The 142,173-nt window shown below is 41.0% G+C and overlaps 5 protein-coding genes and 2 non-coding genes across 14 annotated transcripts; 4 read left to right on the top strand and 3 right to left on the bottom strand.

The window, feature by feature from the left end:
• Positions 1-4,780: 4,780 nt before the first annotated feature.
• Positions 4,781-17,627, top strand: Znf133 (zinc finger protein 133). Of its 4 annotated transcripts, none has more exons than XM_048348743.1 (4): positions 4,781-5,862; positions 9,705-9,831; positions 12,535-12,630; positions 16,165-17,627. In XM_048348743.1, exons 2-4 carry the CDS (start codon positions 9,711-9,713, stop codon positions 17,442-17,444), a joined length of 1,497 nt encoding a protein of 498 aa, XP_048204700.1. In that variant the 5' UTR covers positions 4,781-5,862; positions 9,705-9,710; the 3' UTR covers positions 17,445-17,627. The 4 variants fall into 4 exon arrangements, with proteins under 4 accessions (XP_048204700.1, XP_048204698.1, XP_048204697.1 ...); XM_048348741.1 differs by having other exon boundaries at positions 15,802-17,627; XM_048348740.1 differs by having other exon boundaries at positions 15,799-17,627.
• Positions 17,628-23,253: 5,626 nt separating this feature from the next.
• Dzank1 (double zinc ribbon and ankyrin repeat domains 1) lies at positions 23,254-72,526 on the bottom strand. Of its 5 annotated transcripts, none has more exons than XM_048348734.1 (20): positions 72,461-72,526; positions 69,876-69,992; positions 66,727-66,880; positions 64,865-64,979; positions 63,401-63,497; positions 60,936-61,060; positions 55,916-56,001; positions 52,068-52,185; positions 49,624-49,737; positions 49,013-49,105; positions 42,401-42,565; positions 40,251-40,452; positions 37,269-37,372; positions 35,439-35,513; positions 34,285-34,378; positions 33,506-33,606; positions 29,900-29,980; positions 29,142-29,269; positions 25,817-25,891; positions 23,254-25,394 (listed from the first exon to the last, which is right to left on the bottom strand). In XM_048348734.1, exons 2-20 carry the CDS (start codon positions 69,982-69,984, stop codon positions 25,223-25,225), a joined length of 2,208 nt encoding a protein of 735 aa, XP_048204691.1. In that variant the 5' UTR covers positions 69,985-69,992; positions 72,461-72,526; the 3' UTR covers positions 23,254-25,222. The 5 variants fall into 5 exon arrangements, with proteins under 5 accessions (XP_048204691.1, XP_048204694.1, XP_048204692.1 ...); XM_048348737.1 differs by having other exon boundaries at positions 23,254-23,916; XM_048348735.1 differs by lacking the exon at positions 72,461-72,526 and adding an exon at positions 72,435-72,455.
• Positions 72,527-72,834: 308 nt separating this feature from the next.
• Polr3f (RNA polymerase III subunit F) lies at positions 72,835-85,143 on the top strand. The gene is made up of 9 exons (XM_048348744.1): positions 72,835-73,004; positions 73,756-73,873; positions 75,136-75,203; positions 76,028-76,095; positions 79,855-79,967; positions 82,229-82,372; positions 82,820-82,927; positions 83,715-83,906; positions 85,061-85,143. The coding sequence occupies exons 1-9, from the start codon at positions 72,943-72,945 to the stop codon at positions 85,136-85,138; spliced, it is 951 nt and encodes a 316-aa protein (XP_048204701.1). The 5' UTR covers positions 72,835-72,942; the 3' UTR covers positions 85,139-85,143.
• On the top strand, positions 74,095-74,225 carry LOC125354023. Its single transcript, XR_007211414.1, has one exon. It is a non-coding gene; the product is annotated as a small nucleolar RNA SNORA40 (small nucleolar RNA).
• On the bottom strand, positions 82,029-82,188 carry LOC125354012. The gene has a single exon (XR_007211404.1). It is a non-coding gene; the product is annotated as a small nucleolar RNA SNORA67 (small nucleolar RNA).
• Positions 85,144-89,625: 4,482 nt separating the features above from the next.
• Rbbp9 (RB binding protein 9, serine hydrolase) lies at positions 89,626-96,561 on the bottom strand. The gene is made up of 5 exons (XM_048348733.1): positions 96,354-96,561; positions 94,757-94,799; positions 93,635-93,740; positions 91,480-91,565; positions 89,626-90,885 (listed from the first exon to the last, which is right to left on the bottom strand). The coding sequence occupies exons 1-5, from the start codon at positions 96,450-96,452 to the stop codon at positions 90,659-90,661; spliced, it is 561 nt and encodes a 186-aa protein (XP_048204690.1). The 5' UTR covers positions 96,453-96,561; the 3' UTR covers positions 89,626-90,658.
• Positions 96,562-100,601: 4,040 nt separating this feature from the next.
• Sec23b (SEC23 homolog B, COPII coat complex component) lies at positions 100,602-140,800 on the top strand. The gene is made up of 21 exons (XM_048348732.1): positions 100,602-100,994; positions 101,270-101,310; positions 103,473-103,707; positions 106,352-106,409; positions 109,785-109,871; positions 110,745-110,981; positions 111,569-111,654; positions 113,223-113,367; positions 113,719-113,877; positions 114,418-114,533; positions 117,318-117,441; positions 119,189-119,269; positions 121,214-121,303; positions 122,093-122,199; positions 123,111-123,264; positions 124,831-124,908; positions 127,545-127,706; positions 130,633-130,719; positions 132,935-133,090; positions 133,505-133,570; positions 139,670-140,800. The coding sequence occupies exons 3-21, from the start codon at positions 103,487-103,489 to the stop codon at positions 139,757-139,759; spliced, it is 2,304 nt and encodes a 767-aa protein (XP_048204689.1). The 5' UTR covers positions 100,602-100,994; positions 101,270-101,310; positions 103,473-103,486; the 3' UTR covers positions 139,760-140,800.
• Positions 140,801-142,173: the final 1,373 nt, after the last annotated feature.

Here is a 142,173-nt window from a genome sequence, read left to right as displayed (position 1 = left end):
CTACTCCCAATATTAAAACTGCTGTCTTTTTCTGATTTTTACAATGTGTTTTTTTGTTGTTGTTTTGTTTTGTTTTGTTTTGCTGGTCCTGGGCCTTGGACTCAGGGCCTGAGCACTGTCCCTGGCTTCTTTTTGCTCAAGGCTAGCACTCTACCACTTGAGCCATAGCGCCACTTCTGGCCATTTTCTATATATGTGGTGCTGGGGAATCGAACCCAGGGCTTCATGTATACAAGGCAAGCACTCTTGCCACTAGGCCATATTCCCAGCCCTTTTTCTTTCTTTCTTTCTTTCTTTCTTTCTTTTTTTTTTTTTTCTAGTCCTGGGGCTTGAACTCTGAACCTGGGTGCTGTCCCTGAGCTTCTTTTGCTCAAGTCTAGTGCTCTACCACTTGAGCCACAGCACCACTTCCAGCTTTTTCTGGGTTACTGGAGAGTCTCACAGACTTTCCTGCCCTTGGTTGGCTTCAAACCATGATCATCAGATCTTAGCTTCCAGAGTAGCTAGTATTAATTCAGGTGTGAGCCTCCAGCTCCAGGTGTTGTGCCAAGTCGTGAGACCACCACCAAGAAGACCACCGAGACTCAGACATTCCGAAATGCAATAGCAAGGCAAGACTTCATTCAAGCGGGGCCGCGGCCCGGGCCTTGTCCTACCCACCGACACAGCGGAGGTTAGGAGGCAGCCTCGAGCTGCTATTACACGGAGCTTATAAAGGCAAAAGACAAAGTTACAGCAATCAGGTGTTTAAGCAAGCAAGATTACGGGTACAAATCTGATTGGCTCAGGGTTCGAGGCATTCTAGGGGCAGTTAGAGTTAAGCATTCCCAGTCGTTAGAGTTCTCAACTGGCTGGGCCCTAATAAGCTTGTCCTGGGTTTGCTCACAGGGCCTGCTTATCTCAGGTTCACGTGGTAAAGTGGGACCTGACTTCAAAGTCTGGCACTTCACAGGCACATCTCATCTCCTTACTGGTCTTTTTGAGCGGGATCCTTCACCTTCACCTTTCCTAGATAAACTTCATAGTCACATTCCTGCTGTGAAAATCTATTATTCTGAAGATGGCTCTGTTCATTCGGTTGTCATCATGGTTCAAAACATAGGAGCAAGAGGATTGCTTTGGGAAAGATAAATAAAACTGTAATGGGTCCCTCCAAGAGTCCACCACTCAGAGACAGTCTCAAGTAAAAAGATGGGTTTATTGGGGAAGTAAAAAGTATACTGACTGGCTAGGGTCTCACTAAGTAGGCTGGCTGGCCAAGGCCGCAGCCCTGACTGGGGGGCTGGGACTGTGCGCCCCGGGCCACGCTCACTCGGGGTCGGGTTATAAAGGCAAACACTACATGATCAAGCTTGCCACACGCAGGTGGCCAATGAGGTTACAACACTTACAGAGATGCCAGGTCACACGCAGGTGGCCAATGGAGTTACAATCTGCCTCATAGCAACTGTTTGAACCAACCTATCATTTTAGTTAGACTTGGCACACGGATTTGGCGGGGCTCACATGATAAAGGCAGATACACCTACTCTTGGGAGGGCACAGGTTTAACCTTGAACTACTCAGGTGGTCAAGCAGTTTACACAATCTTATCACAGCAAAGGGGAACTTCCTTGGATAGGGCAGGGGAGATCTTAGTGAAGATGGAGTTGGCTTCTGCTCTCTAATCTGAGATGGAGTCAATCTGATACATCTCAACAGCCAATGATGGCGCTGGCCAGATCTGACCTCCATATTACAAAAACCTCCTAACATTCTGAGGAAACGGAGTCACAGCCATCCCTTGCCAGTCCTGGTGCTGGGGGCTGTTGTTTTCACAGACACCCTGGAGCCTAGCCATGAGATTGGGTGGGGGGGGTGCTGTTCACCCAGCTCCAGGCCTAGAGGTGAGACTTGCCATCGTTTGAATTGCAGGTGCTTGGCTCAATGGGTAGAGCCAGGAGGGCCAGGCTTTGGGGAATATGTAGATAGTCTGTTGTTTAGCACCAGGAGAGCTAGTCCTTGTGCTGTGTTTATATATAGTGCTTTGCTGAAGACCTCTGTCTTTAAAAGCTTGGTGCAAGTTCTGTTGGCGGCTGTAGGTTTTTGTAATTGGCTGCCTGCAGACCGCTAGCGACCCAATACTCAAAAATTCAGACTTTCAAGATGTGGCTTTGTTGTGCCAAGTCGCAAGACCACCACCAAGAAGACCACCGAGACTCAGACATTCCGAAATGCAAAAGCAAGGCAAGGCTTTATTTAAGCGAGCTGCAACTCGGGCCTCGTCCTACCCACCGACACAGCGGAGGTTAGGAGGGAGCCCCGAGCTGTGATTACACAGGGCTTATAAAGGCAAAGAACAAAGTTACAACAATCAGGTGTTCAAGCAAGCAAGATAAGATACAGGTACAAATCTGATTGGCTCAAGGTTCAATTCTAGGGGTGGTCAGAGTTAAGCATTCCCAGCGGTTAGAGTTCTAGACCGACTGGGCCCTAATGGGCTTGTCCTGGGTCTGCTCACAGGGCCTGCTTATCTCAGGTTCACGTGGTAAAGTATGGTTCATGTGGTAAAATGGGGTTCACGTGGTAAAATGGGGCCTGACTTCAAAGTCTGGCACTACAGCTTCTCTAATTTCTCATGACTCACTTTATATCTGATTTAAGGTATATTTTGCCACACAATACTAGCTAGATTTGTTTAAAAAAATTGTAAACCTAGTGTGTAATTTCAAGATCATTATTAGTCCAAGCCCCCATCTACTGTCTAGATTCTATTCAGGTCATCATGCAAACTATAGCATAAGAGGCTCCTGGGGTTGGGGATTTAGCTCAGTGGAAGAGCGCTTGCCTGGCAAGTGCAAGATCGAGTTCAGTGCTCCATTAATGTTGTGTACTGGATAACCATGTGGGCCCCAAACCCACAACAATAGTCACCAGCACTCAGTCAATCGGGCTAGGAGTCTTTATTTAGCTGTGCAGTGTCTGCTTGCCACCACTGGATGGTGACAAACAGTGCTGGGGCCAAATATGGCTGGGCTTTGTAAGGGTAAGTATCACATGTACCACTCGCAGGTGGTCATGGGGTAAGGATCATATTTACCACACTGGTGGTCTGGCAGGTTAGGCAAAGCCAGGAAGCAGAATTACTGCTAGTGATTACAATTCCAGTAAACCCCAGTAATCAAAGTGATCAAAGCAATACGATTCCAGTAAACAAGGCAATCAAAGCAATACAATGCCTGGTTGTAGAAGTGACTAGTCTTAGCCTTAAGCTTTCTCTTCTTTCTCCCCTAAACTGAATGGTTTTCCTCATTCCTTTCTTTGGCCTAGGTCAAGCTGCTTTTGGCTCCTGTTAATCGGTTTAGGTTTGCCCCTCCCCAGGCCCACAACTTTGTCCAAGCCTGTTGTTTCTAGGGACTCAGAGTGTAACGGGGTCCCCCCAAGGGAGGGACCACAATGTAATGGGGCCCGAGAGGCGGGAATCCCCCATCCCTCCAAGAGTCCACCACTCAGAGACAGTCTCAAGTAAAAAGATGGATTTATTGAGGAAGTAAAAAGTATACAGACTGGCCAGGGTCGCAGTCCAGACCCGGGAGCTGGAACTGTGAACGTAAAAAGCAGACTGGCCGGCCAGGGCCTCAGCCCAGACTCCAGAGTCCAGTAAGAGGAAGCAGTCTAAAGGCACAGGCAGGATGATGCTGGTTTGGGGACCAGGGCTCAGAATCTGGGTTAACCTTGTCCTGGATGTGAGGCCTTGGGGGAGACTGAAGCGCCCCTCCATGGCCTAAATCGAAGACTGAAGAGATATGTGTGATGGGAGGGACCGTGGCCACCTGGCACCCGTGGGACACAGGTGCAAATTTCCAACTCCAAAGCGAGAGCTGGGAAGATATAGAATCTGAAGACATTCAGATCACCCGCCACTAACCTGGACAAACCTAAGAGAAAAAGAAGCGCCTCTGAAACGTCATTTCCGCTTGTTGGGGGCGGGGCTATGCAGGAAGCGGAAGTTTCCCCAAGCAGTCACTGGGAAGTGTAGTCCTCGAAGCCGTGGCGTTGAGCCGGAGGGTCACGGCAGACTGGGGAGCCTCACCCGGGATCCTCCACACGTTTTATGATCCTGTGAAAACAGGAGAAGGGCGGGGAAATACAGATGTCACGGGGTGCTGCAGCTGACCAAAGCACGATATTCAGAAACGAGCCCGTCGGAGGCCAATGGGAGCCGTGGGCCGTCAGCGCGAGGCCAATGGGAGCTACGGGCCCGCGGGGCGCCTCGGGTCGCGCCGCGCATCCTGGGAGATGTGGTCTTTGCATCCCGCGGAGGACTTTGGGTGCTGTAGTCCCGGCACCCAGCTGCAGCTGGGAGCCGGAGAGACCCCCTGGTGCTGCTGTGGCTGTGGTGAGTGCTGCTCCCCCGGGATCCTGTGGCGGCCAGGCCCCTTTCTGCCTGGAAAGAAAGATCCTGAAGGGCTTTGTGGCATAAGTCTGTGGACCCCGCGGGCATCACTGGAGTGGTTCAGCCCTTCCTCTCCCTGAGGTCTTGTCTTGGGGGTGTGGGCGCCCCTCTCCCAAGGAGTTGGTGAACCTCAGCGGTGAAACCTGGTGGTAGGTGACTGCAGCACACTCGGACCTTCTCTCCTAGGGTTCTTGTGGGTGGGACAAGTTCAGCCTCTCTGAAGTCTCTTTCTTGAGAAGAAGTCTTGAGTCTCTAGATTTTCAAACGGTGGCTCGAGTAAGGAGGATTTTAGGAGTCTTCTGTGTACTATGTGGTTGGGTGAGGCTGCACCTGGGGCCATGGTTGGCAGCTGGTGGTCTTTGGGTCCAACCACGTCTTGGCCTTATTGGAGTGGGAAGGGGAGGCAGCTGACTTAACCAAATGAGTCCAGGTTTCTCAGGGTGTAGGGTGGTTACTTCGGCTCAATTTTAGTGCCTGTTTGGTCGACCCTAGGTTAGGGCCTGGAAGAGGAGGTCAAACTGGACTATCTGGACTATGTTGTTGTCTGTTGGTGGTGGGGCGTGAACTCTGAGCTCTTCAAGGCTAGTGCTCTAGCACTTGAGCCATAATGCCACTTCCCATTTTCTGGTGGTTCATTGGAGACAAGAGTCTCACAGAAGGACTTTCCTGCCTGGACCGGCTTTGAACCATGATCCTCAGACCTCAGCCTCCTGATTACAGGCATCACTGGCATCTGCCCTGGACAAGTTTTTCAAAGGTCCACCATTACCACAAAAATCACAAAATTAAAAATTCCATTTGAATATTTTATTATGGAGAACCTTGCAACAGCCAGAAACAGAGGCTGAGGACTTATTGCCCAGATTCAACACATTACCTCATGACTAATCTTAGTTCGTCTCAAAATGGACACAGTGACCATCTTTGTGGTCCTTGTCTCCACAGTCACAGGCTGTCACTTCATAGCTCTTGGTAAGAAACTGATCTCAGTCTTCCTCAGTTGTCTCATCTGTTAACTGACTATAACATCTACTTCATTGAGATATACGAATAGAATGATGTAAAACCCGCTCACTGCCTGCAACAGTCTCGGGTATATTCTAAGTGCCCAGTAACGTTACCTTTCGTGATTACTAGTGGAGGATCATTTGGTGTTCAGTGATCACAGCATGTCTGGATAGCCTGTATTGTGGGCCTACTCCCAGCTCTATAACTAGGAAGCCTTCCCAAATTCTTTTTTATTCCTTCTGTCAGGTCCATTCTCAAAACTTTTAAGCAACAGAGGGTGTCATGTTATTGGAGTTTGAGGATTTCCAGTAACTTGAAAACCTCATTTATTCTGCCTGTATGACCCCTACCTTGATGTGCAACAAGGACCTCCTGCTGGGGGAAAGAGGACTCCTGGGCACCTGATTATTCAGCTTCAGGTGGGTACTACTTAATTTCGCATTCATGATTGGGTTTCCTTTGCTTTGTTTTAATGTCTTATGTTCGATAAGGTCCCTTTGGGAGTCAGTGCCCCAGCTGGCTCCTTCAGGCAAACAGGCTTGTTTCACAAGAAATATTCAAACCAGGTTCCCGTATTCATCACACAGTCATCTTGCCCCTGCTTTGCTTTGCTTTGCTTTGCCTGTCCTTTCCTTTCCTTTTTTCCCTCCCTTCCTCTTTCCCTCCCTCCTTCCCTCCCCTTTCTTTCTTTTTGATGGGCATGGGGCTTGAACTCAGGGCCTAGGCACTGTACCTGAGCTTTTTCACTCAAAGCTAGTGCTCTATCACTTTGAGCTACAGTGCCACTTCTACCCCTGCATTTCTTTCCTCAGCATTTATTCAGATTGCTCATTTCCAGGTCTTGTCAAGTGCTGTGAAGTTAACAATCAGTTCTTGTGGACTCTTTCATGGTAAAGTAGTTTGCAGCAAATCCCAGTTATATTTTCATCTGCAAATAGCTTAGTAGGCATATATATTTAATTTTAATATAGGTACAATTCCAACCTATTAGACCCAATATTAATAACTTGTTGCTATTATTTAATACCTAATCTATATTTTTCTTTAGTTAAATTTTTTTTTTTGCCAGTCCTGGGGCTTGAACTCAGGGCCTGGGCACTGTCCCTCAGCTTCTTTTGCTCTATCACTTGAGCCACAGCACCACTTCTGACCTTTCCTGTTTATGTGGTACTGAGGAATTGAACCCAGGGCTTCATGCATGCTAGGCAAGCATTCTACCACTAAGCCACATTCTCATCCCTAAAAGGTAAAAATTTCACCAGGCACTGGTAGCTCACAACTGTAATCCTAGCTACTCAGGAGGCTGAGATCTGAGGAAAATGGTTGGAAGCCAGCCCTGGGAGGAATATTTGTAAGATTCTTTTTTTTTTTTTTTTTATTTTGGCCAGTCCTGGGCCTTGGACTCAGGGCCTGAGCACTGTCCCTGGCTTCTTCCCGCTCAAGGCTAGCACTCTGCCGCTTGAGCCACAGCGCCACTTCTGGCCGTTTTCTGTATATGTGGTGCTGGGGAATTGAACCCAGGGCTTCATGTATACGAGGCAAGCTCTCTTGCCACTAGGCTATATCCCCAGCCCCCAGTGTCTATTTTTTTTATTTGAACATACATAATGCTTCATGGATTTGCCTGCGAATCTTTTTTAAATTTAATTTTGTTTTATTTTTCTAAGACTTGAACTCAGGGTCTGGCAATGTCCCTGAACTTCATTTGCTCAAGGCTAGCACTCTATCACTTGAGCCACAGCGCCACTTCCAGCCTTATCTGTTTATGTGGTACTGAGAAATTGAACCCAGGGCTTCATGCATGCTAGGCAAGCACTCTACCACTAAGCCACATTCCCAGGCTTGCATGCTAATCTCTTCTGTATCATTCCAATTTTAGTTTGTGTCCTGGTGAAGCACAATATTTTATCAATATTTTCTTTTCTTTTCTTTTTTTTTTGGCCAGTCCTGGGCCTTGGACTCAGGGCCTGAGCACTGTCCCTGGCTTCTTCCCGCTCAAGGCTAGCACTCTGCCACTTGAGCCACAGCGCCGCTTCTGGCCGTTTTCTGTATATGTGGTGCTGGGGAATCGAACCTAGGGCCTCGTGTATCCGAGGCAGGCACTCTTGCCACTAGGCTATATCCCCAGCCCTGTAAGATTCTTAATATCCAATTAACCACCACTTATGGTAGCATAGTGCTACTATGGCCCAAAGTGATAGAGCATTAGCTTTGAGCGAAAAGGCTCAGGAACAGCACCCAGGCCCCAAGTTCAAGTGCTGTATCCAAACCCAAACAAAAAAAAAGTGTAAAAATTTTCTCACAGTCAGAACAACCTGGCCAGGGGCAGGAAAGTATTCAAATTCAAGAGGGTGGTTGTCTCTGCCTCCCTACTCCTGTTTCTCCTGTCCTTACTGATCTGGTTAACAGCTCTAACTTCTACTGCATGATACAATAACTATCCATTCTTAAGCTTTTAGATATCATGTCTCTGAGGTTCAGCCAAGGTCTCTGCCTTGGGCTCCAATCCTTTTTCTCCTCCTGTCTGTTTCACATTTCTCATTGGATATGTTATGTGTATATCAAACCTAGTATGTCCAACAGCAAATTCAGTTCACCTCTTCCAAACAGGTGACCATGTGGTGTTTGCCTTTATAACACGACCCTGGGTGAGCGTGCAGTCCCAGCTCCCCAGTCAGGGCTGTGGCGCTGGCCGGCCAGTCTGCTTTATATGGTCGCAGTTCGAGCTCCAGAATCTGGGCCACGACCCTGGCCAGTCATTATACTTTTTACTTTCCCAACATCTTTTTACTTGAGACTGTCTCTGAGTGGTGGACTCTTGGAGGGATGGGGGATTCTCCCCCACCTCGGGCCCCATTACATTGTGGTTCCCTCCCTTGGGGGGACCCCATTACAGTGGCAACAGTGCTTGCTGCATATACATGAAGCCCTGGGTTTGATTCCTCAGCACCACATATATAGAAAAGGCCCAAAGTGGCGCTGTGGCTCAAGTGGCAGAGTGCTAGCCTTGAGCAAAAAGAAGCCAGGGACAGTGCTCAGGCCCTGAGTCCAAGGCCCAGGACTGGAGAAAGATTAAGAAAGTTGTTTTTTGTGTGTTTGTTTTGACAGTACTGTGGTTTGAAGTAAGGGTCTTGTGCTTGCTGCTCAGGCTGGTGTTCTGCTTGAATCATATCTATGTTATGCTTCCTATCTGTAGTTGGGATGACAGGCATGCCGCCATGTCCAGCTTTTTCTATTATGTAATATGGAGGTCAGATCTGGCCAGTGCCATCATTTGCTGTTGAGGGGTGTCAGATTGACTCCATCTCAGATTAGTTAAAGAGGGAAGAAGCTTACTCCATCTCCACTATCTCCCCTGCCCCTGAGCTTCAGCGTTGAGGGCCTCGCCCTATCTGCTAGGAATCCAGGGAAGTTTTCCAGGGAAATTCCCCTTCTCTGTGATACCTTCAACGTTAAACCTGTGCCCCCCCACCATGGGTAGGTGTATCTACCTGCATCATCTGAACCCCGCCAAATCCGAGTGCCAATTCTAACTAAAGTGATAGGTTGGTTCAAATAGTTGCTATCAGGCAGATTGTACCTCCATTGGCCACTTGCGTGTGACCTGGCATGCTTCTGTAAGTGTTGTAACCTCATTGGCCACCTGTGAGTGGCAAGCTTGACCATGTGGCATTTGCCTTTATAACCCAACCCCGAGTATGGCCCCTGGGTACGCGGTTCCCACTCCCCAGTCTGGGCCACGGCCCTGGCCATCAGTTGGATTTTTACTTCCCCAAGAAATCTACCTTTTTATCATTTGTTTGCTTGAGAGATATCTTGAGTGGTGGACTCTTGGAGGGACGGGGAATCTCCTCCCTTGGACCCCATTACAATTGAGATGGAGTCTCAGGAACTCTTTTGCCTAGGCTGGCCTAGAACCACAGTCCTACCAATCTGTATCTCCCAAGTAGCTAGGATTACAGGCGTAAGCCATCATGCTCAACTGATCTTTTAAATACTTAACATTCAAAGTCTGTTATTGCTTCATGTTGCTTAATTTTTATATTTTATTTGGTCTTCTGTAGATTTAAGGTGCTTAAAACCTTAAGGGACTCATTTTTTGCATTTATACCAGTTTGAATGTATAGGTTCACAAATGCTGCCAACTGGATGTAGACAGGTTTAAATGTCTTGGAACACGTGGTATCAGGATGTTGATATTTATACTGAACCATGTGTGAAGTTGGCTCCCAGGCAAACAGGGCTGTGTTTTATATTACAGGCACATATGGCGTTCAGGGATGTAGCTGTGGATTTTTCCGAGGAGGAGTGGAGCCTGCTGAGCCCTGCTCAGAGGACCCTGTACAGAGAAGTGATGCTGGAGAATTACAGTAACTTGGTCTCTCTAGGTAAGATATAGATATAGGTATTAATATAGTTATATAAGATATAGATCTTACAATTTGCATTTGTACTACAGGGAATTTTAGTTTTTGCTGTGCTTGTGACAGCCATCTTGCTTTCTGATTTGGCCTTTGGGTATAGCCAGTGGGGTGATGCCTCCCACATAAGCACGTAGTTAATTCTTTTTGGAAATACTCTCACAGACACACCAAGGGGTGTGCTTTACTGATCTCCTAGGTGCTTCTCAATTCAGTCAAGGCGGGAAGGTTAGCCATCACAAATCCATACTTTCTCAACTTGACACCCAACACAGCTCTTTAAACCGTACATTACAACCCTGGGTCCCCAAAAGGATCTCTTCAGTCCATTTGGAGGAGTCCTTATAGCCTTTACAATTCCAGCATTGTTTAAAAGCTCAAATCCAAAGTTTTCTGAAATCCAAGACAGATACTTAACTGTGAGCCCCTGTAAGATTTTTAAAGCAAGCTAATTACTCCTAGTACACAGTAGCAAAGAACAAACATTTTCATTCCAAAAGAGGAATCTGGGCATAGAAGGGGTGGGGACAAAGCAAGAACAAATCCCAGAAAGGAAAAGATTAAATTCTATAGAGCCATGTCATACATTTATTTGCATGTGATGTCACGATTTGTGAGTTCCAACAGGCTTGGGCAGCCCCAACAACCCACGTGACCTCTCTCTCAGGCTGACTGTGCTGTCTGTCTGCCTGAAGTTTTCTTGGGCAGAAGTTCCATATTTTTAGCATCTCAAATGTCCCGGAGGTTTCCATTGTGACTTCAGTTTTACCCTCTCAGCCTTACACGTTGCCCTGTGAAGGGCTACTCGCCATACACTGACCTAAGCCTCTCAGGCCTTTAGAGTCTGGGTGGAAGCCTCCATGACTCCATAACTCTTATATTCTGCATACAACTATTGCCACATGCCAAAGCCAAACCTGCTGCCAGATAGAACAGTCACTTGATAAACTGGTCCTGTGAGCTGAAGTGGCCTCTGACTGCCTGGATGGTTGAATCTGAGGAAACACTTTCCCTATCTGTGCACCTAGGGTGCCCAGCAGCACTCTTCTCCAGAGAAACTTTCCATTTCATGAACACTTACACCCTTGACTTTGTGATGGGAGAGTCTCCTTGATTCCTGAGATGTCATGGCATCTTCTCTATTAACCATACAAGTGCTCGGCTTCCTTTAGTGACCCCCTTTAATACTCAAATTTTCCTTGCCCACAACTTTAAATGTGCTCCTTTTCTTTGCCAGAGAAATTATTTATGCTCTACTATTTGCTCCGAGTACTCACTATAAACCTGGCTGCTGAAAGCAGACAGCAGTAGCTGTGGTACAGGCTGAAAGGCTTGTTGCCTTGTCATTTCTTCATCCAAATTACTTAGTCCACCACCTTTGAACACTGCCTCTACAGTTTCAGGGAGGGCTGAGAATGTGGCTTAGTGGTAGAATGCTTGCTTAGCATGCATGAAGCCCTGGGTTCGATTCCTCAGCACCGCAGAAACAGAAAAAGCCAGAAGTGGCACTGTGGCTCAAGAGGTAGAGTGCTAGCCTTGAGCAAAAAGAAGCCAGGGACAATGCCCCAGCCCTGAGTTCTAAGCTCTCAGGACAAGCCAAAACAAACAAACAAACAAAAATACAAAACAGTAGTTTCAGGGAATGGACAAAATGTAAAAAAGTTCTTTGCCAGAATATGACACAAATTGCCTCTAGTCCAATTCCCAGTATAGTTCTTGTTCCCTCTAAAAACTAATGAGTCCAGTCTTTCAGTCTTTATTTATATCTTGCCAGAATTGCCCATTATGCTCAGCTTTTAGCTGAGCTGTCTTGAAGCTTCCACATTCTTCTTAGAAACCAGTGTCTCTGTCTTTAGAACTACATCATCAGGTAGCTACAGCAGTGACACCACTTCTCTGGTATGAATGGTCTGTGTTAGCCTTTATTGCTGTGATAAATATCGAATCAAACAACTTACAGGGAGGACATATTTATTTTGGCTCACGGTTTCAGATTTTCCACTCCACTGTGGCTGGGAGAGAATGCAGAGTAGAACAGCTCACATCTTGGCAGCCAGCAAGCAGGGCGCTGAGGAGAAGAGCTGCTGGCTTTCTCCTTTATCCCCTTTTATTCCATTCATGCCTTTAGCCTAAGGGATGGTGCCATCCATATTCAAGGCAGTTTTTTTTTTTGTTGTTTGTTTGTTTGTTGCCAGTTCTGGGGCTTGAACTAAGTGCCTGGGCACTGTCCTTGAGCTCTTTTTGCTCAAGGCTAGCACTCTACCTATTGAGCCTCAGTGCCTCTTCCAGCTTTTTCTGTGTATGTGGTACTGAGGAATCAAACCCAGGCCTTCGTGCTCCTGGCCATCAAGGCAGGTTTCTCCACATCCCATTTCTGTCCCATAACTGTCTCTGGCAACACCCTTACAAACATACACTGAGCTGTGCTTTACAAACTTGTAGGTGTTCCTTAATCCATTCAAGTTGACAATCACACCATCGCAGAAGCGTTCATCCACCCATCATGGAGTAGAATCTATGTGTTCCCATCCAAGTTTACCTTCCCAACTATTCTCGGGTCATTGTACTGTCATTTGAAGTTTCTCAGATGGCCAGTTTTGGTTCTTAAATCTTTAGTTTGCCCCAGACCTGATAACTCATCTCCATCTTATTTTCTTTTTCTATGAGCAGGAATTCCATTTTCAAAACCCAAACTTATCACTCAGCTGGAGCAAGGCAAAGAGACATGGAGAGAGGAGAGAAAATGTCCACCAGCTACCTATCCAAGTGAGTGGGCAAATATGGCATAGAGATTACAACAGCCCATAGGGTTGAGAGAAAGGATACATTGACCAGGTTCTGGGGAGGGAACCTGTCTACTTGATCTTACTTTACCTTCAGTAAAATGATCCAGATACTAAATGGATGTTAAAATGAAAATGGATGTATTAAAGTGAAAAATGTGAAAATAGTGTATGCTTTTTTTTTTTGCCAGTCCTGGGGCTTGGACCCAGGGCCTGAGCTTCTTTTTGCTCAAGGCTAGCACTTTACCACTTGAGCCAAGCATCACTTCTGGCTTTTTCTATATATGTGGTGCTGAGGAATTGAACCCAGGACTTCATGTATGCGAGGCAAGCACTCTACCACTAGGCCATATTACCAACCCCCAGTATGTGCCTTTTGTTTTGTTTTAAGTTTTTATTATCAAACTGAATTACAGAGAGGTTACAGTTTCATACATTAGGCATTGGATACATTTCTTGTACTGTTTGTTACCTCGTCCCTCATTTCCCCTTCCCCCTCCCCCAGTATATGCCTTTTGTATTCAATAGTACTCCTTGTTTAGGTTAAAAAAAAAAAAGTCTGCTACTTTTTGTATAGTCACCAAATTAGTGTACATATAAGAGACCCACCTAAGGGTGGGTAAGGGTATTTCCTATACCAAAATCTCTTTCCCAGCTTTTCAGGATAGACACAGAAGTTCTCTCTGCTGGCAAAGAACCTACTTATCTGTCTCTGTTACTTCATCCATAGGAGAACAGACAAAGGAGATAGTAGTAATTGCTTCCTTTATCATTTTGAATAGGAAAAACAGCTAACAAATCAAATCTAAAAATATTCCACCCAACTCTAGCATTACCTAATGTAATTTCAGAGTGGTTACTGGCCAGAAATGAATATAAAATCAGCTTCAAACAACCTGCATTTCACAAAATGAACTTAGTGAGAACTTTGTGAAACAGGATTCAGTTTATTTGTTATGTTTTTGTTGCCAGTCCTGGGACGTGGACTCAGGGCCTGAGCACTGTCCCTGGCTTCTTTTTGCTCAAGGCCAGCACTCTGCCACTTGAGCCACAGCGCCACTTCTGGCCATTTTTTTAATATATGTGGTGCTGGGGAATGGAACCCAGGGCTTCATGCATAAGAGGCAAGCACTCTTGCCACAAGGCCATATTCCCAGCCCATGTCCCTGGCTTCTTTTTGCTCAAGGCTAGCACTCTGCCACTTGAGCCACAACACCACTTCCGGCTTTTTTTCTATATATGTGGTGCTGAGGAATTGAACCCAGGGATTCATATATACGAGGCGAGCACTCTACCACTTGACCATATTCCCAGCCCATTCTGGCCGTTTTCTTTTTCTTTTTTTTTTTTTTTTGTCTTGAAGTCTAAGGTTCTTTTTTTTTATTTTTTAATTAATTGAACATAAATTTTTTTACAAGGTGTTGTGCAAAGAGGGTGCAGTTACATAGTAGGGCAGTGTGTACATTTCTTGATATCTTACAACCTGTTTTTCCATCCCTTGTCTAGGTCAGGTAGACACATATGCAATATACAATGTATCAAGCACATATACAGTGTTCACAGACTTGGTCTCTACTGTCTCTCCATCTCCCTTTGTTAACAGTCATATATCAGGGAGATCATGCCCCTTTGTTTTCTGTGTTCTAGGCTTGTCTCACTCAACATTATTTGTTCGAGTTCTGACCGTTTCCCTGCAAATAACAATATTTCACCATTCCTAATCGCTATGTAGTATTCCATTGTGTATAAGTACCATATTTTTTGGATCCATTCGTCTGTGGAGGGGCATCTGGGTTGTTTCCATATTTTGTCTGGCCGTTTTCTATATTTGTGGTGCTGGGGAATCAAACCCACAGTTTCATGTATACACGGCAAGCACTCTTGCCAGTAGGCCATATTCCCAGCCCCTGGTCTGTAACTTTGTGATCTTCCTGATTTCTGCTTCCTGAGTAACTATAGTTATATAAGTGAGCCATGGTGCCTGGATTAAAAAGTGGGAATTTTAAAGTATTATGAAAGAGTATACTAACTATAATTATTAATTATTATTATGCTAACTAGATAACTCAGAATACAAATATGTCTTACAGTTCCAATAAATTTGGTTATTCACTAGCAAGAAAAGTTTAGGTAGATATAATAACATCAAGTATATTAGTTTCTCAAAATGCCTGGTCTTTGATTTCTTTGAGTTGAGCTGACTAGAACCAGTTGTGATGAAACAATATATTCAGTGATAACATTTCTTATACTAGTGGTATAAAGTGGAATTTTTTTCTTTTCTTTTTTTCCTTCTTTCTGGCTCTAGGGATCAAACCTAGGGCTTTAAGATAGGAAAGTATTTTACTACTGAGTAATATCCTCAGCCTGAAAATTTTCTTTCATACTCATTTCTGGGAGAATTTTCATTTGTACCAAATATGGAAATTAACAAGGGTGTAGAGATTAGCAAGGGGTACAGAGTGGGAGCACCTTTCACTCTTATGCATCTTCTCACACTAGGGGTCCACCACCAGTTCAAATGATTGCTCTCAATCTATTTCATTGTCCTCAGAAGGAAATTAGGCCCCATGGTTACCTAGCTTTTGGTCAAAGTAAAAACCAAACCAAAAAACTAATTGTAGACATAGTTCTGTCAGTGTGTGGTTCTTAGGTAATTTTATTATAATTAACTTTTTAGATTTTTTTATAACCTTAGTAGGTTATCTGGATTGTAATATGAGATGTAAGATGAAGTGATAGAAAGCAGGTCATGTAAAGAAGTGTTGGAAGCCGAAAGCTGGAGGCTCACACCTATGATCCTAGCTACTCAGGAGGCTGAGGTCTGAGGATCCTGGTTTGAAGCCAGCCGGGGCAGGAAAGTCCATGAGAATGTCATCTCTAATTAACCACCTGAAAACCATAAGTTGGGCCATGCCTCAAAGTAGTAGAACACTACCCCTGGGGGGGGGGAGTTCAGGGACAGCAGCCAGACCTTGAATTCAAGCCTCAAAACTGACCCCCTCACCCCCCCCCCAAAGAAGTATTGTCCAGGTAGCACTTCATTTTAAGCATTTTTGAAGAACAGGATCAAATCTCACTATCAGATCAGGCACAGCTGGTAGAGCTGCCCCACCAAGGCCTATGCTGACTCCGACCTTTCTCTCTGCAGCAGCACCAAAGCCAGAAGTCCACCCCGACCCCTTGTGTCCTCCTGAGTCGGCCAAGCGTCAGTTCCCCTTGCAGCACGTGCTGTGTAGCCACCCCCCCTGGGTCTTCACATGCCTGTGTACAGAAAGTCACGCTCCGCCGGGAGCCCCTCGCTCAGGGGGCCCAGAGAAGCCACAGCCGTCCTCCGACAGAATCTGGAGAGAGAAAGCAGAAGAGCTGGAGAGCGGGGGCCCCCCCAAGCTTTCACCCAAGGCTTTGGGTGCCTTCTCCAGACTGCCCCAGAGCCGGGCCGTGAGCTCCCGGCGTGGGATCCGAGCCGTGGAGAGGGAGGCCAGCCCGGCTCGCACCCGCAACCCTGAGGAGACAGACAAGCTGCTGAAGAGGATGGAAGTGTTGGGGTTCGGGACTGTCAACTGTGGCGAGTGTGGGCTGGGCTTCAGCAAGATGGCAAACCTGCTGAGCCATCAGAGGATCCACTCGGGAGAGAAGCCGTATGTGTGCGGCGTGTGCGAGAAAGGCTTCAGTCTCAAGAAAAGCCTGGCCAGGCACCAGAAGGTCCACACTGAGGAGAAGCCCATCGTGTGCAGGGAGTGTGGACGAGGCTTCAACCGCAAGTCGACCCTCGTGATTCACCAGAGGACACACTCAGGGGAGAAGCCGTACGCGTGTGCCGAGTGCGGGCGTGGCTTCAGCCAGAAGTCCAACCTCATCATCCACCAGCGCACGCACTCGGGCGAGAAGCCCTATGTGTGCCAGGACTGTGGCAAGTGCTTCAGCCAGAAGTCCGCCGTGGTTCGACACCAGAGAACACACTTAGAGGAGAAGACCATCGTGTGCAGTGACTGTGGCCTCGGCTTCAGTGACAGGTCCAACCTCATTTCCCACCAGAGGACACACTCCGGGGAGAAGCCCTACACCTGCCCCGAGTGTGGGCGGTGCTTCCGGCAGAGGACCACCCTGGTCAACCACCAGAGGACACACTCAAAGGAGAAGCCATATGTGTGCGGCACCTGTGGGCACAGCTTTAGCCAGAACTCAACCCTCATCTCTCACAGGAGGACCCACACCGGAGAGAAGCCATATGTGTGTGGGGTGTGCGGGCGGGGGTTTAGTCTCAAGTCACACCTCAACAGACACCAGAACATTCACTCAGGGGAGAAGCCGATTGTGTGCAAAGATTGTGGTCGAGGCTTCAGCCAACAGTCAAATCTCATCAGACACCAGCGAACACACTCAGGGGAAAAGCCAATGGTGTGTGAGGAATGTGGGCGGGGCTTCAGCCAGAAGGCAAACCTCGTTGCCCACCAGAGGACACACTCAGGGGAGAAGCCATATGTGTGCCAGGAGTGTGGGCGGGGCTTCAGCCACCAGGCAGGGCTGGTCAGGCACCGGAGGAAACACCTACTGGAGAAGCCGCCCCTGTGCAGACCTTGCGGGCTGGGCTTCAGCAGTAAGTCAGCTTTAATCTCACACAAGCGGGGGCACTCCGGGGAGAAGCTGTACATGTGCAAGGCCTGTGGACAAGGCTTTCGGTGGAAGTCTCACCTAAGCAGGCACAGGAAGGTGAAGTGTATCCACCACAAGCTGCTGCAGCCTGACTTGGGGGCCTATTTGGAGCAATCTTCTGACACCCTGTATTCTCTTTAAAAAAAAAAAAAAAAAGGAAGAGGAGAGCACTGGCAACACTTTTTACACTTCCATAAAATGGAATAGAAAAATACATTCCATAAGTGATCATATAAGATACTGACTTAATTTGTTCCCTACTAAACCTTTTCCATGTTTCATGGCCTTTTGTTTTAATAAACTTTTCTTATGTACACATCTGGATTTGTTCTTTGGTTTGAGGCTAGAATTTTTATTTTTTAGGATTTTAGTTCCTTGTATTCTTACGTGCTTTGAAAATATTGAACTTGGGGCTGGGAATATGGCCTAGTGGCAAGAGTGCTTGACTTGTATACATGAAGACCTGGGTTCAATTCCCCAGCACCACATATATAGAAAATGGCCAGAAGTGGCACTGTGGCTCAAGTGGCAGAGTGCTAGCCTTGAGCAAAGAGAAGCCAGGGACAGTGCTCAGGCCCTGAGTTCAAGCCCCAGGACTGGCAAAGGAAAAAAAAAAAAAAAAGAAATGTACCCAAGGCCTAACATATGAAACTAACCTCTCTGTACATCACTTTGACAATAAAGAAGAGGAAAAATAAATAAAAAATATTGAACTTAGCCAGGTGCTAGTGGCTCATGCTTGTAATCCTAACTACTCAGGAGGCTGAGATCTGAAGATTGCAGTTCAAAGCCAGCCTGAGCAAGAAAGTCCATGGAGACGCTTATCTCCAATTAACCACCTGAAAACTGGAAGTGGAGCTGTGGCTCAAAGTGGTAGAGCACTAACCTTAAGCAGAACAGCTCAAGAATAGCACCCAGGCCAGAGTTCAAGTTCCATGACCTCCCTCCTCTAAAAACATTTTAACTCTTAGTTCATAGGACGTAGAATGTTAATTACCCAAGACTGTATCCAGTTCTGGTTGTCTTATTATTTTTTTATAACTTTTGCTTTCAAGGAAATAGCATTCTTCCAATTGCTGTAAATAGGATAAAAACTCAGCCACTTAGGAGCTGGAGATCATCACGTCAAGTGAAATAAGCTAGTTCTGCAAAGGCAGCTGTTACACATTTTATTTAATATCGGGAAGCAAAACAGAATAACTGAGGTCATGAAAGTAAAGAGTACCTAGGAAGGGGAAGAGAAAAGGGGAGTAAGGAGGGGAGAAAAAAGAAAAGGTAATAGACAATGTGAATATTATCAGGTGTGTGTGTTTGTGTGTGTGTGTGTGTGTGTGTGTGTGTATGGAAAATTTGTAGTTCGTCAGGGAACAGCAGAAACCTGACTCAGCCATTGGGGAGCAGGGGAGAACAGGAGTGAGTTGCTGGGACTCTGCAAAAATAAGTTGAGAAAAAAAGCCAGGGCAGCTGCTAGTGGCTCACACCTACAATCCTAGCTTCTCAGAAGGCTGAGATCTGAGGATTGTGGTTCAAAGCCAGCCTGAGCAGGAAACTGTGAGACTCTTATCTCCAATCACCAGAAAACCAGAAGTGGCACTGTGGCTCAAAGTTAACTTTGAGCAAGAGCTCAGGCCCCATCTTCAAGCCCCACAATGTACAAAAGAAGAAAAGAAAAATGATGGATACAGTCAGCAAGGCACAGTTACCTGGGTTGGAAGTGTGGCTCAGAGGCAGAGCAACTGCCTAGCAAGCAGAAAGTCCTTAATTCAAAAGGCAGGAACACCAAAAGGTGAAGTAATTAAAAAGGCAAAGAAGACTTCTGAGGTCCCATCCTGAGACTCCTGATGCTGGGGCCCTAGCCACTAGTGAGCGATCCCTCTGTGGCCAGATCACTTAGGGGACAATTAGGAGATGAAACGTGCAGGGCTTTGTGGCTGGATGCGAATGGGAACAAGAAGGCAGAATGGAGCCTTGGGAACGTTGGGAGAGAACAAAGGACTCAAGGTGAGAACTCACTCTGGTGACACAGCAGAGCAGGGTGTGGTGCTCAACTTTTGTTGCTATGACAAAATACCTGGAAAAAAATCCCAACAATTTAGAGGAAAGATTATTTTTCTTCATAGTTCCAAAGGCTTCAGTCCAAGGCTTGCTGGCTCCATGAGTTGAGCAGAGAGAGCATCATGGCATCAGGAGCAAATGGTGGTGAAGGCTGGTCAAACTTGGGTGTCAGAGGAGGCTGCTCCCCACATAGGGACCAAGAGGCAAGGAGAGAGGAAGAGGCATGGGCAAGACATACTCTCAAAGACAACCCTGCCCAGTGACCGAGTTAGCCCCTACTTTCTAAAGTTTCTGCCATCTCCCAATAGTGCCACCATCTGGGAACCAAACTTTCAAAGCATGAGCTTTTGGGGGCCATTTCAAATCCATAAAAGGCTGAGCCTCCATGTGGGGATTCTTCTCCCCTAGAGTGACCAAAGACTCTCTATAGTTTTAAGCTCACTATCTCAGCTGTTCAGTTGCAATAACAAAATATCTGAACGTGGGTAATTTGTAAGGTAGAGGTTTTACTTTGCTCATGTTTCTGGAGGCTGAGCTGTCCACAAGCATGGCACTGGCATCTGGTGAGGGCTTCCAGTCCCAGTGTCATGGCAAATCCTCATGCACACAGCTCTCTCTCTCTCTCTCTCTCTCTCTCTCTCTCTCTCTCTCTCTCTCTCTCTCTCTCTCTCAAAAGAATAAGCATACTCTGAATGCACACTAAATACTTTCAGATAAGCTTCTTCCATTTTCTAGTGAAGCTAGCAGTGACTTAAAGGAATCTGAGGAAAAAAGAACATGGAAGAAGCCGATGAAGCTAGATGCAGAGGCTGAGGCAGGAGGATGACAAGTTCAAGGCCAGCATGGGCAATATAGTGAGCTGGTGAGAAGCTTGAGCTATCTAGTGAGAACTTGTCTCAACAGACCCCCTACCCCTGAAGAAAAAAAGCAGATGAGATGATTTCTTCTCAGACAGCATATATTTATTATATATATATATATGTATATATATCAGAATGTTATTCTTACAAGGAAAATGTACTTTAATATATTATTCATCAAAAATAAGTGCATAGAGACCATGAGAAAACTACTATCTGTGGAGGGGATATTTCATCCATTTTTCTTTATTTGAAGTTTCTATAATGTCTTAATTTCTTACAATAAACATGAAATGCTTTGTGAAAACAATCACTTGACAGGATAAATTGTATATGGTTTAGTCTGTCAAAGCTTGATGAGGCTGTGTCTACCTTGACTACAATGTGTCTGAGAGATACAACCTAATTACAATTTTAACTATGTCACAACACATAAACCCACATAAGTAGGATATTATTTCAACTTTCAATCTTTTTTTTTTTTTTTTGCCAGTCCTGGGCCTTGGACTCAGGGCCTGAGCACTGTCCCTGGCTTCTTTTTGCTCAAGGCTAGCACTCTGCCACTTGAGCCACAGCGCCACTTCTGGCCGTTTTCTATATATGTGGTGCTGGGGAATCGAACCCAGGTCTTCATGTATACGAGGCAAGCACTCTTGCCACTAGGCCATATCCCCAGCCTGCAACTTTCAATCTTTACTTAGAAAAGCTAACATCCAAATATTTTCTAGTTTACTGGCATATATGTTTTAGTCTACAACTGTATATCAGAACTACTAGTTAAAAAATGCTTTTCAAACTTGACAGCCAGGACATATCTGCTGCAAAGCCTTCACTTTGGCACAAGTATCTTTTGTCTATTAAAAAAGAAAACACACCACACAGTCAATTTTCTCAGCAAGATTCTGGAGAAACTACTGTGTGCCAGAGCCTAAAATTAAGCATAAGATTTCTGATCTTGGGTATGGGTATGTTAGTCAGGTTTCCATCACTAAAACAAAATACCAGAGACAATCAACTTATACAAAGTCTCATTTGGCTCACAATTTTGGGGGTTTTAGGCAGTGATCAGTTGGCTATATTGCTTTTGACTTATGGTGAGGAGCAAATTGTGGCAAAACCAAACCACTCACTTCATCACTAGGAAGTAAAAGAGTGTGTGCTTGGGGGTTGTGGGGCTGGAAGGCAGAATCCCACAAGCTCCTTTAAGGGCATGTCTCGAGTCCTCTGAAGTTTCTACCACTCTCAGCAGGGCCACCATGGGGACTATCTTTTAATACATGAGAGTTTGGAGGATCTGAACTGTAGCAAGTATGGGCTGATTACTACTGCTATAAGTTAGATTAGATGAGATTCTGGACATAAAAAGGGGAGTGTCTTGCTGGGCGCTGGTGGCTCACACCTATGATCCTAGCTACTCAGGAGGCTGAGATCTGAGGATTGAGGTTCAAAGCCAGCCAAGGCAGGAAAGTCCCTGAGACTCTTATCTCCAATTAATCACCAGCAAACCATAACTGGTGCTGTGGCTCAAGTGGTAAAGTGCTAGCTAGCCTTGAGGTAAAGAGCTCAGAGACAGTGTCCAGGCCCAGAGTTCAAGCCCACAACCGACAAAAAAAAAAAAAAAAAGGAAGTGTCTGATTTGTTCTTTGTGGCAGGGTGATGGAGAAGGACTAGGCAGAGTATCCACACAAGCAAAGATCAATGCTAAGGGTGTACATGCAGGTATTCTTCAGGAACTGTTATTATAGGGAACAGTGAGAGAAGAGGTAGTGACCTATTCTTATATTCCTCTGTTTTTATCTGTTCTCATAGGCAAACTTTAAGATGTTCAACTCAGGGAGATCAAACCATTTCTAAATAATAAGAAAACTCCAGGACTTTTGACTGTCAGAAACATGACACAGAAACCCAAGGTATGGCCCCTGCCACTAAACAGGCTTACTAAAGGGAAATAGTTACTCTGACAAGGGTTACTAAAGGGAAATAGTTACTCTGACATAGGAAATTGCATTCAATCATAAATTCTGCTTCAATATGTTCAGTGAGGAAATGCAAGATATCACCCAGCTCTTTGCTGTCTCATGTAGATGCCCTAGCAAGAAGGTGTAGCCTTGTTCCCAAGTTGGTACTCTAGCCCATGATGGATGAGTTAGCTGAAATACTACTTCCTGTTTTTACTCACTTATATCAGAAGAGCATCAGTGGGATTGGTGGTAGAGCTGAAGCCAATAATCTAAAAGTTGTGGAAGGCCTGTGTTCATTGACATTGACCTGCACACTAAACGCTGGGTTGTCTGAGCAGCTTCCAAATCTTCAGGCCTGACAACCAATATTGTGGATATTATTTTGGCTCATCACTTTCATAAACCTGAAATCTGATTGAAATCTTGAGACTGTGTATTGCCCAGATAACAACCAAGAAAACCCATAGCTCTTCCTGGGTGCCTATAATGCACATAGCAACCTGGAGAGTGAAAGGTATATACTGAGCCAAAATAAAAATCAAATATTCTACTTTACTGGTGGCAGGGTACAATTTACCTGCTGTCAAAGCTATGGCTGAATGCAATTTTCACTTCAACTCTATAAATCCAACTTCACTAAAGACAGAAGACTGTGGAGTACTGATCTGAGGGCACCAGCCTAGAAAAATCACTGAAACCTTCAAGTTTCTTTACATTTCCTATGCCAGATTGGTCCCCTCCAGCCCCACTGTAAAAACCACTCAACTTAGATAAAACCGGCTCAGGAGAAAGTCACTTCAGTCAGTCTGTCATCAGTAACTGGTCAGAACTCAAAGAGCCTGTGAGCCCCTGGAGAGATTTTTTTTTTTTTTTTTTTGCCAGTCCTGGGCCGTGAACTCAGGGCCTGAGCACTGTCCCTGGCTTCTTTTTTGCTCAAGGCTAGCACTCTGCCACTTGAGCCACAGCGCCACTTCTGGCCGTTTTCTAGATATGTGGAGCTGAGGAATCGAACCCAGGGCCTCATGTATACGAGGCAAGCACTCTTGCCACTAGGCCATATTCCCAGCCCCCCTGGAGAGATTATAGAGGTGCCTGTGAGCAGATGTCCCTCTCCTGGGTCATGCAAGTCCATCCTTCACAGGAAAACTCCATAATAGAATAGTTCATCTGTCACTTGGCTTCCACTATCTTTCACTGATTACATAGCCACTGAACATTTCTAGTAGCCCAAGTTTCTCATTCTCTTCCCACATATAACCCTCTTTTTATGGCCAAGAACCGTGACTGTGCTATTATTATGCCATTCCAATGTCTTTAGCTGATCCAATTCCCATAGGTTCTCTTGCCAGCTTTTCCTTTACTCCCCAACTATGTGTCTAAGATGCTTTGATTTCCAACTCCATATGATTGCAAGCATAGCTGTGTTTGTGCATGCAAAGTTATGTAATTTTAGTGCTTCAGCAAAAAAACAGAAATGGGACCTTTTTTTGTTTTTTGTTTTAATAGAATTGTGAAGGACAGATATCCAGGCAGTATAGGCCACTATATTCTCTTTGGATTCCAAATTGGTCAATAAGATTTACAGTGAGAAAGCAGTTATGAGGAATGTAGAAAACCACACTACTGCTTGGATTATTGATGGATTCTGATCAACAGTAGAAGGGTTGCCTGTCATATAGAGAGATAGGCAGGTGGCAGCCACCTCCTTTGTGTCCAGATGGATTTATAGTTGCCATTCTATAAACAAAAGGCAAGGATATATCTCACTAGAAGCATATGAAGGATGAGAATCTCATACGACATGAACTTTTCTCCAAATAAATGGTTTAACTACTAGACTCTTAGCAAGTAAAAATGCAAACCAAAATGCCTGGCTTCCACTTTGCAGACAAAAATTTCTGTCACTGTCATATCTGCTACCACTTACCAGTCATCCACACATCTGTAGGAAAACCCTCCCAGGTTTGTGATGGAGAATGGCTCTCTATCCTTCAGTCCAAAAAAGAGGGAAAAGAAAAAATACCAAAAAAAAAGGTAATTGTTAATTACACTGATGGCAAGTATATGGGATATGAGTAGCGGGCAGGAGCAACCATGAACACAATGTCACATTAAATAAGTGTGTGTAGACTTGGTTCCAGAAGATTTAATTGAAGCCAAATTAAAGTAATATGGAACCCGTTTCTAAGATAGGGTTTTAATGCAACAATTCCTTCTTTTGTAGGAGGGAATAGGCCAATCTGTAAGGCAGCCTTGTCCTGGTAGAATTATTTTCAACCCCTCGTGTACTGTGGGTGAGGGGGGCATGTCTCATTGGTCAGAAAGGTCGCTGGGTAAAGTATGAAAATACCAGAGGCCATATGTCAAGAGCATACATAGATGGTAAGAGCAGCAGATGTAAATTGGAGTTACCACTTTCTAATCTTAGGAAGACACTTTGTAGATACATTGTTCTCTGCTAAGATAAGGCATATATCACTCTGCCAGAATACAAATTTAAAAAAAAACAACAGGTTATTAGAGCTATATAAGTCTCATTGTTACTTGAAGATAAATGGGGGTAAAACATATATAGCACATATATGTGCTATGTCATTTTGTATAGTCCACGGGAACATGCACATATACATATATACATGCTACTAATGCTGTACCACCTCTGGAAAGACAGGGCCAGCCCTAGTGTCATTGGCACTGCTAAAGAAGGAAGTAATGGCTATGGGACATGATAGGAAGAGACTGGTTAGTACTGTATACCTTTCAGCTTTGAACCATGGGCAATTACTTATTCGTTGAAAAATAAATTTACAACTAAAGGCCAAGTTAAAAAATAGGAATTAATTATGAAAAAGCATACATGACATTAATCACAACCTAAGATACACTGGGAGGCATGCATATGGTATTAGAGGTATAACACTAATTTAAAAAAATAATCTACTGAATTCCTCTCAACTGCAATTCCTAACATAAATACACATTTCACAAATGAACAAAGAACCAGAGCAAGGTGGTTTTCTCTTAGCAGAGCTCCATGGCTCCCTCAGATCTTACAGTCACTCAAGCTGAGATTCCTGGGTTGGGTGAGTTGGTCTTCAAGCCCTTGGCTGAACTTAGTGGCAAAGAGCTTGATGATGAGGTCATCCCCAATTTCCAGAGCCACATCGTATGCTGTCTGGCCTCTTGCATTCTTCTTCTGGATGCTTGCATTGCATCTGGAAGGAAATGGAGAAAGAGGGGCCCTGAAGTGCTCAGGCACATGACCCCCAAGGCTTGACTCTTCCCTGTCACAAAGGCCAGTCTGGATATCTATTGGCCCTACCTCCTCACACCTGTCTCCTAGAGGACACCATGGCTCCAGCTGTCAGGTAAGATATTGTGTGATTTCAAAACACTCAATTTTCAACACAGCCACTGGTTCCAACTTGCATCAAAACTCTACAGCCAAAGGTATTTAATGAGGGCAATATTTTTATTGTGCTTCAAAATCCCTGAATACAAGAGGTCACATGGCAGTGGGGTGGCCCTCGTTCACAAAGGCAGAGCAATTCAGGAGCTGGGGCTCCTCTAAAATGACCACAGGTAGGTAGAGCGATCACTCTGGCCCTCAGTAGTGCTCACCAGAGGCCAGACTTACCCCAGTAACATGGCGACACTCTCCCTTCCTTCCAGGCCAAGCAGGGTTGCTTCATGAAGAGCTGTATTTCTGAACCTGTTGGGGGGAGGGTAATCCTTGGTAAATTCTTAGTATCATCAGAAAACTATATGGAAATGCGATCAAAGGTTGTTGGTTTCACTCACTGACCTACTTAACATGGGAAAAATCTCAGTCTCAATCAATCTTTTTTCTCTTTTACACACACACACACACACACACACACACACACACACGGCTTTGTACTTGGTAACCAAGTACCCTACCACTTATGTACACCCCCAGCTTGAACCTAGGAACATCTTTTAAGTATCCTTTTGTGCCCCTTCCCTTGGAAGAATACTGTGACAGAGAAACATTGATATCATACAGAAAGGGAAAAATCTAGAAACACAATCATTCTTTCTTTTGTTTTTTCTTCTTTTTTTTTTTTTAAGGTATTGAGTATAGAATTCAGAGCACGTTGTACTTGTGAGGCAAGCACTTTGCCACTAAGCTACAACACAGCCCATCTTTCTTTCCTTCTCTATGTCTCTTTCTTTCTCCTTTCCTTCCTTAGTTCCTTCCTTTTTATGTGTGCTGGTTCTGGGGCTTGAACTCAGGGCCTAGGTGGTATCCTTGAGCTCTTTTGCTCAAGGCTAGAGCTCTACCACTTGAGCCACAGCTCCACTCCTGCTTTTTGGTAGTTAATTGGAGGTAAGAAGCTCTTGGACTTTCCTGCCTAGATTAGCTTCAAATCACAAACCTCTGTCCTTAGATCTCAGCTTCCTGTATGGTTAGGATTACAGGCATGAGCCACCAGTGCCTGGTTCAATCTTTTTTTTTTTTTAATATGAGAACCCCATAAGAATCTAGTTTGGACTTTGTGTAACACATGCTAATAAATACTATTTTAGCAAATTTCCTGAAAAGGGTTTGAAATAAAATTGGACAAAATGTCAAGTTTGTAAAAGGTGAGAGATTGTGTGACCTGAGGAGAGTGTCAACTTTGGACCAGGTCTTTTGGATATTGTCTATACTCATCATTCTTTTTCCTTTTGCCAGTCCTGGGTCTTGAACTCAGGGCCTAGGCACTGTTTCTGAGCTTCTTTTGCTAGAGGCTAGCACTCTACCACTTGAGCCACAGCACCACTTCTGGCATTTTCTGTTTATGTGGTACTGAGGAATTGAACCCAGGGCTTCATGCATGCTAGGCAAGCACTCTATCACTAAGCCACATTCCCAGCCATATATTGACCATTTGTTAGACATGAAGTTCTTTTTTATTTTGGTGTCAGTCCTAGGGTTTGAACTCAGAGCCTGGGTGCTATCCCTGAGATTTATTTTATTTTATTTTATTTTTTTTTGGCTCAAGGCTAGCACCCTACCACTTGAGCTACAATTCCACTTCCAGCTTTGCGGTGATTATTTTGAGATAAGAATCTCATGAATTTCCTTGCCTGGGTTGACTTTGAACCTGGATCATAATTCCATGTCCTTACCAGGCTTCATTTTTCTCTGTAGCATGTAGTTTCTGAAATTACTTATTCATTTGTTTATTTTATTAATGTTTCCTCTACTAAACTGGGAGCTTCATGAGGGAGCTCACCACTGTGAGTCTAGCAAATAGAACAGGGACTGGCACATACTAGGAACTCAGAACCTACTTGTAAAATGAGAATGTCAATGAAGTGAATGAACAATCAAACTGAAGGAAAGGTGTTGTCTCCAGGACTGAAAGTCCCATACATCTCAGGTAAATGTATCTGTGAACTTTTCCATTCAGTTGTGGAAGGCTAATCCTCTCATTTGAAACAATCTGAATTGTCTAGTTAATGAAGTAGCTTTTCATTTCGTAAAGCTAACAAGAAAGAATCTTTTCACTGTCCAAATTTCTTTTTTTTTTTGGCCAGTCCTGGGCCTTGGACTCAAGGCCTGGGCACTGTCTCTGGCTTTTTGCTCAAGGCTAGCACTCTACCACTTGAGCCACAGTGCCACTTCTGGCCGTTTTCTATATATGTGGTGCTGGGGAATCGAACCCAGGGCTTCATGTATATGAGGCAAGCATTCTTGCCACTAGGCCATATTCCCAGCCCTCGCTGTGCAAATTTCTAAGCATCAAATCCTCCCTCATGATATTAGGATTTAACATACACATAATTTTAGCTACTTAAATACCCTATTTGGTAAGTAAACACAGAGTTGCAGAAAGACCAAACAAAAATCCTAATCTGTTCCATGTCAAGGGATCACGCAGGGGCTGGGAATATGGCCTAGTGGCGAGAGTGCTTGCTTCATTATACATGAAGCCCTGGGTTCAATTCCTCAGCACCACATATATAGAAAATCGCCAGAAGTGGCGCTATGGCTCAAGTGGCAGAGTGCAAGCCTTGAGCAAAAAAAGAAGCCAGGGACAGTGCTCAGGCCCTGAGTTCAAGGCCCAGGACTGGCCAAACCCTCCCACCCCCCCAAAAAAAACCCAAAAACTTGCCTCGTATAACTAGCAGCTCTTTTGGGCTGGGAATATGGCCTACTGGCAAGAGTGCTTGACTCGTATACATGAAGCCCTGGGTTCAATTCCCCAGCACCACATGTATAAAAAATGGCCAGAAGTGGCGTTGTGGCTCAAGTAGCAGAGTGCTAGCCTTGAGCACAGAGAAGCCAGGGACAGTGAGTCCAAGGCCCAGGACTGGAAAAAAAAAAAAAAAAAAAAAAAAAGGATCATGTAGTGAACTCAGGGTGGCCTGGCCCCTCCACATGACGTCATCATCCAGAGACAGCCATGTAATAATGTCTTTCTTCACTAATGAGTGTGTTTCCATGGGAATACACTGGAGCCTCTCTTCCCTTAAGATTGATCTGAACATTTCAGATGAAAAAATGCAGAACACTCTATGCCTTAGTGATTTGTTGTCTTGTTTTGTTTTGTTTTTTGCTAGTCCTGGAGCTTGCAGTCAGTGCCTGAGCACTGTCCCTGGCTTCTTTTTGCTCAAGGCTAGCACTCTACCTCTTGAGCCACAGCGCCACTTCTGGCTTTTTCTGTTTATGTGGTACTGAGGAATTGAACCCAGGGCTTCATGCATGCTAGGCAAGCACTCTACTGCTAAGCCACATTCCCAGCCCCCAGAGTATTCTTAAAATTACATTTTACCCAGTCTTGGCAAACAGAAGCCATTAATCTCCTTCTTAAAGCTCAAACAGATTTAAGTGGCTCTAAGTGGTTCCAACTGAACAGGATGTGGGTGCTGACTGATTCTGTTTTGACAGAATCCTTGAGCTGTATCTGCTATGACAGGGCACCTAGTTGACCTTTCGGCATTTTACTTACGGTCCCCACTGCTGGTCAATGTCTGCTCCTCTCTGAGCGAGAACTGGAATAGCTTCATGGTGCTTATTCACAACAGCCATAGTAATAGCAGGTCGGCCTTCATTATCACTGCAGTTGGGGTCTGCTCCCTGTAGGACATGGAAAGGAAGAAACTCACTACAAAGTTCTGACTCAGAATTGTCTGACTGCCATCCACTAAGTACAACAAGTGTTCTGTTAAAGAAATGCTAGAAGAAAATTGATTTTACATCAAAAGAGAGTCAGGAGTCTCAAGACCCCAATGTAGACATAGCAGGGGAGACTTCCATCTGGCTTATTTAGGAAAACAGGCTACAGGTCAAATGGGGTTGGGGACCAGGAGTTCTGTCCAGCCTCATGCATATTACTTGGGCTCTTGTGCATTTGCCTTTTATCATATGCTATAAAAATAGCAGTAGTGAATATAAAGCTTTTTTTTTTTTTTTGGCCAGTCCTGGGCCTTGAACTCAGGGCCTGAGCACTGTCCCTGGCTTCTCTTTGCTCAAGGCTAGCACTCTGCCACTTGAGCCACAGCGCCACTTCTGGCCGTTTTCTGTATATGTGGTGCTGGGGAATTGAACCCAGGGCCTCATGTATATGAGGCAAGCTCTTTTGCCACTAGGTCATATCCCCAGCCCAATACAAAGCTTTTGAATAGCCAATTATTCTCAAACAGTTTAATGCACAGGCACCAGGTAGAATGCCAGGCTGAACTGCATAGAGAGAGATATCACACTCACTTCATCCAGCAGCTGTTCAAGCACAGAGACTCGTCCTTCCCCTGTAGGGCCGACTTCCTCCAGCAGGAGCCTATTTTCAGGCTGCAGGATGACAGAGCGTGGTCATTCCCACCCTCTCCGAGCATCTGTACCATTTGAGTCCCAGGCTCTACCCTCAAGGCAATGCTCCCTTTTCAAACTTAGCAGAAACATTCCCAGTTGAGTTCAAGCCACATAGATAAGTGAATCTGAGTGTGAGTGTGTGTATGAGTCTATGTGTGTGTGCACACATATGGTCTCCAACAACTAGCAGCAAAAACATTCATATCTAATATTAAGGACACCACATTAACATCATAAAACACAAAACCAAAGCAACTCCACACTACTTTTATTATAAGAAAAGCAGGTAGGTGAAGTTACTTTTCTTTTTCTTTGTGTGTGCATGTGTATAGCAGGAGGAGATTGAGCCCAAGTCTCACACACACTGGACAAGTGCTCTATCCCTGAATTATGCTGAAGCTTTTCTTTAAAATAATTTTTTTGAGACAGAGTCTTGCTAAGTTACCCAGGCTGATCTTGAACTTGTGGTCCTGCCTTGGCCTTCCAAGTATTATGGGGATACACCACAGCATCTAGCTACTCTGCATGGTTTATAAAGTCTTCAACTATAATAAAACCATTCAGAATGGTATCCACCTGGGAAATGGGTAAATTAATTGTTTAGAAAAAAACACAGCTTTCATATGCTAAAAACTTAATTTTTCTTGTTTTTGTTTTTGTTGCCAGTCCTGGGGCTTGAAGTCAGGGCCTAAGCACTGTACCTGGCTTCTTTTTGTTCAAGGCTAGCACTCTGCCACTTGAGCCACAGCGCCACTTCCAGCTTTTTCTACATATGTGGTGCTGAGGAATCGAACCCAGGGCTTCATGTATACGAGGCAAGCACTCTACCACTAGGGCATATTACCAGCCCCTAAAATTCATTTTTCTTTTCTTTTTTTGCCAGTCCTGGGGCTTGAACTCAGGACCTGGGCACTATCCTTGGCTTCTTTTTGCTCAAGGCTAGTGCTCTACCACTTGAGTCACAGCACCACTTCCATTTTTTTCTTTATATGTGGTGCTGAGGAATTGAACCCAGGGCTTCATGTATACGAGGTGAGCACTCTACCACTAGGCCATATTCCCAGCCCCATGATTTTTCTTTATATATATAAAATATTTCAAATGCTGGAAGACTGAAGGAAATAGGCCAAAGCATGTTTCTCTCTAGTTCCCATGGATGATTGTGAGTGGTCACCAGATGATGTTCACTTTCTGTGTGAAGTGGAAATAAAACCCACTTCTTGTCTGGTACTAGGAGCTCATGCCTATAGTACTAGCTATTTGGCAAGCTGAGATCTGGAGGATCAGGGTTCAAAGCCAGCCCGGGAAGAAAAGTTTGTGAGCCTCTATCTCCAAAATGTCCAGCAAAAAATCTGAGATGGAGACATGACTCAAGTGGTAGCGAGCCAAATGAGCAAGCAAATTAAGGTATGGACAAATAAAACAACAAAAACAAACACTTCTCCTTTGGACTCTAGATCTTTTAGAATATGCTGGACCCCAGCTGTGTTACCTCTACCTCTCTACCCCTACCCCCACTGTTGAGTAGTTTAGAACAGGGTTCTCTAATCAGTAAATCCCCAGGAGGTGTCTGAAGGGACACATATATTTATAGCAAATTCTGGTCCTTAAGGGAAAATGTACTAGAATATCAGCGTTAAGAGGCATGAAAGACTTTGTTGTTTTTCATGTTTGGTTTTTTTTAACACTTAGAATCATCCTTGGGATATGTGTGCTCAAAAGTAAACACTGAACTAGTAGTGAATGGGTGTTACTGAGTTTCTCACATTTAGCCCTTAGAAGCAGATGAGAGAGTAAAAGCATACAGAGGTCAGGTCATTCACAGAAGAAAGGGGGAGAATCTCAGAAGCTGAAGGCTGTGAAGTTTGGATAACTTTAGTACTTCTCTTATATTCATTTCAGTATTCCAAACTGGGAGAGGATGGAGAGCACAAGGAATCATAAGCAACTGAACTTGAAAGAATTTTCAAGTCTTTGTCCAAACTGACTTGGTCTAACTACATACAAAACACGTGTTGGAAAAAAAAAAATTCAGTGCAGGCTGGGTGACCAATGAGTGCACTGCTAAGGAAGCCAGAGTCTGGAGGCAGCAGGGATGGAGAATGGCACCCCGTGTGCACATCTCCATGTGGGGCTGGGCTCAGGCCTTGGGGCTTGTTGCTAATCACAGCTGGTCTCTGTGATGCAACCAAAGAAAGCCAATCAAAAGGCAAATGGAGCCAGGTGCTGGTGACTCACGCCTGTAATCCTAGCTACTCAGGAGGCTGAGATCTGAGGATTGTGGTTCAAAGCCAGCCCAGGCAGGAAAGTCCACAAGATGCATAACACCACTAAACTACTCAGAAAAAGCCACAAGTGGCGCTGTGGCTCAAGTGGTAGAGTGCTAGCCTTAAGCAAAAGAAGCCCAGGGACAGAGCCTGGGCCTAGAGTTCAAGCCCCAGAACTGGCAAAAAAAAAAAAAAAAAGGAAAGTGGAGGACACTGTAGAAGATCCAGTTTTTGTTTTTGTTTTTCCCCCTCTAGAGCTCCCTTGGGAATTAAACTCTAGCCATAACAAACCCCAATAAGAGTCCCTATCATGAGATGACTGGTAATTGTGAGGAATTCCAGTAAGAGTGGTAGCAGACAAAATCTTGATAGGAAAAGCAAAGCAAATCCATATGCACACAAAGAGGTCTACGTGGTTTTAAGTGAAGCTCTGCAGAGGCTGAATGTTAACCTGCAAGGAAGGCAGATGTTGGCTGCAGTCTGAGCCCAGGTGTGTGTATTGTGAGGAGCTAAGATAGCTGTTTCTTCTTCCCTTCTACCCCATGCAAGAATGGCAGAAAGAATGCACTCTTAAACTCTGACAACTGCTTTCTAGAATGCACATGATTTGTCTAATAAAATCTTCTATGAGTAGACGGGCACAGCCCAGATCTCCACAACAGATAGGGGGTGGATGTGGAGACCAAGGGAGAAAAGACAGTGGAGGGCGAGGGAGGAAGGATAGTTCCAATAAGGGCTGAAACACACAAAAGCACTTCCCATTACCAACATCTTCCCAACCAGAGAAAAGGCTTTCTTCACTAACATTGCACTTAACACTTTCTCCCAGTCCTACCCAACAGCTCCAGGAAGGCAGTCACACAGAATAACCTACATATGGACTTCAGACCCACATACCCATGGTGGGTTCCCATGTCATGCACTGGTGTTACTCTATATTTTTTATGCCAGTCCTGGGATTTCAACTCAGGGCTGGCCTGGGCACTGCCTCTGAGCTTCTTTGGCTCAAGGCTAGAGCCACAGCACCACTTCTGGCCTTTTCTGTTTATGTGGTACTGAGGAATCAAACCCAGAGTTTCATGCATGCTAGGCAAGCACTCTACCACTAAGCCACATTCCCAGTCCCATGTTATTTTTAAAAGAGCAGGAAATAAGGAAATATTCCATTCAAAAATGTCAAAGTAAACATTAAAGTAACAGGCCGAAGAGAACTATAGAGACTAAGAAGTACACATACTACAAGCTGTTCTTTCCTTTTGTGAAAGTTCTTGGTCTTGGGATTCCTCATCCTCTTGACTCTTTCCGAGGTGTCTGAGGTACTCTGGCTGTAGACACTCACTGAAATGACAGTTGTAGACCAAAATGACCTCCCTCCACTCCCTTCATGTAAATGCTACTTCTACTGTCATGCCCCTCAAAATCAGAAAGGTAAAATGGCTTGTAAACAAATTTCCACTTGAGGAAACATGGCAAGAGCGACCCCTGAAGCCCCCTTGTCCTTTGTCTAGGAAATAGAGGATGAGTGGAAGGGACGAGAATAGAAGGGACTTCAGTTTGGGAGCTGAAAAGAGTAACCCAGCTGGGGACATGGCCTAGTGGCAAGAGTGCTTGCCTTATATACATGAAGCCCTGGGTTCGATTCCCTAGCACCACATATATAGAAAACAGCCAGAAGTGGTGCTGTGGCTCAAGTGGCAGAGTGCTATAACCTCAATCAAAAAGAAGCCAGTGACAGTGCTCAGGCCCTGAGTCCAAGCCCCAGGACTGGCTAAATAAATAAATAAATAAAGAGCACATAACCCTCACTCTATCCCCCAATAAGTGAATGTCTCTAAGCCCTATGAAAGACTTCAAAAGTCTCACCCTGACTTCAGAAATGGAAGATAAATAAATGGCTGAAAAATAACAGTAATATTTGTGATGGGGGCTGGAAAATTTTATGAGTCCCTGCCATCCTTGCCAAAACATTATGTTCCCAGTCAATTGTTGTAAAGTCCCCAGAAAGAAGCAACTTACCTAAGCTGGACCTGCTGCCGTACAGCCCATTACTGCCCTCAGCAATACTGCTCAGGAAGTGGTCGCTCAGATTCACAGCCTTGTTCAGATACATCTGGCCAATGCAAAAATCCATGTACTAGGAATGAGGAGGCTGCTGTATCCCAACAGAAGGAATGTTCTACCTGCCAACCTACCTCTGCTTGTTGGTGACTGTTCCCTTTACACTGAGAGTGGAGCCTGCTGAGGCCAAGATATCCTTCTAGAACCTTCACTTTCCCTCTCAGGGTGAGTCATCCATTTTTGCCTCTTCATCAACCCCTCAGTGAGCCCTACCACCTCTCCATCACTATCTCTTCTCCATGGGTCCCTGTTCTCACACAGGGACTGTTACCACACCCCCAACGGGCTTCTACCAGTTAGTGTAAAAAGTAAATGTAAATGTATCTGTCCTTCCTCCATAGAAATGCCTTCAGCATCCTGGGGATGATGGAAGTTTGATGGGAGGCTGCAGACTGCTGGCTGATTCCTGATTCTGTCACTTACTCGTTTAGTAGCCTTGGAAGGAATGAAATTACTCAACTTCTCTGACAGTACCTTATCTCCTCACTTAGAAATTTGAAATATTAGGTGTATTTTTCAAAGGGACATAATAAATATTAGTTTCCTCCTTTTCTTTGCCTTCCTTTCCTATCTTTTCATTCCATTGATCATTCTTTAGCCTATTCTGACTTGTCCAATGAAACTAAAGTCAATTAATATCCATTATGCACTTAAAGGCTCTGGGGTTATGTCCTAGTCCTTATATAAAAGGAGTCTTGGTTATACAGCTTAGTTTGTAAAGCAAATGGGACAAAGTGGATATCATCATTTGTGTCATTCTTTCTCCAAGTTAGTTATATCAAGATAGGTCACAAGACTTCAGTAAGTTATGAATAAGCCAGACAACTAAATGACTGAGTGTGATAATACCTGCTCTTAACTATATCTTTCTATAGCCAAAAGCTTACTTCTCTGAGGTTAAACGCAACTATTTATCGTATTTTATGAAACTGTTGTCTACCATCAAGTAATATTTAAAACTTTTCTATAGTTTACACAGAAGCATAAATTATATGCTATAATATACTAGTTCAGTTAATTCCCAAATGATTAACTTCTAAAGGTTTACTTACCTTGTTAGAGACCTGAATATAATTCAGCCTGATGCTAACTTCACAGCCATCCTCATGGACAGTAGCAGAGATAAGCTTTTAAAGGAATTTCAAAAAGAATCCTTAACTGTAGGTTTGCTGCCTTGAGTAATGATCTAGAAATTTCAAGATGTTAAATTTAAGTTCAAGCAAATATATATATATATCTGGTCCTGGGACTTGAACTATGGACCGGGACACTGTCCCTGACTTTCTTTTTGCTCAAGGCTAGCATTCTACCACTTGAGCCACAGCACCATTTCTGGCCTTTTCTGTTTATGTGGTACTGAGGAATCAAACCCAGGGCTTCATACATGCTAGGCCAGCACTCTACCACTAAGCCACGTCACATTTCCAGCCCTCAAATAATTTTTAACATAAAGTAATTTAAGAGAAACTGAGGAGTAAAAACCAGACATCAGTAAAAACCAAAGAGCAAAATGGCAGATCCAAATCCTGCTGTATCAATAATTCCACCAATTATAAATGTACATAAATATGAATAAAAAAGGTACAGATTTTCAGACTGTACCCCTTGGATTAAAAGTAAGAAAGCAAGATCCAAATTTAAACTTTTTTTTCAAGAGGCACACCACAGGGCTGGGGATATAACCTAGTGGCAAGAGTGCCTGCCTCGGATACACGAGGCCCTAGGTTCGATTCCCCAGCACCACATATACAGAAAACGGCCAGAAGCGGCGCTGTGGCTCAAGTGGCAGAGTGCTAGCCTTGAGCGGGAAGAAGCCAGGGACAGTGCTCAGGCCCTGAGTCCAAGGCCCACGACTGGCCAAAAAAAAAAAAAAGAGGCACACCACATGACTGGCTGTGATCACCTTGGCAAAGGTACCTTGTTGGTTGGGGGATGGAGTGGAAAGCCCTAACTAAAGTAATTCACTAAGTAACTAAAGTAATTCATCATTCAGAAGGTTTCTCTGTAAGTAGCAGAAAACATTTAGGTTCAAATAGGGGGCAAGAAATGTTTTTGTGAAATGTTACAATAAATAGTCCTGAGGGCCATACATTCTGAATTATGAATACTTAATATTGACACTGTAGGGCTGGGGATATAGCCTAGTGGCAAGAGTGCCTGCCTCGGATACACGAGGCCCTAGGTTCGATTCCCCAGCACCACATATACAGAAAACGGCCAGAAGCAGCGCTGTGGCTCAAGTGGCAGAGTGCTAGCCTTGAGCGGGAAGAAGCCAGGGACAGTGCTCAGGCCCTGAGTCCAAGGCCCAGGACTGGCCAAAAAAAAAAAAATATTGACACTGTAGCACAAAGTAGCCACAGGTAACATGTAAGAGAATGGATGTAACTGAATCAATGAAAGCTTTATTTGTAAAATTGAGTAGCAGGCCAAATTTGTTTCATATGTCCAAGTTTGCAGACCTCTGGATTATCTCATTAGTATTTTTTAAATCCCAATATAGTTTATTAAATGAAATTGAGAAGTGCTTCAAAATGAGGCATTGTGGGGCTGGGGATATAGCCTAGTGGCAAGAGTGCCTGCCTCGGATACACGAGGCCCTAGGTTCGATTCCCCAGCACCACATATGCAGAAAACGGCCAGAAGCGGCGCTGTGGCTCAAGTGGCAGAGTGCTAGCCTTGAGTGGGAAGAAGCCAGGGACAGTGCTCAGGCCCTGAGTCCAAGGCCCAGGACTGGCCAAAAAACAAAAACAAAAAAAAACAAAAACAAAAAAAAAACAAAAAACAAAAAAAACAAAATGAGGCATTGTGATAGTTTCAGGCAAAACCTTGAAGGAATTCTGATTACCAAGGACACTCTAAAGGGGAAATTTCATCTCACCCACCTTTCCCATCCTGGGTTCAGCAATCAAGGCCCGGAATTCAGGGTTGTTCTGAGCATAAGATCTGAGGTGAGCAGAGATGTGATCCAACTGTTTTCTCCAGTATCCTAAAAAGTAGTAGAGAAATACAGCCATGTTGATATTTCTTCTGAGACCAAGGAAGAAACGTGTGGAATATACACTCTCAGTGAAGTTATTTTTTTTGCTAAATTTCATGATTGTTTTCCCTATCAACATCAGTGGTACACTGGAATAAATTCCATTCTCCTGCTGGCTTTTCAGATAACAGATGCTTAATCATGAAATATTATAAAATTTCAAAAGAATATCCTTTGATTGTTACACATAAGACAAAGTCATAGGGGCTGGGGATATGGCCTAGTGGCAAGAGTGCCTGCCTCCTATACATGAGGCCCTGGGTTCGATTCCCCAGCACCACATATACGGAAAATGACCAGAAGTGGCGCTGTGGCTCAAGTGGCAGAGTGCTAGCCTTGAGCAAAAAAAGCCAGGGACAGTGCTCAGGCCCTGAGTCTAAGCCCCAGGACTGGCCAAAAAAAAAAAGACAAAGTCATATAAAAATAGGTCTATTTTTAGTCTTTTAAGGAACCACCATACTGATTTTCATAGTACTTTCACTAGTTTGCATCCTCATGAAAAGTGTAGGGCTGGGGGTACGGTCTAGTGGCAAGAGTGCTTGTCTCGTATACATGAGGCCCTGGGTTCGATTCCCCAGCACCACATATACAGAAAATGGCCAGAAGTGGCGCTGTGGCTCAAGTGGCAGAGTGTTAGCCTTGAGCAAAAAGAAGCCAGGGACAGTGCTCAAGCCCTGAGTCCAAGCCCCAGGACTGGCCAAAGGAAAAAAAAAAGAAAAGAAAAGTGTATAATAGTTCCGTTCTCCCTGCATTTTCACCAGCATTTGTTGATGGTGGTTTTTTGTTTGTTTGTTTTGTGATGGCTGCCAATTTGACTTGAGGGAGATGGAATATTAGTGTAGTTTTTCTTTGTATTTCCTTTATGGCTAAGAATGTTGATCATTTCTTCATGTTATCTATTAGCCATTTGTATTTCTTCTGAGAACTGCCCAATTCATTTGCCCACTTATTAACTAAGCTATTTGTCCTTTTGGTGTTTAGTTTTATGAGCTCTTTGTATATTATATATATTAATCCTTTGTTGAGTAGCTGGCAAAGTTTTTCTCTCTGGTAATTGTTTATTTGATTTGATATTGGCAATTGTTTGATTCTGGTAACTGTTTATTTTTTCTTTTCTCTTTCTTTCTTTCTTTGTTTTTTTTTTTTTTTTTTTGGTCTGTTGTGGAGCTTTAACTCAGGGCTTGGGCACTGTCCTTGGGCTCTTTTTTTCTCAAGGCTAGTGCTCTATCACTTTGAGCCATAGCTCTACTTATAGTTTTTGAGTGGTTAATTGGAGATGAGAGTCTCACAGGGACTTTCTGCCCAGGCTAGCTTCAAACTGTGATCTCTTAGCCTCCTGAGTCATTAGGATTACAGGTGTGAGCCACCTGCACCCAGCAATTGTTTCTTTTGATGTGCAGAAACTTTCTGATTTGATGTAGTCCTGTTTATCAGTTCTTGCTCATATTTGCTGGGCAATTGAGTCTTACTCAGAATATAATTACTTGGGCTTGTATCTTCCAGAGCTTCCCCTAGACTTTCCAGTTTCAGAGCTTAATTTCTCACATATTATTTAGATGTTTGATTTAGAGTCGATTCTGTGAAAGATAGGAGATAACAGTCTACATTAAGTTTCCTACATGTAGATAATCCATCTTTCCAATACCATTTTTGAAAGACTGTCTTATCTCCAATGTACGTTTGTGGTTCCTTAAAAAAGTCAGACAGTTGTTGCTGTATGATTTGATTTCTGGGTCTTTTATTTTGTGCCATTGGTCTTCATGTCTGTTTTTGTGCCAGTATCTAACTTTTTTGTTCCTATGTCTCTGTAGTATAATTTGAAGCACTGTATTGTAATGCCTCCAGCATTGCTCTTTTAGCTCTGGATTACTTCTGCCATACAGGATCTTTTATGCTTCCATATGGATTTCATTTTTATATTTTTGTGAATAATGACATTGGTATATTCATGGGTATTAAACAGAGTCAATAATAGCTCCTAGTAATAGGACAATTTTCACTATATTATTTCTGCCAATCCATACGAATGGAAGGTCTTTCTATCTTTATGATGTCTTCTTTGATGTTTTCTCCAAGTTTTTGATAGTTTTCATTATAGAGGTTTTTCCCCCTCAAGTTAAGGTTATACCTGGGTATTTTATTTATTTATATGCACCTGTGTGTGTGTGTGTGTGCACGCGCGCGCTCACATGAGCATGCGTGTGGGATTTGATTTGTTTTGTTTTTTGTTGCCAGTCCTGGGGCTTGGACTCAGGGCCTGAGCACTGTCCCTGGCTTCTTTTTTTGCTCAAAGCTAGCACTCTGCCACTTGAACCACAGCACCACTTATGGCAGTTTTCTATATATGTGGTGCTGAGGAATCAAACCCAGGGTTTCATGTATGCGAGGCAAGCACTCTTGCCACTAGGCCATATTCCCAGCCCCTCCATTTGTAAAATAATTAAAGCAGAAAAAAGAGAGTGGTGGTGAGAGAGGAACTGTGGCTCAAATTGTAGAGTATCTACTTTGGAGTGAAAGGTTCCTAGTTAAAAAAGAAAAGTAATAAGTTCAGATGACAATAGTGATGCAGATTTACAGCCTGTTTGGATAACTGAAGGAATCCATGTATGCATGGGTTATTAATCAGAATAACCCCTTCTAGTTTGACTGATGAACTAAATAATAGGGCTTTGAGTTAAAATTGCTACTAATCATACAAGGAAAATTATTTCCAAAAAAATCAAGGAACTTACTTCTGATTCATAAAAGTAAACCTAAAAAAAGAAGAGATGCTCTTCCAGAAAAAGCCTTGTTTTCTCTGGTAAGAAGAAAGCAGCTGTCCCCTCACCTCTTCCTGGGCTGATGGCTGTGAGGAGTGGTTTGTGGTCATTCATCTTCTCCTGCCTCTGCTTGTGAGAAGCCATTTCCAGTTCCTTCTGTGCTAGTAGCTTGCCAGATGGGTAGAACAGGCCAGCAGTTTGTGTGCCCATGTTCTTCCTGGTCCCAGCATGAGATATGGGGACATTTAGGGATTGCCAGGCAGGCCGGGGCTATCAACAAGGCAGAAAACATTTTAAAATGAGAATATGAAGGAATGAATTCTCCAGTTTCCTTTTACTCATTAAAAATAATTTTAGCTGGGCACTGGTAGCTCTTGCCTATAATCCTAGCTACTCAGGAGGCTGAGATCTGAGCATTGCAGTTCAAAGCCAGCCTGGGTAAGAAAGTCCCTGAGATTCTTACTTTCAATTAATCACCAGAAAACCAGAAGTCGTGGTGTGGCTTAAAGTAGTAGCTTGTAAGCCTTGAGCAGAAGAGCTCAAGGGCAGCAAGCACCTAGGGTCCAAGTTCAAGCCCCATGACTGGTAAAAAAAATCAGAGAAATATACCTCTAAAACTGTTCTCCAAACTAAAAGAGTTTTCCAGCCTTGACTCAGAAACTCCCAGCTTGTTCAATGATGATAGCCCTTATCCCTCTGGCCATTCATCGCCTCAAATTCAGCAAAGTAGTCTATGTTTCTGTCCTGCCTGGGGCCTGGAAGATATCTGTCCTCTGGTTCTACATTGAATGGAACACAGACTTCACTGCTCAACTACTCATTATTCTACATTCTGTCCCTGGGCACCAACATTGTCTCTGATACATTCTCTATATCTAGAGCTAGGAACTGGAGAAGTAAATATATAGGGTTGTATAAGCCACTGCACAATGCCATTTCATCTAAGGAGCACTGTTCACATGATACACAATTTTATCTGTATACTTACTTGGGTAATTTCTATGGTAGAAGAAATTTGATATATTACAACCAATTTCCAAAAGGTGGCAGTCAAGTGACTTGAGAAAAGAACACCTTTGTTTCATTGACACTGCCTTACAAATGGGCTGGTGACAGTCCCATAAGTGTTTCCATCATAGTTAAGAAGGCCATGGACTCTCTACAACTATATGCCAAGTGCATATTCTCTAGTAATTATCACTCTTCAACATCATGTACTAGAGAGGTAAAAAGAAACCTGTAGGGGCTAGGAATATGGCCTAGTGGTAGAGTGCTTGCCTCGTATACATGAAGCTCTGGGTTTGATTCCTCAGCACCCACCACATATATAGAAAAAGCCAGAAGGGGCGCTGTGGCTCGTGTGGTATAGTGCTAGCCTTGAGCAGAAAGAAGCCAGGGACAGTGCTCCGGCCCCGAGTTCAAGCCCCAGGACTTGGGAAAAAAAAGTAAGAAAGAAACCTTTAACTTAGATAAATTTATAAAACTAACAGGAAACTGGTTGTTAGACTGTAAGTGCTGGTGAAAATGACCATGTGAGATTTCTTACACTCAGCTAAGATATGATCAGTATCAAAAACAATCTGACATGCTTGGTCCAAATTGTCTAAAATAGAATAGATCAGGGAATAAAGTTCCCAGAATGCTACGGGGGAAAAACCAAGAGATGAGAAGAACATTTTACCCATGTATTAGAAATTTACTTCGGAAGCTTCCTTGTGGTTCAAGTGGCACAGCACTAGCCTTGAGCATAAAAAGGCTCAGGGACAGGGTCCAGCCCCTGAGTTCAAGTCCCAGGAATGGCAAAAACATACAAGTAAACAACAGATTATGGAACTAGGAATGTGGCTTAGGGGTTGAATGCTTGTCTAGCATGCATGAAGCCCTGGATTGATTTCTCAATACCACATAAACAGAAAAAGGCAGAAACTCAAGGATAGTGTCCAGGTTTTGAGTTCAGCCCCAGGACTGGCAGGCAAAAAAAAGATAGAAACTTACTTCTCCCTAATGATACTATATCCATTACCTTGCCAATACCTAAGGCTATATTGGATAGGAGGCTATTTAGGCATTGACTGTGTTTCCTTCCTGGTTGAAAGTCCATGTGAAAGGTGTAAGTCTGATGGCTCTGTTTCCCTGGGTGGGCCTTCAGGGTAGTATATACAGATTCCCACTGTATCCTTTTCCTGGGTACCATTTCTTACCACAGTGCAGGGCTCACCTCAGGAAAAAGACGAGGTTCATCAGCAACTAGTGCCAGGCTGCTGTCCAAGCTGAGTCTTCCCTTGGACTTCACATAAATGCCACAGGAGCCACAGAACCGGGCAGACAGGTGATTGCTGGCCCCACATTTAGAGCAAACAGAGTGGCTAGCAGGAAGGCTAAGCTAGAGGACAGAAAAATGTTTTAGAATATTATTAAGAGTTCTAACTTACGCATCTAAATCATAGCCAACAAAATAACATGTCCCTACTTCTGGCCCAGCAACCCATCTTTTAGTATTTTTTCCAATGGGTGGACAAATTCTTACAGAATATGTGCTATGACATCTCTTGCAGTACTATGGTTTTAGAGGAAATAACTGGAAACAACCTAAGTGTCCAGCAATAAGGGATGGCCTAAGTATACCATAATATGCACATACAGACAATGGAATGTGATGAAGGGACTAGAAAGAATGAAGGCTCTACTAATGAGGTAGGTTGCTAGGTGGAACAAACTGGAACAAGCTTCATACTAAGCACCAGTTCATACATAAGGGCACTGAACATCTGGCAAAACATCTCAGAAATGGGGTGACTGTGCTGGGGAGAGGAACTGTGAGGAATGAAATGCTTCACTCTAAGCCTTTTTAGTATTTGCAATGTAATAATAACTCAGAGAAATTATTTACCAATAAATCTGAACCTTCTGCTTAAAAGGTCAGCAAAGAACTCATAAGAAAAGAAATGCCAGTGGCCAGTAAGTGAGCAAATAGGTTTAAGTTAAAAAATGGCAATCAAAATGTCACAGAGAGACATTCTCAATTAGTTAAATTCTTAGATATAGAATTTTACAGGGCATGGGCTGGGAATATGGCCTAACGGTAGAATGCTGGCCTTGTATACATGAAGCCCTGGGTTTGATTCCTCAGCACCACATATATAGAAAAAAGCCAGAATGGCGCTGTGGCTCAAGAGGTAGAGCACTAGCCTTGAGCAAAAAGAGCCAGGGATAGTGTTTAGGACCCGAGTCCAAGCCCCAGGACTGGCAACAAAAACAAAACAAATAAACAGAATTTTACAGGGCTATGGAGGAGAGCCTGTTTCTAGGCTGGTGGTGAGGTACTCCATACAGAGATGTTTTGGTTTTTTTGTTTTGTTTTGTTGTTATTTTGTTTTGCCAGTCCTGAGGCTTGAACTCTGGGTCTGGGTACTGACCCTGAGCTTCTTTTGCTCAAGGCTAGTGCTCTATCACTTGAGCCACAGCACCACTTCCAGCTTTTTGGAGTAGTTTCTTGGAGATGAGAGTCTCACCTACTTTCCTGCCCAGGCTGGCTTCAAAGCGCAAGCCTCATATCGCAGTCTCCTGAGTAGGTAGGATTACAGGAGGTATGAGCCATTGGTGCTCAACTAGAGATTTGGTTTGTAAATATCACTGTGGCTCCACACAAGTGGCAGAAGGATGCCTCCCAGGGGTTACAGCAGCCACATTAAGAACAGGAAATGGTCTCCTCTTTCTGAGCAGAGGTATAAGAAGGGCTTTTCTTTACAGCACATTGACAAGGGACAGAATGGCATTTACAGGCAGGATCAATATCTATATTCTCTAGGCCCCCACCCAAATAAAAAGGATTAAATCCTTGAGACAATGCAAGACCAATACTATGATAAACTTAATCAATTCATAAAGCAATTCAAAGAATACCTATGCCTTCATGGAGATCGCAGAAAACCAATGAAAACAGATACATCAGTTTTCAATAGTTCTCAATATCCATAGTATCTGCCAACCTACTGTGGATTTACTAGGACAATATTAATGAGTACCTCATTAGGTACCTAAGGTGACATGACAGATTTAACATCTATTCATTGGGATTGTGGTTTCCATAAGAAAATGTGGATTTACTTTCTATTCTTGACACATGAAAAGAGTTATTTTATTTTGGAGAAAAAGATAGAATTATTCCAGTTATCTCTGATACTCTATCACATGGTCTGCTGTGTGTAGGCATTGAGCTCTATGCCTTTGTTCTGGTATCAATCCACACAACCAACTCTGAGGCAGGTGTCATCAATGTCCCTATTTCACAAGGGAGGTCTCAGGATTTGAACCCACACCATCTGACTCTACAGCTTGCTTTTCTCCAGGACTCAGTGCAGCTCCATCAATATGACAGTATCCTCACGAGCAAGTAGGAATGCTTGGCATAGGGTCAAGTTCTACTTGTCAGATTCCTTCCATTCCCAACTTCCTCTCCACTAGATTCTGATTTCTCTAAAAGAATGGATTGTGATTTCACCTTCGTCTTACTAATGTAATACCAGGTACCTTGGCACATAGGTGTCAATTCTTCAAATAGGATTGAGTCGATCACTGATTCAGTTGATAACTGAATAAGTACTGCTATATATTCTTTGTATCCTACCAAGAATGTGTCCTAAGGACAATTTTCCCTAAAAGGTGCCCATTTTGGTTACTGTCTTTGCTCTACTCTATCCTGTTTTGCTCCCGGGCTATTCTGAAACAGAAACAATTCTAGACAGAAGCTACATCAGCCCTTACCCTGAGACCGTGGAAGAGACATTTACACCACTTCTGTGTAATTAAGAGACTCTTTTGGGCAATTCAAAAGAGAAAATCTTTGCAGACTTTTGGCTTCTGACCTTGCATTTCAACTACCCTCATGTTTACGTTTTGATAGAAATTCTTCCAAGCTACATCCCTAAACACAAAACCTTCACATCTTTCCTAGAAATGTATTTTACTGTTCAAGTGGATTTTTTTTAAAAAAAAACATAACATAGTTAAAAGAAAGAAAATGTATCTTACCCCATCATATTAATGCTGCTAAATAAAGAAAAGACATAAAACTATCAGATTGAATATCCATTTTTACTTCTATGGTGCTGCGGTAAATACTGTCATTCTAACATCTAAATTCTGAAAAATTCAGATACAAGTATAACTTTTAAAATAAGTGCAATTTTGGTATAGTTCGTTGATAGATGAAGCCCAGAAACAATTATGTCATTGACAGTTAATAAAAATCACATCAATTCAACTGATTTTACTGTTTGTATAGGAAGTTCAGAAAGCCTGAAGAGGACTGGGGTTATAGCTCAGTGGAAGAGCCTTTGTCCACCATGTGTAAGATTTGGATTCAATCCTCAACAATGCAAAAGAAAATTTCCAGAAGGCCTGAAGAAAGGATGAGAGAAGGGATGTGTGAGGAAGGGAGTAAGGCCTGAAACAGAGTTTTGCTCTTCTGGCTCAGGCTGGCTTCAAACTCATAGTCTGCCTGCCTCAACCTCCCAGGAGCTGGGATTACAGGCATGTGCCACCACATCTAAATTAAAAATAAGCCTTTTGCTTAGAAATTTATTTAAATATATTAACAAAATCATTCCAAGTGCCAAGTGCCACTATCTTCTATTTTATGCTTTCCTACTCTGACTAGTATTCACTCTGGTGCTTTGGAATGATGTATGGTATAATTTCATGATGAGAGAATGACAGTAAAGTCTGAAACTACATTACCAGAGAGACAAACCACCAGAAACAAAAGATTACCAAAAATTATATCAGATTTTATTTAGGAATATATATGATTAAATTCACTAGCTAATTAGTATGCTGTCATTCTCAGCTCTCAAAACAAATACTATGTAACGGAAATAACCTTTTAGAAAACAAACACAGATTTTCTTTCTGGTAATGATAGAATAGGACTGTAATAAAATCTCATAATATACAGAGATTCTGGAAAATGGATGGAAGCAGGTCAATCTAGTAAATATGCCCAGGAAGGAGGGGAGTTCTAGATCTGGGGTGAATCTTGTGCACTTCAGATGGTGCATAAGAAGTGGGGAGCAAAAATTACTGAAGTTGTCATTAAGTACTGTCATTTGCCCCTCACCTCTCATGCACTTGTTTTAAGCTAAAATTAAAATGTTCTCATGGGGAGGGTGTATAGCTATACATAGCTATACATAGCTACAACATAAGCGATGAGGGGGAGAGACATTAACTTACCTGGCATGGAAATCTCATAACCATAATTCAGTGTTTAATGAAATATATGATGCAAAAATTGGACCAGATTCACAGTTGGAGGTATTTGGAGGTGTTTCGCCCATGGTATCATTTTTCAACTTTTAATTTTTCATTGACAAGTACAATTACTACATATATTTACATAATATATGGTACATGAGCTGATGTGCTGATACATGATAGAATTCTCAAGTCAAACCACTAAACATAGTGTTAACTTATATACTTGGGTTTTATTGTATTAACACTTAAATTTGATCTAGCAAGTTTCAGAAGTGTAATATATTGTCATTAAGTGTGGTGATCATGTTGTACAATAGATCTCTTATATTTACTCCTTCTGTTTGAAATTAGTCCTTTCACCTACATGTGACCAACCCACCCAGACTCTGATAACCATTTTCCTTGCTTTCTATGAGTTCAATGTTTTTATACTGTGTATAAGTGATATCATTCAATTTAAGACTCTCTGAGCCCTATTAACTTCAACCTATATAATGTGCTCCAAGTTCATCTGTGTCATCACAGTTGACAAGATTTTCTTCTTACAGGCTTAATAGCATTCAATTCCATAGACATACCATATTTCTTTAACAGTTTATCTACTGATAGATGTAAGTTGAATTCCATATCTTGGTTACTATGAATAATGCTGCACTGAATGTGCAAGTGTATTTATCTCTTCATTAATACTGATTTCATTTCCTTTGGATATATACCAAGTAGTGGAATTACTGGTCATATAGTAACCTAATTTTAATTCTTTTCATAATGTTTGTACTAACTTATATCCCTACCAACAATATATGAGAGTTTCTCTTTCTCTACACTCTACATAGCATTTGTTATTTTTCTCTTCATAACAGTCATTATGACTACAGTAAGATGAAACCATTCTGTGCTTACATTTCTCTGCTGATTAGTTTTATGAGTGTTTTTTTTCATTGGCCATTTGTATTTCTTCTTTTATTTTTTTTGGACAGTCCTGGACCTTGAACTCAGGGTCTGAGCACTGTCCCTGGCGTCCTTTTTGCTCAAGGCTAGCACTCTGCCACTTGAGCCACAGCACCACTTCTGGCCATTTTCTATATTTATGGTGCTGAGGAATAGAACCCAGGGCTTCACGTATACGAGGCAAGCACTCTTGCCACTAGGCCATATTCCCAGCCCTGTATTTCTTCTCTTGAGAAGTGGCCTGCCAGGTCTTTGCCCATTTTTTTCCCCCTAATGACTGAGTTATTTTACTTTGTTACATGTTTTAGATATTAACCCAAACAGATGGTTTACTAATATTTTCTCTCATTCTATATTCTATCTTTTCACTCTGATGATTCTTTCTTAAAGTTTTATTGTTTATTGTTATAATAAGAGTAATGTACACAGGAGTTACAGTTTTATGAGTCAGGTAATGAGTACTTTTTTGGACAATTTCACCCTGATGATTGACTCTTTTGTGTGAAGAAGATTATTAGTTTTATGTAATTCTACTTGTCTATTTCAGTTTTGTTATTTCTATTTTGGGGTCATATCCAAAAAACAAAATCATTGCTCAAATGAATATCCTGGAGATTATTTTTGGTCAGTTTTCAGTTTCAAGTTTTATGTTTAAGTCTTTAATCCATTTTGAGCTGATGGTTGTATATGGTCAAAATAAGTGTCTAGTTCCACTCTTCTGCATGTAAACATTCACTTTGCCTAACACTATTTGAAGAGACTGTTCATGGATCAGAAGAATTAATATTGGCAAAATGTCTATAGTACCCAAAGCAAATGACACACTCAGTGAAACCCCTGTCAAAATTCAAATGGTATTTTTCAGATATAGAAAAACAATTCTGAAATTCATGTGGGACTACAAAAGACTGAACAGCCAGGGGCTGGGGATATGGCCTAGTGGCAAGAGTGCCTGCCTCATATACATGAGGCCCTGGGTTCGATTCCCCAGCACCACATATACAGAAAATGGCCAGAAGGGGCGCTGTGGCTCAAGTGGCAGAGTGCTAGCCTTGAGCAAGAAGAAGCCAGGGACAGTGCTCAGGCCCTGAGTCCAGTCCCCAGGACTGGCCAAAAAAAAAAGACTGAACAGCCAAAGTAATCTTGAGCAAAAAGAACAAAGCTAGAAGCATCACACACTGTGATATCCTACAGGCCATAATAATCTGAACAGTCCAATACTAGCATACAGACAGGTATTTAGACTAGTATGGCACTGTGGGAGTACCAGAAGTAAATAACAAGCTTAGAGTCAACTGATTTTTTAAATAACAATAATAGGAAGCCAAAATGGGCCAAGGATACTCTGTCTGTACGTGGACATCCCCACTTACTACTCCCAGCTTCTTATGCAAAGGTATTAACAAATTATAAGGCCTTCTTGAAGCTAAGGCTCTCAGGATAAATTGATCTTGATCAATCTATAAATTCTCTCCACATACTGAAATTTTGCTTCAATTTGTTGCCATTTTTAAAATTTTGTTTTGCCTCTCCTACACTGAAGATTACACTTTTCCATTAGCATTAACACTAAACATTTAGTAGCCACTAAATACAAGTCTGGCGTGTGCAGTCAACTTACCTCTTGTGATGAAGGCAGGGCCCCCTCACAGGTGACACAGTACCTCAGGTGAGCAGGATTCCCTGTACCACAGGCACGGCAAATCACCTTCTCCTTGTCAATAGGGAACAAGATATATGACTGAACTAACAATACACAGTACAGAGAAATTACCAAGTGGTCTCTCCACTCAATCAGCCAATTACAGGCCTCAGTGTAACACCAAAGCCCTGAATACTGGCTCAGTTTTGGAATAACCATACATGAATAGTGTCATATTTATGAACATAGTTTTAAAAGAGGGGCAAATGTATTTCATAAAGTCATTTTAAGGACAAGATTGTAAGTAAACATGAAGTGGAATGTTGAAGTTTAAATACATAAGTAAAAAATTGTACTGTAATTTTTTCTTCCAAACTTATAATCATGAAATATATGTCTACATATCTCTCCTCATATTATAGGTCCTATTGGCAAGTTATGTACTTGGGACAATACACCTTTCCAAAAATCTGGATAGATTTCATTCATATACAAGCCAATCAGTAATTAGCCCATTCTACCAGCTGAATTGTTCAAAAGTTATTTTATATACAATTTATTCACATTTCTATAGAATCAGATTTTATTACCTTCAGGTGGAGACTGGCCTGTGGCCGCAGCTGTAGGGCAAGAGGGGCCTCACATACCACACAAATGGGGGTGTTCATGGGTACCATGCTTCCACATTCTATACACAAACCCATCTGCAAAAGGAAAAGTTCAGGAGGTTGCAAAAACGGAAGGTATTGAGTATATCTTCAAACGTAATCTCTACTATTCTTCTCAAAAGCAAATTTAATATAATTATCTTTACTATTATTTTATTCCTATTAGAAGTAAATAGGTGTTATTTTTTTTAAAGTGTTAAAATAATCATAGAAATTAACTGACCACATGATGGAGTGAGGACATCAATAAATCTCTTCCTCAAAATGCAATTACAGGTGCTGGGAATATGGCCTAGTGGCAAGAGTGCTTGCCTCGTATACATGAAGCCCGGGGTTCGAGTCCCCAGCACCACATATATAGAAAACTGCCAGAAGTGGCACTGTGGCTCAAGTGGCAGAGTGCTAGCCTTGAGCAAAATGAACCCAGGGACAGTGCTCAGGCCCTGAGTTCAAGCCCCAGGACTGGCAAAAAAAAAAAATGTAGTTACAAAGTTGGATAAAGCTATCAAAAAAGTCAACCACTGCTATTCAAAAGGCTGAGATCTGAGGATTATACCTCAAAGCCAGCCAATAAGCTACTCAGAAAAAGCTGGAAGTTGCACTGTGGCTCAAGTGCTAGAGTGGAAGCTTTGACCACAAAGAAGCTTAGAGAGAGTGCCTAGACCCAGAGTTCAAGCCCCAGGACCAGCAAAAAAAAAAAAAAGTCAACCACTTTAGCACTTTGACCTGAAATATTCCTGGGAAGGACTGAACTCCAGATAGAACACTACAGTTACCTGTGGTTCTTGCATGAGGCTGTACTCCTCTCCTCCCTTGCCCGGGCAGTGGTACCCTCAGGGCAGGGCAGGCTGTGAAAATCCTGCCTGCTGCCAGACAAGACTCACTTAATTTGGAGCATCTTAAGATGACAATCTCAGTGGCAAGCACGGAGAACCAGTGTGGTCCCTACAATCTGAGATTACGGTCTTGTGCTTGGTAATCAATAGACTAGTAATGGTACCAAGGAGGTAATCCAACTATAGAGACTTGATAAATTTTTAATTTACCCTTAGGTGACTTGAGTCTTTGTAGATATTCTTCATGTTGGAGAGCAGGATCAGGCTACCCACATATTCCTAGCTGATAGGACTATGTGGAGATGCAAAGGAGGACAGCATAGGTAGAAGTTTGGGCAATTTCTTAAGTTTAATGTGCTTCCCAGCTCACATATAGATCTATCAAGAGACAGTGGAAGCCTTACTGACTCCAGTGCTTGAGTACAATATTTGGCCAATCTCCAACTGAACACAAAAGATACAGAGACTCCAGGGCACCTCCAGGATAAAAGTAAAAACTAAGTAGGGAGAGTAGGGGGAGAAAGGAACCTGAGCTGAGTGGGTACATGTTCAAGAGACAAGACATTAAAGATTTAATTTAAAAAATTTAAATGAAAGAAAACAATAATCCTCAGGGGGAAAACCAGAATATAGATTTGTTATATTATTTAAAATGTCCATTATTTAAGAAAAAATTGAGACATGTCAAACATATGAACATGTCCAGGTTCTGAACAGCAATATCTAATTGGTAGGAAGCATTTACTTATCCATGCATGCTTCATTAAAATAATAAGGCTTCAATCTTTCAGTCTGTGTTTCTGCAAGGCTACATAAACAAAATGGTATTGCAAACAAAACTTTTCATTCCTAAACTGGAATCTGCATAGTAAGAAATTAATTTCCTCATTATTCTTTCAAAAAGTGTCTATGTTTGTGATATGTGTGCTAGGCACTATGTGACTGCTGCAAATAAAGAGCTCATAGGGTCTAGGAATATGGCCTAGATGTAGAGTGTTTGCCTCACATACATGAAGCCCTGGGTTCAATTCCTCACCACCACATATATAGAAAAAGCCAAAAGTAGAGCTGTGGATCAAGTGGGAGAGTGCTAGTCTTGAGCAAAAGAAGCCAGTGCTCAGGCCCTGAGTTCAAGAGCCAGGACTGGCAAAAAAAAAAAAAGAGCTCATATACCAATGCAAGAGAGAGAGTGTGTATGTGTGTGTGTGTGTGTGTGTGTGTGTGTGTGTGTTTGTGTCTGTGTGTCTGTGTCTGTGTGTCTCTGTGTGTTTGCCAATCCTGGGGCTTGACTCAGGGCCTGGACACTGTCCCCAAGCTTTTTTGCTCAAGGATAAAACTCTACAACTTGATCCACAGCTTCACTTCTAACTTTTTGGTGGTTAATTGGAGATAAGAGTCTCATGGACTTTCCTGCCCAGGCTGACTTTAAACTGCAATCCTCAGACCTCAGCCTCCTGAGTGGTTAGGATGACAGGCATGAATCACTGGGGCTCAGCAGTGTAAAATGTCTTTACAAATTCTGCAGCTCACCTGAGCTCCTTCTGGGGGTGGAAGCCGACAGCCAAAATTGGGTGGGACAGGAGCTCCACATTCTTGACAGAAGCGAGCATAGGGATCTGGTGGGTAGGGGGCCAAGCAGTGGGCACACCTACAACAAAACATGTTCCCAGTGGGCCATGTGGATCTACATTAAGAAAGCTGGTGAATGTCTAAAACATGTTCAGTTACACACACATACACATACACCTCAGCAGAATAGGATTGAGGCCCAAGATTCTTTTTAAAAAATGTTTTAAACAGGATTTCTTCATTACAACATTCTGGAGATACATATTCCATCCTATATTGATTCACAAGTACTACCAATCCATTCAACTAGCAGATCCATATAGAATTTCTTGTGTGGTATGCAATTCTTGTATAGGTCATTTACCAAAGTAGCTTCACAGCTGAAACTTATGGTGCCCGTTCCTTGTAGGATAGACCCATGTCACTTCCTGGTTGTGGCAGTCCTAATCCCAATGTTTAATTGGGTTCTGACTTGTCCTGTTACATTGGATTTGGCTTGCGTGATGGTAGACATGGGGAATTCTAGTCATGTTTACAATGCACTTTTCTCACTTTATACCTGACAAAATCCAGTCTGAGTATCAGGTTTTCTTGATGGCAGTGCGTGTGAGTGCGTGCGAGTGAGTGTGAGTCAAGCTTTTCTTTTCTTTTCATTCACCTGGCTGGATTCCCAAGGCCCTGGCCCAGCAACATCTGACCCATTTCCTGGGCAGCTAGATCTCATGGTCTAGTCCCCACAACCTTTCTAACTACACATGTCTGTCTAACTAAAAGGATTCTCGGAATTAGACTACTCTGTCTATACACTGCTGTTTCCATGCCCTTCCTTGAAGGTTGGTTCCCTTATTCTGTGTTGCTACTTAGCAACTATAAAAAAATCCATGTGCACTGGGCATCGGACTGTCTGGTTGCCTGTGCCAAACTCCACCATGGCTCCCTAACAATTGCCAGTCATTGTTAACCCCAAAAACTCTTTAATCTATTCCATCCTTTTTTCCAAGGCAATGTCACCAAGGTTTAATCATGTCTCCTGACTGGGTTCACCACCAGAGCAACAGGCCCTACTTATGCTCAATGCTCATGAAGTGCTGCTCAACAAAGTACATAACTATGTCATTATTCTTGACTAAATTTGGAGCATAGAGCTGGGAGTCTGACAAGACTCAAGCAACTACTTTTAAAGCAAAGAATATCAAAGAAGAGCTGTACAGAGAGCCTCAGAACATATCAGAAGATCACTTTCAAATTTTCAAATGGGTACTCCTGCTGTGATATAAGAACCTATTAGGGGCTGGGAATATGGCCTAGTGGTAAGAGTGCTTGCCTAGTATATATGAAGCCCTGGGTTCGATTCCCCAGCACCACATATATAGAAAATGGCCAGAAGTGGTGCTGTGGCTCAAGTGGCAGAATGCTATCCTTGAGCAAAAAAGAAGCCAGGGACAGTGCTCAGGCCCTGAGTCCAAGGCCCAGGACTGACAAAAAAAAAAAAAAAAAAAGAGAACCTATTAAAGGCCAGGAAATAAACACTAAAGAAGACTTCAAGAAACAATATTCAGGGCTCAGGCAGTGCTGGGAAATTCATACTTACTGTAGCCAGCATGAAAAAAATTCATATGTAATGAGGCATCAGTTAGAATGCTTTGCATACACTCTAAATTCTTTTAATAGAATGCAGAAATTGTCAGATATAATTTTTTTTTTAATCCCAGACTAACTAACTTTAAGTAATGGAACCAAAGTAAGTTAAGAGGGATGGAATGTGAGTGTGTGTGTGTGTGTGTGTGTGTGTGTGTGTGTATCTTATAGACATTAGTCTAAAAGAAGATTTCTGAGTAAAGGGTATTATCAAAATTAAAGAAAGTTATTTTATAATGATATAGGAGTCAACTCTGAAACAAGACATAAAAATCCATAGGGTTTATGTACTTAACATTAGAACCTAAAGGTACATGAAGAAAATATTTATAGAAATAGACACACATAATTGTACCCACAGATTTCAATATCAATGTCTCAATAGATGACTATATAATAGAATATCTGTAAAAACAGAAAGGGCTTAAACACTTCTATCAACTAACTTAACCTAACTGATATTTGTAATGCACTTATACCAGCAGGACACACATTATTTTAAAGTGCACACAGAACATTTATTTAACAGTAAACCATACATGTCCTCTGACCAAAATGAAGTTTAACTTGAAATAGAAGCCAGAAATATGTAAGGAAAATCCTTCAATATTTGGAAATTTAACAAAAGACTTCCAACTAACCCACCTGCTGAGAATAAAAGGCTCAGAAACTGACCTTCATGAAAATTAAAACACAACACCTAAAAATGTGAGGGACATGGGTAAAGCAGTATACAAAGAAATGTAAGGTCAATGGTGTAACTGAGAGTAATTCAATATTAGGAAAGAAAGGCAGTGACTTCATCTTTGATCATCAAGAACTAAAAAATAAAAAGGCAAGTAAAGTCCAAAATTCATTCAGAAAAGGAGGTAAACATGAATAAACTTACAGTTGGGAGAGAAACTATTTTCCAGGTCATTGTATAAAGCCAAAATTATCCTGACACCAAAAACAAACAAAGACAATAACAAAAAAAGAAATTCCTTAAAGGGGCTGGGGATATAGCCTAGTGGCAAGAGTGCTTGCCTCGTATACATGAAGCCCTGGGTTCAATTCCCCAGCACCACATATATAGAAAACGGCCAGAAGTGGCGCTGTGGCTCAAGTGGCAGAGTGCTAGCCTTGAGCAAAAGGAAGCCAGGGACAGTGCTCAGCCCCTGAGTCCAAGGCCCAGGACTGGCAAAAACAAACAAACAAACAAACAAAAAAACCCCAAGAAATTCCTTAGAGCTGGAGGCATGGCCCAAGCCAGAGAACACATGCTCAGGTAAGTGTGCATTACAACCACAAGATCCCACTACAATCACACTAGTTACCAAAAATCAAGATCAAAGTGTTGGTGAGGATGTAGAGAAATGGTAATTCTCTAACACTGGTGATGAGAATGCAAAAATGGCAAACTACTTTGGAAAACACATGAATAGTTTCTTAAAAAGTATAACATACCAACAATATTATCTAAGCTTTCCCTTTCAAGGCATTACTCCAAGGGGAATGAGAGCTTATGTCCACTCAATGTGTCATGGAAAAATGTTCCTATGAACTTTACCTATAGCAGTTAAAATCTAGAAATAACACAAACATACTCTCCCAAGATAAACAACTATGGTCTATCCCTACAACAGAAACCTAGCAATACAGAGAACTAGGCAATTAAAAAAAATAGACATGTGGTATAAACAACACATGTGAATCCTTCAATAATTATACCAAGTTAAAAAGCCTGCCTCTCTCTTCCAAAAAGAATACATACTCCATTTTACATACAGAGTCAGGTCAAACTAAACTAGTGGTAACAGGTGGATTAATAATTGCATAGAGGTGAGGAAAGGTGAGAGGGTACAATATAGACAGCTTTTATAGGGGATGAATTTACTCATTTTCTGACTATGGTAATAGTATATATATACATATATGTATCTATGTAAATATACATATGTGTATATGTACATACACATATGTATATATGCATATACATGCACACATTATGTCTATATATAAAACTTTAAATATATGTAACTTGTTGTAGGTCAATTATACCTTTTACAGGCTGTAATTTTTTTATTTTGAAAGCAAGGGGTGGGAAAAATTATTATTGCTTTTTCATTTTTTAATTCTCTGAACATGATGCCTCTTTGCAGAATTTAGAATAAAGAGAATGTGATACATACTTGAGAAAGTCTGTCTGTCTTTGAATCCTCATGACCTCCGTGCTTGTCAGACTTTTACGGCCATTTATGTGTGCAAATCCAGGGGGCTAAAATTTAAGAGTACAAATAGATGTAGATGTATACCATTAATTTAGCTTGGTAAATACTATAAAATAGCAAACCTCTATCCAAATTTAACTTTAATGTTTGTTTCATAATACTCAGCATTCATCTTTTAAAAACTATGATGGGGAGCCATAAGCAATTATTACTCCAGTATCTAACATTAAAATTACATGATGTTGTTCATAATTAGATTGTAAATTTCAATGTACAGGAAAGTTTACAATAGAAGATACCCGAATTTACTATCTGAATTGACCAGATTTAATAAACTGAAAAATCTAAGGTTTTGCTCAAGGGTTACGATACTTGAAGAAAACACTAAAACACTCACCCATATGAACATATGCTGTTATTTAACTCACTTGAATTAGTTTTTATATTTGAGTATCCACTTTGACCCAAGTACTGTAGCATACTATTGTTATTATCTCCTTGAGAGTCACAATAATCCTCTGAGGTAGGTTATATTATTCCCTTTCCATTCTATCTTTTTAACATCATCATCATCATCATCATCATCATCATTATTGGTCAGTTGTGGGGCTTGAACTCTGAGCCTGGGCACTGCTGTCTCTGAGCTTTTCAGCTCAAGGCTACCACTCTACCACTTAGTGCCACAGCACCATTTTCAGTTTTCTGTGGTTAATTGGATGTATTATAAAACTCTCACAGACTTTCCTGCCCAGGGTTGGCTTTGAACCACGATCTTCAGATCTCAGCCTCCTGAGTAGTTAGGATTACAGACGTGAGCTACTGGCACCCGGCCTACTTCAGCTTCTTAAGTGTGGGAACTATAGAAGTGCACCACCAAATCCAGCATGCAATATCTTATTTTAATATAATTTCAAATTTACAGAAAAGCGTTATAAGGAGATCACAAATCACACCTGTTCACCTAGCTTGACTGACTGTACAGTAATACTGTTCTACTATTCCTTCATTCTCTATTTCTGATTCACATGAGAATAAACTTAGGTCATGGTGTCCCTCTGTCTCTAAGTAGCTTAATGTTTTACCAGTCTTGTTCTTTAGAGAAGACTGTCCTCTTACACAACCATGTATCAAAGCTAGAAAACTTAACAGGGACACAATACTATAATCTAACCCACAGATTTTGGGGGTTTTTGTTTTGCCAGTCCTGGGGCTTGAACTCAGGGCCTGAGCACTGTCCCTGGCTTCTTTTTGCTCAAGACTAGCACTCTACCACTTGAGCCATAGCGCCAGTTCCAGCTTTTTCTATATATGTGGTGCTGAGGAATCGAACCCAAGGCTTCATGTATATGAGGCGAGCACTTTACCACTAGGCCATATTCCCAGCCCTAACCCACAGATTTATACTTAGACCTCATGAGTTATGCCAATGATGTCCTTTGCACCTGCATATTTTTCCTGGTCTGGGATCCACTCTAGAACTACATTTTGTATTTATCATGTCCCTTCAGTCATCTCTAATTTAGAATAGTTCTTCAGTCTGTTTGATCTTCCATGATTTTGACATTTTTAAAGAGTAATGGCTAGTTAGACTTCAATTTAGTCTTGTGTGACATTTCTTTGTGATTGGGCCAAATAATCCATTTGTTACAAATTCCTTGTTTACCACAATGCTGGTGTGTTAATAAGCTTAAGACTTCCACTTAATTTGTGGGCAATTAGGAGGCTTTTAAAAAATTGCATTTTTGTTAAATCTAACATGACTCACATCAGAAATCAAACTGACAGTCCATTGGACAAATAGGGTGTGTGGCCCAAATATCATGTACATTGGCTCCTATGCTGGTTCAGAATTTGAATTGTTACGTTCAAATTGTATTTAATGACATAGGTTTCTGGCTTGTCATGCAATTTTATCTGATGTGGTAATGCTGAACCTGCAGTCCTTCTTTTCAGTGGTTGTTTTGGGTTGTGACCCCTTTACATGGCTGAGGTTTTCTACATTACCACAAAAACAAAAAAAAATTTTTTTGGGGGGGTAGTGGGGTTTGGACTCAGGGCCTGGGCACTGACCCTGACTCTTCCACTTTGAGCCACAGAGCCACTTCTGGTTGTCTGGGAGTTGACTGAAGATAAGAGTCTCATGGAATTTCCTGCCTGGGCTGGCTTTGAGCCATGGTCCTCAGATCTGAGCTTCCTGAGTAGCTAGGATTACAGGCGTAAGCCACTGGCACTGAGTTCCCACACTTTTATGATCTCACTAAAGTCAGATATCAGTTGTCATTTATCTCTGTTTGGCCCCAAAGGCAACCTCAAGCCAGGTACTTAGCTCAGATGTTAGTAACATGTTGCACATAGAATAATGACATTAATTCTGTGATCTTATATGATAATCAATGGTATTAATTAACATATGATTGTTAATGATATCAAGTATAATGTGATTATTAATATAATTAATTCTGATAGTTTCTGAAGCATAATTCAGGTAGATAGAGCTGAAATACTGGAAGCATCTCTTACCAATATGACAAACAAGAGTAGGAGAGAACTTTTTAAAATTTATTTTCTGGCTTTCCTGGCTTTCTGAATGCTAGTCAAATTCCCAAAACTCTGTCCTTGACTCTTATCTTACAAGCACTTTGGGATAGAAAATTTAAAACCTTGTATATTATTTTTACTCAGTTTTTCTCTTGGGAACAACTCCAAGTAGGCAAGGTAATTCAAATATTCATGCACAAAGAAAATAATACTAAATACATTTCAAGTAGCAACCGTGTAAGACTTGTGTTGAAAACTTACTGTGTTTTGTCCTACAATCATTTATTTATCAAAATATGAGATTTTATCTTAAAAGCAGTGTTTTTTTTTTTGGGTCACACTACAGGACACTGTCCCTAGGAGCTGAGTGTAGTCATTGGTCCATCTGGTAACTAGGTAGCCATTTTTTTCCAGAAGATCTGGAAAGGCAATTTTCCATTATAGGGATGGTTATCTTTTTGTTTCGTGGAATTTGCAAGCAGACCTTCCCAGATTTGAGTTCTCTGGTTTGGACATTGTGGTCCTCAAAAAATACAGTGCATTTGTCATGAAAGAACCCAGGATGTCATGTTGAGTTCTACCTTGACATTAGAAACTGCTTATGAAGGCAATTGTTTGGCCTTAGGATGCAGATAGTCTTCTTGACCAATGATTCTCAGACTAGGCTGACCATAAAAGTCAGTTGTGAATTTCAGCTTATTGTAGGAGAAGCTAGCTAGAAATCGACACATACATTTAAGGTTTCCTCTGGGTGATTCTGATAAGCTAACCAAGTTTGGGAACCATGCCTTTTGCCTCCTTTATTCTTTTTTTTTTTTTTTGGCCTCCTGGGCCTTGGACTCAGGGCCTGAGCACCGTCCCTGGCTTCTTCCCACTCAAGGCTAGCACTCTGCCACCTGAGCCACAGCGCCCCTGCTGGCCGTTTTCCACATCTGTGGTACTGGGGAATCAAACCGAGAGCTTCATGTGTAGGAGGCAAGCACTCTTGCCACTAGGCCATATTCCCAGCTCCAGCCTCCTTTACTCTTGATAGTAGATGAAAACAGTCTGGAACAATGGGCATATAAGGAGCAGTTGTAGTTAGGAAATGTAATTCCAGGTGCATGTTACTTGGGGTTCAGTGGGAAGAGAAAGAACAAGGCCTCCTGTGTTACCCTTAGAAGTCAAAACCCCAAGGGTCATCCTTGACTATTCCCTTTACTTCATCTGATTCGATCCCTCAGCCAAATATGTCTGGACTTTCTCTGCCTCTTGTCCTCACAACTTCTACAACTTTAGCGCAGTTACACTCATTTCTATCTCTACAACCAACCTGGAGGAAGCACCTCTAAAATGATACTCATCTCTTATACTGTAGCCAAAGAGAAAACATTTGAATGGAAATAGGATTATGGATTTCCTACAAGTCCATTCATAGTTTAGTATGAAATCCAAATAGATTGTTTTACAAAGCAAATAAAATCCACACTTCTTATAATGGAAGGAATATCCTAATGAGCCCTTGTAATTCTCAATTATGACTATGAGTAAAAACAAACAATGCTTCCACCTCACCTCAGACTAAGTGAATTTGAATTTCTCATATTAGGTCCCTGCAATTGGGTTGAAGCTCCTCGGGTGATTTTTAATCTGAGAACCACAAACCTAGGTGCTCTGGACCTAGATCACCATAGCTCATAACTGGTTCATCATGTTTCAGCCACAGCAGCTCCTTTGCCCTCTCTTTGCTGTCCTTGTTATGGTAATTGCTGAGTGTTTTCCCCAAGAGCTTTGTTGGGATGGTAAAGCCCTTTGATGATTCAATTTGGATATTAATCTCTTCAGGGAAGCTCTCTCTCTCACCATGGATGACCCTCAGGAACTCTCAGACTTCAGTATTCATCAGAAGGAGGGATAAGTAAACTGCTGATTTCAGAGCCCACTTGGTAATTATCTGTTTGCTCAAAACACCAATATGTCTACTCCATGAATATAAACTTTTCTTGTCCAACATAGTATTCCCAATGATGACCCACAGTCAAAATCCTGGTAGCCACTACAGTAAAGTATTTTCACATGAATAAAAGAAGTGACATTGATCAAGATGTATTGTACTCATAAGCTAATAAATTGAATTGAAACCCCTTTGTACAGCAACTATTCAAAGATCTTTTTTTTTTTTTTTTTTTTTTTTTTTGCCTGTCTTGGGGCTTGAACTCAGGGCCTGGGCTCTGTCCCTGAGCCTCTCTGTACTCAAGGCTAGTGCTCTACCATTTGAACCACAGCACCACTTCTGGGTTTTTCTGTTTATGTGGTATGAAGGAATTGAACCCAGGATTTCCTGCAAGCACTCTACCACTAAGCCACATCCCCAGCCCTAAAGATCATTTAAAAAAATTATTTCACAGGAAGCATTAAAATATGGGAAGTATCTTAAAACCTTAAAGGTTTTCATAGAAGTTACCTGTGACTGGTGGGTGGATGATCTAGAGCCTGATCCTTCACGGTAGACTGGGATTTCCAGGGGACTCTCTGAGAAGCGAAGATCTTTCAGAGTTTTAGGGTACATTTCTTCACCTGCCTCGAGGTCTACAATTATATTAAAAGAATATTGTCCTGTGAGCATGCGTAATCATTTGAAACCATGAAAATAGTTCTTCATACTAAAAATCTTCTTAATAAAGGGACCATTGTCATCACATTCTTTGTAAAAATTGTAATTTAGAACTCAGAAAGAAATAAGCCTAAAATAAGAAAATAATCTTCCCTGCTATTCTGTAACATTACATATCAGGCTGGAGAAACAGACCAACCAATGGAAATGTTAGCAGCTTAATATCATTGATTCTAAAACATATTTCAGCTAAAAAAAATCATTTTTCTCTTTTTGTGCAAGAAGTACTGAGATTTGAAACCAGTGTCTTGCACTTACTACAAAGATGTTCTACCACTTAAGCCACATCTCCAGTCCTTTTTGCTTTGGTTATCTTTCAGACACAGTACCTTGCTTTTTGCCCAGACTAGCCTCAAAAGACTACATTTCTTCTATCTGTGTCTCCCATCTGGCATGACAGATGTGCACATATTTGTTTTATATATATGTATGTATGTATATTTATACACATATATTATATGCATATATTACATATGCATATAACATATATTTGTATATATGATACACATCAATAATATATAACATATACATATAACCAATATATATAACATATAACACACATATATAATATGTACATACATACATACATATATACATGTATAAGTTGGGGGGTGGATTGGTGTTGGTCTCTTGAACTTAGGGCCTGAGTTGTTTTTTTTGTTTTTTGTTTTGGTCAGTCCTGGGGCTTGGACTCAGGGCCTGGGCACTGTCCCTGGCTTCTTTTTGCTCAAGGCTAGCACTCTGCCACTTGAGACACAGCGCCCCTTCTGGCCATTTTCTGTATATGTGGTGCTGGGGAATCAAACCCAGGGCCTCATGTATATGAGGCAGGCACTCTTGCCACTAGGCCATATCCCCAGCCCGAGATTTATTTTATTTTATTTTTTTTGCCAATCACGGGGTTTGAACTCAGGGCCTGGGCACAGTCCCTGAGCTTCTTTTTTGCTCAAGGCTGGTATCTATCACTTGAACCACAGAGCCACTTTCAGCTTTTTCTGTTTATGTGGTACTGAGGAACAAACCCAGGACTTGGTGCATGCTACCACTGAGCAACATTCCCAGCTCATGGCCTGAACTTTTGTGCTCAAGGCTAGCATTGTACTACTTGAGCCATAGTTTCACTTTCAGCTTTTTGCTGGTTAATTGGAGAGAAGATTCTCATAAAGCTAGCCGCTGGTGTTACTGGCTGCTAGTTACTAAAGAAGGTGAGATCTAAGGATTATGGTTCAAAGCCAGCTGAGGCAGGAAAGTCTGTGACTCTAATTTCCACTAAACTACCAAAAAAGCCAGAAGCAGAGCTGTGGCTCAAGTGGTAGAGCCTTGAGCAAAAGAAGGTCAGGAACAGCACCCAGGCTCTGAGTTCAAGCTCCAAGACCAGCGCACACACATACAAAAGAGTCTTGTGAACTTTCCTGCCTGAACTGGCTTTGAATCAAGATCAGATCTCAGCTTCTTGAGTAGGTGGGAGTACAGGTGTGAGCCACTGGTGCCCAGTATATATTTGTACATATTTGTACATATTTTGAGGTGGGAATACTAATTTTTTCCCAGCCTGGCCTTTAACTTTGTTCCTCTCAATTTCTGCCTCCCTCCCAACTAGCTCAGGTTATAGGTATGAGTCTCTGTACCTGACCAATATCTTTTCTTTTTTTTAGTGACAATTGCTTAACTGAGAAATTCTGTTCTCTAACATTATAGATTCTCAGAAACATTGCTGTTTAAAATTCCATCAGTCAGAATTTGACTCTTATCTGAAGAATCTAAGTCACTTTGACATGAACAAAAAGCTTCAATATACAACCTTTGTGCTGAGCTGTGTAAAAGGCTTTCTGAACCAACATTCCATGTGTATTTTATAGTTACCAAGTAAATGAAACTCAGTTCATATCTCATGTTAACCCCTTCACACATACCCTAACTTTGCTTTGAGATGATCAAAACTCCAATTTCATTTAAATTTCACCCAACTTCACACTTCTCTCAAACCCTTTACTGTTTTTTCTTTGTTTAGGGAGGTATACCATGATTCCCTGGAATATGGTCTCACTCAATACAATTTATCAATAAACCCAACTTTGTTGTACATCATGATCTTAAGCTGTTAGCAAGAACAGCACAAAATCTCAAATCACAGCCTACTTTCCAGTGTTTTCTTAGTTCAAATTCTGAAGATAAGAAAATGTGCAGAGAACGTGCATGAGCCTGTTGCATGGGTTTAGAACATGAACTCTTACCTTCATTCTATCACATCATACCTGGAAACTTTCTAAGGTTAGCATTCCAACTAGATTTATTTTCAGCATTCTTATATTTCTTCTTTAGCTTTGATCCATCCAATCCATTTTTCAATTCCTAGGAAAGAAGACACTGAATATCAATTGACTTACGCTAATTTAGAATGTAAACATTTACAGTTACATGATAGACAATGTCATGGTGTACATTTCTTACTTGAAAGAGGTTACAGCAATTTTTTCCAAGTGACCTGTGTTTCACTTTCACACAGAAATATACAGCAACACATAACTTTGTTTTATGCTACCTGATTAGCAGCATGTCTGGGCATATCAAGTGGCCAAGGAAGGAAGCAGGTTGTAGCAAATATGGGAAGGATATCATAATCATTGGAGGCAGTAATATGAGGGAACCACCAGATCCAAAGACAGTGTGGAGGCAGACCAAGATAGGACTCACATATGCTACTTGCCCATAGAGTCCTGAAACATTATTCTCTCTGGACTTTCTTCTCCATGGGCTTTGTCTTTTATACCTGATTGCAACCTGAGCACCTGTTGATTCATGTCCATCTCTGCTGGCTGTCCTGTCACAATCACACTAGAGCCTGATCTCATGTCTATGACCACTGATTTAGTTCCACCCCTTCTTCCTCTCTGATTTCTTTGGTCACCAATGGGTTTCAGAGATGTTTCCTCAAAACTTCTTCGGAGTTCACTCCCAAGACCTCCAAGGCTCGCCCTTTTGGTTGGATGTCTTCCAACAGGCTAGCCTATCTTCTAATCCTCATTTTTGAATCCATCTCATCGATATCCCAGGGACTTGTTTCAAATATCATTATTAGGTCAGATTGGCTGCGCAAAGGGGAAGTTTTGTAGATATTTAGGGATTAAATTTGAGCATAATAGGAGTCTATGAACACCGGGGACTTCTAAGAACCTTACAATTCTATTCACCAAACATATACTCACCACCTTCTGCCACCTGTTCCTGAGCAAAATTATGAGTATTATTACAGCATACCCTCTACCATACGCCTTACATTTGATGGGGAAAGTTGATGAGAAACAAAATGCTCAAAGCATTTTTGAAAAGAAGCCCTGGTGCAGCAAAAGAACACGATACCCAGTTTAGCTGGAGCTTATGTGTATGCATGTAGCCACAGACTAAGAACAAAACTGACCAAGGACAAAAACGGATTACCCAGCTAGTAAGATAAACATCTGCTTTCTTCAGTAGATAAAAAGTTACTAAAGATACTGGAATATGGGCAATGATGCTGGGTAGGAATTCTAATCTACATGATGGAGGAAGACTTGACCCCAAACTGGTAAATCAGTGAAGATACTGTGCAAGGTTTGAAACTGACTTTAACTGTGATGACCTGACTGTGAGCAGAGACAATGTAATAAAAGCAAAACAGTAAAGAAAGAAGGAAACAAGAAAACAGTGACAAGCTATATATATATGGTTTCATTACTTGCCTGCTTTGAAGAATCTTTGAGAACATTTTCAATGTTATCTTCAGAAGAAACTATCTTTGGTGGTTCATAGTCTACCTGAAACACTTTTGTTACTATTCCACTCTGTCTGCAGTCCCTGGAAATCATGAAAGAGAAAGAGAAAGAGCAGACAGACAGAGAGGCTGTTAAAAAAAGATTCAAAGAAATGGTGATTACCAAGTTAAAAGACCCTAAAGTCCCTTAATGTAGCTACTAAATTATATTTCACATTAAAAATTTTTTGCCAGTTCTGAGGCTTGAACTCAGGGCCTGAGCACTGTCCCTGGCTTCTTTTTGCTCAAGGCTAGCACTCTACCTCTTGAGCCACAGCACCACTTATGGCTTTTTCTGTTTATGTGGTGCAGAGGAATTGAACCCAGGGCTTCATGCATACTAGGCAAGCACTCTACCCCTAAGCCACATTCCCAGCCCTGTTTCATTTAAATTTGTGTTAATTTAAGATGTCAAAAAAGTTATCATTGGTGTAAAAGTTGTATATCCCTCCAAAAGTAAGAAATAGTTCAGCTAGTAGAGAGAGCCTAGAGAATCTTTTTAAGTATCTGGGGCAGTAAGACATTTGATCTGCAACTTAAAGATATTCTCAGAATGTGGGCAATCTCACCTTTTCCCTCTATCATTTGCTAGACATTTGAGACTTTAAAAAAATTGCTGTACGGGGCTAGGAATATGGCCTAGTGGCAAGAGTGCTTGCCTTGTATACATGAAGCCCTGGGTTCAATTCCCCAGCACCACATATACAGAAAATCGCCAGAAGTGGCGCTGTGGCTCAAGTGGTAGAGTGCTAGCCTTGAGCAAAGAGAAGCCAGGGACAGTGCTCAGGCCCTGAGTCCAAGCCCCAGGACTGGCAAAAAAAAAAAAAAAAAAAAAAAAAAATTGCTGTACGTGGTAAATGTTTCTAAATTAAGTGATTTCTATACTTGAAAAAGTCCCTAGATAGCAGAGAGTGAATAAAGGAAAATCGAACTGGTTCACGTCCATCAAGTTGAAACGATAGTATTTTTTTTCCCCCCTGTACTGGGGCTTGAACTCAGGGCCTGAGCATTGTCCCTGGCTTCTTTTTGCTCAAGGCTAGCACTCTACCACTTGAGCCACAGCGCCACTTCTGGCTTTTTCTGTATATGTGGTGCTGAGGAATCGAACCCAGGGCTTCATGCATGCTAGGCAAGCACTCTACCACTAGGCCACATTCCCAGCCCTTGAAATAGTTTTAAAGGTCAATTAAGTCAAAACAAAACCAACTTGATGGTGATAGTTATGGGCCATAAAAGAACTATCCTCCAAACACAGTGGCTTCCTCCCTCAGGGCCACATAAATATCCTTCAAGGTCTCCAACCCTAGAAAAACTCTTCCCTCCCAGAACCCCAGTATGGAATATAAAATCAAAATATTATTCATACACATTACACCTTTTGAACTGTGGCTTATAATTTGTGCACCTCACACTATACCTCAGTAAAAAGCAAATAAAACACAAACATGAATATATATGCTAAAATTTAAAAAAAACCCTCATGTTCTGCTCTAATGCTGAACTGATATCATAGGATGAACTAAATAAAGTTACAGCATGCTATTAGAAATCAGCTTGATAGGGCTGGGGATATGGCCTACTGGCAAGAGTGCCTGCCTCATATACATGAGGCCCTGGGTTCGATTCCCCAGCACCACATATACAGAAAATGGCCAGAAGTGGCACTGTGGCTCAAGCGGCAGAGTGCTAGCCTTGAGCAAAAAGAAGCCAGGGACAGTGCTCAGGCCCTGAGTCCAAGCCCCAGAACTGGCCAAAAAAAAAAAAAAAAAGAAATCAGTTTGATAAACTTACTTAGAAACTGCAATGGCTTTAACCTGTATTTTTCCATCAGGCAAAGTAATGGGTTTTGTGTACTTAAATGTATTATTTTCACCATAACCAATTCTCTTCAGAAACTCAGGTTTGCTGCCATCCAGGGTATAATATATATTGACATCTGGGGTGTCTGAAAATAATCCAAAACAGGATAACTGTAATTGACACTAAAGTAGCAAATCCCTGATATAATAGCTATATGACAGTTATTTGAGTATAAAGGATAGTTTCTATTTGATTATTACGCATATTACACTGAGGACACACAGATGACCACATTCCCTGCTCTCATAGGGTTTACATTTAAAGAAGAATACACAGTAAATAAAAAGTAAATAGATAAATATAATCATAAATATAACATAAATACTTATAAATATTAAGCAAATAAAATATGCAGCAAATAAGTAAGTAAATACCTCTTGCCAGAGCTGAAGTATGTGGTGTGAAAAAGGAGGACATAGGGTATGCCTACAAAGCAGGTAAAGGGATGGACAGAAACATATTTTCATTTACTTCTTTATTTATTAATTGGCAGTTCTGGGGTTTGAACTCAGGCCTTTACAATTGCTATATAGGCACTCTAGAGCTTGAGTCACTCCTCCAGCCCTTATTCATGTAAGAGACATTTATATTTCCTTTCCTATGGAATGTCTTTTAGTATCTTTTGCCCATTCTTCCATCAGGTTATTTTTTAGTATTGATCTGTGGTATGTCTATGCATCTGATACTTAAATGTTAAATTGGATCCCCTATCCTTCACATCATTATTTGTCAACTATCATCCAACTTTCCCTGTGTTATAGACATATACATCAAAATTTTTCTTTTTAAAAATCATATTAGCCGGGTGCTGGTGGCTCATGCCTGTAATCCTAGCTACTTAGAAGGCTGAGATCTGAGGATCTCTGTTCAAGGCAGCCCAGGGAGGAAAGTCTATGAGACTCATCTCCAATTAACCACCAGAAAACTGGAAGTGGCACTGTGGCTCAAGTGGTAGAGTGCTAGCCTTGAGCTCGGAGCTCAGGATAGTGTCCAGCCCTACAGTTCAAGCCCCGGAACCAACAAAATAAATAAATAAAAATCACATTAGGAGAACATACTACAATGATGCACAATCTAAGTTGGAATTCGTGGTCCAGGAAGTAAAGGGGTTATTTTACAAATGTACTTAAGTAGTTTATATACATTCAATTAAGAAAATATTGATAAAATATTGTGCTTCACCAGGACACAAACTAAAATTGGAATGATACAGAGATTAGCATGCAAGCCTGGGAATGTGGCTTAGTGGTAGAGTGCTTGCCTAGCACGCATGAAGCCCTGGGTTCAATTTCTCAGTACCACATAAACAGATAAGGCTGGAAGTGGCGCTGTGGCTCAAGTGATAGAGTGCTAGCCTTGAGCAAATGAAGTTCAGGGACATTGCCAGACACTGAGTTCAAGTCTTAGAAAAATAAAACAAAATTAAATTTAAAAAAGATTCGCAGGCAAATCCATGAAGCATTATGTATGTTCAAATAAAAAAAATAGACACTGGGGGCTGGGGATATAGCCTAGTGGCAAGAGAGCTTGCCTCGTATACATGAAGCCCTGGGTTCAATTCCCCAGCACCACATATACAGAAAACGGCCAGAAGTGGCGCTGTAGCTCAAGTGGCAGAGTGCTAGCCTTGAGCAAAAGGAAGCCAGGGACAGTGCTCAGGCCCTGAGTCCAAGGCCCAGGACTGGCCAAAAAAAAAAATAAAAAAAATAAACACTGGATATAGAATTGGAATCTCAGTCACTTTATAGACATATTGTTCATGTTTTATCTATAAAAATTTCCAGTGTTGATCATGTATGAACATATATAAGTATATATATATGTAGGTAAGTATATTTAAGATTTTGAAGAATAAATATTATCAGCAACATATCCATTGCTCTACTTTTTTTTTTTTTTTTTTTGGCCAGTTCTGGGGCTTGGACTCAGGGCCTGAGCACTGTTCCTGGCTTCTTTTTTGCTCAAGGCTAGCACTCTGCCACTTGATCCACAGCGCCACTTCTGGCCGTTTTCTGTATATGTGGTGCTGGGGAATTGAACCCAGGGCCTCATGTATGCGAGGCAAGCACTCTTGTCACTAGGCCCTATCCCCAGCCCCATTGCTCTACTTTTTTTTTTTTGCCAGTCTTGGGCTTAAACTCAGGGCCTAAGTACTGCCCCTGGCTTCTTTTTGCTCAAGGCTAGCACTCTACCACTTGAGCCACAGCACCACTTCTGGCTTTTTCTATATATGTGATGCTGAGGAATTGAACCCAGGGCTTCATGTATACGAGGCAAGCACTCTACCACTAGGCCATATTTCCAGCCCCCTGCTCTACTTTTTTTTTTTTTTGGCCAGTCCTGGGCCTTGGACTCAGGGCCTGAGCACTGTCCCTGGCTTCTTCTCACTCACTCAAGGCTAATACTCTGCCACCTGAGCCACAGCGCCCCTTGTGGCCGTTTTCCATACATGTGGTGCTGGGGAATCGAACCAAGAGCTTCATGTGTAGGAGGCAAGCACTCTTGCCACTAGGCCATATTCCCAGCCCCTGCTCTACTTTTTAAATAAGACTTTAAGACTTTTTTGTTTACTGTTATGTGTGGCACTGTGAACCCCATATATACCAACTCACTTAATATAGCAACTCACATATACCAATCCTCACAGTGGTTCAAAGTGGTAGATATAATTAATTCTATCTTACCATGAGGACACTGAGATGCCCAAGTTCACTAGAGGTTAACCAAACAGTGATTCAATCTCTGACTTTTTGCACTGTAAAGTCTGTATTAGTACATCAAATTTATTATCCCAGCAAAACAGTGAGCATCTTGGGAAAATTTGGGCTTCTGGACATCTTACCTAGGCTAAGGTAAATCAAGACAGTGTTTCAACTATGTGCCAAGTCAATGGTAGCCATTTAATCTAAATAGATGTAACAGTGTTGTAGAAATTTTACAAAGTTCCTGAAATTCTGATTACAGGAAGCACTCAGGACTCAGAATATGCATCATTATAATATCCTAATATCATTTTTAAAAAGAATACAGAGAGCATTACAATGTTATTTTAAACATTCTCAAATATATATGATTCCTACCTGATTTCATTTCCAAAAGAGTATTGTTATCAATTTCATGGTTAGCTTTTCCAGGCTGAGGCACTCGCAGTGGTATAATCTGAGGGACACACACTGAGCCAGCAGTCATATTCTCTCCTTTCATCGAAAAATAGATAAAAATAAATCCCTTCACATATCTATATCACAACACAAAAACTGTAGAGAAGAAGCACCTATTTAAATGCAGAAATCTAACAGAATATAAAAAGGATATTGCTAATATACTACCTACAATTATTCCATTTTAATTGATATATTTCAGCTCTATTTTTGCTTGTGAGATCTTGTATGGGGTTTTCTCTAATTTTCTTTCTTTCCTAAGAAAGAAACAAGAATAAATGGAATGGAATTACTCTGAATGGGTAATAAAAGGAAAAGGTAGAAGAGGGACTACCATGAATGGTCTGACCTCAGTTCCCTAGGACCAGTATTACCCTTCCCTGCCTACAGCTATTGTGTTTTCTCTCTTGGCCAGTCACCTCAGGTGGGAAGTTATCCCCTCAGGGGAAGCTATCACACAAGAGATAAGAGGACTGTAGGCAACAGGAAATGTTCATTTACAGGCAAGTCCTTTGGGAAAGCTTTGGGTCCATGCCCTGCCTTTTCCACCACAGTGAGTTTGGTTGTTCAAAAGTTGCAAAGACACTTTAGAAGAACTAGATTCTTACTTTTCAGTGGAAAGGAAGTTGGCACAGATATAGTGAGCAACAAACAAGCTTCCCATTCTACCTATTGTGTTTATAAATAACTACCATTAGGGAGACCTTTCTGATCTTTCTTTTTGGAAAGGTGTCATAATTTTTCTTTTTGCCAGTCCTGGGACTTGAACTCAGGGCCTGAGCACTGTCCCTGAGCTTCTCTTTCCAAGGCTAGCACTCTACCACTTGAGCCACGGCGCCACTTCCAGCTTTTTCTGTGTATGTGGTACTGCGGAATCAATCCCAGGGCTTCACACATGCTAGGCAAGCACTCTACCACTAAGCCCCATTCCCAGCCCAAGTTGTCACAATTTTTTTAAGAGTAGTTTATTTTTACTTCATTGAGGCTTTTTTTTTTTTTTGGCCAGTCCTAGGCCTTGGACTCAGGGCCTGAGCTCTGTCCCCGGCTTCTTTTTTTGCTCAAGGCTAGCATTCTGCCACTTAAGCCACAGCACCACTTCTGGCCATTTTCTGTAAATGTGGTGCTGGGGAATTGAAGCCAGGGCTTCATGTATAGGAGGCAAGCAGTCTTGCCACTAGGCCATATCCCCAGCCCAAAGTGTCACAATTTTTAATGCATACAGGGGGACGGGAACAACCCAAACCCTCACCTTAGTACAACAACCATTTATATTCCTGTATTGCCTTTTCAAATTGTCAACAATTATGGATACTTTAATAGTATAGTATTTACATTCTTGTTTTATAATTAATATTTTTCTTTTTTAAATTTGTTTTGTTTTTGTTGTCAGTCCTGGAGCGGGGACTCAGAGCCTGAGCCCTGTCCGTGGCTTCTTTTTTTTTTTTTGGCCAGTCCTGGGCCTTGGACTCAGGGCCTGAGCACTGTCCCTGGCTTCTTCCCGCTCAAGGCTAGCACTCTGCCACTTGAGCCACAGCGCGGCTTCTGGCCGTTTTCTGTATATGTGGTGCTGGGGAATCGAACCTAGGGCCTCGTGTATCCGAGGCAGGCACTCTTGCCACTAGGCTATATCCCCAGCCCCCGTGGCTTCTTTTTGCTCAAGGCTACTACTCTACCTCTTGAGCCACAGCTCCACTTCTGGCTTTTTTCTATATATGTGGTGCTGAGGAATCAAATCCAGGGCTTCGTGTATAAGAGGCAAACACTTTTACCACTAGGCCATATTCCCAGCCCTAACTGATATTTTTCTATGCATTTACATAAACTTATCACTTTGCCACTGGGAATCTAGGCTGTTTATAAACATTTTAAATTTGGTTCTTGCAGTTCTAATGTTGCTCTGAACACGTCTGTGGTTTGAGTTTTGCAAGACTGTATTCTCCAAATTGAGAGCTAAATCTAAGAGGTGAACTCAATAATACCTTGGATAATTCTAGATCGAGAGTCAATAATATAAACTGCAGATACTGATGGAGCAACATTTGATCCTACAGAAATGAGGCTGAACGTGGGGGAAACTTTCCCATAATCATATTTCCATTCAAGTGAAGAGCAGTTCAAATAAAAATAGCTGACAATTATAAATAAACATAGAGGAAGAGAGATGAATTCTCAGCGCAGGGACTAGTGATTGCCCTTGGGAAGCCGGTGTGACCTCACACAAAAGGGATGGAGTAAAAGCCTTATCTAAGTGCAAATAGCCGCGTGCAATTACTGGAAAACCATCACCGACCACCCAACTCCCCCCTTCTTGTCCACCTCCTTTCTCCTGGGACCACAGCCTATCTGGCCCTCGCTCCCACTCGGCAGTCGGGCCTGCTTCATTTTGGCTGGGGTGAAAGAGGCCCTCCTCTCTCTTCTCCATCCAAACACCGAACGAAATCAACAGTCCCCCTTACCCAATCCCAAGCAAGGCACCACCTCAGCCGGGCAACCCAGTCACCAACCTCTGACCGCTACAAGCCCCTTCCCTCCTTCACAGCCCGGTTACCACAGACGCCGCAAGCTTTGCCTAGTCCACTAGAAGCTGAGCAGATGATTGGCGGGAAAACCAGATTCCTAGCAACTAGCCCCGCCCCTGTCTCTGGGACGAGCCAAGATATCTTTCCCGTGGCTCTGTCATAGGCATCCAAGAATATGCCTTAACAAAATTTTAAAAGCACTAGAAAGTGGAGCACCTACCACCTCTTGAGGAAAACAGGCTCGTTCTTTCATCATGCGGTGAAATTCTGAATCACAAAATTTCGGAGCTGTAGTGGGGCTGGTGAATGAGATGCAGCAGGCAACGATTGGCCGCCCAAAGCCGACAGACAAGGAAGGACTCTCTGCGACGCGAAGAAGAAGGACCCTTTTTTCCGGTTTGTTGTAGTCTGTGGCATCCCTTGGTTCCCAAGCTAGTTTCTTCCTTCATAGCTGGGAACTGAGCACTATGGCTGAGGTGAAGGTGAAAGTGCAGCCCCCTGACGCCGATCCGGTCGAAATTGAAAACAGGTGAATCATTGAGGCTCCGTTTTGGGGCCCCAGACGTCCTCTATCCCTGTTCCCCGCAGGAGGCCTCTTGGGCCAGGGTACTCCTTTTCTAAGGGGAGAGGCTGAAACGAGTTGTGGGAGCACGGAGGCACATGATTGCTGGGTTCCGCGTGCCTATTCCATTTGAGAGCTTGCAACTTTTGTAATTGGCTTTGTCTCAATATTGTTTAGGAAGCGAATGATACCATTCCTTCGTAATGGGGAAACAAGTAGTATCCACAAATAGTACATGATTACTACTTGTAACCCTGGGTCGCTCTATCACTCAATAAAGGAACTCACGATTGGACGTTTGGATGGATCAGGGAAGTTTGTGATTGCAAAGCAACATTAAGCCAAATCCCTTCACTAATTATCCTGTAGCTTCTTTAATGTTATATATGCTACTGCCACTGCACTGCTATTTGTAGATTATCATGATATTTTTAAAAGACCTCTACTTTGCCAAGCTATTAAGAGTAATACGTTTGTTGATCTTAAGGCTTGGACTTGTTTGATAAAGATAATTCCTTACCCAGACATTCCCCAGTTACAGGGAATGGTCATAAGTTTTGGCTTCCCACCAGAAGTGTTTACATTTGTTTTCTGCTGGCAGATTAGTGGCTTAATGTTATTCTTATTCCAGCTGAGAAAACGGAAGTCTCAGCTTTAATATTTAACTTTTCTCTTTGGAACAAGCAAACACATCGTCATTAATATCTTTTTTTTCTAGAATTATTGAATTATGCCATCAGTTCCCTCATGGAATCACAGATCAAGTAATCCAGAATGAAATGCCTCATATAGAAGCCCAACAACGAGCAGTGGCCATCAATAGACTGTTGTCTATGGTAAGATGAATCCAACTAGGCCCTATCATTTGTTATATATTGTTACCCTCTGTTATGTAGTCGTGATGGTTAACTTTATTGTACCAATTTAAGTGTGAGATGGAGCCTCTAAATTTAGTTTTGTGGTCCCACCTTGCCACATGATGGGACTGAGGGGAGGGAAGGAAGATATCACAGTTTATCTGGTATGTAAGTAAATACATTTCTAAAACTAATCATCCAGCACTTGTGTGTGTGTCTTTGTTTAGTTATGTAACAAAGCCTTATAGACAGGTGCAAACAGTAAATCCTCTTTTGCAACCCAGAACTTATTGTTGATTATGAGATTTTGGTAAATGTAAGAAGGAATATGATTCCTATAACAGTTGGCAATGTGGGGGTTTGTTAACTCACACAGCTCTGAATAAAGTTGATGTAAAAGCTTAAAAAAAACCCCACTAATCTTCCAGTGTTAAATGCAAGAATAGGACCCCTTCCATTCACAGTTTCACAGAACAACCCAAAGTCCAATGGTACTGGCATCCAAGTTCTCCTAATATCCCAAGGCAATTCAGAAGTGTGTCAGAACACATTTTATTTTACTTTTGGTTCATTATACAAAGGTATACTACTATAAGCGTTTATTAATTTCTTGATGTTTCTGCCTAATTTCATATAACAATAAAATTATGCATCAGGCTAGCACTGGTGGCTCACACTCATAATCCCAGCTACTCAGGAAGCTGAGATCTGAGGATCATGGTTCACAGCCAGCCTGGGCATGAAAACCCATGAGACTCTTATCTCTAATTAACCAGCAAAAAGCTAGAAGTAGAGCTGTGGTTCAAGTGGTATAGCACCAACCTTGAAAAACAAAAAAGCCTAGTGAGAGCTTGAAGTGCATTTAGGCCCCAGATCAACACCAAATAAAATAAAATTGTGCATCATTAAATGTTAGTTAACTTCATAATTTTATTTAGTCATTGTGGTATTGAACACACATGTTTAGCCTTTATCTGATTTTTTAATTTTACAAATAACCATCCCAGGATCTAGCATATAGGACATTGTTAAAATGCTGATATTTTGAAATATATTGAAATAGTTAAGTTTTTAAAATACATGTGGCAGAAACCTAAGTCTCAAGTGAATAACTGACAGGTAAAAGTGGGAGAATAATTTAGTCTGCATAGTAAAAATATTAAAGAATACAGTAACATTTGTCATTGGAATTGTTGTACCTTAAAATTGATATTTTATTTTGTATTTTTAAAATAATTTAGGGTCAGTTGGATCTCTTAAGGAGTAATACAGGTCTTTTATATAGAATAAAGGACTCTCAGAATGCTGGGTAAGCACCTATTTTTTATTTTAATAAAGTCTTAATTATCATAAAAGTAATGTATGTTTTAGGAAAAAAGCAAATACAAAAGTGCACAGTGTTTCAGGTATGGTGGTGCATTCCTCTTATTCCAACACTTAGAAAGTTGAGGTCAAAAGTTTGAGGGCAGCCTTCTCTATATAGTGAGACTTTATCCCAAGAACAAAAACCAAACAAAAAAACCAGGTGCCAGTGGCTCATGCTTGAATTCCAAGCTACTCAAGAGGCTGAGATCTGGAGGTAAAGGTTCAAAACCAGCCCAAGCAGGAAAGACCATGAGATTCTTAACTCTTTGACTCCAGTAGTAGAGTGCTAGCCTTGAGTGAAAAAGCTAAAGGACAGAGCCTAGGCTTTGAGTTCTAGTTCCAGTACAGGCAAAGAAAAGAAAAGAAAAAATGTAGTAAATTTGTCTTGTATATCATTCTTGCTTTCTGCCATATATTTCACTTCCCAGAGTAATCACTCTTTTAAAAAATGGGATATATATCCTTTAAACTCATAAATGATTATATATTTATATACTGTATATTCATATATAATCTTTTTCTTTTTTTTTAAAACAAAAATGGGTTCATGCTGTCCATACTGTTTTATAACTTATTTTTTTCACTTACTATATCTTGGACATCTTTTCATGTTGGTACACACAGCTCTGTCTCATTCTTTTTAAGGTAAGCCCTTCTTTTGGTAAATAAGTAAATATGCTGACTTTGTCTGATACTTTAAGTAGTCATTTAGATTTTTATGTATCCTATACCCCCTTTCTTCTTAAAATTTGCTTTATTCCCCTGCAGTAAAATGAAGGGATCAGATAACCAAGAAAAACTAGTATATCAAATCATAGAAGATGCAGGAAATAAAGGTAAGCTTGTGAAGAATGAAGCAGAAAACACATTGGTTTTGGGTCTAGATATAAAGAACAGGATCCAGCTTTTCAGAGTAAAGCTTATGCTGCAGCATTTGTGTAAAATAGGAAGGAAAGGAATAAAACATACAGATAACGTACACGTGCTTGAAGGACACACAAGAGCAATGCCATTGTTGCTGTGAGAAAGATGGGCAAATTAAACTGTTCTAAGCAACATTTATGAATTATCTATTTAAAACTTAAGGTGTTTTTGGTTGTTTTTAATTTTTTTGTTTTTTTTTGGTTGTTTTTAATTTTTTTAGCTATAGTACTACCTTAGTCCATTTTCTGATGCACAGATGGGGTAGTTTTATTTAAAAAATTCATTTCTCAGAGTATTAGAAGAATCTAGTTAGATCCTTTTTGCTGATAGGGATTCTTTGAAGAGTCCCAAGATGGCACAAGGTATCACATGGTCAAACAAAGCAAGTTCGCAGAGAAAGTTTACTTTTGTTGCAGTGCTAGTGATTGAATAAAGACCTTGCACATGCAGAGCATGTGCTCTACCACTGCACTACATGCTGTACAAAAGTTCATTTTTTGCTGGGCACTAAAATCCTAGCTACTCGGGAGGCTGAGATCTGAGAATCACAGTTCAAAGCCAGCCTGAGCTGGCTTAACCACCAAAAACTGAACGTGAAGCTATGGCTCAAAGTGGTAGAGCACAAGCCTTGAGCAAAAAACTCAAGAACATCACTCAGGACCTGAGTTCAAAGCCCAAGACCGACAGAAAAAAAGTTCATTTTTCTAACAAAGTCATTTACTAAGTAATATTAAAGTGTTTGACTTCACTTCTCAAAAACCATTCATATATCAATCAACATTAAAATTTCAAAACATGAAATACGGGTAAACTTTCAAATCAAAGGGATAGCCTTGAACAAAGTTACTTAAGCTTTGTGAGCCTTAGTATTTTCATGTTAGCTGTAAATTGTGGATAATGACACCTCTGGTTTTGCAAAGACCAGAGGATGCATACTGCAGCATGACTGTGTTTTGATATATGTTCAACAGTTATCCTTCCCTTCCTGTCTCTCTTGAAGAACCATATCACGCTGAGTATGACAGCATATGCCTATAATCCTAATACTTGGAAGGTGAAGCTGAAGGATCATGAGAGTGAAAACAGCCTGCATCATATACTGAGACTAAAAATAACCAAACAAGCTGGGCACTGGCTCACTGGCTACTCACCATTCTGAGATCGAGGTTCAAAGCCAGTCTGGAGTCAGGTGTCTGTGGTTCATACCTGTAATCCTAGCTACTCAGGAGAATGTGATCTGAGGACTGCAGTTCAAAGCCAATCTTGGCAGGAAAGTCCATGAGACTAGTATTTGCAAGTAACCACCAAAAAGCCAGTAATGGAGTTAGTTGTGTCTCAAGTGGTTGAGTGCCAGCCTTGAGCAAAAAAGCTCAGGGTCAGTAGGCCCTGAGTTCCAGCTGTAGGACCGGCACACAAAACAATTTTTAAACTTTAAAATTAAATTTAAAAAAATTTGTAAAAAATTGCAAAAATTAAAAAAAATAATAAAAACAGTTTGGGCAGGAAAGTCCATGAGACTCTTACCTCCAATTAACCAGCAAAAAGCTGGAAATAGGGCTATGGCTCAAGTGGTAGATCACCAGCCCTGAGTGAAAAAGTAAGTGAACTCAGTGACTAGGGCCTGAGTTAAAGCTTTAGTACTGGCTGGTGTGTGCACGTTTAACACACACTCTACTGTATCAATTGTAGCTAATATGCTTTAGGATTTATTTGTATCATTGACAATAGCATGTAAAAGTATAAATTGAAATTGTAAAATTAAGTGTACATTTATAGTGAATTAGCTTTTTTTTTTGCCAGTCCTGGGGCTTGAACTCTGGGCCTGGGCACTGACCCCGAGCTTCTTTTTTTTTTGGCCAGTCCTGGGCCTTGGACTCAGGGCCTGAGCACTGTCCCTGGCTTCTTCCCGCTCAAGGCTAGCACTCTGCCACTTGAGCCACAGCGCCGCTTCTGGCCGTTTTCTGCATATGTGGTGCTGGGGAATCGAACCTAGGGCCTCGTGTATCCGAGGCAGGCACTCTTGCCACTAGGCTATATCCCCAGCCCCGCCGAGCTTCTTTTGATCAAGGTAAGTGCTCTACCACTTGAGCCACAGTGCCACTTCCAACCTTTTTAAGTAGTTTATTGGAGATGAGAGTCTCATGGAATTTCCTGCCTAGGCTGGTTTTGAACCATAATCCTCAGGTCTCAGCCTCCTGAGTAGCTAGGATTACAGGCATAAGCTACCCGTGCCCGGCTGCATTAACATTTTAAGAACAGTCCTACATTGGAAAAGAAAGAAAGCAAAAATTTTTTGTCATTTGCTTTCTCTCTCTCTTTTTGCCAGTCTTGGGGCTTGAACTCAGGGCCTTAGCACTGTCCCTGGCTTCTTTTTGCTCAAGGCTAGCACTCTATCACTTGAGCCACAATGCCACTATTCTTTTTTTAAGTTCTTTTTTTCTTTTTTTGCCAGCCCTGGGCTTGGCTTTGGACTTGGCCTGAGCACTGTCCCTGGCTTCTTTTTGCTCAAGGCTAGCACTCTGCCACTTGAGCCACAGCGCCATTTTTGGCCATTTTCTATATGTGGTGCTGAGGAATTGAACCCAGGGCTTCATGTATACAAGGCAAGCACTCTTGCCACTAGGCCACATTTCCAGCTTGTCATTTGTTTTCTGGGACAAGATCTCACTAACCTAGGCTGTTCTTGACTTCCAAAGTGCTAATTATATTATTATCTGTATAGTAGATGTTCCCCAACATGCCTAAGCAAAATATTTTATATACCTTCTTTTTCCACATGTAGTATTTATTTTCTCTTTGAAAGAATAATTGTGTCTTCCCACAGTTAGCTCTTAGTAGTTTCCAAAAACAACAATTAAAAAAATATTTAGCTGGGTGCCGGTGGCTCACACTTACTTGTTTTGTTTTTGTTGCCAGTCCTGGGGCTTGGACTAAGGGCTTGAGCACTGTCCCTGGCTTCTTTTGCTCAAGGCTAACACTCTGCCACTTGAGCCACAGTGCCACTTCTGGCCATTTTCTATATATGTGGTGCTGAGGAATTGAACCCAGGGCCTCATGTATACGAGGCAAGCACTCTACCACTAGGCCATATTCCCTAGAGCTCTACCTCTTGAGCCACAGCAACACATCTGGTTTGTGTAAAAAAAAGCCAGGGACAATGCTCAGGCCCTGAGTTCAAGGCCCTGGACTGGCCAAAACAAAAAATAAATAAATAAAAATGTCATTAAAAAAATTAAATTTTATTGACAAGGTGTTGTGCAAAGGGGGTACAGTTACATAATAAGGCAGTAAAAACATTTCTTGTGATATCTTATACCCTTTTTTTTCTTTCCCTTTCCTAAATCAGGTAGGCATATATATAATATCCAATGTACCAAAATCATATTAACCACGTAGGGTATACCACAGGAAATTCACTTAAAAATGTCCTTTCATGCTTTAAAAAAAGTACCTGAATGAGATTACTAAAAATTTCTAGTTGCAATATAAAGCTTATTTTTTAAGGTTATTTTTTCTCAATGTTACTTAAATTTCCTAACATAATTACATAACGTTTGTTTTTTTACTAAAGGGTTTGCTGTAAATTTATTTTGATAATTTAGAATGAGAAATAGGTACATGAATAGAAACACACACTGTACTTCAACTTGCTTTATTTTAATTTCCCATAGGAATATGGAGCAGAGATATTCGATACAAAAGCAACTTGCCACTAACAGAAATCAACAAAATTCTAAAGAATTTGGAAAGTAAAAAGCTTATCAAAGCTGTTAAGTCTGTAGCAGTGAGTAATTTTCCTTATATATGTTGTTATAAATGTACTTCAGGTTTTTAATTCTTCAATCTATGCTATGATTTAAAACTGGCCAAAGAAAGGACTTAAAAAAAAGCACTTTTCGGATGGGAGTATGGCCTAGTGGCAAGAGTACTTGCCTCATATACATGAAGCCCTGGGTTCGATTCCCAAGCACCACATATATAGGAAACAGCCAGAAGTGGCACTGTGGCTCAAGTGGCAGAGTACTAGCCTTGAGCAAAAAGAAGCCAGGGACAGTGCTCAGGCCCTGAGTCCAAGGCCCAGGACTGGCAAAGAAAAGCACTTTTCTGAAGTTAAGAAATTTTTTCCCCATCAGGATCCTCTTTATCCATTCTAATCCTAAAAATTAGCTCCCATTGGCCAGGCACCTGAGTTCAAGCCCCAGGACCAATTTATGTACTTGAGCACGTGCACACATACACACACAACTGACTTGGAGATGCTGCTTTCTGCTTTTTACTGCCTGATTAACTCTTGATGTCTCACCCATTCCAAACTAAAACTTCTTCAGTGAAGTCATTTTGAAGACCATTTTTCCTAGTTTTTATACTGTGACATTGAGTTTACTTTATTCTAGCACATTATTATATGTATTCAGCAAATACCTAGTGGTGAGTGCCAGGAACACATGGTGTGTGCTTGGGGTCCTCAGTGAGCAAGTCAGAGAAAGATACCTTCCCTGGATCTTTTGTTGGTGTCTGCCCTGGATTCCTGTAGTGTTTCCTTTACTACACTGGTGTTTATCTTTCTAACCAAAACTGGAATGTTAACTGGAGTAAATAAATGAGCTGCCATCTTGAAAAGATCTGGAGAAATCTTTAATTCATATTGCCCAGTGAAAGAAGCCTCTCTGGAAAGGCTATATACTGTATACCAACTAACTTTCTGGAATTCTGGAAATACTGCAGAGACAGTGAAATGCTAAGTGGTTACCAAGGTATGGGTGTGGGAATAGGGGTGGCTGTAGGGAGAAGTTGAACAAGAGAAGCATGGGAGATACCTTGGGGGTAGCAAAACTATTCTGTATGATACAAGAGTGCATTAAGCATGAACCAAAACTATAGAAAATAGCTGTGTACTTGTGGCTCATGCCTGTAAATCCTAGCTACTCAGGAGTCTGAGATCTGAGGATCTCAGTTCAAAGCCAGCCTGGGCAGGAAAGTTCCTGAGACTCTTTTCTCCAATTCACCACAAGAAAACTAGAAGTGATGCAAAGTGGTAGAGTGCTAGCCTTGAACCAAAGAGCTCACGTTCCAGTACCCAGGCTCTAAGTTCAAGCCCCACAACTGACAGGGGGAAAAAAAAACAAAACCAAAACTATAGAAATAGATAGCACAAAGAGTAATCTTAATATGCATTAAATTTTATGAAGTCATTTAGGAATTAGGGGGATCCCAGGGCACAATGAAACAAACTAAATGTTATAGAATGTAAGAAAACAGGGCTGGGAATATGGCCTAGTGGCAAGAGCGCCTGCCTTATATACATGAAGCCCTGGGTTCGATTCCCCAGCACCACATAGATAGAAAATGGCCAGAAGTGGCGCTGTGGCTCAAGTGGCAGAGTACTAGCCTTGAGCAAAAAGAAACCAGGGACAGTGCTCAGGCCCTGAGTCCAAGGCCCAGGACTGGCAAAAATAAATAAATAAATAAATAAAATAAAAATAAAAAAAAAGAATGTAAGAAAACAACCTCAATAAAGCAGGGAGAGGAATAAGGTGGTATCCTAGAAATGAGCAATTGAGCAGTGTCTATAAAATTAGAAGTAAAAGGGAATATACATAAGCACTTTTCTGGAGTTAGGAAGTTTTTTCTCCTTCAGGATTCTTGTTAACCATTTTAATCCTAATTACATAGTATATTAGACTTAAACTTATGAAAGTGAAGTGGCGTGCTGGCATCAATGTAATTCTGACACAGAAAAAGGCAGTCCTATCCCCTTTCAAGACTGTCCACACTTCAGACACCAACATAAGTTTGGGAACTTTCTCCACATCTTTCTAATAATTATTTTTTTGTTTTTGTTTTTACATGTAGGGAGTCTAAGGAAGGTAAAGGACATATGCATCCTCTGTTCCCCCAGAAGTTTAGGCATGCCAGATTTTCTTCCAAGTTGTCATTCTAATAATTCTGTACATCTGAAACTCTTCTAAAATAGAACTTGTTTTAAAAAGCATTTCACTTTTGAAAATTGTTATAAACACAAGGATTGTGCCTTTTCTTTCCTAGGCCTCCAAAAAGAAAGTATATATGCTGTACAACCTGCAGCCAGATCGGTCTGTGACTGGTGGTGCCTGGTACAGCGACCAGGATTTTGAATCTGAATTTGTAGAGGTGCTTAACCAACAGTGTTTCAAATTTCTACAGTCCAAGGTGAGGCAGAGTTAAGAAAACATCTGTACTTTTGTAAAATGATTCATAAAAGATACATGTTCTTGTGTGTAATATTTTATGAGATTGGGAATACTTAAGTTAGTAATTTTTACTAAACAAAGTATGTTTTGCTGTTGGTTTGGTTCAGTATAAATTGTATTTAGAAAGCATTGACTAGGGGCTGGGAATATGGCCTAGTAGCAAGAGTGCTTGCTTCATATACATGAAGCCCTAGGTTCAATTCCTCAGCACCACATATATAGAAAAGGCCAGAAGTGGTGCTGTGGCTCAAGTTGGCAGAGTGCTAGCCTTGAGCAAAAAGAAGCCAGGGGCAGTGCTCAGGCCCTGAGTTCAAGCCCCAGGACTGGGAAAGGAAAAAAAAAAAAAGAAGAAAGAAAGCATTGACTAGCATTCTTGCTTAGATCTCTTATGTTTAAATCCTTACAGGCAGAAACAGCACGAGAAAGTAAGCAGAATCCGATGATACAAAGAAATAGTTCATTTGCTTCCTCCCATGAAGTATGGAAATATATCTGTGAATTAGGGATCAGTAAGGTCAGAACTTGCTTTCTTACCTTCCTTGTAAAACCTCATCTTCATATAGGTACAGATTACAATGTATTCCCAGCATATTTGACCTAAACCTCTTTTGCAGGTGAGAGCTGTGAATATTCTGCACTAGTCACTTTGGGGAAAGACACACTGTCTTAGTCTTAGGTAAAGGCAGCCATTACTCTGTGACACAGATGAATATGTGTTGAGCTTGGGGACCTAGAGCAGCAGAGTGCAGGACTGGCAGTGTATTTCACCACCCAAAGTTGAAAATCTGTCCTGACTCTTTCACATATGCATGGATGAGCATATGTGTAAAATATCAGCCACACCATCAGTTTTTATTGGTATTGTCAGTATTCTTTTGAAGAGCTACACATGAAAACATTGATGATTTTCATAATCAGAAAAGCAGCCATAACAGCACTTGGATATAATCTTTTTATTTCCTGAGCTCCAGATTTCTCATTTATAAAGAAATAGGAACTTGGACTGTTTGATATCTTTCTGTTCACGCATTGTAAGAATTTGTCATTCTTGCCAAAGAAATGTTACCTTATAAAATCTAGATTTTTCCTAAGATGATATTAGAATGTGTGACATTCTGCAGGTTAGCCTTTTGCCCTTAGCATTTCAGTGGGCCACTGTTTACCCTCTTTTATATTTTTTATTACACTCTGTAGCTCATTGCTTCCCCATTTCATAGAGGAACTATGATCCTTTGTTGCTCATAACACCCTCCAAAAGGGTCTCCTTGTCCTTTATGCATCTTTCCTTTGTCCTTTCTTAGGTAGAGTTGTCCATGGAGGACATTGAAACCATCCTGAATACACTCATTTATGATGGGAAAGTGGAGATGACTATCATTGCTGCAAAAGAAGGCACAGTTGGCAGTGTAGATGGACACATGAAACTGTACAGGGCCGTCAATCCAATCCTCCTACCTACGGGTTTGGTCCGGGCACCCTGTGGTCTCTGCCCGGTACGTTAAACAGCTTCATTCTACCCTTGACTACCACCATGCCCAAATGCCACCTAGACAAACAGAGCAGACATAGCTGATTTCCCAGACTCTTGTGATTGACCAACAGTCACTCAAATCTCCATATACCCTAAGAAACAAATATTACCTCAAACTCAAAATAATCAGGTTAAAGACATTTGCAGTTTCTTCTCTTGGCCCTGAAATGGACACTTTGGTAAGGGTTAGAGACAAAAATAAGATTTGAGAACCTACTATGAACCAGGAGCATGCTTTTAATAATTCTTGTGTGGTCTCATTTGATTCTCCATATGTGCTTGGAATTAGTGGTGTTTTTTTCCCCCTAATGAATGAGGGAACTTAGGTTTGAAGGGTACAGCTTAGTAGTAAGGCTCATCCTTATCATGTATAGGCCCCGAAGTTTAATTGCTCTGAATCCACTAAAAAAGGAGAGGATTGGATTTAGGTTTGGGAAAACCTAAGAATATCAGCTTAGAATTATCTCTTTGGAATCAAGCCCAGAGATGATCTTTTTTCCTGCATGCCCTAGCAGTTTCATTAAATCCTATTGAAAAGTGCCAACCATATGCTGAAGGCACTAAGGCTGCAAAAGCAAGAGACCTCAATTCTCTTGGTATTTATTTTCTTGAGCTGCTAGTATTCCATATTTTATAGTACTGCCATATTTTCTTATACCTTGTTTATATGCCAAAGCTTTCTTGCCCTGATTTCAACTCCTAGACAGAATGCTAACAACAGTGGAAATTATGTTTAGTCTCCTTTATAGAAATGAAGGTAGCTAAACATGAAACATTAGCTTAGTCAAAATTAAGTCGTTTATATGTGTAAGACTTTATGTATTCCTATACTACCTGCTGATAGCCTTTTGTTTGGTGGGTAGGTAAACATGATCATCATTATGTTGTGGTAAGAGGCCCCGCCGTTAACTAGCTGCATAATCACAAACCAGGCAATATTATACCATGTCCTTAAATATAGTCCCTAGTCTCTTTTAATTTGAAAGTTTTGTAAAAATACTCCTATAAGTTAAAACTATTACAAAAATATTTTAAATGGTATTTTTCAAGTACTTAAAATATTGTAAAAATGTTTTCAAAACTTCATTTTGAATATAAACTGTTTTGTTTTTTAAGGTTTTTGATGACTGCCATGAAGGTGGTGAGATTTCACCATCTAATTGTATTTACATGACAGAGTGGCTTGAATTTTAATATTTAATAGAGAAGTATGAACTTTATTAAATATTTGCAAATGAAGTTTACTTTGAGACCAAATAATTCAGGATGGAACATCCAATCTCTTTAAAGATATACTTCATAGTAATGGATACAGACTTGCTGCTATGAAGACATTTTTTATTTATGAAGACTAAATTTATATTGGAAAAGTAGTCAACAGAAAATGAAACGGAACAGTGAAATCCATTCCTCGACAAATAATATACATTGAAGCTCTGGAAAAACATATCATTTGAAGTTTCAAGACTTGGTTCAAGAAAAAAGAAGCTAACCTATATGAGTACTATGATAATGACTAAAGCACTCAAGTATTCATTTTAGGGCTAGGGCATGGGCTCAAGTGGTAAAGTGCAAGGCCCTGAGTTCAATACTCAGTCCTCAGTACAGCCAAAGTAATAATAATTAACCAGATTTTAAAAAGTAGGTTATTTAAATTAAGGGCTTCATTGGAAACTGCTTGTTCGGACATTTTTTGTGTGTGTGGTCTTGGGGCTGGGCTCCTTTTGCTCAAGGCTAGTGCTCTATCACTTTGAACCACACCACCATTTCTATTTTTCTGCTGGTTAATTAAAAGAGCCTCATTGACTTTCTTGCTCAGGCTGGCTTTGAACCACAATTCTCAGATCTCAACCTCCCAAGTAGGTAAGATTTGCAGGTGTGAGCCACCAGTCAATGCCCTTCTTGACTTCATTTTTCATTTAGCTACTACAAAGAGATTCATCGGCTTTCCTGCCTGAACTTGCTTACAAGTGTGATCCTCAGATCTCAGCCTCCTGAGTAGCTAGGATCACAGACATGAACCATTAGCACCCGGCTTAGAAACTTCCTTTATTGTGTTTGTTACTACCATTTGGGTTTCTTGGAGAAGAAACCAAAAGTGGTGAGGGCAGGAAGAGCAGGTATGCAGGAACTTAGGGCATGACTGGATGAGTAGAACTTGTTTTTTCTACACACTACTCCATTTTATCTCAGTATTCCTTTTTTTTTTTTTTTTTTTTGCCACTCCTCAGGCTTGGACTAAGGGCCTGAGCACTGTCCACTGCACCACTTCTGGCTTTTCCTGTTTATGTGGTACTGAGGAATCAAACCCAGGGCTTCGTGCATGCTAGGCAAGCACTCTACCACTAAGTTACATTTCCAGCCCCTCAGTATTAGTCTTTCAGAATATTATGCTGCCATACTTACCCAATCCCAAACAATGACTTACTGTCAAGGGGTGTCTTTTCAGTGCATAAATATTAATGGTCATTGATCTAGTTATATTTGCTAGAATATCACTACATGCTTTAATGTAGTGTTTGATGTAGTTTTATGTCCCTCACCGTGGCCACCCAAATCAGATGCTGAAATTTAATCCTCCATATGATGGTATTTAGAAGTAGAGTCCTTGAGTGGAATTAGTGCCTTTATAAAATTAGATCCAAAGAGGTGTGTTGCTCTTCCTTCCATGTGATGACACAGAAGATATGCATGTAAGAACCAGGATTGGGATCATCAATGAATTTGTTATCACCTTGACCTTGAACTTCCCAGTCTCCAGAATTTTGAGAAATAAATTTCTACTGTTGATAAATCATCAGTCTGTCTTATCTTGTTATAGCAAATGACTGAGCCAGTGTTTAATCATTTAATAGACACTTAACCTATTAATACTTTGAGAGGTTGAGACCATTGTTCTCTTAAATATTTTAGATTTGTTTCCTTTTTTTTGAAAAATCATGTTATGGCATGTCTAAGCAGGAAGCCTTTACTGTCTCATTCTCAGTTCTCATAGCACTTTCAGATCTGGGCATCAGGCATATGGAAATGTCTAGGTTATTGTTGCACAAAAAATATCAGTGCAACTACTGTAATTTCACCTTGAAACTACACAAGTTTCTATGTCCAGGGTTAAAAGTATGCAGTAGGGTGCTAGCAAGCAAGCTTGCATGAAGCCTGGGGTTCAAGCTCAGGTACAAGAAAAGTTTTTGTATCCAAGTCTCAAAACGTGGAATCACATGGAGTGCTCTACTAAGGTCCTCAGAGGGGATCAACTTGGGTTCCAAATACAGGCTATATTGTGTTTTAATAATCAGAAATTGAGGTCCTAAATTTATAGTCAGTGACTAAAAGTTTTCTTTGTCTCATTAAAATAAACAGATCTGGGCTGGGAATATAGCCTAGTGGTAGAGTGCTTGCCTTGTATACATGAAGCCCTGGGTTCAGCACCACATATATAGAAAAAGTCAGAAGGGGTGATGTGGCTCAAGTGGTAGAGTGCTAGCCTTGAGCAAAAAGAGGCCAGGGCTAGTGCTCAGGCCCTGAGTCCCAAGCCCCAACACTGGCAAATAAATAAATAAAATAACCAGACCCTTCAAACAATTTTGCCACAGCATATTTATTATTCTGAACATTAATTGAAGGAGAAAGAAAATACAGCACCTCTGATGTACAGATTGTGTATCCTATAGATACACTGTGGGCTCACAACAACACTAAAAATTCAAAGTAGTCAATCTACATATAATATTAGGTACCTTGTTCACCTGACAATACTCTAGAGTGTTGAGGCCCCTCTATGTCAAATGATCCATGGAGAACTAAACAAATCCTAAGTCCATGATTCTAGTTTTTAACTTATGTGGCTCTTTACATGAACCTTCTGATTTAGACTGACAATGAATAAATCTTATAGAGATTTATGGTCAACTAAGAACATTAATCAAATGGAACTAATTTGGGGGCTAGAAATCTAGCTTAGTGGTAGAACGCTTGCCTAGAGTGTGTGAGGCTGCAGGTTGAAATTTTCTAGGATCCCTCTCCCCCTGAAAAAACATTAATTTCAAGTGGAGTCACTCACTCTTTTTTTTGGGGGGGTGCTAGTCCTGGAGCTTGAACTCAGGGCCTGTGCACTGTCCCTGAGCTTCATTTGCTTGAGGCTAGTGCTGTACCACTGGAGTCACAACTCCACTTCTGGCTTTTGGGTGGTTAATTGGAAATAAGTCTCACATACTTTTCCTACCTGGGTTGGCTTCAAACCGAGCTCCTCAGATCTCAGCCTCTTGAGTAGCTAGGATTACAGGTGTAAGCCACCAGCACCTGGCTTTGCCTCCCCCCCCCCCCCCCCCCCGCATTAAGTGTGGATGCAAAGTGTGTGGCCTAGAGAAGTGCTTCCCAAAAGCATTTTCTGTAATAGTGGAATCTTGTCCAATAAAGTAGCTCATGAGACTGAAGAACTAAATTTTTAATTTTTTAGCTGCTTGTGGGCTCAGATTGGGCAGAATAGTTCAACTGTTTAATTGTTCAATCAGTATCAGTATATTGGCGGGCAGGTGCTCTACCACTTGAGCCATGCTTCCAGCCCCCTTTTTGCATTGGTTATTTTCAAGGTAAACTTTCACATTATGCCCAGGCCAACCTGGGCTATGATCCTCCCGCTCGTGTGCTTCCTCATGTCACTGGGGATTACTGGCATATACTACTGCACTCAGCTACTGTGCTTCCATTGAGATGAACTTTAAGAATGACTATGTCTAGGCTGGCCTCAAACCACAGTAATCCCATTTCTACCTCAAATGGCTAAGATTACAAGCCTGAGCCACTGTGCCTGGCTAAATTATATATATTAGGGTGAGAAGGTTTCCTGTGGAGGAAAAGAAACATATGGTCTATTGTTATTGTGTAAATTTATAGTTTTTAATAGCCTGGAAAATAAGGTAGTGAGTAATAGAATTACTAATTGCAAATATTAGTAGACTCAAACTTTGACTACAGGTTTGGTCAAATCAATGCTAAATAGCCTCTAAAGAATATTATTTAACTGATGCATTTAATTTACTTTTTACTTGATTGTTTTAAATTTTAAATAAGATTTATTCATGGTAACAAGTTGAATAATCCCCAGATGGATAAAGTAAAATGAGGATGTCCACTACATTGTACCTAATGAAATTCCCATCATCCACAGACTTAGAAATTAAAGAGGATCTTTCTGGACTTAGAAACCAAAAAGCTTCTCAGGCCACATCCCCTTTAAAGTGGGAAGTCACATTTCTGTATCAAACTCTGGTTCTGCAACATCAAGTCTGAATTCACTAGACATTGTTTAAGGCAATACTTGAACATCACAATGGCCAACATGTTGGGAAAATGAATAAGGAAGTTTTTTGTGATCAGATGAGAAATCTTGGAATGAAAGATCTTCATAAAATTAAGAGTTTGAACTCTACAGAACTAAACTTGAAGTACAGGGAGGATAAATATTATAAAAGATTAACAAAATAAAATTGTTCCCATATATATATATATTTTGGCCAGTCTTGGGGCTTGAACTCAGGGCCTGAGCACTGTCCCTGGCTTCTTTTTGCACAAAGCTAGCACTCTGCCACTTGAGCCACAGTGCTACTTCTGGCCATTTTCTATATATGTGATGCTAAGGAATCGAACCCAGGGCTTCATGTATACAAGGGAAGCACTCTTGCCACTAGGCCATATTCCCAGCCTTGTTCCCATATTTTTAATCCCTTTACCTCATGTTCATTTTGGTTATTTTAGGCTTTCTTGAGCTTTATAATCTAAAAAGCACTTACCAAACTTAAGGTTTATGGCCAGTACCTCAAATGAATAACTTGTTCTTTATCCTACAGTGTTCATTTTTGTTTTTTGTTTTTATTAATTGTTACTAGCTACTATAATCTATATATTATCTATCTATATGGGCTGGACATAACTCACATGTGGACTATACATACATACCTATATTTTTCCTGAATTACAAAAACCACCATGTGAATGGTGAATATTTGCTTTTGAGTTTCCATATGAATTTTCCCTTGGGAAAAAAAATACTGGGGGTGCATTGTTATATTTCCACATGGCAGCAATTCAGAGAGGGCATGAACTCTCCACATGGTCCTATTACCAGACTTGGTCTACAAAAAGGTGCAATGCATTTAATACACTGTGCTTCTGTTCCCTAGCAGATTCCAGACTCAGAATCCAATGTGTCGGTCTATCTCAACTTGCCTAAAGGACCTAGGGACAAAAGAAGATCACTGGGGAATGTGTGAATTTGGACTAAGTACCTAGGCCTAGCTTGTGTTTTGAATTCTAAGCCAGCTCTCATGTCTTTTTATTCCTCCCAAACAAAACAAGTTGTATTTTAAGGAGGAAGAGTCCCACTCTAGAACATGTACTTTAAATTTTAATCTAGACTGAGAATTGGGAAGACTGGGTTCCATTTCTGACTTACTCTCTTTGGAAAAACAGAGTGGCTAAACTGTCCTTATCTGTTATCAAATGGGAAAAATATGCTCTAGTTCACAGCAATTTGGGAAAGTTTAGAGTTTATGAAAAATGAAAATGTTGTTTGAAACTTTGTGTGAACACTGAGACTTGAGAGTTTTCCAGGCACTTCTGAAGCTTAATTGGATGATTATGTCTATTAATGGTCTGGAAGTAGATGTTATTATGCTTTCCCTGTATTGGGATGCAGAATAGCAGGAGTTATCCTGACTATTCTGGTACTTTCAACATAGACTTTACCACACTAACCAGTTCATGAAACTCTGTGTTCTGAAAGTGACCTCGATCAGAAAACTTTTGTAATTTGGCTTCCAGTTTGTCTGCCACCTCTTGTTGTTCCGTCCATGGGAGGAAAGGGTCGTCAGTGGAGCCAAACTGCACAATGCGAGAGCAGTTGGCCTTGATCTTCTCCCACTGCCAGGGCCGGTTAAAGTATCCTACACAGAGGGGAAGAAACTGTCAATGTCATGAATAATCTCCATTTTAGACATCTGGAAATACTTTGTGGAGACCCTTAGAAACACAAAAGGTCAAAGCCTACATGAATTAGAAGTATTATTTTGTTTTCAGATCTGTAGGACCTAATATCAAGGTACTTGTGAAAAGTGAGTACAAACTTCAAATAAAACCAGATATTCTTAGATTTAGACTTTAAATTGAAAAAAGGTCTGCAACCTCTCAGTGTATCCAACTTACATAAAAAAAATAGGTGGTTTAATATTCTGTCCCAGCAACTCACATTTTAAGCTTTAGGCCAGCACCCTGGACTTTCTCTCCTGTTTTCTTTCCCTGATAAAACCAAGCTTTATTTTATAGAAGAAAAGAGTTCTATTCTACAACATGCATCAAAACCTAATTCATTTTACTCTGGATTGAGAATCAGTAAACTTGGTTTAGTTTCTCATTGAAATTGTTTCTCTTATGCTAGATTTTTTAAAAAGCATATCTGAAAGACAATAACTGTTAAAAGCTGAATAGACAGCCGTATGTGTTGGGGAAGGGCTTTTTTAGATATTTGATGTCAGACTTACCACTTGCACGCTCATTTTCATCCCCCAAGTCGGATGTGTATGCAGACACCAATACAATAGCATATACTTGATGTGTCTCTGCATACCTGGAGAAAAAAAGTTGTCAGCTAATATAAAATGTTATATCCAAACAATAAAATATAAACTGCTTAAAAAGCCATCATTTTAGTCTCACTTTAGCATATATCTTCTAAAAAGGCTCCATGTAATTGCAGTACTGCTATCTTCAACATATTTGATATTGATACAGCAATATTATCTGTAGTCATTTATCTCTGTACCAAAAATGTTCTTGAAAACTTTTTCACTGGGCTTCAAAACTTGGATATGGCTTAAGTGATACTGTGCTTGCCTGAATTCAAAACCCAGTACAATCACAACAGAAAACAAACCAAATAAAATGGGCAATACTGATATAATCAAGGGCCATGAACTGCATTTGGTTTTCATGACTCTTTAGTAATCATTTTCCAAGTTTTTGTTTTAAATTATATTGACATTGTTTTGTAGGAGGTGAAGCCAGTTATCTTCTGCATTGCTCAGTAAACAATTTTTTTTTCATAATGAAAATGAGATTAAACATTTTTTGGCAGCAATACTAAAGGATCTACATCCTTCCATCCTTTATCATGTCAGGGTATATGATGCCAGTTTGTCCTAATACTGGTGAGGTTAGGTTTGATCAAGTGTTTAAAAATACCCACCAGCACTATACATTGTAACAACAGTTTCCTCTTGCTAAATCCTAGGTCATCTAGGGTGATCCTCAATGATTATGTCACATTCCTGTGTCTTACATCCATACACAGACAATTTTGGTATCCATTTTTCTCCTCATCTCTCCTAGAAATCAGTTCTTAGAAGATTGTTGACAATCCTACAATAAATTCAAGGACCTTTAAGAGAAAGTGTATATTTACCAGTCAATAGCTTAAGAAAAATTCAGCAAGTCTGGGTTGGGACAGATTTCAGCATTAAAGGTACTGATGAAGGTACCAAATGAAGGTTCTATAATTTGGCAGTTCTGTAACCAAAAGCTTTATTATTCCCATAGCTTTACCCAGAGAAGTTGAAAGGTTACAAAACTTAGTCCCTGACATGTGATATCCTGAATGACCACTTAGGATAAACAATTATACAAATAAAAACTCCTGTCATCGGGCTGGGAATATGGCCTAGTGGCAAGAGTGCTTGCCTCCTACACAAGACGCTCTCGGTTTGATTCCCCAGCACCACATATATGGAAAGTGGCCAGAAGGGGCGCTGTGGCTCAGGTGGCAGAGTGCTAGCCTTGAGCGGGAAGAAGCCAGGGAAGGTGCTCAGGCCCTGAGTCCAAAGCCCAGGACTGGCAAAAAAACAAAACAAACAAAAAAACACCTCCTGTCATCTAGCCTAGGAAATAAAAAAAAGAAGCCCAACCCAGATAGACTTACTCAGCCAGGTGAGTCCCTATTCTTCATGCTAATGGAGAAGATGTAATGTTCTAATAGAGACATTAGGAGTATGCCCAGGAACCTCAAGGATGTGTACCTCAAGGATGTGTGTGTAGGGATGGGGTAGTTACAAGTAGCAGGGGATAGAAGCCCCATACTGTATTTACTGAGCATCTACCATAGCACTGGATTTTCAATGTCAATAAACAAAGTCCCACGTTCATGGAGCTTCCAAGTCAGACAAGAAATAAATAGGATGTTAGAGGGTGAAAAATGCTATAGGTAATAAAATACAAATAAAAGAAGAGCAAGCAGGAAGAGGCTGCTGATTCATGTAGAATGGTTAGGCAAGGGAACAGTGAAGCAAAGACTTAAAAGAAAGCTCAGAGGAGGATATAATAGGTGTGTACTAGACATGTTCTGGGAACTACAATGAGGTCAGTAAGTCTGGCTGGGAGGACCGAAGGGGAGAGGGAGAGACATGAGAATGGTGATGGGAAGCTGCAAGGGTTTGGACCCACTTAGGTTTTAAAGTATCACTGCCTCCCAGAAAGGTAATATATTTCTTTCCATTCACTAACCAAACAAGGAAGAAATAAGATATATGTTCTACTTTGGGGAAACAGTACTATTCTCTGCAATGAAACCTTAAGGTATACACAGTTATTTCCCAAGTGAGACTGGCAGGAGCCCATGAAAGGGTAGTTCAATAAGAATCGCACCTCATGGCTGCAATGGCCCCGGAACTGTGGCCTATAATGATGGTCTTTTCATCACACTGCAGCTCCGTTTCCATGAAGGGCAGCCAGATACACTCTCGAGCTGTAACTGTGGTTCAGGATAAAGAAAGTCTGTCATTTGATATGGACAGCCTCAGTGTAATGCTAATCCATTTTTCTAACAGGTGACCATTCAGCAGCTCACTACTTCAAAATGTCCAACCACAATAGGTGATGGGATGGTTTTAAACAGAGCCCAAGATTTGTGGTTTATTGGTTGAAAGCTTAAAAAAAAAATTTTCAGACAAGGTCTTGTTATATAGTCTTAATTGGCTTCAAATTTAAAATCCTCTTACCTAAGCCTTTGCTGACTGCTAGACTTAAAAGTGTGTGTCACCACACCTGGACTCAACTCTAAAGCATTAATGTAAACTTTCTTGAAAATATTTACAATTCATGAACATATTCATTCTTTCCTGAAACAGCTCAGGAGCATATCCAAAACGAAAGATGCAATGTTACATTTTTTTTAATATTAGGTCCTCAAAAAGATGCTATAAAGTTTTAGCATATTTCTTCTTCTTTTTTTTTTTTCCCAGTCCTGGGCCTTGGACTTAGGGCCTGAGCACTGTCCCTGGCTTCTTTTTGCTCAAGACTAGCACTCTGCCACTTGAGTCATAGCACCACTTCTGGCCATTTTCTGTATATGTGGTGCTGGGGAATCGAACCCAGGGCTTCATGTATATGAGGCAAGCGCTCTTGCCACTAGGCTATATCCCCAGCCTAGCATATTTCTGTCTCAAATGGAACATCCATAAATTCTGCCTGCAAATGTAGACTTAAAAGCAAAAAAAAAACAAAACCAAAAAACCCAAGTTTCTCACAAAGTTCAAAATTAAATGTTACCAAACGCAGTTGCTTTTGATGTTCTTTACTAGAATTTACCATGTCTTTTTGGTTTATACCCTCCTCCCCAATCTACTTGCTTTATTCATTCTTAAGTATACATTTATCTTGGGCTTCACCAGAATAATATTTCTGTTCTCCAATCATTTAGAGCGGAAAGAAAAGGTGAGACCAAAACCCAACAAAATAAGGCTATTTTAAAATAAGTTTAAAACTTACTTGGGTCAGGCATGTTTTTAGCCAAACACTGGAAACCAGGTATCTATGATATGAGGGGGAGAAAAATGCTATAATAAAGAGCTTAATTGCAACTAAAACTCTGCTAATGATACTCGATATAATCCTTATCAATCCACTATTTGCTAACAGTATGAAAGGAAGTGGGTTAAGTGTTACAGGATTCCAAAGGAACATATAATCTCTCCTCATTAAGTCTATCTGTAGTTCTCTATGTAGCCAGTTCTGTAAATCTCTATAGAGCCTTGTATCTGCATTTGTACATGATCCTCTCTCTGTCTCTCTGTCTCTCTCTCTCTGCCAGTTTTGGGGCTTGAACTCAGGGCCTGGGCACTGTCCCTGAGCTTTCTTGCTCAAGGCTAGCACTCTACCACTTGAGCCATAGCACCACTTCCAGCTTTTTCTGTTGATGTGGTATGAGGAATTGAACCCAGGGCTCCATGCATGCTAGGCAAGCACTCTACCACTAAGCCACTTTCCCAGCCAATGAATATTTCTCTTGAAATCATCTGTCTGTAGACAAAGCTAAAGTGGATGAATGTGTTCACAATAGAATGATGTAGAGCCAAACACACTGAGTTCCAGAAAGTAGATAAAACTGTACAGAAACATAGTAGAGAAGTTGGGCATCTCATCCTTTTGGACAGCACAAACCCGGATCTTTTTGGTCTGTAGCTCTGTTTATAGAGTTCAGCCACCACCCTGAAATTCTATTCCAGAGACCTACTATTCTATTGAATGTATTTCTCTGCTGAAATTCTATTCTTGAGGTCAACCCAGAAAATAGTTTTACTGTTGGATTATGGAACAGGCTTTTTGTTTGTTTTGTTAAGATTCACAAGACAACTTATAGTAAACCAGCATTTTTATTATGTTCACATAGGAGCCAAGTTAAATGACATACTGCTTAAGGGGTATACACAAGAATCGTAAAACTATTTTGATTTACAAAAATAAGCAAATGAGGCATTTCGAGGTGGAAAGGAAATGGAATAGGAGACATAGTCATTTAGAAAATATCGGGAATTTAGTCTGGGCCAAGAGATGTAACTCAGTGAAATAGTGCATAGAGCCCGAGGCTCTGGGTTTGATTTCCAGTACTGGGGGAATTTTTTTAAGTTAGGTGATTTGTTACATTAGTTTCAACATCTACACACATTACATACAACCTTCGTATATATTATGCATTTCATATTTAACGTTTAAAAAATCGAAAGCAGGCAGAAATGAAGAGGGATGTAAAATTACTTGGCAAGTCTCAAATCAGAACTGACAGAAGATAGGGGGAAGGTGGGGCCTCATCTCTAGTTCTAAAAAGGGGTTTTGGTGGTGGTTGTTTGTTTTTGTTTTGTAAGTCTAACAACATCGTTCTCAAGAATAGTCTTCTAGGCAGTTTGCCAACCAAAATCTTGCGTGTCCGTGACGCCTCCCCCCGCCCCCCCCCCCCCCCCCATATCTGCTGTTTGAGAGAGGTTAGCAGAAAAGGGGAGACAGGCGCTAAGTTCGTTCTTCAGGATGCCTCCTCATCCCTCTCGGCTCCAAGCCAACTTCCCAGAGCCGTGAGGGCTGCATCTCTTACCTGCTCCAGCCTCTTTTTCACCCAGCCGTACCAGCCGTGGGTGGCCACATCCCCGCCTCCGTTCCCGGGAACAATCACTGCCTTGCTAGGAGAAGCCATAGCGCGGAGTCCACAGCAGCAGGTCCTGCACTGCTCGGAGCCAAGATCGCATCCGGCCAGGAGCCTGGACTGAGGTCTTCTGGGAATTGTAGTTCTAGAACGGTAGTTCTTTACCTTGGGGAATAAAAGCAGCCAAAATTAGTCTCTAGTGCTCTATTTACGACAGGCGGTGACATGTTCAGAATGTGTTATCTCCTTACTTGGCAATATTTCTATAAGAAAAGGTGTTTTAAGTTGGGTGATTGTGGTGCACGCCTGTAATCATAGCTACTTGGGAGGCTGAGAACTGAGGTTCAAAGCCAGGCCAGGTAGGAAAGGCTCCAATTAACCACCAGAAAGCTGGAAGCAGAGCTGTGGCTCAAGTGGCAGAGTGCTAGCCTTGTGCAAAAGAGCACAAGGAAATGCTCCCAGGTCCCGAGTTCAAGTTCCACAGCCAACAAAACAAAAAAAAAAGGTGTTTTTATAAAGATGCAAAATATAAACAGTTTATAACTTAGGGACTCTTGAAATGCATGTTATTTTTCCTTCTAATTTCCAATCCGTTTTTAGCAGAATAGTCAATATAAGCCCTGGTTGTTCTACTTTTTTTTTCTTATTTACTGTCAAAGTAATGTACAGAGAGGTTACAGGTTCATACGTTAGGCCTTGGGTACATTTCTTGTACTGTTTGTTACCTTCTCCCTCATTCTACTTTATTGCTATAAATGTTGTCTTTATAAACGTTCTTATCTTCCCTGTAGGGCACATGGGTACCATTAATCCTTAAACCAATTTAGAGCCTAGAGAAACTTTTGAACAAATAAAATTATTTGCCTCATAAAATATGGCAGTCCTGAAATCATGGGTCTGCCTTACATGTTTATCCAAAGTTTATTGAAATGTGTTATACAGAAAAGTTTGTCCGTTTTTTTGGTGTGTGTAGGGGGTGCTGGTACTAGAGACTTGATTCAGGGTCTCCTCTAGCTCTCCAGCAGCTTTTTTGCTAACAGCCGATCTATCATGCCTCTATTTCCAGAATTTTAGTAGTTAATTGGAGATAAGAGTCTCAAGGAGGGCTGGGAATATGGCCTAGTGGCAAGAGTGCTTGCCTCCTACACAAAAGTCTCAAGGATTTGTCTACCCAGGCTGGCTTTGAACCTGGCTCTCGCGATTTCAGCCTTATGATCAGCAAGAATTATGTTTGCCACTGGTGCCTAGATTAGGAAAGTCCTTCCTTCCTTCTTTCCTTCCTTTCTTTCTTCCTTTCAAAATTTCTTTTCTGGGGCCGGGAATATGGCCTAGTGGTAGAGTGCTTGCCTCCTATACATGAAGCCCTGGGTTCTGTTAGCATTTCCCTTGCCTCAGGTCCTCAGCTCTTCCCACTAGCCCCCAGATCCAACCTAATGAGCCACTTCTACTCACTACCTACCTACTTCCCCTTTACCCCCAGAGAGAGAAGCTGCCTTCTGGATAAGGTGCAGATGCCATGTAGTCCCTCTCCCGTGGGAACTATGGCCCCACTAATAAACCTCCTTATGAACCTTCTTCTCCTGACTGTGATTATCTCCGCATGGTCCCCTGGGATGGCTGGGACATATCCTTTCAGGTTTGATTCCTCAGCACTGCATATATGGAAAAAGCCGGAAGTGGCGCCATGATCCACTTCTAGCTTTTTGTGTTTGTGGTTAATTGAAGATCAGAATCTCCAAGAAAGCAAGAGATGAGAGAGAGAGAAGAGAGAGAGAGAGAGAGAGAGAGAGAGAGAGAGAGAGAGAGAGAGAGAGAGAGAGAGAGTTCTCTCAGGTCTGCTTCTGAGGCCTAAATTGCCCCAACATGATAATACCTCCATAGCTTGGAAGCTCTTTGGAAGCTTCTTCAGAAATCAACAACAAAGGTCAAATACTTCAATCTTATTGTTTTAGTCAATTAAAAAGTAATAAAGGAGGGGCTGGGAACATAGCTTAGTGGTAGAGTGCTTGCCAAGCACGCTTGAAGCCCTGGGTTCAATTCCTCAGCACCACATATATAGAAAAAGCCAAAAGTGGTGCTGTGGCTCAAGAGGTAGAGTGCTAGCCTTGAGCAAAAACAAGCCAAGGACAGTTCTCAGGCCCTGAGTTCAAGCCCCAGGACTGGCAAAAAAAAAAAAAGTAATAAAGGAGATGACATTCACTTACAGATGCCTCAAGAAAATTAAATTGGCCTGCCTACTTACATTATCTCAACTATAGCAATGGTTGTTAATGCTCATCATTTAGTACATATATGTATAGTTTATTATACATAAACTACACTTCAATATAAAACACCCAGATAGTGAGAAATTTGAGAATATGTAATCAAAGGTAGCTCAAACAGAAAAGTCTTTGAGACTCTTATCTCCAGTTAACAAGCAAAAAGTCAGTGGAGGTGTGGTTCAAGTGGTAGAGTGCCAGTTTGGGGTTGGGGGAGGGGGTGCAGCCAAAAGCAAAAGTCCCTGATGTCAGCTGGGTGCCAGTGGCTCATGCTTGTAATCCTAGCTATTCAGTAGGCTGAGATCTGAGAATTGTAGTTTGAAGCCAGCCTGGGGCCAGAAAGTCTGTGAGACTCTAAACTCCGATTAACAACAGGAAAAGCTGGAAGTGGTGCTGTAGCTCAAGTGGTAGAGCACTAGCCTAGAGCAAAAGGAGTCAAGGCCCAGGCCCAGCAAAAAATAAGAAAAAAAAAAGTCCCTGAGGTCAAGCCCCAGTATTACTACTAAATAAATAAATAAAACAAGCAGAGACATTTCGGTTTCCATGTGTTTGCTTTCTCAGAGATTTAATTTTTTTCAGGAAACAATGGCATTCCATTAACAGTAATTGGCTGAAAAAAATCTTCCTTAAGCTTTGTTTAGCTCTTCTCAAAGGAGAATATAGCAGGCAATGACTTCTACTTTTGCCTTTTCAGGATTGTCTTATGCCAAGAATGATTATAGAGATTATATGATTTCATGTAAATCCACCTGTTTTTAACTCTTGGGCTAGTATAGTCTCAGATTATTATTGCAAAAAAACAATAGATTTTTTGGTTTTAAAACTGAATGTCAACATTTGTGTGAATTAAAAATGTGTGAATGCACATTTTTATCTCTGGAACATTATTTGCTAATCTGGAAAGAGTTGGGTTGTTTGTTTGTTTGTTTTGCCAGTCCTGGGGCTTGAATTCAGGGGCTAGTCACTGTCCCTGAGCTTCTTTTGCTCAAGGCTACCACTCTACCACTTGAGCCACAGTGCCACTTCCAGCTTTTTCTGTTGATGTGGTACTGAGGAATTGAACCCAGGGTTTCATGCAGGCTAGAGGCAAGCACTCTATCACTAAGCCACATTCCCAGCCCCCGTAAAGAGTTATTCTTTAAGACCTTGTTGTAGGTGTAAATCAATGGTAGAAGGACTTGCCCAGATTGTGCAAAATCCCAAGTTAGATTCCCAGCACCAAAACAAAAAGCCACAAACCACACACACACACACACCCCTTACTGTGTCAGTTTAATCTTCCTATGGAGTTCAGCCAACCTTCACTAAAGACTTCCAGAATCATCTTCCTCTGCCTGAATTTTTCTTTTCTGGTTATGATCTCTTCAGAAGGAAACGTGTATCTCAGATCTTCAAACTTAACTATCCAAATGCATTTTCTCCTCTTCTGGAGTTACTTTTCTATTTATGCCACTGTTTTTGTTTGCTTGTTTGTGTAAAGAGGCGTCAATGAAAGCATTCTGCAACGGTGTGGAAACGTGATGATTTTTGCCACTCGTAGGAAAGTGTAAAACTGTGGCGGCTACATAAAGTCGTGTTCCCTGAAAACATGAACTTCCTTAGTCGCCTAAAAACGAATGTAACAGTTCCCATTTACTATTTCCTTGTCGAAGGATGGCAGGCATAATCTCACAGAAATTATCTGAGTTCTAGAGCAGAATCCATAATAGCAAGTGAGAAGGAATTTCGTAGTGGGTTGAAACTTAACACCAGAAGAGACCAGCTCCGTGGAGAGCAAGTGCGAATGCGTCCTGTCGCTCATCCTCTGTCCCGCCCCTTCCCGTCAGCTTCAGATTACGGTCAGCTGCCCTTCCGGCAGTTTCAGATTACTCCCTCCGGCGTCCCTCCTTCTTCCGGGACTACACGTCATCATTCTCGCTTCCTATAATTTAGGCGATGAGAACAACTTCCCACACACTCTAGGTGTCATATTGAATGAGGGCGAACTTGGGAAGACTGCTAACTGGCGTCTAGGGAATGTCCTGCTGGAGCCTGCTTTTTGTAAAGAGAAATATTTAGGGATGAAGAATCGTTCGGGGAAGCAAGAATTCTGAGCAGGGTTGTTGCCTTGCTAAGGCGCTACTGTTTTGCCTTCTTCCAAGATGGTGATGTGGCTTCATTGAGTATCTCACTTCCGCTCGTCTTCTAGTGAAGCGCTCTCTGAATGGCTAGGTCATGGTTCCGTGAGTGACGTCACGATTGCCTGACCAATCGGTTGAGAGCTGAGCTGGACTAGGCGGTGGGAGCCGGAGTCTGGCCCTCGTCGTGAGTGGGCGCGGACGGCCCTAGCCAGGTGAGTGGGTCAGCCAGGTGAATGCCTTAGGTCGACTGAATGGGGAGGAAAAAAAGGAGGGCTAAGAATTGTGACCTAAAGGCCGGCCATGTGGGCTGTGAGACGAAGCCTTTTTGTGGTAAGCAGGAAAACTACAGGGAATTGATGACCCAGATCCTTGCTGAAAGTGTCTCGATTTGCACCCTTTCTGGTGGCCCAGAACCGGATTTTGACGCTCCCGCTGGAAGGACCCAACCACCATTTGATAATTGAAGTTTTGCTTTGTGGACTGACAGAAGTGGAACCAGAACCCAGATCTTCATACTGCCGTCGAGGGGTAAGCTTTAGTTAATCTTGTCTAGTGGTGGATTGGCGAGATGAGTATGATTGATTTTTTTTTTCTTGTTGAATGTTCCCACAGTATCTTTCCATATCTTTCATTCATTCAATTTACTTCTTAAGAAACCCTTGTGCTTTGAGAATTTGGTGTAAGCTGCCCTGGAAAAGTGCGCAGTTTTACATAAAACTTTGTAGGTTTCTTAGACTCTTCGAAATCCTCTGTGGATTGTGTGACCAAGGTTAAGAATTGGTGGCTTAGACCAATAGAAAGGAAAGGAACATCAGACTTTAATATGTAGAGACTCGGGGGGGGGGGGCTAGTACTTTATGAGGACTGTTTTTAGCTGGAAGCAAACATTTAGTGATGCTTGCTGAAGTACTTGCTGATAATTATATTCGAACTTGCTTTTCTTCACACCGGTGTCTTCCAGGAAGCAGCAGAAGTGCCTAGGCTTTCTGCTTTTGCTAGAAATAGCAAGTCCATTTCAGAGTTTTTGTTGGAGCAAACATTTGGAATTTTTGTTGTCTGGGTTCTGCATGGAATAATTCACTTGATTTTCTTGGAAATTGCCTTAATCTGAGTTACTTGCAGTGTGGTACTTCTCAAAATAACATGGAGACAATTGTTAGTCAACATTGCATGAAGTGGTATTAGAGGCCACTTCAATATCATAGATGGTTCTTTGTTTGCATGTTTTTGAGAAAGTCCCAAGATGTAGGTCAGGCTGAACTGGAAGTCATTGTGTAGTTCAGGCTGGCCTTGAGATCTTTTTTTTTTTAAATCAGTGTGTGATATTTAAGCAAAATTGAATCTTTATTAAGAAAATATTGTTGCATATACTTTCTTCTTTTTGTCTTTTTGGGACTTTATCGTTTATTACACTTTGAGCCATTCTGCCTAGATGGCTTTGTCGTCAGGTACTATCTCTTGAGCTTTTGTAAGATCAGCCAGTGTTTGATCATATTATTTTACTTCTTGCCATCCTTAAGTACTGGAGTATAAGAGCTGTGGTATTTTGTGGGTCTGTCTGAAAAGCTTTCAAACAACTGCCAATTAGACATCTTCAGGTTAGGAACACAGTGAGAAACAGTATAAGGCTATAGGCTGCAGTCTGTATCTATCTTTTTCTAAATTTTTTTATTATTGTTTTAGAGGTGATATATAACAGGTTTACCTTAACATATATTGGGTGACAGTACATTTCTTTCCTTTTGTTTAGTATCAGTTGTTCCCTCCTTCTCTTTCATTCCTTACCATCTCCCGCTCATGAATTGCTTAGTTCACTTCTATCTGCTTTTTCAATAACAATTTTTGGACTCTCTACTTGTCTTAAAACCTTTGGACATTTTTTAATAATTATCTCCCAGTTTGGGGATTTTTTTTTCTTTCTTTTTGCTGGTCCTGGGGCTTGAACTCAGGGTCTGGGAGCCATCCCTGAGCCTTTTTTGCTGAAGGCTATCGCTCTACTACTGAGCCACTGTGCCCCTCCTGACTTTTTTCTGAGTAGTTTATTGGAGATAAGAGTCTCATGGACTTTCCTACTGAGTCTGGCATTGAATCACAGTACTCATATCTCGGCTTCCTGAGTAGCTATGATTACAGGCATGAACCACTGGCACCTGGCTAGTTTAGGGATTTTGAAACAATTTTTCCAATGTTTTAAACTCATTTGTTAGTAGAAAAATTTTAGCTACATCTTTTAAGTCTATATCTGCACCCTCCAGGGAATGTCTCTCACCAGAACTAGCTCTTTTATTTTTTTCTAAAGACATTTTATTCTACAGGAACACATCTGTACAATATTGCAATCTGTGTCCAGATTTACTATAGCTTTCTTCAAGGCTATTCCCCAACTATTTCCTTTTATCCCCTTGTTCCCATGTTATACAATAATACACACTTTGACAGGTTTTCCACTTTTCTTATTCATTTTCTAGTATCCTTGCCACCATTTCCTTTAATTACCTGGATAACACACATTTCCTATCCAAATGAGTAGTTGATACTGTTGAGAATCAGCTGGACACCAGTGGCTCACACCTGTAATCCTAGCTACTCAGTAGACTGAGGTCTGAAGATTGTTACAAAGGTAACTGAGTTGATCAACTTTGGGGGGGGGGGTTTAAGAATTTTTTGTATAAATAAAGCTTTATCTTCAGTTCTTTTTTAGACCATGGCGACTTATCTGGAGTTCATTCAGCAGAATGAAGAACGTGATGGCGTGCGTTTCAGCTGGAATGTGTGGCCTTCTAGCCGTCTGGAGGCCACAAGAATGGTTGTTCCCCTGGCTTGTCTCCTCACTCCTTTAAAAGAACGTGCAGACCTGCCTCCAGTACAGTATGAACCTGTGCTTTGCAGCAGGCCAACTTGCAAGGCTGTTCTCAATCCACTTTGGTATGCATTCTTTTAAAAACTGGTCAAAAACAAAATTAATCACATTTCTATGTGATTCTTGTGAAAGTCATTTAATTTGGGAATGTTGTTAAATTTAAGAGGAGAAGTAGATGTTGAGATTCTTTAGTAATGAATGCTCATAGAAATCTCCGTGCCGGGCTGGGGATATGGCCTAGTGGCAAGAGTGCCTGCCTCATACACATGAGGCCCTGGGTTCGATTCCCCAGCACCACACATACAGAAAATGGCCAGAAGTGGCGCTGTGGCTCAAGTGGCAGAGTGCTAGCCTTGAGCAAAAAGAAGCCAGGGACAGTGCTCAGGCCCTGAGTCCAAGCCCCAGGACTGGCCAAAAAAAAAAAAGAAATCTCCGTGTCTACCTGGGTATGGGTGGCTTAAACCTGTCATTCTAGCCACTTAGGATGCTAAGGTTGGGAGGGTTGACATTTGAAGCCAGCCCAGGCAGAAAAATTTGAGAGGTCCCTTCTCAATTGTGAGGTGGCCTGTGCCTGTTATCCTATCTACAGTGGAAAGCTTCAGGTAGGTAGACCGAGGACCAGGTGCTTTGCTGGTTAGGATTTGAGACCCTATCCCAGAAATAACCAGTACAAAAAAGGGCTAGAGGTAAGCTCAGAGTTAGAGCCCAGCAAGATCAAGGCTTTGAGTTCAAACCCCAATACTGCAAAAAGAAAAAAAAAAAAAAAGAGAAATCTCCTTGGCCTGATATACCAGATAAAATTAGAATCTTGGAATCTTAAGGGGAAGTACGAATGTAGAGTTTGGAGTGTTCCCCCCCTCCCCCCTTTTTTTGTGCCTATTCTGGGGTTTGAACTTAGGGCCTAGTTGCTATCCTTGAGCTCTTGTGCTCAAGGCTAGCACTCTACCACTTGAGCTACAGCTTTACTTCTGGCTTTTTGGTGGTTAAGTGGAATTAAGAGTCTCATGGATTTTTCTGCCTGGGCTGACTTTGAACCAAAGTCCTCATATTTTAGCCTCCTGAGCAGATAGGATTATAGGCATGAGACACCAGTGCCCAGCTTTTTTTTTTTCCTTTCTGAGTACCAGTTTACTTTTGACTGTCTTAACTGTAGTCTTTATGGGTGCCTGTTGTTGGTTTATATGTAGATATCTAGATGTAGATATAATCCAGAACTTTACACTGTTTTCTCACCTTGTTATGGTGATGCTGGATGGTGTAAGAGGTAACATGCATAAGAAATTGTAATTTTTTTTCCAACTTATTTGTGTGTGTGCAAGTACTGGAGTGGCCTGTGTGCTCTCCCTGAGCTTTTTTTTTTTTCCTGTCTCTAGGCTAGCACTATACCACCTGAGCCACAGCTCCACTTCTGGCTCTTTGGTGGTTAATTGGAGATAAGAGTCTATGGACTTTCCTGCCTGGGCTGGCTTTGAACTGTGGTCCTCAGCCCTCAGCTTCCTGAGTAGCCAGGATTATAGGCATGAGCCACTGGGGCCTGGCCTGGAAGAATTTTTCAACAATTATAAAATGTCATAAAAATTTTATATGTGGAAACATTTTCCCCTTCATTTTTTTTGCTTCTATTTTTTGTACCTACACTAAAAATCCTGTTGCTCTAGCTTTAAAATGATAGCCACTAGTTACTAATCCTTCCTTAAACCAGGGTTTGAACTCAGGGCTTCATACTTGCTCACCAACTGACATTCAACCACTTGAATCATGCCTACTTTTTGCAGTTGTTTTGGAAATAGAGTCTCAAAAATTATTCTGCTATGGCTGGCTTTGAACTGTGATCCTGCGGATCTCAGCTTCCTAATAGCTAGGATGACAGTGGTACGTAGGTTGGTTATTTATTTTCTAAATATAGAAAGGAGAAAAAAAGTGACAGAAGCATTATATTGAATCAAATCTCAGAAGTGTATCTACCCACAAGCATCCCTTCAAGTGCCAACTTTTTAAAAAATTGGTTTATTGTCAAAGTCATGTACAGCGGGTTACAGTTTCATACGTAAGGCAGTGAGTACCTTTCTTACAAAACTTGTTACGAGGCCTCACCAACTTTTCTTTAACTGGGCCAAGTAAGGTAAATGTCTTAAGTGGCTTTCCTGTATGTGAAATGTCCTTTTATTTTTTTAAACTTAGTATTTTTACATAACTGAACTAATAAGAAATTGTACAAAAAGATACAGTCTTTGGGCTGGGACCATGGCCTAGTGGTAGAGTGCTTGCCTTGTACACATGAAGCCCTGGGTTTGATTCCTCAGTACCACATAAACAGAAAAAGCTGGAAGTGGCGCTGTGGCTCAAGTGGTAGAGTGTTAGCCTTGAGCAAAAAAGAAGCCAGGGACAGTGCTCAGGCCCAGAGTCCAAGCCCCAGGTCTGAACAAAACAACAACAACAACAAAAAAAAAATCTTTAATTTGTGAGAATCAAATTATAAAAAAAAATCTAGGAAACTAGGAAAAAACAAAAATTGATTTACTAATTCTTTATCACAACTGTTTGAGGGAAACTTTTGGTATACCTGTAGTGCAGTTTTATAAAACTTTATGTATTCATGCACACACTTACAAACATATGCCTATGTAAGGTATTGAACTTGAAATTTACATTTGAATGTTTTCTGCCTTAAAAATTGGCACCTAGTTGAGATATTTATCTTTTTTACAGTCAGGTTGATTATCGAGCAAAACTTTGGGCTTGTAATTTCTGTTTCCAAAGAAATCAGGTATGTGAATTATTTTTAAAGATGTTTTGTTTTACTTTAATTATCCTACTCTGAAAAAATTATGTGATTTTGAATTTATAGCTACACTGGCAATCAGCAGTTTGTGAACACAAGATAATCTTTTGTTAAACACACTATTGAATGACTTCATTATATGAGTCTTTATCATTTACTGTGTAAGGGACATAGAATTCTCTGTAAGTCTGTAGGAGGTGAATCTGTTACTGTAAGAAAATAGCTCTATTGTTCATATTTCGCTTGACTTCAGTATATTCTAATTGAATGGTAAATTGGATAAGATATTCTAATGGAATATTCTAATTAGATTGTGAAATTGCTGAATTTTCATTTTTCTCTCTAACTTTAGGGTCCAAGTATCAATGTTGAGCTTCTTTTGATATAAAAAAATTAAAACTATTGAAGTAAGAGCTCACAAATGACAAGAGATCTCTATTTTACATCTCTCCTTCATGCCTCCTTCCTCTTCCCACTTTCTCCTCTCTTCCTTGATCTTTTTCCTTTCTTTATTTTTCCTCCCTCCTTTGTTAAAGACTTAACTTTGAATTCAGGGCCTTCTGCCTACTAAGTACCTACTTTCCTTGAATTCAGGGCCTTCTGCCTACTAAGTACCTACTTTCCTTCCAAGTGGTTACTTTTGTCCACTGTGTGATAGAAATGTTACAGTAAGACTGGCAAATTTTGGTGTTCTTGCATAATGCATTTACTGAAACTCATTGAACTATACATTAAAAATGGATGAATTTTATGGTGCATAAGCTTTATCTAAAGAAAGCTGTTAGAGCATAGCATAATTGTTCTAATAGCTCTTAGGAGATTAATAACATGCACTTATTCACATATCTGATCATAATTATGATTTATTTCACATAATAAGCCCAGTGATGAAAAGACAAGTAATATAGGTTCAGAAACTATAAACAGTTTCTATTCAGGAATATCTCCTTGATGTGCTAGGGTACAAGCTCAATGATAGAATGAATGTTTAGCATGTGTGAAGCTCTGGGTTCAGCCATAGGAAAATTTTACCTATTTGAAGATTCAGAAGTGTATATAAATATTACAAACATTTTTTACCTTGTTCAGCCTTGAAGTCTGCTAATATAATTCATTATAAAGTTATGAGTCAGGGTTGCATGCTAGTTGAGCCAGGACTTATATATAGGGCTGGAGGCATGTCTTAAGCGATAAAGCACCTGCCCAGCAAGTGAGATGCCATGAATTGAAACCCCAGTATTGACCAGAAAAAGTGCTCAAATTGTGCGTATATAATCTTAATTGTGCTTAAGTTGAAAAATTCTGAAAGGACATAGTCTAAGATGTTAACAGTAGCTGTTTCTAAGTAAGAGAATTTTGATATCTTTCCTTCCATATTCTCATATTTTCATCAACTTTTCTATTAGTTTGTTAATAATGGCCAAAATAGTTCTAAATAAAGGCTCTAGTCTTCTATAAAAACTATTGTTGAGAAATATAAATCTTGGCCTTCAATTTGCAGAACATAGCCTAGTGGCAAGAGTGCCTGCCTCGGATACACGAGGCCCTAGGTTCGATTCCCCAGCACCACATATACAGAAAACGGCCAGAAGCGGCACTGTGGCTCAAGTGGCAGAGTGCTAGCCTTGAGCGGGAAGAAGCCAGGGACAGTGCTCAGGCCCTGAGTCCAAGGCCCAGGACTGGCCAAAAAAAAAAAAAAAAAGTATGTGTATATGTGCACACGCCCCAGTACTGGGGCAGAATTCAGATTTTGGACACTGTCCCTGAGCTTTTTCACTCAAGGCTGGTGCTCTGCCACTTGCTCCATAGTTTCACTCTGGCTTTTTGGTGTTTAAGATAGGGGTCTTATGTACTGCTTGCTCAGTGGCAGTGGCTCACACCGGTAATCGTAGCTATTTATGAGGCTGAGACCTGATAACTATGTTTAAAGCTAGCCCTGTCAGGAAAGTCCATCACCAAACAGCTAGAAGTAAAGTTGTGGCTCAAGTGGTAGAGCATTGGCCATGAGCACAAAAAGTTCAGGGACCTTGGCTCAGGCCCTGATACCAAGTTACAGAACTGGCACAAACCAAACAAAAAAAACCTACCTTGTGTAATTTCCTGTCTGGGCTGGCTGCAAACCATGATCCTCAAATCTCAGCCTCCGAGTAACTAGGATTAATTACAGGTGAGGCCACTGATGCCCGGATGTTTTTGTTTTTTGACAGAGTTTTGCTCTGTAGTTGAAACTTGTCTTAAAATTGAAACATATTGTCTGCCTCCTGAAGTGCTAGAATTATATGTGTGTGGTACCACATCTGGCTTAGTGACTTAAAAGTGTGTGCTGTTGTGATGTTTGAACTTGGGACCTCATGTTCTTGCTTTGCTTTCTTGCTTGTGCATGGTACTCTACCACTTGAGCCACACCTCCAGTCTACCATTTGGGTGGTTAATTGGACATGGAGTTTCACAGACTTTTCTACCTGGGTGTTATTCCTACCTGGTATTTTAACCTTGATTTCTAGGTATAAGTCCAAAGTAGTTAAGATTACAGGTATTAGCCACTGGAGCCTGCCTAAATGATGTTTTTGTTTTAAGTTACGAAATGATATATAAGACAGGATTAGAAGTCTTAAAATATTCATTTTTTGTGGCTGAGTTACATGTTTTATGGTTTCCAAATTAATACATGGTTGTTAATTTTTTTTTTTTTTTCCTGCTGGTCCTGGGGCTTGAAATTGGCCTGGGCACTGTCGATTAGCTTCTTATGCTCAAGGCTAGTGCTCTACCACTTGAGCCACAGCTCTACTTCCAGCTTTTTTTTTTTTTTTTAGTTTATTGGAGATTAAGTCTTATGGTCTTTTCTGCCTGGACTGTCTTTGAACTATGATCTTCAGATCTCAGCCCCCTAGGATTATAGGCTTGAGCCACCTAGGCATGAGCCACCAGTGCCTGGCTTTTGTGGGTTTTTTTGAGACAAGTTCTCATCATGTAGTCCAGGCTGGCCTCAAACTTGTGATCTTCCTATCTTAGCCTCCTTAGTGTTTAGATTGCAAGTATGCACCCCCACACCCAGCTTGTCATTACTGTTCTTTTTTTTAGCCAGTCTTGGGGCTTGAACTCAGGGCCTGAGCACTGTCCCTGGCTTCTTTTTGCTCAAGGCTAGCACTCTGCAACTTGAACCACAGCGCCACTTCTGGCTGTTTTCTGTATATGTGGTGCTGAGGAATCGAACCCAGGGCTTCACATATACCAGGCAAGCACTCTTGCCACTAGGCTATTATATTCCTAGCCAGTCATTACTGTTCTTAAAAATGGAAACCATAATGTGTAATACCAGTATCTTTCAGCCCTAATGAAATACTGTTTTCTTCAATTCAGTTTCCTCCAGCCTATGCAGGCATATCTGAAGTGAATCAGCCCGCTGAACTGATGCCCCAGTTTTCCACAATTGAATACATATTGCAGGTAACGTCTTTATCTTGCATTTAGTGAACAGTAGTAATAATTTATTTTCTTTACAGAGCAATTGAGGTCTGAGACTCTTACTAAGAGTCTGGGAAGTTAGAGTTGTGAGGGCAGCAGATCCTAGATATGAGGTTATGGTATATGTATGGTATCTTCTTACTTGGATTTTGTTAGCAATCTTTTAGCTGTTTTCACAGATTTTACCATTGCCCATTTGTATTGTGTTCTTAACTCTGCTACAAGAGTTCTTTGGAAACATGCATCATGTTACTTCTCTGTTCTGAAACCTCTCCATTGGTGAAGATGATTTTTCTTTTCGCTCAGAGCAAAAGGCTGTCTTCAAAGCTGTGTATATCATTTGGCTTTAATTTAGCCCCGTGGGTCTTGACTCCTCTAGTATGCCAGGAGCATATCTGTCTGAGGGCCTTTGCCTTAGGCTTTTCCTCAGGCTGGAATTCTCTTTCTCCTGAATCCCCCTTTAATACTTGATCCTGCTCCTTGCCCCCACCTCTGGCTGTTGCTGCTGTCCTAAGGTCCCCACCACAGAAAGTTTGCATATTGGGGCAGGCAGGAATTTTTGTTCTTTCTGTTTACTGATTTATCCCGAGATCTGGGACAATATCTGGCACATGTGTATATTCAAAATAGTTGACTACATTGTTGGGTTTGAAGAGTTGGCTTTGAAGAGTTTTTATGTTCTGATTGCTTTAATAGAATATTGTTTTACTAGTCATTTAAGGAAGCAAGTAGAAGTTTATATAGATCTCATCTCCTGGGAGTAAATGTAGATGGACACTTAATATTTTCATACCTAACTTGCTTTGTAAATTACATACTGATCATTATGCTTTTTTATTTTATTTTTGTCTCAAGCGAGGTACCAGGTCCCCTTTGATCTTTCTCTATGTGGTTGACACATGCTTAGAGGAAGAGGACCTTCAAGCACTCAAAGAGTCTCTGCAGATGTCTCTGAGTCTCCTTCCTCCAGATGCTCTGGTGGGTCTCATCACTTTTGGGAGAATGGTGCAGGTTCACGAACTAAGCTGTGAAGGAATCTCCAAAAGTTATGTCTTTCGAGGGACCAAGGATTTAACTGCAAAGCAAATTCAGGTTTGTGCCTATTGTACAGATGAAGGAGCAAAGACATTTCTTAAAAATTTCCACGCCAGGGGCTGGGGATATAGCCTAGAGGCAAGAGTGCCTGCCTCGGGTACACGAGGCCCTAGGTTCGATTCCCCAGCACCACATATACAGAAAACGGCCAGAAGCGGCGCTGTGGCTCAAGTGGCAGAGTGCTAGCCTTGAGCGGGAAGAAGCCAGGGACAGTGCTCAGGCCCTGAGTCCAAGGCCCAGGACTGGCAAAAAAAAAAAAAAAAAAACATTTCCACGCCAGGTACCATTGGCTCGTGCCTGTAATCCTAGCTACTCAGGAGACTGAGATCTGAGGATTGCAGTTTGAAGCTAGCCCAGGCAAGAGAGTGAAACTCTTATTTCCAATAAACTACTCAGAAAAAGATGGAAGTAGTACTGTGGCTCAAGTGGTAGAGCACTAGATCTGAGCACAGAGGCTCAGGGACAGTGCAGAGGCCCTGAAAACCCCAGGACCAGTAAAAAAAAAAATTTTTTTTTTCCAGTCAGTAAGTTTTAGTGTTATGGGAAATGAATCTTTCTGTTTTTGTTTGTTTGTTTTGTTTTAGGATATGCTGGGCCTCGCCAAACCAGCTATGCCCATGCAGCCAGCAAGACCTGCTCAACCTCAGGAACACCCTTTTGTTTTCAGCAGGTGAGATACTGACAAATGTATTGTATATGCTGTTGTGGGCTATAGATTAGCCCTTGAGCATAAGAGAAAAGCTGTGTTAGAACTCTAGTTTTTTACTATTACAAGAAAAAAAAGAACAAGTCCATGAATAACATTATTTTTGGGGTTTTTTTTTGGAGATAGTCTTTCTGTATCTCAGAACTGTCCTAAGATTAGCAATCCTGTAATCCTTGCTTCTTGAGTGCTAGGATTACTGGAATGAACTTCCTCAGCTCTTTTATCTAAAAGGTTTTAAGACTGTTATACTCAGTTATTCCCTTCCTTTTGGTTGGGCACATGGCTTCTTGATCCTTAAGTAAAACTAGAAAAACTGAAAAGATCTTTTTGGAGTGTCCTTAAACAGACCTCTGAGCAGGTACTCAACTGCATTCAACACATTGAATGATTAGGGCTGCATGCACCATGCTAGGCTTATAGCCAGAAGTCTCAGTAAAATTCATCCTTTAACATTGCTGAGTTCAGTCTCTTACACTGGTAAGAAACCAGATGTTTCTTTATTACTGCTAGTGATCAAAAGTCATACAAGCCGGGGCTGGGAATATGGCCTAGTGGCAAGAACGCTTGCCTCCTACACATGAAGCTCTCTGTTCGAGTCCCCGGCACCACATATATGGAAAACGGCCAGAAGGGGCGCTGTGGCTCAGGTGGCAGAGTGCTAGCCTTGAGCAGGAAGAAGCCAGGGACAGTGCTCAGGCCCTGAGTCCAAGGCCCAGGACTGGCCAAAAAAAAAAAAAGTCATACAAGCCGAACTTTAAGAAAGATGAAGACGGTCCATATAAATGGACTTAAGTGAACTGTGTTCATTAGGCATGACTTTAGGATCACTTTTCTTAAATTAAGTTAATGCCTGCTTTCCTTCCTTCCTTCTTCCCTCCTCTCCCTCCCTCCCTTCCTCCTTCTTTCCTTCCCTCCCTTCTTCCCTCCCTCCCTCCCTTCCTTCTCTCTTTCCTTCCTTCTCACCTTCCTTCTCTCCCCCTTCCCTCTGTCCTTTTCCTTTCTCCCTTCCTCCCTTTCCTCTCTTCCCATCCCCTCCCCACTTTCTTTTTTGTGCTGATCCTGGAGCTTGAACTCAGTGCCTGGCCACTGTCCCTGAGCTTTTTTGCTCAAGGCTAGTGCTCTACCACTTGAGCCACAGCCCTACTTCCAGCTTTTTGGTGCTTAGACGGAGGTAAGAGTCTCACATTTTCCTCCTCAGGCTGGCTTTAAACTGAGATCCTCTGATCTCGGCCTCCTGAGTAAGTAAGATAATAGACATGAGCCACTGGTGCCTGATGATTTAATTTTTGTATTTGATTTTCTCTAATGCTTTATTTAAAAGTCACTAAATATTAAGTTTTAAAATATATTCCTCGACAAAAGTATTTTTAATTTCTTTGCGTTTATACTTAGGGGTAATTTAGAAAAGAATATTGCAGGCTCTTTCTATTCCAAATAGTTATCTGAAGAGCAGTTAGCTATGTGGCATACAGGTTTGAAGACCATAGTACTTTATTAAACCATGATTGATGTGTCTATTTAAAATTATGCAGATTTTTGCAGCCTGTCCACAAGATTGACATGAACCTTACCGATCTTCTTGGGGAGCTGCAGAGGGACCCGTGGCCAGTAACTCAGGGGAAGAGGCCTTTGCGATCTACCGGTGTTGCCTTGTCCATTGCTGTTGGCTTGTTGGAAGTAAGTTGCAATTTATAGGGACCTCTCAGATTTTATGGACTTGCTCTTAGAAATTTTATTTCTTGCCTTTGTTTGGAACTCTTTTGTGGCCTATGTCAGCTGACTTGTATCAGAAAAACTAATGCAGTGAGAAGTACTGACACTTCCCACTTTTTCTCACCGAGGAAGAGAATAAGTACTATTTTGTTTTTGTTTTTTTCATCATCTGTATTCTGCATATCATTCGTAGTAAGCAGATAAAGAGGGGCTGGAAGTACAAGAGAATTCATATTTGGAGTATATTTATCCTGAAATGGAAACTACCCTTAGAGATAGGGATTTGTTCTTCTAAAATGCTATTTATTGTTTCAGGGCACTTTTCCAAACACAGGAGCCAGAATCATGCTGTTTACTGGAGGTCCCCCAACCCAGGGACCTGGCATGGTTGTTGGAGATGAATTAAAGATTCCTATTCGTTCCTGGCATGACATTGAGAAAGACAATGCACGGTTCATGAAAAAGGCAACCAAAGTAGGTACTCCTAGATACTAGCTACCCAGTGCCAGTGGAGTAAAAGCTACTTTGCTGAAGCCATATGATACTCTTTCATAATACTATTGAATCATTGCCCCTGTTTTATTAGTTAGAATGGGTGTCAATAAATGGTTTTGAATTAGCTAAATTCTTAATTTATTTGGATATTTTAAACAATATGATCTCCATAGTTCTTTATTTGAGTGCATCCTTTTTTTTTTTTTTTATTTTGTCAGTTATGGGGCTTTAACTCTGGGCTTGAGTCCTGTCCTTGAGCTCTTCAACTCAAGGCTAGCATTCTACACTTGAGCCACAGCACCGTTTCCAGTTTTCTGGTGGTTAATTGGAGATAAGAGTCTAATGGACTTTCCTGCTCAGGCTGGCTTTGAACCACAATCCTCAGATCTCAGCCTCCTGAGTAGCTAGGGTTACAGGTGTGAGTCACCGGCACCCAGCTGGTTGCATCCTTTTGTATGTTAAAACATACTTTGGGAATAAAGTTACTGTTTCCTAAAGATAATTTTCTTCTCTTCACAGCACTATGAGATGCTTGCTAATCGGACTGCTGCAAACGGTCACTGCATTGATATTTATGCCTGTGCCCTTGATCAAACTGGACTTTTGGAGATGAAGTGTTGTCCAAATCTCACTGGGTGTGTTGACAGTGAACATTTGGCAAACATGTTATTCAAGGAAAGAAATGAGTGATGGGTCCCTAAGAGTTGCCAGGGCTAGCTAACTTAGGAGCTTTTATTGGGTGCCTGGTGAGGGCATTGGGTCCCTTGGAGGAAGAAGCAGTGATAAGCAGGAAGTTCTTGGGTTCCTGCAAACAAATTATATATGTGTAACTTTCCTTCTTAGAAAATTATATGCAGATCAGGCCAAGAAACTAAAAACAAACATGGAGTAAGGGAGGAAAGGAGAGTCTGATTGTCAAAGCAATGAGAAGAAACTTGGCTTGGTGGAGTGACCATACTTGATGACTAGTACCAAGTGTCTTGTCCGCCTACAGCATGCACTGATTCAGAGCCTAACTGAGTATTGTACTCACAAGTCCAAATGTAAAGCTGTGGTTTTCAGCATGCAAGGGCCTGGACCAGGAGCCTTAGAAGCTCAGAGGAACTGATTAGAAATATTCTCTGGTGTCTGAATCTCTAGGAGATTCAGGTACACATGAAAGAGTAAGAAATACAGTTGTTGAGCTCTGACTTAAAGCCAAACTACCCATTAGATTCACCTAGATCTTTTGTTTATTTGTTTTGTTTTTGTTGCCAGTCCTGGGGCATGGACTCAGGGCCTGAGCACTGTCCCTGGCTTCTTTTTGCTCAAGGCTAGCACTCTGCCACTTGAGCCACAGTGCCACTTCTGGCTTTTTCTGTATTATGTGGTGCTGAGGAATCGAACCTAGGGCTTCATGTATATGAGGCAAGCACTTTACCACTAGGCCATATTCCCAGCCTCACCTAGATCTTGTCTCCTGCAAAATTCTGATTTAATTAGCAGGCATTTAGCCCAACATCTGCTTTTTGTTGTTGTTATTTGTTTTGTTTTTCTTTTTTGGAGACAAGGTTTCTCTGTGTACCCCAGACCTCAAACTTGGTGGTTCTCTTGCCTCAGCCCTGAGTGCTGGATTCAGTTGTGTATACCATGCCTACAGTAGGCATCAGAAGTTTTTACAATTCCTGCAGTGATTCTAACAGGGAGCAGAGCTTGAGTACCATTCAGCATTAGCCTCCCCTGTGAGCTCATTGGAAGTACAGCCTTTTAACCTACTGACTCAAAACCTTCATTTTACAAAGTCCTAGTGATTCACATACATGGAACAGTTTTAGAAGTACAAGCATATAGCTCTCAATGGGGCCTGAGATTCTGCTTATGACTATCTGGTACTACTTGTCTTCATAGAGGGGATAGAAGGTGGAGCCTGAGTTGCTTGCAGCTGTGCTGGGGAGCAGCCAATGGGCTTGATAGAATTAGAGTCCCCATGGGCTCTGATATGCATTTATATTAGTGAGGTACACTAAGTGAGAGGGACTCCGGCCAAGGCCCCATAGGAATTATTGATTTGGAGCACTCAATGAGAAGCTTTAGAGTATTTGTGAGTTGTGTGTGTGTGTGTGCGCGTGTGTGTGCACGTGCTTGCACACATGCATGTAGTTTCTATGGAGAGGTCATTTCTATCAGAGTCTCATTGGTATATATTTGACTCTAGACATATGTATTTAGGTCAAATCATCCTGTTCCATAAATGTTTCATTATGACAAAAAAAAGATATAGAAGTTTGTATGAGGATTTAAGATGAGCTTATTTGGTATTTTGAGGTGTTTTCTCAATACATAGCTGGTCATTTAGAGGGAAGATCAACTGAAACTCAGTTCCTCTTATTTCATGCAAATCTACAGGTCACTGCTGTAGTCTCAAATGTGGGGGATTTTTCCCTTGACAGCAACAGTCATTTCTACAGTATACACACGCACACGCACGCACACACACACACACCCCATAGTAACACATGTTTATGTGTGTAGGTATCGGAATGTTATTTATATTGACACATTTAAACTGATGAGATTTTTGATTGAAGGTACTTTTTTTGGTCGGGAAGTGGTCAGGGTCTTTCTATATATCATAATTATTCCCAAACTCACAATCCTCCTGCTTCAGTCTACTTAGTTGCTGTGATTATATGCATGTGTCAACATACTCTGCATTTTTGTCTTCCATTAATTTTTCTGTCAGAAATAGATTTGTAGAAATTGCTGATGAGATAAGATTTCAGGTAGGTTCATCTGTACTCTTCCATATAGCTTCTTACACAAAAATTGTACATTGTCAACCTTAGGAAGTTGGAATTGGCCCACTTCATTAAGCTATACTTTTATTTGGATTTCCCAACTTTTAATTTTTTTATTTTTGGTGCTGGGGCTTGAATCCAAGGCCTGTACCTTGTCACTTAGTTTTTTCATTCAAAGCTGGCACTTTACCACTTAGAGCCACAGATCTACTTCCAGCTTTGTGGTGGTTATTTGGATTTGGGAGTTTCATGGATTTTTCTGCCTATGCTATCTTTGTACCTCAATCCTCATATCTCAGTTTCCTGCGTAGGTAAGGATTATGGGCCTGAGACATTGATACCTGGCTTTTTTTTTTCTTTTTTTGCATGTGAATATAGTGAAATTATTACCTCTGTAGCTTTGTGTAATTACTATATTCATCAAAGTATGAAGCTGTTATTGGGGATTCTTCATTTAATGTTTTGGAAATAGTTTCTTTCCTATTTACACACTATACATGCTGTTTTCCATTTAAGTTAGTCAGTAGTGTCTCTCTTATGGTATATTTTCAGGGTTTTTTTTCCCCTTGTTTGTAAATACTGAGGGAACATGTAAATGGGCTTGCAGTCATCCTAACATCTTTTTTTTCTTTTCTCACTTAGAGGCCACATGGTGATGGGAGATTCTTTTAACACTTCTCTCTTCAAGCAGACATTCCAAAGAATTTTCAGTAAAGATTTTAATGGAGATTTCCGAATGGCATTTGGTGCTACATTGGAAGTAAAGGTGTGATAGACTTAAAACATTAATGGAATTGATGTTTTGCTTTCTTTTCATTTTGCTTTCATTTTGGATTTTCTGATAGTTTTAGCCTGCTGCATACAAGCACCTAGGCCACTATTTAAAAGGATCCCAATAGAAGGCTGTCACGGAGTATACTATTCACCTTGTCCATTTGCTTCTCAATGATAACTTATATATTTATTAACATTCTAAACAAAGAGTTGGTGGTTCCCTGCAGGTCCTGCTTCACTCTGCTTTAGGACAGAGGTTGGGAGAGAGTAATGGGGAATTCATTAGATGCCCTATTGTGGCTTGACAGGAAGCCACACACAGGCCAGCATCTACCATCAGTGTGGGTCACTACGTTGCACTAATCAGAAAGCTCTGAAGTAGACAGCATTGTGCATTTTGTTTTTTCTGTGCAGAAGCTCAGTCCCTGATAATGGATTCTTAAGTCATTGAGAAAACATTAAAGAAAGTAGTAGAAATGATAATTGTAGATTAGGCTGTTTTGCAACATTCTTAAATTAGTGTTTTGGTTTTTTTTTAGGTGAGAAAGAGTGGACTTTTATTGTTTTTTTTGGTGTTTTTTTTTTTTTTTTTTGCCAGTTCTGGGCCTTGAACTCAGGGCCTGAGCACTGTCCCTGGCTTTTTGCTCAAGGCTAGCACTCTGCCACTTGAGCCACAGCGCCACTTCTGGCCGTTTTCTGTATATGTGGTGCTGGGGAATTGAACCCAGGGCCTCATGTATACGAGGCAAGCACTCTTGCCACTAGGCCATATCCCCAGCCCAAGAGTGGACTTTTAGAAGTGAATTTAGATTAAAAAAAATTTGTTGGTCTTGTAATTATGTTGGGGTTCATAAATTAAGTTTTGTTTTGTTTTGCTGGTTCTGGTCCTGGGCCTTCAAATCAGGGCCTGGGCACTATCCCTGAGCTTTGGTCTCAAGGCTATACTCTACCACTTGAGCCACAGTTCCACTTCCAGCTTTTTTGTTGGTTAATTGGAGATGAGAGTCTCACAGACTTTCCTGCCCTGACTGGCTTCAAGCCATGATCCTCAGATCTCAGCCTCCTGAGTAGCTAGGATTACAGGCATGAGCTACTGGTACCTAGCACCAGCTCATAATTTCATTGTGAAAAGTGAACAGAGGTTTGGAAATATTACTCTATCTTGCTGCCACTTTGAAGGGCAAAATTCAATAAAATTTTAATCAATATATAGGATATAGGCGAGTAGTTGGATGCTGTAATCAGTGTGGGATTTTTCTCTTGGTAAAATAACATTAACATATTTTCCTTGAAGCATTTATTATGACTATCTTGAGAGCAGAGTGGATCTCAGTGATGTTTTGGTTTTTTTTTTTTTTTCCCTCTCCTGGCACTTGAACTCTGGGCCTGGGACCCGGGCTGTTCTTGAGCTTTGTTTGCTTAAGGCTAGCACTCTACCACTTGAACCACAGAGCCACTTCCAGCTGTTTCTTTTTTGTTATTGTTTTTTAAATTTTTGGAGTAGTTTGTTGGAAATAATAATCTCATGGAGTTTCCTGCCTGGGGTGATCCTTAGATCTCAGCCTCCTGAGTAGCTAGGATTACAGGTATGAGTCACTGGCCCCTGGCTGATCTCTGATTTTTTTTTCTTTTTCCTTTTTTAATTAAAACGTATATTACCCATAAAAAGACATATTTAAGCCAAGTAACAAAGATAATCTCTGATTTTTAACTGTATACTCTTGTACAATTTATTTTAGACTTCCCGGGAACTGAAGATTGCAGGAGCCATTGGTCCATGTGTATCTCTGAATGCGAAAGGACCATGTGTATCAGAAAATGTAAGGAAAATTCCATTACTTTCACTGCTGTATAGAGGAGTTATTGACCTTACAATGTATCAGCTGTCAAGTATATCCAGTGAGGGAACAGGATAGCCCTCACTGACAACCACAACTCTGAGGCATGGCATCATCTGTTCTTCTGTCTATATATCTGAAAGATCAAAAAGTCTGAAACTGTGGTTCAAAGAGTATGTTGAAATCTTTCTCAGGGAGAGATAACATGGAAAAGCTATATCCTAGGTTCTCTTTACTCTATAACCTGTGCACGATTTGCTACACTACAGAGCCACAGGCTTTTTTTTTTTTTTTTTTGCCAGTCCTGGGCCTTGGACTCAGGGCCTGAGCACTGTCCCTGGCTTCTTTTTGCTCAAGGCTAGCACTCTGGCACTTGAGCCACAGCGCCACTTCTGGCCGTTTTCTATATATGTGGTGCTGGGGAATCGAACCCAGGGCTTCATGTATATGAGGCAAGCACTCTTGCCACTAGGTCATATTCCCAACCCCAGAGCCACAAACATTCAACAAAACATTTTAGAGTAAATCTTTTGTGTTTAGTACCCTTAGAGGTGACACCTTTGCCTCACTTTTAGCTGATAATGAACCTAACACAACAGGGACCACCAGAGTTGATAGAGCAAAAGAAGTGATACAGATGCAGACATCTGTGTTCTCTAGTATCACATGATGAACTTATGTGAACAAAGTTTAGTCATCACTTGGTGGCCCATGTCCTCCACTTATCTGCCATGGGGTCCACAGTCATGTCCTTCCCTCATGATCTTCCTCACTAAGTGTGTGAACTGTAGAGATAGTATAGATGCAGGACACAAGACTACCACTTGGTAGATGTGTGGCCTGGGCAAAGAACTTAATGGCTCTATGATAATGTTATTTACCTTGCAAGTGAAGATAGCAGAGTACCGACTTTCCAACATTATTAGGAGAATTAAAAAAGCAAAGCACTTCTAATAGGGCCTGGCACACTGGAGAGGCCTGCAGGAGATGTTGTCTTTCATGTCTTCTTATTGTCTTTGTGAGAACAACAAACTGTATACTGTCGGTGGATGCAGAGTGCTACAGATGACTCTCCCAATGCATAAGTACATTACTTTGTAAGCACAGATGTGCTTGAGATGTGTTGCAATGTGTAGTGGCCAACACCTTTTTGAAGACAGGGTATATATTTTAAAAGTAATTACAGTTGGAGATTCTAGGTCTCTTTTGAAACATGTGGTCTTTTATAGATGTCATTATAAAATAATACTCAAATTCACATTTAAGTGAACCTTGTATTTGTCTTTGTGTACCATTCAACAAATCAATTTAAAAAAAGAGCCTTCTTGCTACTCCATTCTCCTCCGTTCTCACTGAGAATTTATGTGTAGCTTTTGCATAATTAGAAATTAGCATTTTAAGCTAGGCATAGTGACACATGCCATTAGTTCTGGCTGTTTGGGAAATTAACATGGGAGGTTCACTTAAGCCCAAGAGTTTAAGAGTTTAAGAGCAGCATGAGCAACATAGCAGGATCCTGCCTCAGCCTCCTGAGTACTATGATTAGAGATGTATGTCATTGTACCAGGCTCCGTTACACTATTTCTTGTTCTAATAATACTCATGAAAGAGGTTCATAAAACTTTCAAACTAAGTAAGTAATTATTCTTCCTACTGTATTTCTTCCCCTACCTGACTTGAGTCTTTGTTGAATTCAATGTTATGTACCACTTCATTTCATAATATGTTGTCATGGAATTAATTTATAGTACCAATAAGACAAATTTAATTTTAGAGTTCTGGAAATGCTATGCTTTCTGATGCTCTGTTTCTCAGTAAAAAAGATTTCCAATTATTACATAGAAAAAGAGAAATTCTAAGTGGCCTGTCCTGCTCAATCAGTACTTTTCATAGACAGCTAATCACAGTTCCTCTTTCCAACCCTAGGAACTTGGTGTTGGTGGCACAAGTCAGTGGAAAATCTGTGGCCTAGACCCCACATCTACCCTTGGCATCTACTTTGAAGTTGTCAATCAGGTGTGCTGGATTTCTTCATGTGTCTTCATGTTATAGTGTCCGGTCTGATTTATTACAGACTAGTGCTCTCTGACTACTTTATCCACAATGTGCTACTACTTTGGTATTGGATTAGGCATGATACTAGTCTGTCATGGTCTTTTTTATTTTTTCTAGGGGTTAGTCAGCATTAGATTGAAGTTTACTTTTATCCCTTTGTTATTGTGCTGAAAAGGTCATAAAAAGTGTTAGGACTTTTACCAGCCATTATAATTTTGGTGAGTTTTTTGAATGTGTCAAATCTTTCCCTCATACTTCATTAAGAAAAAATCCAAAATACAAAACACTTAAATAATGATATAGTGAATACCTATAAATCCACAAAGATTAGCATTTTACTGTAGCTACTTTGTCCTTATTTTTGATGCATTTCAGAACAACTTGCAGTCATACTGTGCATTTCATCCTTAAACATTCCAGCACTCATTGATAACTGGAGCTCAGGTTTTCCTCGCTGGTGAAGGACACTGAACACAAGGCCTCATGTTTGCTAAATATATGCTCTACCCTTGAGGCTATACTTCCCACCCCAGAAGTTTATTAGTAAGTCTGCTTCTTTTCTCTTTTCCTCTCCCTCTCCTCTTTCCTTTAGGTAGAAGTTACATACCGTGGAGTATAAACTTCCTTATTGTGTCTTTTAAAATGCTTCAAGCATCTTATCCCTGCAGTAGTTGAGAAGAGCCTAGTAGGAGCTGTGACTGTGTTTGAGTCATATGCCAGTAACCATATATGTGACCTCTCACCCTGCAGCACAATGCCCCAATCCCCCAGGGAGGTAGAGGAGCCGTCCAGTTTGTTACTCAATATCAACATTCCAGCACCCAGAAACGCATTCGAGTGACCACCATTGCCCGCAAGTGAGTAGCACCTTTTCTTAATCTTGAACTCCTGAAAGTTTTCCTATGAAAAGATGTTTGGCCATCTTTGAGTTGGTCTTTCTGGTTTTATTGGATAATTCTCACCAGTCCAACTGGATTTTTTAAGCATTTGTCTTAGAGGAATACCTTTTAATAAGATATAGCTCAAATATTATTTTTTACTATCTCCTTTATTACATAAGTAAACCATCCTCCTTGTTAAAGCTTCAAACAGATAGACCAGGAATAAATGCATACAACACACATGCTCATTGTGTATTTATTCCTGGTCTATCTGTTGTCTTTTAGCTTTGTTCATGATATCTGTTATATGTGCTCATGCTTTTTTCCATAGAGGTGATACTGGGAAGTCATTCTGTGAATTTGAAACATTTACATTTTTTTTAGGGTTGACATAGAAGGAAGAACATTATATTCAGGCTTTTCTCTTGAGTTTCTACTTTTGTGTCTTGTGGATATGGAGAAATTCTCCTTTATCATTTTTCTTTTGAGCTGATAGCCTTCAGATGTCACCATGGATAATTAAAAATGTATGCCAAGGGCTGGGAATGTGTCTTAGTGGTAGAGTGCTTGCCTAGCATGCATAAAGCCCTGGGTTTGATTCCTCAGTACCACATAAACAGAAAGCTGGAAGTGGTGTTGTGGCTCAAGAGGTAGAGTGCTAGCCTTGAGCAAAAAGAAATTCAGAGACAGCCTAGGCCCTGAATTCAAGCCCCAGGACTGGCCAAGAAAAGAAAATTAAAAAAATGCATGCCAAATGTCCTTAGTGCAAGTACAGTACAAATATGAATTGTCCTCATAAAGAAATAAGATTTATGTTTATCAAAGTGGAGATCTGGCCTTGTAGTTACTTCTGAACATATGCCTGGCACTAACTCTGGAATTGTCAGTTGGGCAGATGCACAGAGTCAGCTCAGGCACATAGAAGCTGCATTTGATCAAGAGGCTGCTGCAGTCTTGATGGCACGGCTTGGAGTGTTCCGGGCAGAGTCAGAGGAGGGGCCTGATGTGCTCCGGTGGTTGGACCGACAACTCATCAGACTAGTAAGTTGAAAGTAATAGCATTGGGTTCAGTCTTGGTCTCTGTTCTACTTTTGAGAAAAGAAAATTGTCAATTAAACCTATTGTTTTATATAGTTACTTAGCAAGAATTTATCAGTTGTTTACCTTGTGTCAAACATTGGGTATTCTGAGAGTGTATCAAATCATTGTTAAGTGTGCATTTGTTCAAAAGCTGACAGCATAGTTAAAACAAAAGGTATGGAATATTTGCTGCAAATCTGTGCATGTTTACAATTGTTACATTAATGAAAGGTATGGTCCTATATTTTCTCCCAGCATCTAGGAGATGAGTTTTAGAAATTGGGATCCATGCATAGTGAGAGATGCTTCATGTATCAGTCCAGGCCCAAGCAGGAGAGAGGAACCAGGAAGCATTGCAAAGTGTCTTTTTAGGGAGAAATTAGACATAAAGTACGATTCTGAAGCAGTTTTTGTAGCATGGACTTGTGTTTATATAACACATCACTGTAGAAGGGAGATTTCTGGAAGAAAAGACACTTATTAAAGATGAAAGAATTTTGTGGGCCAGGAGTTTGGCTTAGTGGTAGAGTGCTTGCCTACCATGCACAAAGCCCTGGGTTTGATTCCTCAGTACCGCATACACAAAAAAACTAGGAGTAGCGCTGTGACTCAAGTGATGTAGGGCTAGCCTTGAGCAAAAAGAACTTAAGGACAGTTCCTAGGCCCTGAGTTCAAGCCCCAGGACTGGCAAAAAAAAAAAAAAAGAATTTTGTAAGCTCAAGGGAGCTGAGACAAGGTTGGTGGCAGTAGAGATAGAAGGAGCAGAAGCTTTGTCATTAGTAATTATGCTAACAGAAGAACTAATAAAAACATAGAAAAAGACTATCAAATCCAAAATGGGAAGTTAATGTGAACTTTTTTTTTCCTTTCTTTCTTTCTTTTTTTTTTTTTTTTGCTGGTACTGGGACTTGATTTCAGGGCCTGGTTTTTGACCTTTAGCTTTTTCACTCAAGGCTAGTGCTCTACCACTTGGGGCATAGCTCCATTTTTGGCTTTTGCTGGTTAAGTGGAGATAAGAGTCTTACTGACTTTCCTGCCCAGGTTGGCTTCAAATCGAAATCATCAGATCTCAGCCTTCTGAGTAGCTAAGATTATAGACTTGAACCACTGGTATCCACCGTTAGTGTTAACTCTTAGTGTTGACTCTTATTTCAAGTATGGGTAACTCTTAAGACTGATGAGGGAGGCAGAGAACCTTGGGAGTAGATGAAAGTACCTATTTTTACTTTCTTATTATATATATTATTACTAATAATATTAATTTCTAGCTTCCTAGGTCTGCTTTGTTTTTTTTAATATTGGAGATTGAAGCTAAGGCCTTGAGCATACTAAATGCATCTCTTCCACAGAGCTACTCCTAGTCTTGTGTTTTAGCAAGAACTCCTGGTGATTTGTTTGCCTTTGCTGTCTGAGAATGTTGGTTGAAAACTCATAGAAAGAAGCAGTAAGATTGCAACATAGCTTTTAATCCAGGTGACGCTAACTTAGATTTTCTTCTCTTTCCTTTTTTCTTTATATTTTTAACAGTGTCAGAAGTTTGGACAATATAACAAAGATGACCCTACATCTTTTAGGTTATCAGATTCCTTTTCACTATACCCCCAGGTAAGGAATACATGTTTTAAAAAGTAAATATAGAAGAATAAATTGTGATAGAAATAAACTTGTCTGTTCTTGGAATTAAAGTGGAGACTTTTTTGTTTTGAGATAGAGACTATAGTTGATAAAGGTTATTTTACTTTTTCTGAACCTGCATCCTCATCTGTAAATGAGGAAATGTGGGTGGCTAGGAGGACTTCATGAGCTGAGATCAATCAAGTATTAAATATCTAGCACTGTGTGAGGCACTTGTATAGCTTTACAAATGTGAGAACACTGATAGGCAGGAGCCTGAGACTCCCATATACCAACCCCTGAGCCTTTGAGGTGGTGTTGTAATGTGGGAAGAACTCTTGACTGGCCAGTGCTGGCCAGTGCTGATGAGGTCCCAAACCTTTGTGGATCTTAGTTTTTTCATTTTCAGAAGGGAGAATTATTTTGCAGTCTCCTTAAAGTCACGAAATTCTTGAGAGCTTTTTTTTTTTTGCCATTTCTGGTGCTTGGACTCAGGGCCTGAGCACTGTCCCTGGCTTCTTTTTGCTCAAGGCTAGCACTCTGGCACTTAGGCCACAGCGCCACTTCTGGCCATTTTCTATATATGTGGTGCTGGGGAATCAAACCCCTGGGCTTCAAGTATACGAGGCAAGCACTCTTGCCACTAGGCCACATTCCCAGCCCCTTAAGAGCTTTTTTTGAGGTTCTAGTGGGGGAGCACAGCTACTCCTGTACCTTTGACCAAAGACCAGTCCTTCAGTATTGGGGAAAGTTGTCCTTTTCTACCAAGTACACAGCTTCAGGAGGGACGCACATGGGACAATGAGCGAGGAATCCTGGTGGTCAGTGGGGTAACAGATGTTGCATCCAGATTGCTCTCACATCCAAAATTCTTTATTCCAAAGGATCCTCCCTCAAAAGATAATGTGCAAACCAGTAAACTTGGTACTGCTTTGGTATTGCCCAAATATCACTCACCCATTGAATCCCACCACAGCCCCCATTCCTAGAAGCCCCCAAGATTTGCCAAGCCTAAGGAGCACAGATTGGAAACCACAAGATGATATGGTTTCTAAGATTTTTTCTGACAAGGCATTCTAGGGTAGAGGTCAAGAGCCTGCTCTCTGGAGCTAGATATCCTGGATTAGAGTCTAGCTCTACCACTCAAGAGTAAGGTGACCTTGAGCAAGTTGCTTACCTCTCTGTACTTCAGCTTCCTCATCTACAAATGGAAAAAAGAACCTACCACATGAGCTTATTGGACAAATTAGGTAATTCTTGTCACACACTTTGTGCATTGCATATAGATGTGTTAAATATCAGCACTAATTATTATTTAGGAACCTGTGACTTAATATTTGGAGCCTTGGGATGCTTATAGTTCTCAAGGCTCATTTCTCTTTACAGTGAGCTAAAAGTCTATCCCACCTTTTGTAATCCTTAGGGTAATGAACATACCTTTCTAGTGCAATCTATTGTTCTATTCCCTGTTCTTACTTCACTCCAATCTACCAGTCTATGTTCTGAGCTCTTAGCTGTTGTTCTTGTGTCCAAGATCTCTTCTGCCTCAGTCCTCTGGCCTTTTAGGTGTATCCTCAGACCTTACAGCTTTGGAAAGTCTCCTGTTGGTTTCCCTCCCCTATCCCAGTAATGCATTTTTTATACCGTGGCTTATAACTCAAAACCCTAAGTGTGCTTCTTTTCTCTGTGGATTTAATTGCTTTGAGAATAGATGTTCTCTTTCCATAGCCCAGTCCAGGAATTCTGGAAATAAATGTTTCTTTGCCTTTCTCCTTTCATATGGGAGCTTTAATGTATCTATAAACTATATATATGTATATGTAATTTTTTTTTTTTTTGCCAGTCCTGGGTCTTGAACTTAGGGCCTGGGCACTGTCCCTTAGCTTCTTTTGCTCAAGGCTAGCACTCTACCAGAGCCACAATTCCACTTTGGTCTTTTTCAATTTATGTAGTACTGAGGAATTGAACCCAGGGCTTCATGCATGCTATTAGTAAGCACTCTACCACTAAGCCACATTCCCAGCCTGAAGCTTTTTTTTTTTTAGGTCTGTAAAAATTTTAAAGTGGGCCTGGGAATATGGCCTAGTGGTAATGTGCTCACCTCGTATACATGAAGCCCTGGGTTTGATTCCTCAGCACCGCATAATTAAAAAAGGCCAGAAGTGGTGCTGTGGTTCAAGTGGCAGAGTGCTAGCTTTGAGCAAAAAGAAGCCAGGGACAGTGCTCAGGCCTTGAGTTCAAGCTGGCAAGTTCCGGACTGGCAAAAAAAAAAAAAAAAAAATTTAAAGTGGTAAGAATCACAACACAAAATTCACTGTCTTCACTCTTTTAGGTGTATAATTACATAGTATTAAGCACATTTATGTTGTTGTGCAACAGATCTCTGGAATTTTTCATCTTGCAATACTGAAATTCTACGTTTACCGAGTAACAATTCTCCATTTCCTTCTTCCACCTGTTCCTGTGCCAGCTTCTACTCTCTGTGTCTGTGAGACCAGAGGCTCTTTTTCCTCTGTATGTACTCTACACTATTTCAGGGACCCAAGAGGGAGGGGGAGTCTGCTTTCTACTATCCAGGGATACAGCTATATGTATTCATCCTGTTTTTTTTTTTTTGGTCAATGCAGTTCATGTTCCATCTTAGAAGGTCTCCATTTCTTCAAGTCTTTAACAACAGTCCTGATGAGTCTTCCTATTATCGACACCACTTTGCCCGTCAGGACCTGACGCAGTCTCTTATTATGATCCAGCCCATTCTTTACTCCTACTCCTTTCATGGACCCCCAGAGGTAAGACTGTGTGTACATGCTTTTTTTTTTTTTTTCTTTTGGCAATCTTAGTTTTGAACTCAGGGCTTGGGTGCTATTTCTTAATTTTTCTTGCTTAGGCTAGTCACCTACCACTTCTGGCTTCTTGGTGTCTGTTTGGCGATGAGAGTCTCATGGACTTTCCTGTCTGGTTGGCTTCCAATGGCAATCCTCAGATCCCAGCTAGGATTATAGGCATGAGCCACTGGCACCCAGCAATATGTGCATGCTTTCTAAGAATTACAATCATTTAGTATGTATGTTTTTTCTACAAATTTCCTTCTAGGGTGAAACTGTTTAAAAGAGAAAAGAACACGCTTTGAGAATTCTGTAGTAATTTAACATTGTTTCTGAGTATTAAAAATTATAGGGAAAAGTCAAAGGAAATAAAAAGGTATTCTTTGAGAAAGACAGGAGTAAATATAAAAAACTTTGGAACTGTTCCAGAGCTTCCTTTTCTCTTTTTTTTTTTGGCCAGTCCTGGGCCTTGGACCCAGGGCCCGAGCACCGTCCCTGGCTTCTTCCCGCTCAAGGCTAGCACTCTGCCACTTGAGCCACAGCGCCGCTTCTGGCCGTTTTCTGTATATGTGGTGCTGGGGAATCGAACCTAGGGCCTCGTGTATCCGAGGCAGGCACTCTTGCCACTAGGCTATATCCCCAGCCCCCCAGAGCTTCCTTTTCTCAAGGCTAGCAATCTGCCACTTGATCCACAGCACCACATCTAGTTTTTTCTGTTTATATGGTACTGAAGAATGGAACCCAGGGCTTCCTTGCATGCTAGGCAAGCACTCTACCATTAAGCCACTTTCCCTGCCCAAATATGAGGATCTTGGTTCAAAGCCAGCCTGGGCAGGAAAGTCCGTGAGACTCGTATCTCCACTTAACCACCAGAAAACTGGAAGTGGCACTGTGACTCAAGTGGTGGAGTGCTAGCCTTCAGCTGAATAGCTCAGGGATAGCGTTTAGGCCCAGAAATCAAGCTCCGTGACCAACCAAAAAAAAAAAAAAACAACAACAAACAACAAAAAACCACACACACACACACACACACACACACACACTTTTAAATATCAGAGTACTTTGCTTTTTCATTGAGCTTATATAATCTAAGCAATAATTCCATGTCTAGTAAAATATTTGAAGAAAAAGATTTGTACAAAGAAGTAGAAAATGGACTACTATAATTCTCTATATAGATTTATTCTATTGAATGTTTAGATCATTATCTTATTCTCTATTACAGTAGTCCATTTTCTATTTCTTTGCAAAATGTAAATAAGAAATAGTCACATTGGCTGGGAATGTGGCTTAGTGGAAAAGTGCTTGCATAGCATGCATGAAGCCCTGGGTTCGATTCCTCAGTACCACATACTCATAAAGAGCTGGAAGTGGCACTGTGACTCAAGTGGTAGAGTGGTAGCCTTGAGCAAAAGTAGCTCAGGGACAGTGGCCAGGACCTGAGTTCAAGCCCTAGGAACAGCAAAAAAAAAAAAAAAAAAAAGAGTTACATAATTTATGTAACAAAGAAATGTAAATCCTTATATCAAGACATTACACAAAAACAAAATAGAAACTTATTGAAAAGAACACTTACTCTACTTAATGGAATAGAATAGAATTGCCTGATTTGCAAATAAAGCCAGTTACGATCTTTCAACTAGTGTGAGAAGGAAAGAAATCTTTTCTAAATTACACTTTTTAGAAGCATGCAAAAATAAAGCACTATTGATGTGAGTGACTCCTATAATCCTAGCTACTAAGGAGTCAGAAAGCTTGAAGCCAGCCTAGGCAAACAAATCTTTGATACTTTTATCTCCAGTTGATCAGTGAAAGACCAGACTTGGAGCTCTGGCTCAAGTGGTAGAGAACAAACCTTGAGTGAAAAAGCCAAGTGAGAACATGAGGCCCTGAGTTTAAGCCCCAGTATTAGCACAAGAATAAGCAAACAGGGGCTGGGAATATGGCCTAGTGGCAAGAGTGTTTTCCTCGTATACATGAAGCCCTGGGTTCGATTCCCCAGCACCACATATATAGAAAGAAAATGGCCAGAAGTGGCGCTATGGCTCTAATGGCAGAGTGCTAGCCTTGAGCAAAAAGAAGCCAGGGACAGTGCTCAGGCCCTGAGTCCAAGGCCTAGGACTGGCAAAAAAAAAAAAAAAGCAAACAAGTAAATCAATAAATAAAAATAAAGAACAATATAGAAATAATCCAAAATACTATGATTCAAAATATTAATATTGGTTGTGCTAGGGTTTGAAACTTTCTTAAATGAGTACAAGTTTCTTTTATTATTGACATAAAAGTCATTGAAAATTGGGCTGGGAATATGGCCTAGTGGCAAGAGTGCTTGCCTCCTACACATGAAGCTCTTGGTTCGATTCCCTAGCACCACATATATGGAAAACGGCCAGAAGGGGCGCTGTGGCTCAGGTGGCAGAGTACTAGCCTTGAGCGGGAAGAAGCCAGGGATGGTGCTCAGGCCTGAGTCCAAGGCCCAGGAATGGCCAAAAAAAAAAAAAAAAAAAAAAGTCATTGAAAATTATATTAAATGTTGTAAGTACACTCGCTTATTCCAACCACAGGTGAAATAGATTTGAGAGAAAGATAGTCTTGATTCAATGCATTTCTAGCACAAACCAGAATGTTCTGAATTACTTCTGGTTCCTAGATCACATGTTATTAACTTCTTCCTCTTTGCATTTGGTGAGAGATTATTTCCAGCTGTTTTCTCCTGCACAGTGGAGATTAGAACCACTGAGCTGGAGAGCAAAGATTGGGAATGTGTGACGATGGAGTCCTATGTCACCAACATTTGTGAACATTCCTGGGTGTGGAATCGTGTGTTGAGACTGGAGTGGTTGCCCTGTGGGGAGAGGAAAGACCAACACAGCTTTTCCTTTTTCTTTAGCCTGTGCTCTTGGACAGCAGCAGCATTTTGGCTGACAGAATTTTGCTGATGGACACTTTCTTCCAAATTGTCATTTATCTTGGTGAGGTAAGATGGTATAATTAATTTCTTTCCTAACTACTGTTTTGGTTTTATTATTTAATAATTTGGTTTATTTTTGTGTTTTTGTACCAGTCCTTGAGTTTGAACTCAGAATCTGCGTACTGTCTCTGAGGTTTTTTAGCTCAAGCTTAGGTGCTCTACTTCTTGAGCCACAGCTCAACTTTGGCTTCTTGGTGATTAATTAAAGATTAGCGTCTCATGGATGTTCCTGCCTGAGCTGGCTTGGAACTGTGATCCTCAGATCTCATCCTTCTGAGTAGCTAGGATTACAGATGTGAGCTACCAGTACCTGGCAATTTAAGTTTTTTATATAACATGTGAAACAAGAATTAACACTTAGGAAGCTCAGTTTACTAAAATGAATATAAAAGGGAGAGAATGATGAAAGGGGGTGACATTGATCAAGATGCATTGTACTAAAACTGACATGTTGAATTAAAACCCTTTTGTACAACTACTGAAAGCTAATTGAAAAATAAATTTAAAAATAAAATCAATATAGTGGCTTTTTTCTGGTCAGTAAAAATTTTTAGACTCCTAGAGTATTTGTATATTTTAGAAGTTTAACACTCTTGGCTATAAGCAAATCTCAGATTTTTTTTTTTTTTTGTATTGGGAGTAGGGCAGAAAGGGAGGGAGGAAGGGTGAACAAATGCAGTCAGGTGATTTTTAAAAAATCAACGTTATTTCTGAAATAAACAGGCAACACTAATTCTTTCTTTTTTTTTTTTTTTTTTTTTGGCCAGTCCTGGGCCTTGGACTCAGGGCCTGAGCACTGTCCCTGGCTTCTTCCCGCTCAAGGCTAGCACTCTGCCACTTGAGCCACAGCGCTGCTTAACTACTCTCCTTTCAGAATTGTACCAGTTAGGTTTGGTCTATGGCTTTCTTTCTATCTTTTTTTTTTTTTTGCCAGTCCTGGGGCTTGAACTCAGGGCCTGAGCACTGTCCCTGGCTTCTTTTTGCTCAAAGCTAGCACTCTACCACTTGAGCCACAGTGCTACTTCTGGCTTTTTCTATATATATATGTTGCTGAGGGAGGAAGCAAGCAAACCCAGGGCTTCATGTATATGAGGTGAGCACTTTACCACTAGTCCATATTTCTAGCCCCTGGTTTTTCTTTGATGAAATAACCTGACATAGGGAACATTACATGGAATCTGTGGATTCCTGGTTTGGTCATGGATGTTTTTCAAGGGAAACTAAGTGTCCTAAAAAAAGGAGTGAGGGGCTGGGAAGGTGGTTTAGTGGTAGAGTGCTTACCTACCATGCATGAAGCCCTGGGTTTGATTCCTTAGTACCATATAAACAGAAAACACCAGATGTGGTGCTATGGCTTAAGAAGTAGAGTGCTATCCTTGAGCAAAAAGAAGCCAGAAGCCATGCCCAGGCCCTGAGTACAAGCCCCAGGACTGGAAAAAAAAAAAAAAAAAAAAAAAAGAGGGTGGCTCCTCTGATTATTTGCATCATTTTGGGGGGATTTTTTTGCCAGTCCTGGCACTTGAACTCAGGGCCTGAGCATTATCCCTTGGCATCTTTTGCTTACGGCTAGCATTCTACCACTTGAGCCACAGTGCCACTTCCAGCTTTTTCTGATTATGTTGTACTGAGGAATCGAACCCAGGGCTTTGCTACTTAGTCGTTTTGTGCATTTAGAAAGGGAAGAGGATATTTGACTGATGACTAAAGCTTCTGGGAGAATTGTGTAATTGCCTCCTTGGATGCACTTTTTTTTGCCTATTCCTGGGCAGCCCTACTTTGCTTCTCACCGTACACCCCCTTTCCTCTCCTTCCCCCCCACCCCCTGTTGTGGAGTGGGGTATAGGTGTGGGTATACTTGTCCTGGAGCTTGAACTCAGGCCCTGGGCACTGTCCCTGAGCTTCTTTGCTCCAGGCTGGTGTTCTACCACTTGAGCCACAATTCCATTCCTGGCTTTTGGTGGTTAATTGGAAATGAAGTCTCATGGATGTTCTTCTTGGGATAGCTTTGAACCATGATCTTTAGATAGATCTCAACCTCCTAAATAGCTAGGATTATAGGTGGGAGCCGCTGGTACCTGGGTGAAATCTCTCTTTTTTGATATAAGCATTTCTCACTGGAAAGCAATTCCAGGTGGTAGTGGGGTGATAGTAGAAGACTATCAGAAGCAGCAGTAAATGGGCCTTCAGTGTTTCAACAGCAGGTGCATTTGTTTTGGTATAGACCATAGCCCAGTGGCGGAAAGCTGGATATCAGGACATGCCTGAGTACGAAAACTTCAAGCACCTACTGCAGGCACCACTAGATGATGCTCAAGAAATTCTTCAGGCACGCTTCCCAATGCCGCGTTACATCAACACAGAGCATGGTGGCAGTCAGGTGAGTGAGCTGAGTTTTAGCTGAATGTTGTTTGTTTCAAGGCCTATTTTTATGGCTATAAATCTAAATAAGGTGGGTACTACTCTTATGTTGTGGCAGAAATTGACAAATAGTGATCTTCCAAGTATGACTTCTTTCTTATCTTGCCATTCTGGGAATTGAACCTGGGATTTGCTAGGCAAGCTCTCTACCACTGAGTTACATCACCAGCTGACTTCTTTGTATATGAAGATGCTGACATCAAGGTATAGGATTCATAATGTTTCAGCCAGTGAGTTTAAGCTAAAGAAGTAGGTTCCTATATAATAAAATGATTTCTCATCTAACTAAAGAAATGGTATAAAAGTTCATCTTTGTTTTTTCTATTATAGCAATATCACTTATAATCTTAATTTTTTGTTTTTTGTTTTAAAGGCACGATTCCTTCTGTCCAAAGTGAACCCATCTCAGACACACAATAATCTGTATGCTTGGGGACAGGTAAGAAATTGACAGATATTTGGGGAAGGTGGTAGAGTATTTGTTTTAAATTTGTGTAAAGTGGGACTCTTGGTAAAGTGGGACTCAGGTTAACTTGGATATTCTACTGGGATGGGGAAACTTTGAATGACATAGTTGCAGTGAGAGTTGGGGTGCTGCCTGTGTAGTTCCCTTTTAAAATGTACAGCATAATCTGCCAGGTTTAGATCAGGGACTAATACTGCACTGTGGCCTCCATTCATCTTTCCCTATACCCATAGCCATATGACCTCATGTCCTCTCCCTCCTTGCCAAGACCATAGGTCCATTTCTGCTCATCGCTGCTTTGGCTTCCTCCTCACTTTCTCCTTTGTCTAATTATTCCCATCATTCATTTCTCTCTGAGATGACTTCAAAAAAATGCTCTTTTCCTATTGTGTTTTTAAAAGTTAAACTTGTTATTACATACATTGTTATTTATTTGTGAACTTATATGCCTTTCTTTTTTTTTTTTTTGCCAGTCCTGGGCCTTGGACTCAGGGCCTGAGCACTGTCCCTGGCTTCTCTTTGCTCAAGGCTAGCACTCTGCCACTTGAGTCGCAGCACCACTTCTGGCCATTTTCTGTATATGTGGTGCTGGGGAATCGAACCCAGGGCTTCAAGTATACGAGGCAAGCGCTCTTGCCACTAGGCCATATCCCCAGCCCACTTATGTGCCTTTCTAAGAAATAATACAAAGATGCTGGGTGCCAGTGGCTCATCATGAAAGTCCGTGACACTCTTATTTACAATTAATCAGACAAAAACTAGAAGTGGAGCTGTGGCTCACTCAAATGGTAGAACGCTACCTTGGGTGAAAAAGCAGCCCTTAGATCCTGTGATCAAGCACCATTAAAAATGCCAAAAAAAAAAAAAAAAAAGAAAGAAAGAAAGAAAGAATATCAAGTTATAGGTCCCATGCGTTTTTTTTTTGTTTGTTTGTTTTTTGTTATCTGTGGGGCTTGAATTCAAGGCCTAGGCACTGTCTCTGAGCTCTTGTGCTGAAGGCACTTTGATTCACAGTGACACTTGCAGTTTTCTTGCAGTGGTTAATTGGATATAAGAGTCTCGTGGACTTTCCTACCTGGTCTGGCTGAACCTTGATCCTCAAATCTCAGCCTCTCACTAGCTGGGATTCTAGGCAGGAGCCACCAGTACCCAGCCCATAAATCTTTTGCTCATTTTTGTTTTACTAGTCACAGTCTACAAAACAGTCATTCGGTATCATAACCATGGTACTGTCATTGCTGCAGTCAAGATAAACATTTCCAATACCAAGAGGATCTCTCATGTTTTTTTTTTTTTTAGAGTCATTCCTCACTTCCTGCCTCTACCTTGTACTTAACACCCGAAACTGCTAATTACTCTCTATTTCTATAATTTTGTCATCTAGGATGTTAGGTATATGAAATCACATAGACATAGCTGGTTCATGCCAATGGCTCATGCCTATAATCCTAGGTACTTAGGAGGCTGAGATGAGGATATCAGATTGAAACTAGCCCAGGCAGAAAAGTCCCAATGAGACTCTTATCTCCCAATTAACTCCTCAAAATCTGGAAGCAGTGCTATGGCTCAAAGTGGTAGAGCATTAGCCTTCAACAAAAAAGCTCAAAGACAGCACATAGGCCCTGGGTTCAAGCCCCATGGCCAGTGAGGAAATCATACAGATAACTTTTTGGAATTAGCTTTTTTCCCCACAGCATGATTGCAGGGGTGGGGAAACTTTCATCTTCCCAACATCATTTGGGGATATGTGTGTGTTCACACATACACACACACACACACACACACACACACATACACACACACACGGGGGCGGGGTTGTGCTTGTACTGAGGCTTGAATTCAGGGCCTAGGCGCCGTCTTTAAGCTTTTCTACTTAAGATGTGCTGTAGCACTTGAGCTGTACCTCCACTTCTGGCTTCTGTCTGCTTAATCGTAGGTAAGAGTCTCATAGACTTTCCTGCTTGGTCTAGCTTCTTCTTTTTAATTTAATTTTTAAAAATTATTTTTATTTGAAAATGCTAAAAACAGAGGGATTACTGTTATATAAGTAAGGCAAAGAGTACATTTCATTTTGGACAATGTCACCCCTTCCTTCACTCTTTTCCATGTTTTCTCTCCCATCTGCCCACAAGTTGTATAGTTCATTTTTAACATAGTGTCTCGTAAATACCATTGCTGCATTTGTTCGCCCTTTGTCCCTTCATTTCTGTGCCTCCTCTTACACTCCCAAAGACATAGAAACAAACAACAAAAGAAAGAAAACAAACAGAAAAAATAAAAAATCCTCTTGTTTCTATTTCCTGGAGTTAATATCAATAAATATCATACAAAAGTATGGCATTTTGTGTGACTTTATGTTCTCCTAAAAGTGTCCTAAGCATAGTCTTTAGCTATCAGCATCCTCAGTAGTTAAGATTACAAGCATGAACCACCAGTGCTTGGTAACAGTGATAGATTCATAATTTTCCTCCAGAGAATGTGTTTTGTTTCCTTCTAAAATATATGCATACATATATATGCTCTGGTTTTTGGAGTTTGATAGCCTATTTTTTTTTAACATTTGAAAAATACTGTGCCACATACTATGGCTTCTGGAGTAATTTATTGTTGTTTCATTGTTTTTCCATTGTAGATGAGGTATCATTTTTCTCTGGGTGATTTTCAGTATTTCTTTGTTGTTGAACTTGAAAAGTTTAATTACAAAGTGATTTGGCATCAGTTTCTGTGGGCTTACTCAGCTTTAGTTGCTAAGCTTCTTGTTTCTGTAGGTGTATATCTCTTGCCCAAATTGGTAGGTTTTCAGCCATTATTTCTTTGAACTCTTCTACCTTCTTCTCATTTTCCTTCTTCCCTGAATTCCAGTGACACATGTTTGTTTGTTTTTTTAAAGTCTTTTGGTAGTGCTACAGGTCTTGGAAGTCTGGTTTTTAATTTTTTTTTTTTTTTTTTTTTTTTTTTTTTTGCGCCAGTCCTGGGCCTTGGACTCAGGGCCTGAGCACTGTCCCTGGCTTCTTCCCGCTCAAGGCTAGCACTCTGCCACTTGAGCCACAGCGCCGCTTCTGGCCGTTTTCCATATATGTGGTGCTGGGGAATCGAACCTAGGGCCTCGTGTATCCGAGGCAGGCACTCTTGCCACTAGGCCATATCCCCAGCCATGGTTTTTAAATTTTTAATCTTTCATTTTCTATTATTCAGTTAAGTTCTGTTATCTTCCAGTTTAGATTTTTTTTTCTGTTAACTTTCTGAACTAAACCTGTCCACAGAGCTTTTTATTTGTGCATTTTTCAGTTCTAAAATTTCCATTTGGTTTGTTTTGCCTTCTACTCTTCTGAAATTTTCTTTCTTTCTTTTGCCAATCCTGGGGCTTGAACTCAGGCCCTGGCACTGTACCTGAGCTTCTTTTGTTCAAGGCTAGCACTCTACCACTTGAGCCACAGCACCACTTCTGGCCTTTTCTGTTTATGTGGTGCTGAGGAATGGAACCCAGGGCTTCATGCATGCTAGGCAAACACTCTACCACTCGGCCGCATTCCCAGCTGGAGATTTAATATCTTTTCTGAGGTTTCCATTTATTTCACACTTACTTGTAATTGCTCCCTGAAACATTTTTACTTTGGCTATTTAATGTCTTTACCAGATACTTCCAACATTGTTAGAATATTGTAATATACATAACATGTAATATATAATATAATTATTTTTGTTTTGAGTTTGAGATCTTAATTCTAGATATCACAATTGATTCTTAGTTGAAATTTGAACAGTTTAGTATTTGCGTATTTTTTATTTACACCTGATTTTATTTAGTTTTCTGTGACACCACTCCATGTGGAGGTACATTGTCTTTGTTACTGCCTGGTAGAAGTCTAGATTTTCTACTGGCCTTTGTTGACATCTGAATGGGAAGAGTGGTGATTCCTTGTTACTGCTTAGTAGGTATGAGAGTTCCCATCAAGACACCACTGTAAAGATGGCCTAGTTATTCTTGGGTTATGGTGGAAATCCTGACTCTCTTCTAGGCCTCTTCATGTTATCCAGTGGAAAGGATGAGGGGCATTCCTTTTTCAGATGGAGGTGGAAATCCAGGTTACCTCAATGGTCTCTTTGACACTGTCACAGCAGATTCCTTTCTTGTTTTTTCTTCTTTTACTGGTCCTAGGGCTTGAACTCAGGGCCTGGGTGCTGTCCCTGAGACTCTTTGTGCTCAAGGATTGTGCTCGACAACTTGAGCCACAGCACCACTTCTGGCTTATTTCTGAGTAGTTTATTGGGGATAAGAGTCTCATGGACTTTGCTACCCAGGCAGGCTTTGAACCATATCCTGAGATCTCAGCCTCCTGAGTAGCTAGGATTATAGATGTGAGCCACTGGCACCTGGCTGCAGCAGATTTGTTATAGGCTATCAAGGATACGATTTCCAGTTCTATACTCAATCATCTCTGACTCCTGGTGGTGCTATTGGTGTGAAAGTGTTACTGTTTCTTTACAGTGGAAGTATTAGGTATCCACTTTGCCTTTGCAATGGGCTTTTTTTTTGGTCATCTTTGGCTAGAATACAATGGTTAGTACTATTACACCATTTTCCTGTCTTGTTAGAATATTCTGATCCTTTGGCTGGAGACAGTGGTCAGTTTTTGTTTTATTTATTTATTCATTGGTTGATTGCTTTGTTATTATTTTTGAAATTGATATACTCTGACAACTTGCCATCTTCTTCAGCTACAAATTTGGGCTCTATGAAGAGTAAAGGAAACCCAAATAATACTATTGTGTCATTTCTTCAGATCCCCAGGTTTCTAATTTATCTGATGGCTTTTTTCCATCTTTCAAAGTTTTAGGTTTGGTTTATATAAACAGTCCAGGGTTGTTAATTACATTTGATGGGTGAGTACATCATCTACTGGAAATTTTCTTCCATTTGATCATGATTACATTTTTCTAATTGTAACATACATTTAGAAGGTTTGAAAGAAATATATACATATATACACACATATGCACCACAAAGAAAGTAAATTATAAAATGATAACTGGTTCTTAGTAGCTGTTTTTCTTTCTTTTCTTTTCTTTTCTTTTCTTTTCTTTTCCCTTCCTTCCTTCCTTCTTTCCTTCCTTCCTTCCTTCCTTCCTTCCTTCCTTCCTTCCTTCCTTCCTTCCTTCCTTCTTTTTTCTTTATCTTTTGGTCATGGGGCATGAACCCTGGGCCTAGGTGTTGTCCTTGAGCTCTTCAGCTCAAAGCTAGTGCTCTACCAGTTGAGCCACAGTGTCACTTCTAGTGGTTTATTGGAGATAAGAGTCTCATGGACTTTTTCTGCCTGGGCTGGCTTTGAACCATGGTTCAAAGATCAGATCTCAGACTCCTGAGTAGCTAGGATTACAGGCATGAGCTATGAGTTCCCAGCTTAGTAGCTGTTTTCTAGATGATAGGAATTATATATGTCATAGATGTCTTGTATATTTTCATTTTTTCTATGAAATTTGCTACAGATTGAGGTTTCTATTGAGTTCTTTTTCTTTGAACATTAGTTAAAACATAAATGTCTTCTACTACTGCAAATACCCATCTATCACTGGAGCTATTGACTTTCACTTAGCTATGACTGTGCCATTCTCAAGTTGCTGTTTAAGTGTTTAGATCTATGGCTAGGGTCTGTCCAAATGGTAGAGCACGTGGAAGAGAGAGTGCAGGACACAGGCAACTCACGGCTGGTGGGGAGCTCAGCTCCAGAGGAGCCCTCAGCACCATGGAAGGGGTTAAAGTAGAAAAGCATATTCTCAAAATGATGCTTGCAGTGGGAAGGGGTGGTCTTGTTTATGTGGAGCAAGAAAGGGTTTGTTAGGGAAAGTTAACAGTGGTTTGCTAGGCAGAGGGCGGGGTAGTGGGGAGCACAGGTGACACCTAAGAATGTTCTGAGGCAGAATGGTACTCAAAAGCACAAAAAAAATCCTTTTTATTATTATTTTTTATGAATACAGTATATCTTGATCAGTGTTACTCCTTTCAACAACAGCTTATAAATTCTAACTGGTTTTTAAGGTCTCTGCCAGTAAGACTTTATTGTTACATTTCAGGAAACTGGAGCACCTATCCTAACTGATGACGTCAGCCTGCAGGTGTTCATGGATCATTTGAAGAAGCTGGCTGTCTCCAGTGCCTCTTAAACTGAAGATGTCACCAGGATATTGGAGAGAGCAGATCAAGCCCCAGTTGTTTATAAAGGCTTAATTGTATTCCTTTTACTTTTCTGACATACGTTAATAACTAATCAAAGGAAGTTTTGTTTGTAAGTCTGAAGATGATAATTTATTTGTAATCCTCTTCTGTGTCCCATTTCCTGCCAATGAAATTGTAAGGTTGTAAATCTTTTGGCACATGTAGTTGTTTACTTGCTTTTTGTAGCCTAACTTTAGAGTCTGTATAAAATCAGAGGTAATGTATTTTGGCAGCTTCTTGAAATGAAAACATTGATGATCATGCAGGAAATAAATCTTTGAGGGAAGAAAGCACTGGCTAAAATAATGCAAAAACACATTTTATCTCCTGAGATCTCTGTGTGTGTTATGACTCTCTCAAGAGGTATTTCCTGATGGCTCTAGGTCTCTGAAACACAGAAATAAGGCTGAGTATTGTAGCAGGAGGTATAATGGTTCTGTTGTTCACTAGTGTGTTATACACAGCCATTTATGAGAAAAGAAGCATGTAGCTGAACATAAGCAAGCTAGTGCCTTTTTTTTACCCAAGCCTGAAGCCAGCCTTCCTCCACCACCAAGCCTTAGCCTATTTCAGATCCATCAGGGTGTTTCTGCCTCAGTATCTCAAATTCAAACTGCTAACTGTAAAAACATAGCAATAATCACAGCCCATATTTTGTATTTAAATAAATAGTGTTTAGTAAATAAAATATGAATCCTTTTCTTTGTGTAAAACAAAAAGTGTTTTCTGAACTTTATCCTTATTTATGTCTGAATGTTAAGGGATCAAGGAACAATATGAAGTATGTGATATGGTTCTGAAGGAGCATGGTTTGGGGGCACTGTGCTGATTCACATGCAACTCTCATGTCCACAGTCTTGCCTACATAAACATCAAGAATGGCTGATGGCCCAGTGCCAGTGGCTCATGCCTATAATCCTATCTACTCAGGAGGATTTGAGGTTTGTAGTTGAAAGCCAGAATCAACAGGAAAGTCTGTGAGACTCTTATCACCAATAAATCACTTAAAATACTGGAAGTGGAGCTGGAGCTCAAGTGGTAGACTGCTAGCTTTGAGCAAAAAGCTCAGGGACAGCTCTCAGACCCTGCATTCTAGCCCTAATATTGGCGTGCGCACACACATACACACACACACACACACACCACGGCTGCTGTGTGTAAGTGACCAGAGTGACAGTACACTTACCCGGGCATCAAGTGAAATAACTTGTACAGGTAGTTTTTTCAATCATTGTAATGTGTACACACACATATAATACTCTGATGTATGTACATATACACATATATTACTTTTGATTTTATATATATGTTTGTTTAAAAACAAAACGTTGTATCCTAAACAGCTTATAATAAATAAACCTTTCCTCCACTCCCTAAACCTAGATATGCTTTTCAAAGGTTCAACCTTACATGTTTTTGTTGATTAAATTTTAGTTAATCATTTAATCATTCAATTCCTATTTTCAATGGATGAAGGCCTTTCCTCCACACTCCACTTTTGATCAGCTATGCCTTTATTTTTATATTATTGTCTGATAAAATTTATATTCTGGGCTATACTATTCTATTTTTTTGTTTTAAGTTTATTGTGGAAACAATAAAGAGCATATACACAATTTGATGATGTAAATGTTCATATGTGTACAGGGTATTACATTTTCTTTTTTTGTTCTAGTAAGTTTAATATCAGAGTCACTTTTCTTACATGTCATCATCTCACAAGTTGGCTTCCTTGGATTGGATTGGATTGGATTGGATTTTGTTTGGATTATGATTTCCTAGTTTTGTGGGTCCCCCCCCCCAGATTTCCTTAGTTTTTGGTTGATGTTTGAGAGCAGTTTTTTTTTTCCCTTTATCTACTAAGAAATTACAGTTTCTTATTCTGAATGAAATCCATTCCTTTCTTTAGATGTACTAATGTTCCCTTCTAATGTGTTTTCTTTTAAGACCTGCTACACAACTTGCAGGAATTTCTTTTGTGTGGAATTCTTATTTAGCTCCATTCTTCATTTTATTCAATGCAGCATTTTTCTATCTCAAGTGACTTGTTAGAATGACAACATGGGAAATAATTCATCGGGCTCAGACATGTCTGCAAGTCTTTTCTGTGTTCCTATTTGAAAACTTTGCTGGTTTCCGTCAGAACTTTGGAGCTGGTATTTGATTCACCTAACAAAAAGTATTCTGTTTATTGGAATAATCTTCTATATGCTGGGAATATAGCCAGTTAAACAAGAATTCCCAAACGTGTGAAGTTTCTGTTCTATTTAGGGAAAACCAATGGTTAAAAAATTAGAAGTAAGTTATAGAATAGAAGCCAATGAGTGCAGGGGGCTGGTGGCTCATGCCTGTAATCCTAGCT

The sequence above is a fragment of the Perognathus longimembris genome, chromosome 6 (assembly GCF_023159225.1).
Source record: "Perognathus longimembris pacificus isolate PPM17 chromosome 6, ASM2315922v1, whole genome shotgun sequence".
NCBI lineage: Eukaryota > Metazoa > Chordata > Mammalia > Rodentia > Heteromyidae > Perognathus > Perognathus longimembris.
Note: the sequence above shows the minus strand (reverse complement) of the source record. Positions and strands in the feature narration are given on the sequence as shown.

What these genes read in the sequence shown, in the direction of transcription:
- Znf133 (XM_048348740.1), top strand. Translation starts at nt 9,711, where the DNA reads ATGGCGTTCAGGGATGTAGCTGTGGATTTTTCCGAGGAGGAGTGGAGC. An exon ending in CAGTAACTTGGTCTCTCTAG is followed by an intron (nt 9,832 to 12,534) that starts GTAAGATATAGA and finishes TTCTATGAGCAG; the next exon opens with GAATTCCATTTTCAAAACCC. An exon ending in TCCACCAGCTACCTATCCAA is followed by an intron (nt 12,631 to 15,798) that starts GTGAGTGGGCAA and finishes TTCTCTCTGCAG; the next exon opens with CAGCACCAAAGCCAGAAGTC.
- Dzank1 (XM_048348734.1), bottom strand. Translation starts at nt 69,984, where the DNA reads ATGACTGCTGGCTCAGTGTGTGTCCCTCAGATTATACCACTGCGAGTG. An exon ending in TCTTTTGGAAATGAAATCAG is followed by an intron (nt 66,881 to 69,875) that starts GTAGGAATCATA and finishes GATTATTTTCAG; the next exon opens with ACACCCCAGATGTCAATATA. An exon ending in CACCCCCAGAAGGAGCTCAG is followed by an intron (nt 49,738 to 52,067) that starts GTGAGCTGCAGA and finishes TTCCTTTTGCAG; the next exon opens with ATGGGTTTGTGTATAGAATG.
- Polr3f (XM_048348744.1), top strand. Translation starts at nt 72,943, where the DNA reads ATGGCTGAGGTGAAGGTGAAAGTGCAGCCCCCTGACGCCGATCCGGTC. An exon ending in CCGGTCGAAATTGAAAACAG is followed by an intron (nt 73,005 to 73,755) that starts GTGAATCATTGA and finishes TTTTTTTTCTAG; the next exon opens with AATTATTGAATTATGCCATC. An exon ending in TCAATAGACTGTTGTCTATG is followed by an intron (nt 73,874 to 75,135) that starts GTAAGATGAATC and finishes AAAATAATTTAG; the next exon opens with GGTCAGTTGGATCTCTTAAG.
- Rbbp9 (XM_048348733.1), bottom strand. Translation starts at nt 96,452, where the DNA reads ATGGCTTCTCCTAGCAAGGCAGTGATTGTTCCCGGGAACGGAGGCGGG. An exon ending in TGAAAAAGAGGCTGGAGCAG is followed by an intron (nt 94,800 to 96,353) that starts GTAAGAGATGCA and finishes CTCATATCATAG; the next exon opens with ATACCTGGTTTCCAGTGTTT. An exon ending in TGAAAATGAGCGTGCAAGTG is followed by an intron (nt 90,886 to 91,479) that starts GTAAGTCTGACA and finishes CCCTCTGTGTAG; the next exon opens with GATACTTTAACCGGCCCTGG.
- Sec23b (XM_048348732.1), top strand. Translation starts at nt 103,487, where the DNA reads ATGGCGACTTATCTGGAGTTCATTCAGCAGAATGAAGAACGTGATGGC. An exon ending in TCTGTTTCCAAAGAAATCAG is followed by an intron (nt 106,410 to 109,784) that starts GTATGTGAATTA and finishes TCTTCAATTCAG; the next exon opens with TTTCCTCCAGCCTATGCAGG. An exon ending in GTGACCACCATTGCCCGCAA is followed by an intron (nt 122,200 to 123,110) that starts GTGAGTAGCACC and finishes TGGAATTGTCAG; the next exon opens with TTGGGCAGATGCACAGAGTC.